At 37.6% G+C, this 125,388-nt stretch overlaps 3 protein-coding genes across 5 annotated transcripts; all 3 read right to left on the bottom strand.

Moving 5' to 3' along the window:
- Positions 1–5,052: 5,052 nt before the first annotated feature.
- LOC115924811 (slit homolog 3 protein-like) lies at positions 5,053–16,036 on the bottom strand. Its single transcript, XM_030987662.1, has 4 exons — positions 15,061–16,036; positions 13,288–13,926; positions 7,013–7,323; positions 5,053–5,715 (listed from the first exon to the last, which is right to left on the bottom strand). The coding sequence occupies exons 1-4, from the start codon at positions 16,034–16,036 to the stop codon at positions 5,053–5,055; spliced, it is 2,589 nt and encodes an 862-aa protein (XP_030843522.1).
- A 12,419-nt stretch (positions 16,037–28,455) lies between these two features.
- On the bottom strand, positions 28,456–59,101 carry LOC115924812 (internalin I-like). Its single transcript, XM_030987663.1, has 7 exons — positions 59,059–59,101; positions 58,207–58,572; positions 56,293–56,988; positions 44,481–44,780; positions 42,555–43,193; positions 30,438–30,803; positions 28,456–29,369 (listed from the first exon to the last, which is right to left on the bottom strand). The coding sequence occupies exons 1-7, from the start codon at positions 59,099–59,101 to the stop codon at positions 28,456–28,458; spliced, it is 3,324 nt and encodes a 1,107-aa protein (XP_030843523.1).
- A 12,163-nt stretch (positions 59,102–71,264) lies between these two features.
- Positions 71,265–85,570, bottom strand: LOC591905 (mesenchyme-specific cell surface glycoprotein). 3 transcript variants are annotated; one of them, XM_011677130.2, is made up of 11 exons: positions 85,060–85,567; positions 84,303–84,524; positions 83,293–83,491; positions 81,596–81,719; positions 80,837–80,951; positions 79,899–80,060; positions 79,325–79,379; positions 78,507–78,756; positions 77,221–77,438; positions 76,684–76,778; positions 71,265–73,938 (listed from the first exon to the last, which is right to left on the bottom strand). In XM_011677130.2, exons 1-11 carry the CDS (start codon positions 85,283–85,285, stop codon positions 73,838–73,840), a joined length of 1,767 nt encoding a protein of 588 aa, XP_011675432.2. In that variant the 5' UTR covers positions 85,286–85,567; the 3' UTR covers positions 71,265–73,837. The 3 variants fall into 3 exon arrangements, with proteins under 3 accessions (XP_011675432.2, XP_011675431.2, XP_030842421.1); XM_011677129.2 differs by having other exon boundaries at positions 78,507–78,751; positions 79,320–79,379; positions 85,060–85,566; XM_030986561.1 differs by lacking the exon at positions 71,265–73,938 and adding an exon at positions 75,692–76,069 and having other exon boundaries at positions 78,507–78,751; positions 79,320–79,379; positions 85,060–85,570.
- Between the last annotated feature and the right edge of the window lie 39,818 nt (positions 85,571–125,388).

The raw sequence follows: 125,388 nt of genomic DNA on the forward strand, positions 1-125,388 counted from the left end.
AACTGGCCAACGGTGCGTAACCCAATACATAATTGCCATTTCGCAGACAGATCGAGAACGCGATGCGATATTTACCAATAGCGCAGCTAGGTAAGCAGCGAGTTACAGGACCATACTGCGACAGCTGACCTGATATGGAGCTAGAGGTGATTTTGCAATAGTGCTTCTAGTACAGTATTGCTTTAATGATAAAATGGTCAAAAAGAAAGTTTGCCCTTCTGTGTATGTACTAAACCAATTTCGTAAAGTTCAACTGTTCAGAAATAATTAGTTGAACTGGATTGACTTTTTAATTAGAAAGAGAGCTGATTTAGAGTTCATTTAATTGTTAGTGGAATTTAAAATTAAAGACTTGTTTGTACCTGAGCTTTTAGAATATTCTTTCATTTCGAAAATCAATGATAAACGTTTATTTTCTGTTTGAAATAAACGTATTCTTGTAATGTTGACTGATTTTCATTTTGTTTTGTTTTATTCTTATGTTGTGATAATATCTATAATAAAGTTTTAAAAAAATGGCAATGCTATCATCAGTATAGAAATAAATATCGAGGTACCACATGGCCATATATACACAAATTGCGTAAAGGGACATCTGTACTCTGAATATTTAAAAAGAAAATGTCATGGCATACATTCAAGAGAACAATCATACCCTGACGGGAGAGAAGGATTGAGAATATTTTTCATGATATGTTTTATTGGATGTTATAAAATTGGTTCAAGAATGTAGTCAATGAAAGCGTCGAAATGGATCAAGCGTGCGTGCATTAATGTTTACCATATGCACGGAGAGTACACTAGTGGTGATAACAACTGTCAATTTCACGACTTTATACTCATATTGTAAACCCATCTTATAAAAACAAATAATACATGTCTTTAGCTCGTGCATTCGTGATATACATTGCATTTGGTTAGATTACAATAAGACGGACAATGTAACTAATACACTCGCAAGCATGTACTATTTGTATAAGAAAGAGTGATGGACAGCGATTCATGGTCAGCGTATAATTTGTCACACATCATCAAATGCATACAACGGATTATTATCCACTCTCTTCAAACGTGTACATCAAGTTTGAGAAATACCTATTTAATGTGAATCGCTGCACTTTCAGAAACACACAAGGCACACAAACACGTATCTTCGCCCACTCATACACATCATCATTTACACGCACTAAAACTCATACAAATGCGCGTGCACAATCACCAACAACCACACGCACACGCCCACTCACGCGCACACAAACACCTTCACCAACGTCTAAAGAACATCCGCGCACACGCCCAAACACAAGTACTCAACAAAATCCACAGAAACTTTCGCATTTTGGTACGCATCAACACCAGAACCCATACGAGAAATGAATGATTAGTATTTAGATAAGTGTAATTCATTGAAATCGTGAGAGCACAATATTCATCCGTAATCATCTATTCTTCCAGTCAGTTGATATTACAGCACAACCTGTTATTACTATGGAAACGGACGTTTTTTCAATATTTTGTATTTTAGTTAATTGATGATATCGACCATACAAATCTCTCTGATAACGAGTCTGTAAACATTATGAATTTTGTATTTGTCCTTTTACCTGCTCGTTTAATGATATCATTTAAATAGTTTTTAGACCCACTTCTTGAAATGTATTCATACGCACACGCACCACTCTTACAGAATATTTTAATGGTGATTTTATTCATCATGAAATATGATATTTCACATTGCTTCAGCTATTTTAAAGATATAGGTGAGTACTATAGTCATACAGTTACATTGCAAAAAAATTATGTTTGACATAAGACTGTGTCCTGTGTAAGTTTTGGAATAATCAAAGTGAAAACAAGTGACTAAATTTAAATGACCGTCGAACACACTCCACAAAGAAATAGGTATATGGAATAGTTGGAAAATACAGCTATTTCTAGTTCTATTTCGAATGATGGAGCATTTTCAGAGCAATCATTTTTATGAGATATATTACTATAATATTCCTCCAAACCGACATACATAGAACGAGAGAGACAATAAATATTTCTTTCCTTTACCAGAAATCAATCTTCTCTTTAAAGCCCGTCTGCACTAGTTTGGCCAGGAGGGATTAAACCATCCAGCATGGTCACTGACAGGTGGTTATTTCATCAAATCAGCTCTCAATTAAAATAAGAAAAGGGAGATCATCATGATTGGGGACCAGCGGTCACCAATTGGGCATTATTTGCTATATAGAAGGCGCAAGTAGCTACAAGTAGTGCAGTCCCGCTTTAACGAGATTTGGATACAGACCATTTTCCCTCATAGAAGCTTTTCAAAAAAAAAAAAAAATGCAATAACAATTTAATATCTTGGTATATTTCATCCTTTATATAGTGAGTCAAGCAAGTAGAAAACCAGAAAATCCTGTATCCTACAATTTATGAAAGACAATACCATCAACACCTAACTAAGTCATATGGTATATCTCTATAAAAACAAGATATTTGTAATAATTTTTTTTTAATTTACTACGCTATAATATATTCAATGTATATTCAATACTCAAAGTTGACACTAGCATAAGTATATATAAAAACAAAACTACAACCGCTATGTAACATTTTCTTCATATGAACATGTTATATTTTCAAAACTTATATCACCTTTATTACAAGACACATTATATATGATAAAGCACACAAAATATTTTAAAGTAATGAAGCTATGAAATAACTTAATTAGGCCTATATCAAATGAAACAACATTAAATATCAATCAGCTCTAATTATATCATGGAATTTGCCTTGAGCAAAGCATCATCATAATAGGGTAGGTGTTGGAAATTAGAGACCCTAAGCACATTTGCATAAATTACATAAACATGAAAAATGTTACACATACAGAAAGATTTGTATTCTCTTCAGTAACGTCTTCTCTTTATTTGGCAACAAAATTGTGGTCATAATGTAACTGATTAATAAGATATCAATGATTAATGACGCCATCACCAAAAGTCTCTCATTACCTACATGTGTAGGTAATAAGGGATAGTTACAAATCAAGGCATTTTAAATATATTTTGAATGAAAATGGAATTGTTATAATTAGTTCAAACACTTTTTGAAAGAGATACATGCAGCAAATAAACTTACTGTAATTTTAAGACAATTTTAAAACAATGTGGCCAAAAATATTTCTGTAGCTTTTTGTTTACAGTAATAAAGGTGCTTTAAATTATGTTTAAATACTTTCAGAATAATTTTCTGGCAATGTGAATTTTACATTGAACAAACTTACAGCATAGAAACAACTTCTTAAAATGAAATGCATTCAAATTAGAATGGTGACACGAACCACCAAATATGTTTTATGGTAGTCTTTCAACATGAAATAAACAACTGGAGGAAAGTAGGCCCCCATTTTGACCTGGTGTCCCCGATTGCCTACACACGTTTCTGATCAGACACCATTCATAATGTGCATTGCAACACCCAATCACAACACACAATGGCCATAGGTTTTATGTGCTGGTTGGCACACTTCATAAACTTCCTTTTAAAACTAATTTTTAAGAGCCACCCCTAAATTTCTGCATACACCACAACATTCAGGAAAAATTGTGTTTTTATATAATATCAACATTGCTTATCTTGGTCAATTTTGCCAATTTTCTCGGAGAAAGAACGCATTGTAGTCTTCGAAATGAATTGGATATATGCAGTAGTATAATTGTTAAAGGCCACATATGGCGCTATAGCAATATTGGAGCCAACACAGACAGACAGTGATTGGTTCAAGATTATTGGTCTCCAATTCCCTACACCCAACCCACATAATATGCATTTAAAATCCAATTACATTTTTATCTTTGTATTTAGTTTTTTTTGTATTTAAATTATTTCAAATTGCCGTGCATGGATAAATGAACGATGCTTGATGAATAAAAAAAATAGCGAAGACGCAACATCTATATGGATTACAACCGTATCAATAACCTTGGTGCGAGTCAACAACAATTCAACTGCAGTTCGGTTCGGATTTAAGAAAAAAGAGATAAATAATCAGCCTAGTATAGTTCAGAAGAGACCATTTTATTACCTGAAATTATTTACAGAAAACGTAGTAGGTCCATGGTTTGGGCAAATAATAAAATAAGTTGTGAAATTTCTCTTTCTTCTCATGTTGGAAAGGCATACACTAGAAGAAACATCCCATGAAAAGGATTACTCATAAAATCCCCTCATATCTCAAATAATTATGATGAGAAATAGGATAAAAATTGTGAGCAAAGTTTCTTGAGACATGTATGTAGGTCTTTATATTCATTTCAGTGTGCAGTACATGTGACTTCAATTTCTTTCAATTTACTATTCTAATACCTAGAACAGCTTACAAACATGAATTCTTACTGTACTACTTAATCAATCTTTCCCAATAAGTGCCACAAGTTTTCTTTCACAATTAATTTAGATGAAGAGTACTCAATAACATTTATAACATTAACGACATTAAACAAAAAGCTAAAAGGCTAGATCAATGTACATGTTATTATTTACATTGATCTACATTTGCCACACTCAACCCAGGTGATGTAAATGGGTACCTGGGAGGAATTAATTCCTTGAAATGCTGGAGCGCTGTATACGGCAGCAAGGCTAAAGCCGGGGTAATAATAAATGCGCCTCGAAATAGAATTTCTAGATAGATAGAAATGCCTATTATTATTACAATTATTATTTCCATTTTCCCCTCCACTACAGGTAAACTACAGATTTTCTACTGAAAAATTCATTGTCAAGAGCAACATTTGTTAAAAAGTATGCATCAAGTTTGAATATGTTAGTAAACCATTTTTTCACGAGAGGCTGCAGCAGCTAGATCAAGAACTGAGTTTTTGTATTTGTATCTTGAAAATTATTTTCACATGCAACCTTTCCCTACGACATACTCTATCTTGAAGGTTAAAGATAGCACACGATACCGAGGTACAAGAAGACTTTCAATTAGGCTTGTTTCTTGAATTCCATTAACCGTCATATTTGTATCACTGGTAGGTTTTAGAAGGATCAACCTTGCACGAATCGCGGCCTAGGGAATCTCGAAATGAACAGCACCCCTGCAAGGATTTGAATACCTTTCTTTAACTCTAGTTTCTTTGCCCCATTGCTTAGAATATCTGGCGCTTCTTCACCAGAAATATCATTTTCGTTGCTGACGTTCCTGATCAGCGGACATAGCTCCTCATCCGTCAGTGTGGCAAGGGTCCTTCCTCGAAGATGTATTGGTGTCCAACAGGTCAACGTGTTTTCGTTGGAACGCATGTACCATCTGTACAATGGACGCAGGGAACAGTCACAGCGCCAAGGATTGGGATCGAAAGAGATGGAACGAGAGACTTCTGGCAGGGTCAGGGGTGAGATATTGACAAGGTCATTGTTACCGAGCAGGAGATCAAAGTGGCCCATCTTCACAAGTGCTTCATGGCCGATGACCTGAAGGTGATTGTCCTCGAGGTTTACCAAGACAAGGTGCACGTTGAATCTCAGTGCATGCATTTGTATGCTTGTGATGGCATTACCCTTGAGATTCAAATACGAGATTCTTGGTGTCAACTTGAAAGAATCTCGCTCCAGAAGGTTGATGTTATTAAATGACAGATCTAGTTCCGCAACATGCATCGCTTTAATTGATGGAATGGGAATAAAGGAGTTGTATCGTAGGAATAGTTCCTGTCAATTGCCAACGTGAGATTAAGTGGTTCGTTGCTGGCATCACGTCGATGGAAGAGGGTCACATTATCCATGTACAGCGAATGAAACATGTTCCTACCTTGTTTGGAGAGCAATTGTTCAAAGGGCATGTAAGGAATCAGTGTGTGCGATATTGCCAGTGATACAAGTTTAGGGAGATTCAGGAATACGCTCATTTCAACTACACTTATAGGATTATCAGACAGGGAGAGGGTCGTGAGCTGATCACAACCTTCGAATATGAACGAGGGTAGGTATGAAATCAAATTCGAATCGAGATATAAGTCCTTTATCCTACACGCCAAGTGGTCAGTAGTAGCGTTTGCCACGGAATGTTGCGCAAAAGGGACAATTCTCGTTAAGTTTTCGATTCTATTTTTTCGGGCATAAAGAAATCGAACGGTGGATGTATATGGTAAAACTAAAACTGGCAACAAATTTCCATCAAATACACATGTAATTGCTGTGTTCGAATTAAACTCGCAAGTATTCACGTTGGATATCTGGTTGTAACTCATATTCACAATAGATAATCTTGGTAAGTGATCCAACATGTCAAATGTTGACAAATTGTTGTTTTGCAGCAGGACCTCGGTAAGAGCCAGACCGCCGTTTAACGTAATGTTAGTCAACCCATTACTAGAAAGATCAATTGAAGTTAAGAATTTGAACTCTAGATTATTAAGAAAAACTTCTTTATTTCATTATTTCTCACGTGGAGACTAAAAAAGTTTGAAAATATTTGTGTCAATGCTGGCAATTTAACTAGTCTGTTATCATTAAACACAAGTATTCCTAGATTATTACACCCCAGGAAAGCCGTTGGACTAACGTAAGTAATATAGTTATCGAGAAATGAAACAATATGCAAGTCAGTCAGATTCTGGAATTGTTCCACCTCAGATATCTTATTATGTTGAAGATATAGCACATGCAGTTGTTGAAAGGATGTGGGATTGTGTCGGTTGAATGCCAAAATATCGTTGTCATCCACTTCAAGGGTTCTTACATTTGGAAAAGATTTGAGAAAATTAAGATCACTGAGTCTATTCCCACTCAGTTTTAAAGTGAAGACTGAATTGATGACAGCATAGTTTTGACTTATCCCATCTGGACGCTTTGTTTCTAGTACGGAAATATTTGTAATATCATTGTATGCAACGTTAAGATATACGAGGCTTGGGAATATTGTCTTGTTAACTTCTAGTGTACCATGAAGATTACAATGGGAAAGCGTTACATATTTAAGTCTGTCCATTATAGGTATGTGGGATACATCTTGTAAAGAATTGTTACTCAAGTCAAGGATCTCTAATGCGTCAGTGTCACCAAACCCAACAAGTGACTCGATGCGATTTCTACCTATCTTGAGCACTGTGAGGCTTTGACCAAGCCTGATCTTCGGAAGAGAGCTGGGTGAGTTGTTGTCAAGTGACAGAGATTTGAGCTTGTGTGGTATAACATGGGCAGCTCTTTGGATGAGGTTGTTTTGCAGATCTAGAAGCTGAAGGCGGGGAGACCACTTAGATCTGGAAGAGACCTGATGAAGTTGTTTCTCATGGTGATCGTACGCACAGCATACGCTGTCTGGGATTCTGGTATGTCAAAAACCCTGATCCCGCATGAATCGGCAGATAGATCAGTGATGACAACACGACTGTCTGCAAAAGATCTAATGAAATTAAAGGATATGTCAAGGGAATCGAAAACCACAAAGGGAGAATCCTTGATAGCCAATGACTGGATTAAATTTGAAATCGCGATCAAGGAGATCTTCGGGAGAAGGCTCATAAAACTCAGGTCAGTCAGGAGGTTGTTAGACAGGTACAACATGGTAAGAGCCGACATGTGCTGAAATGCATGTGGTTCAATAATAGATATGGCGTTGCGGTTTAGGTTCAATCTTTGTAGGCTGGTCAGGTTTGGAAAGGATTCCGTCTGGATCATACGAATGTTATTTCTAGATAGATCGATTCCCCTAATTTCAAGAGATATGTTGGCAGTCGGAACCTCGGTACGTAGTTGATTGCGACAGTTGACATAGGCAGATGAACATTTACATGATGTTGGACACTGCTCTCCTTCCGGTTCCACAAACGAGAATAACAGCATAAACACAAATACACACATGTAATTGCTAGTGTTACACTGAACTCGCTTTACTTCAGCACAGAATGCAGGGTTGGCCATTTTAAAATATGAAGGTTTCGTGTCTGAAATACTTGACCAAGAATGGCGACTGCAGAAACAAACGGGGGAAATGATAAATGTAGTACTCTGAAGACAGTTTTATCTAGAACTTCCAGATTTGTCCCTTATCTTTTATGCCTTCCTCGCGAAATACCCACGGAATTTCGTTTTCTTTTCTTTCTAGACAAATGATAAACATTTAAAACAATTTGTTTAACAGCTTGCATTGTGTCAGTGACACCAATAACTGACTTTAAAGAGTTTTATAGTTATTACTTCTTTGCCTGCGGATTTTTGAAAGATGAAGATAGATATATTTGCCAATTTTTAATGGACTTTATAAAGGCATAAATCAATTTTCATTATCGTTTAAAAGTGTACTAGCCTTTTATTAGTTGAATGACACCGATACATTGGGAGGGATGTTTTCATTAAGGCAGGTATTACGAAAAAAAGAGAGAAAACAGAATCAACAAAACCAAAACCAAAAAGTGTCTTTAAAGTCTTTGGCGGACATATTGGTAAATGCAGATTTAAGTTGCTCATAATAAGATCGGAAGAGGGTATTGAACCTCCCGAAGTCATTGACATTAAGAACACATCCATCTCCACTCAGGTTTTGTCAAGTGTAGAACCTATCTATAAACGCCTACAGAGGCAAACTGTCTGTTTCCTTTGTAAGACCTTTATAGAAAGGTTTTATTATAAAAACAGAAATAATAATAATAATAATAATGGGTTCTTGTATAGCGCTCATGTCATTCAGATTTGTCCCTCCTGGCGCTCCCGATTATTACACCCATTTACCAATCGATATTATTGGAACAGCTGCCAAAATCAACACATTTGGTTTTAATTTGTTTATCAATCTTTGGTTTTCCATTTCTGCAATTTGTCAACATACCAATATTATATTTTTTAATCATGATAGGGTATGTTATTTTATTCCTTATTCGTATCTTTTAAATAGTGTCAAATTACATGAAATTACATGACTTTTTTTTTATTGTAGGTTTTATGTAGTAGTATTTAAACCGCTCGTAGGGAGGACAAATTAGTATCTCTGTTGCATGGTATGCATTTTCAAACACTTTTGAACATTTCTGCAGTTCATTACAATCTGAAACATTGAGGATTCGTTTTAGTTGTAGCCATTGTTTACGCTAGTTGCACAGCGCCCTCTTCAGGTTCCTGCGTACATACAATCTTCGGTTCATGTGTACAATATATTTCGTTCGTCTGGTGCCTAACTACGTCTACACAGAGCGGCTATATCTATTTATATTATACTTACAATTTATAAGTTTGTGCATCGTGCTTTTGTGCTTTTCATGTAAAGAAAATCGGATGTAAATAGCAGACCTTCGGTGAAAAGTTATTTTGTCAATATGTTCGTTTTCTTTTCCCGGCATCAATGCGACTCACTTCACACTTTATCGTATTATATTCACCGTTTGTTTGATGTTGTCTTTGCCAAATATTACCACTACTACTACTCAGGCGCGTACGCAGGGGGGGGGGGGGGGTTTTGGGGTTAAACCCCCCCCCTTTGGAAATTTTGTGTGTGTAAACCCCCCTAAAAAAAACCTAAACCCCCCCCCCCCCCCCCCCTTTTGGATTTTTTTTTTTTTTTTTTTTTTTTTTTTTAATTATTAAAAAAGAAAAAAAAAAAAAAAAATTATTCCCATGGCCGACCTAAAAAAGGTGACCTTACCCCCCCCCCAACGGAGCAAAATGTCAAATTTCCAATTTCGAGACCAAAAAAAAAAAAAAAAGTGTCCTCTTACCCCCCCCCCCCCCCCCCCCCCCCCCCCCCCCCCCCCCCCCCCCCCCCCCCCTCCTCCTCCCCCCCCCCCCCCCCCCGCTTATTCAGCGGTCGGCTGAGTCGTTGCGATTTTTTTGGGACCAAAAAAAAAAAAATGTGTCCCCCCCCCCCCCCCCCCCCCCCCCCCCCCCCCCCCCCCCCCCCCCACTTATTCAGCGGCTGGCTGAGTCGTTGCGAAATTTTCGGACCGATTTATAAATGTTAAAACCCCCCCCTTGAAAAAATCCTGCGTACGCGCCTGCTACTACTACTACTACTACTACTACTACTACTACCACCACCACCACTACTACTACTACTACTACTACTACTACTACTACAACTACTACTTCTACCACTACTACTACTACTACTACTACTACTACTACTACTGCTGCTGCTGCTGCTGCTGTTGCTACTACTACTACTACTACTACTACTACTATTACTACTACTACTACTACTACTACTGCTATTATTACTATAACTACTACTTCTACCACTACTACTACTACTACTACTACTACTTCTACTACTACTACTACTACTACTTCTATTACTATACTACTACTACTACTACTGCTGCTGCTGCTGCTGCTGCTACTACTACTACTGCTACTACTACTAATACTACTACTTCTACTACTACTACTGCTACTTCTAACAGTAAAAACAAATTGAACAATTTCATGTCATGGTTCTAAGTTTTACATAATTTGATGTAGACTGCAAAAGGGACATTGTACCTTTAAGGTACCCATGATTTACGGGGCAAATATGTATAACAGTTGAATATAGGTGCGATTTGAAAGGCACATTAAATTTGTGTGTGTGGGTGTGTGTGTGTGTGTGTGTGTGTTTGTGTGTATATTGGGTTTTTACAGACGTGTATCAATCAGATATGATTGTTGACACTAGCATAAGTATATATAAAAACAAAACTACAACCGCTATGTAACATTTTCTTCAAATGAACATGTTATATTTTCAAAACTTATATCACCTTTATTACAAGACATATTATATATGATAAAGCACACAAAATATTTGAAGTAATGAAGCTATGAAATAAATTAATTAGGCCTATATCAAATGAAACAACATTAAATATCAATCAGCTCCAATTATATCATGGAATTTGCCTTGAGCAAAGCATCATGATATAGGGTAGGTGTTGGAAATCAGAGACCCTTAAGCACATTTGCATAATTTACATAAACATGGAAAATTTTACACATACAGAAAGTTTTGTTTTCTCTTCAGTTACTTCTTCTCTTTATTTGGTAACAAAATTGTGGTCATGATGTAACTGATTAATAAGATATCAATGATTAATGACGCCATCACCAAAAGTCTCTCATTACCTACATGTGTAGGTAATAAGGGATAGTTACAAATCAAGGCATTTTAAATATATTTTGAATGAAAATGGAATTGTTATAATTAGTTCAAACACTTTTTGAAAGAGATACATGCAGCAAATAAACTTACTGTAATTTTTAAGACAATTTTAAAACAATGTGGCCAAAAATATTTCCGTAGCTTTTTATTTACAGTAATAAAGGTGCTTTAAATTATGTTTAAATACTTTCAGAATAATGTTCTGGCAATGTGAATTTTACATTGAACAAACTTACAGCATAGAAACAACTTCTTAAAAACTTTTTAAATGCATTCAAATTAGAATGGTGACACAAACCACTAAATATGTTTTATGGTAGTCTTTCAACATGAAATAAACAACTGAAGGAAAGTAGGCCCCCATCTTGAACCTGGTGTCCCCAATTGCCTACACACGTTTCTGATCAGACACCATTCATAATGTGCATTGCAACACCCAATCACAACACACAATGGCCATAAGTTTTGTGTGCTGGTTGGCACACTTCATAAACTTCCTTTTAAAACTACTTTTTAAGAGCCACCCCTGAATTTCTGCATACACCACAACATTTAGGGAAAAATTATGTTTTTATATAAGATCAACATTGCTTATCTTGGTCAATTTTGCCAATTTTCTCGGAGAGAGAACGCATTGTAGTCTTCGAAATGAATTGGATATATGCAGTAGTATAATTGTTAAATGCCACATATGGCAGAATAGCAATATTGGAGCCAACACAGACAGACAGTGATGGGTTCAAGCTTAGTGGTCTCCAATTCCCTACACCTAACCCACATAATATATGCATTTAAAATCCAATAACATTTTTTTCTTTGTATTGTTTTTTTTTTGTATTTAAAATTATTTCAAATTGCCGTGCATGGATAAATGAACGATGCTTGATGAATAAAAAAAAAAAATAGCGAAGACGCAACATCTATATGGATTACAACGGTATCAATAACCTTGGTGCGAGTCAACAACAATTCAACTGCTGTTCGGTTCGGATTTAAGAAAAAAGAGATAAATAATCAGCCTAGTATAGTTCAGGAGGAGACCATTTTATTACCTGAAATTATTTACAGAAAACGTAGTAGGTCCATGGTTTGGGCAAATAATAAAATAAGTTGTGAACTTTCTCTTTCTTCTCATGTTGGAAAGGCATACACTAGAAGAAACATCCCATGAAAAGGATTACTCATAAAATCCCCTCATATCTCAAATAATTATGATGAGAAATAGGATAAAAATTGTGAGCAAAGTTTCTTGAGACATGTATGTAAGTCTTTATATTCATTTCAGTGTGCAGTACATGTGACTTCAATTTCTTTCAATTTTGACTATTCTAATACCTAGAACAGCTTACAAACATGAATTCTTACTGTACTACTTAATCAATCTTTCCCAATAAGTGCCACAAGTTTCTTTCACAATTAATTTAGATGAAGAGTACTCAATAACATTTATAAACATTAACGACATTAAACAAAAAGCTAAAAGGCTAGATCAATGTACATGTTATTATTTACATTGATCTACATTTGCCACATACAACCCAGGTGATGTAAATGGGTACCTGGCAGGAATTAATTCCTTGAAATGCTGGAGCGCTGTATACGGCAGCTAGGCTAAAGCCGGGGTAATAATAAATGCGCCTCGAAAAAGAATTTCTAGATAGACGGCGCTTTAGAAATGCCTATTATTATTTCAACTATTATTTCCATTTTCCCCTCCACTACAGGTAAATTACAGATTTTCTACTGAAAAATTCATTGTCAAGAACAACATTTGTTAAAAAGTATGCATCAAGTTTGAATATGTTAGTAAACCATTTTTTTCACGAGAGGCTGCAGCAGCTAGATCAAGAACTGAGTTTTTGTATTTGTATCTTGAAAATTATTTTCACATGCACCCTTTCCCTACGACATACTCTATCTTGAAGGTTAAAGAAAGCACACGATACCGAGGTACAAGAAGACTTTCAATAAGGCTTGTTTCTTGAATTTCATTAACCGTCATATTTGTATCACTGGTAGGTTTTAGAAGGATCAACCTTGCACGAATCGCGGCCCAGGGAATCTCGAAATAAACAGCACCCCTGCAAGGATTTGAATACTTTTCTTTAACTCTAGTTTCTTTACCCCATTGCTTAGAATATCTGGCGCTTCTTCACCAGAAATATCATTTTCGTTGCTGACGTTCCTGATCAGCGGACATAGCTCCTCATCCGTCAGTGTGGCAAGGGTCCTTCCTCGAAGATGTATTGGTGTCCAACAGGTCAACGTGTTTTCGTTGGAACGCATGTACCATCTGTACAATGGATGCAGGGAACAGTCACAGCGCCAAGGATTGGGATCGAAAGAAATGGAACGAGAGACTTCTGGCAGGGTCAGGGGTGAGATATTGACAAGGTCATTGTTACCGAGCAGGAGATCAAAGTGGCCCATCTTCACAAGTGCTTCATGGCCGATGACCTGAAGGTGATTGTCCTCGAGGTTTACCAAGACAAGGTGCATGTTGAATCTCAGTGCATGCATTTGTATGCTTGTGATGGCATTACCCTTGAGATTCAAATACGAGATTCTTGGTGTCAACTTGAAAGAATCTCGCTCCAGAAGGTTGATGTTATTAAATGACAGATCTAGTTCCGCAACATGCATCGCTTTAATTGATGGAATGGTGATAAAGGAGTTGTATCGTAGGAATAGTTCCCTGTCAAGTGCCAACGTGAGATTAAGTGGTTCGTTGCTGGCATCACGTCGATGGAAGAGGGTCACATTATCCATGTACAGCGAATGAAACATGCTCTTACCTTGCCGGGAGAGCAATTGTTCAAAGGGCATGTAAGGAATTAGTGTGTGCGATATTGCCAGTGATACAAGTTGAGGGAGATTCAGGAATACGCTCATCTCAACTACACTGATAGGATTATCAGACAAGGAGAGGGTCATGAGCTGATCACAACCTTCGAATATGAACGAGGGTAGGTATGAAATCAAATTCGAATCGAGATATAAGTTCTTTATCCTACACGCCAAGTGGTCAGTAGTAGCGTTTGCCACGGAATGTTGCGCAAAAGGGACAATTCTCGTTAAGTTTTCGATTCTATTTTTTCGGGCATAAAGAAATCGAACGGTGGATGTATATGGTAAAACTAAAACTGGCAACAAATTTCCATCAAATACACATGTAATTGCTGTGTTCGAATTAAACTCGCAAGTATTCACGTTGGATATCTGGTTGTAACTCATATTCACAATAGATAATCTTGGTAAGTGATCCAACATGTCAAATGTTGACAAATTGTTGTTTTGCAGCAGGACCTCGGTAAGAGCCAGACCGCCGTTTAACGTAATGTTAGTCAACCCATTACTAGAAAGATCAATTGAAGTTAAGAATTTGAACTCTAGATTATTAAGAAAAACTTCTTTTATTTCATTATTTCTCACGTGGAGACTAACAAAGTTTGAAAATATTTGTGTCAATGCTGGCAATTTAACTAGTCTGTTATCATTCAACACAAGTATTCCTAGATTATTACACCCCAGGAAAGCCGTTGGACTAACGTAAGTAATATAGTTATCGAGAAATGAAACAATATGCAAGTCAGTCAGATTCTGGAATTGTTCCACCTCAGATATCTTATTATGTTGAAGATATAGCACATGCAGTTGTTGAAAGGATGTGGGATTGTGTCGGTTGAATGCCAAAATATCGTTGTCATCCACTTCAAGGGTTCTTACATTTGGAAAAGATTTGAGAAAATTAAGATCACTGAGTCTATTCCCACTCAGTTTTAAAGTGAAGACTGAATTGATGACAGCATAGTTTTGACTTATCCCATCTGGACGCTTTGTTTCTAGTACGGAAATATTTGTAATATCATTGTATGCAACGTTAAGATATACGAGGCTTGGGAATATTGTCTTGTTTACTTCCAACGTACCATGAAGATTACAATGGGAAAGCGTTACATATTTAAGTCCGTCCATTATAGGTATGTGGGATACATCTTGTAAAGAATTGTTACTCAAGTCAAGGATCTCTAATGCGTTAGTGTCACCAAACCCAACAAGTGACTCGATGCGATTTCTACCTATCTTGAGCACTGTGAGGCTTTGACCAAGCCTGATCTTCGGAAGAGAGCTGGGTGAGTTGTTGTCAAGTGACAGAGATTTGAGCTTGTGTGGTATAACATGGGCAGCTCTTTGGATGAGGTTGTTTTGCAGATCTAGAAGCTGAAGGCGGGGGAGACCACTTAGATCTGGAAGAGACCTGATGAAGTTGTTTCTCATGGTGATCGTACGCACAGCATACGCTGTCTGGGATTCTGGTATGTCAAAAACCCTGATCCCGCATGAATCGGCAGATAGATCAGTGATGACAACACAACTGTCTGCAAAAGATCTAATGAAATTAAAGGATATGTCAAGGGAATCGAAAACCACAAAGGGAGAATCCTTGATAGCCAATGACTGGATTAAATTTGAAATCGCGATCAAGAAGATCTTCGGGAGGAGGCTCATGAAACTCACGTCAGTCATGAGATTGTTAGACAGGTATAGAATGGTGAGAGCCGACATGTGCTGAAATGCACGTGGTTCAATAATAGATATGGCGTTGCGGTTTAGAATCAATCTTTGTAGGCTGGTCAGGTTTGGAAAGGATTCCGTCTCGATCATACGAATGTTATTTTTAGATAGATCAATTCCCCTAGTTCCAAGAGATATGTTGGCAGTCGGAACCTCGGTAAGTAGTTGATTGCGACAGTAGACATAGGCAGATGCACATTTACATGATGTTGGACACTGCTCTTCTTCCGGTTCCACAAACGAGAATAACAGCATAAACACAAATACACACATGTACTTCCTGTTACACTGAACTCGCTTTTCTTCTGCACAGAATGCAGGGTTGGCCATTTTGAAATATGCAGGTTTCGTGTCTGAAATACTTGACCAAGAATGGCGACTGCAGAAACAAACGGGGGAAATGAAAAATGTCGCACTCTGAAGACAGTTTTATTTAGAACTTCCAGATTTGTCCCTTATGTTGTAAGCTCTTCATGTGAAATACGCGCGGATTTTTAAATATTTCTTGGCTAGTCAAATTTATTTTAACTTTTTTTTTTTTTTTACCAGCTTGCATTGTGTCAATGACACCAATAATTTACTTAAAAGGGCAATGTGGTATTGCTTCTTCGCCTGCGGATTTTCAAAAAATAAAGATCGAGATACTTTCCAATTTATCGCGAACTTTATAAAGGCTGAAATTAATCTTCATTATCGTTTAAAAGTGTATTAGCCTTTTATTAGTTGAATGGCACCGACAAATTGTGAGAGGGAGTAATAGTATGTTTGTAAAGCGCTTAGAGACATTTGTATTAAGCGCTATATAAAAGTTAAATATTATTATTATATTATTATTTATTTAGGCAGGTATTACGAAGGAAGAGAGAAAATAGAATCAACAAAACCAAAACCAAAAAGTGTCTTTTAAAGTTTAGCGGACATATTGGTGCTTGCAGATTTAAGTTGCTCATAAGCGGATTGGGAGAGGGTAGTGAACCTCCCGAAGTCATTGACATTAAGAACACATCCATCTCCACTCTGTTTTTATCAAGAATAGTATAATGACTCAATATATGTATACGTAAATAAAGACAAAAAATGTTGTAGGCCTATACGTCACATGCCTATAGGGGCAAATTTCTGTTTCCTTTGTGCGACCTTAATAGACAGATTCGATTTGAAAACAGTACCGCTAAAAATTATTAGAACACCTGCTAAAGTCGACACATTTGCTTTTAATTTGTTTATCAATCTTTGGTTCTCCATTTATCTCCAGTTCAAATACGGATTGAATACAAAATCCTAACGGTTGTCTTTAAAAGGTATTATATACCTCATACATAGATTGTCATTCACTGATTGGTCAAAACTATATCACATGGAGCATTTCGATCTATCAAGTATCATTACGTCAGAGGGTTTGATAGCTACTATCGAACCCCGGGATAGGACCCCTAACCCCTCCCGCGGCTTAGTTGCGCACACAAATTTTTTGAGTTGCTAGGCTACCGCAATCGCGCGGTTACGCGCAACGCGTAGGAATTCATTACTCTTGCCTTGGACTTGATGTTGGATTTTTCTTTTTTTGGTGAGTAATTCCTCTTGATCTAGTTTCCTGTTTTTTAGTGCTAGATCTAGACCTACAGCTAGACCTAATCATGAATCATTACAAAGGATGAGTTATATAAAACAAATATGGACTGCTCTGTAATCGGATGATGGTGGGAACTACCACTCCCTCGGTAGTGTTAACACAGGCCATTCTATCACCCCTCGGCTTCGCATCGGGGGTGATAGAAGGACCGGTGTGAACACCACCTTGGGAATGACAGTTCCCACCATCATCCTCATGAGCAGTCAATATTTGTATACTATGTCCCGTTTGCAGGCCAAAAAAATGAAAAGGTTAAATTCCAACGGCATTTGAAAGATAATACTAATTTAGAACTTCCCTAAAAAGAAGGGGGCTTGAAAATGTCTGTTAGTGGGAAAATAATGACTATTAGTTGTCGAATCGACTAAGGAGCTATAGAGCCAATAAGTAAAAGTCTTGATATTCAGACCATTGTACCGAATGGCTGTACGTTTTATGCTGCGCAAAGATTCAATCAGTTTAATTTTAGCCATAACAAGAAGTGAGTTATTGATGTAGACAAATGCTCATGTACCCTTTACATCTCATTTTATGTATGTTATTACCAAAGAAAAAAAACCAGTCAGTTACTCAATAGTGTCTGACAGTAAAGTCTAGCAAGTAAACGGATTTCCTTGCATAATTTGAATATTATGAGACTGTTAACGTTTCAATTTCACAGATAGGACTTACATGACATATTCACAATTGCTGCAAAGTTCTACAGAATTGGAGGTTGGCTGCAAAAGGGACATAGTATCTTTAAGGCACTCCACAACACTGCACCTGAGTACACTGCAAAAATCAGAATGTTAAAATTAACACCAAAGGTGTTCAATTTAACACTTTCTTGGTATCCAAATCGGACAACTCCTCTGGTGTTACTTAACACCATTTTCTGGAATTAGATCATTTCAATTCCACGTTTGGTGTTAATATTTGACAACTCCTACTGGTGTAGATTAACACCAATATCTGGAATCATAACACATTCAATTCCACTCTTGGTGGTAATATTTGACAACTCCTACTAGTGTAGATTAACAACAATAACTGGAATCATAACAAATTCAATTGCATATTTGGTGTTATATTCCCGTTGATCCAATGGTCCCACATTCCATATTTCCTATTATCGACCATTATCGACCAGGGTAGAAGAACCAATGTTAAACTGATAATTCATAATCGATGTTGGCAACTGTCCACCAATAGGTATATTCTAATCTCCATTGCATTATTAACTCCATCACATATATCATTTGAAGTAATTTCAAGATTAACATTTAAATGATATGGGTAGATATGCATGTTGTTTCTTATAATCAATATATCTATTGCTAAAACGTTAATGTAATTTTAACAAGATCGGACAAATTATCTATTGGTCAATAATTGCCAAAGGAAAATAAAATTCACAAAATTGATATGCATTGTCATAATTTGCTTAACAAATCATGATAAATGTATTCTTCTGTGAACACGTGTAAAGTAATTATTAAGCGCGCGTACACTTTGTGAAAACTTATTCGACCAATCAACCACCTTAAACGAAATCACGTGATGATACTTTCAACACCGAGCATAAAACAGCACTATGTTACTTAACACCAAGTAATTATTAATGCATGTTTAAATCTGACCGGCGTTAAAAATAACACCAATGGTGTCAAAAAAATTCAATACCATACTGGTGTTAAAAATTTAACCCCCCCCCCCCTATTTTTGCAGTGTACCTGAAAGATCTCCTCACCATAAAGCAATCCCATTACTCATTCCGTTCTTCTGCCTCTAACATCCTAGAAGTCCCCAGAACCAGAACCACCCATTATGGGGACCGTGCATTTGTGCATGCTGCGCCAGTCTTCTGGAACAAGCTGCCAAGTGCCATTCGAAACATTCAATGCCTGGAAACCTTTCAGAAACATGTTAAACCAGTTTTATTTACTGAGAGTTATAAATTTTTTTGAGTAAGTTATTAGAAAAGTGCGCTTCATAAATATTTGTTATTATTATTATTATTATTATCATTATTATTATTTATACAAGTTGTCACCATACAAATGTTATATTATTTTGTTGAATCATAACAGGGTATATTATTGCATTCCGTATTGCTATGTTTAGCGTCAAATTACATGAAAGTCACGGATCAGGGAATATTTGTTTTATTGTAGATTTTATGTCTTCGTTGTACCGTTCTCGAAAATAATCCTCGTCTGAATTCAGTTTCCCCCTCACGCGCGTTGCGCGGAAGCTCTTACGTTTCATTAAATCGTTAGAGAAAGAAGAAGATTCGTTGTTCCGTTCACGACTCTTAATCCTCGTCTGAATTCAGTTTTTCCCCTACCGCGCGAAGCGCGGAAGCTTTTACGTTTCATTAAATCATTAGAGAAAGAAGACGATTTGTTGTATTGTTCTCGACTCTTAATCCTTGTCTAAATTCAGTTTCCCCCCCCCCCCTCTCCTGCGCGAAGCGCGGAAGCTTTGGCGTTTCATTCAATTATAAGAGAAAGAAGAAGATTCATTGTACCGTTCTCGAAAATAATCCTCGTCTGAATTCAGATTTCCCCCTCCCGCGCGAAGCGTGGAAGTTCTTACGTTTCATTAAATCATTAGAGAAAGAAGACGATTTGTATTACAATTCTCGACTCTTAATGCTTGTCTGAATTTAGTTTTTCCCGCTCCTTCGCGAAGCGCGGAAGCTTTGACGTTTCATTAAAACTATTAGAGAACGAAGACTATTCGCTGTACCGTGCTCGACTCTTAAAGGTTAAGACCAGTATTGGAAACGCCCCAATTTAAAAAAATGAAATGGAAGCTCTTATTACCAATCATGTGAAAGAATATGTTTTGACTTATACATGATGATAACAATTTTGCCGGGAAACTGCCTACTAATTGATATATTTGGTAAATTAGTTTATCTATTGGTGTGTGAGAGATATAACGCATGTGTCGCGCACGTGTGCGTAGTCCCATATATTTCTTTCTGTGTACAGTGCTTATAACTTTATGAAGACTGGGCCAAATTTATTATCATTTTGATGATTCCAGAACCTTGCAGTACACACCATACTTATATGCTAGATGATCAACCTTTTCTGATCGATTCCACAACGTTTCTTTCACAATGCAATCGCATGACCATATTAAAACTGGTCTTTATCTTTAATCCTTATGTGAATTTCAAAAATGTTCTTTGTCTGCTCATTTTTTTCCCACGTCCTTTTTCTTTTCTCTTCTCTCTTTTTTATGCCGGCGTTTTCGGGAGACTGCCACCACCGCTCCCCCCCCCCCCCTGGCTACACGCCTGAGGTCAGATGAACATAATTGTTCGCCCCGGAAGATCAGGGGTTTAAGGCAATAAATTACGGTCAGATAATCATTCAGGGACCCGCCTTAAGGCCCTGGTAGGGTCGAGAGGGCATAGCCCCCGGAAGCTCAGGGGTTTTAGGCGTTTGATTACGGTTAGATGAGCATATTTGATACCTTATTGTGACACTGGCAGGACACTAATTGGCGTGAGGTCCAGCGGGCGGAGCCCCCAAAAGCTCGGGGGTTTTAGGCATTAAATTACCGTCAGATTAGCAACTTAGGGTCCACCTTAGGGCCCTAGGCGGGGTCCAGGGGGCAGAGCCCCGGAATTTCAGGGGTTTTAGGCATTTAATCACGGTCAGATGAGCGTATTTTGATACCTCATTATTTTGTGACAATGGCAGTTAATTATTCTTTTTTCTTGGTCTCTTTCTTTCGATTTCTCTTTAATATTATTTTCCAAAATTGTGGGGGGGGGGGGGAAGGGAGCTCGAGGCTCCTGTTTCCCGCCGTTTCGCGGGCCCTGAAATGTAGGCATTTCAAGAAGCATATTTCTTGCCTGGCTGTAAATTTAGGAATTTGTCATTTTCCAACAAACGCATACACAATTACCCTTACTAAAAAAGTGAGGTAAAATCTCGGAAAATGATGTCATGTCAGCAGTATTTGTAAACCACCGTTATGAAATTAGAAATAAACCACTTTTGAATTGTTTTTCCCCCACCCCCCCCCCCCTCCCTTACCCTATAAGCACGATAGCTCAGTTGGTAGAGCAGTGGTCTCGTAATCCGGTGACCCGGGTTCGAAACCAATTCGATGCGCTAGTGCCCTTTGGAAAGGCATTAATCCTTATTACCAGGTCCCTCGGAGAAGACCTAAAGCCGTCGGCCGCCTGGTTGATTACTTTCAAGCATTTATGCTTCTTAGCAGTCAGGTAAAATAACCAACAATTACCAATACCGACTACTCCAATTTACTTCGGAAACTTATTTTTGACTATATTCTAGTGCGTTTGGGTGATGAGGTGTACATACTCAGAGTTATTATTAACGTTGAAACGTTTACAAGGAAACACTCTTTTGACATTTGGAGTGGACTTTAAAAATTTATTATCATTATTATTATTATAAAATACAGCTTTTATTAAAATTGAAGGAGTTTAATAAAAGAAACTGGTACAAATTTGTCTATGCAATGTATTATATACACGTAATTATAACGTTATTTAAGTTCAACTGCTTATGAAAAGAACTTGGTTCATAATTTTGACGACATTTCAATATTCAGTATATGGTTTGTAGGATGTAAATGTATACGTTTAGATATATTTTTAAAGTTGAAGTAGAAAGATAGTTTGTTCAGAGATTTAGCGAAATTGTAGTGTATATTGTCTATGAAATGTAAATATTTTGCGATACTGATCTGATGCATTTTCTGCCCTAGCTTACTGATTATTGCAAAGTACCATATCATGGTCAACTGGCCAACGGTGCGTAACACAATATATAATTGCCACTTCGCAGACAGATCGAGAACGCGATGCGATATTTACCAATAGCGCAGCTAGGTAGCAGCGAGTTACAGGACCATACTGCGACAGCTGACCTGATATGGAGCTAGAGGTGATTTTGCAATAGTGCTTCTAGTACAGTATTGCTTTAATGATAAAATGGTAAAAAAGAAAGTTTGCCCTTCTGTGTATGAACTAAACCAATTTCGTAAAGTTCAACTGTTCAGAAATAATTAGTTGAACTGGATTGACTTTTTAATTAGAAAGAGAGCTGATTTAGAGTTCATTTAATTGTTAGTGGATTTAAAATTAGAGACTTGTTTGTACCTGAGCTTTTAGAATATCCTTTCCTTTCGAAAATCAATGATAAACGTTTATTTTCTGTTTGATATAAACGTAATCTGGTAATGTTGACTAATTTTCATTTTTGTTTTGTTTTATTCTTATGTTGTGATAATATCTATAATAAAGTTTAAAAAATTGCAATGCTATCATCAGTATAGAAATAAATATCGAGGTACCACATGGCCATGTATACACAAATTGCGTAAAGGGACATTTGTACTCTGAATATTTAAAAAGAAAATGTCATGGCATACATTCAAGAGAACAATCATACCCTGACGGGAGAGAAGGATTGAGAATATTATTTCATGATATGTGTTATTGGATGTTATAAAATTGGTTCAAGAATGTAGTCAATGAAAGCGTCGAAATGGATCAAGCGTGCGTGCATTAATGTTTACCATATGCACGGAGAGTACACTAGTGGTGATAACAACTGTCAATTTCACGACTTTATACTCATATGGTAGACCCATCTTATAAAACAAATAATACATGTCTTTAGCTCGTGCATTCGTGATATACATTGCATTTGGTTAGATTACAATGAGACGGACAATGTAACTAATGCACTCGCAAGCATGTACTATTTGTATAAGAAAGAGTGATGGACAGCAATTCATGGTCAGCGTATAATTTGTCACACATCATCAAATGCATACGACGGATTATTATCCACTCTCTTCAAACGTGTATATCAAGTTTGAGAAATACATATTTAATGTGAATCGCTGCACTTTCAGAAACACACAAGGCACACAAATACGTATCTTCGCCCACACATACACATTGACATTTACACGCACTAAAACTCATACAAATGCGCGTGCACAATCACCAAAAACCACACGCACACGCCCACTCACGCGCACACAAACACCTTCACCAACGTCTAAAGAACATCCGCGCACACACCCAAACACAAGTACTCAACAAAATCCATAGAAACTTTCGCATTTTGGTACGCACCAACACCAGAACCCATACGAGAAATGAATGATTAGTATTTAGATAAGTGTAATTCATTGAAATCGTGAGAGCACAATATTCATCCGTAATCATCTATTCTTCCAGTCAGTTGATATTACAGCACAACCTGTTATTACTATGGAAACGGACGTTTTTTCAATATTTTGTATTTTAGTTAATTGATGATATCGACCATACAAATCTCTCTGATAACGAGTCTGTAAACATTATGAATTTTGTCTTTGTCCTTTTACCTGCTACCTTTAATGATATCATTTAAATAGTTTTTAGACCCACTTCTTGAAATGTATTCATACGCACACGCACCACTCTTACAGAATATTTTTAATGGTGATTCTATTCATCATGAAATATGATATTTCACATTGCTTCAGCTATTTTAAAGATATAGGTGAGTACTATAGTCATACAGTTACATTGCAAAAAAATTATGTTTGACATAAGACTGTGTCCTGTGTAAGTTTTGGAATAATCAAAGTGAAAACAAGTGACTACATTTAAATGACCGTCGAACACACTCCACAAAGAAATAGGTATATGGAAAATACAGCTATTTCTAGTTCTATTTCGAATGATGGAGCAATTTCAGAGCAATCATTTTTATGAGATATATTACTATAATATTCCTCCAAACCGACATACATAGAACGAGAGAGACAATAAATAATTTCTTTCCTTTACCAGAAATCAATCTTCTCTTTAAATCCCGTCTGCACTAGTTTGGCCAGGAGGGATTAAACCATCCAGCATGGTCACTGACAGGTGGTTATTTCATCAAATCAGCTCTCAATTAAAATAAGAAAAGGGAGATCATCATGATTGGGGACCAGCGGTCACCAATTGGGCATTATTTGCTATATAGAAGGCGCAAGTAGCTACAAGTAGTGCAGTCCCGCTTTAACGAGATTTGGATACAGACCATTTTCCCTCATACACTGTTGCTCATAACGGTGGAATATTTTTTTTTATCCCAATTTATGGAATTATTTAAAAAATAATTTAAAAATACTAGATCTAGATAATAGTATACAGTCTCAGATTTTATTGAAAAATAATTTGCCAATATGTGTTTTGCGTGACTGCTAAAGCATGTATATTATGCTACTATGTTTATCAACTAGGGGACCTATGCCCTTAAGTCATAAAGGACAGTAATGAGGATTAATGCCTCACAAAAGGGCTCTGATATAGCACATCGACACGGTGTTGATCCTGGGGCCTCACAGTTACGAGGCCATTGCTTTGTCACTGAACCGTGACTGTACGCAGCGGGGGCTATGGTAGGGGGCAGTTTCCATAAATTAAAAAAAAAACAGAAAATGCAATAAATTTTCAATAATTTATTGCATTCTATCCCGGTCCCCAACATAGAAAAATCCTCTGGACGGCCATGCATTATGGCTCAAGGCATGGGCACACAGAAGATTTTTTTATTTTGGGGACCGGGGTAGAATGCAATAAATTATTGAAAATTTATTGCATTTTCTGTTTTTTTTTTAATTTATGGAAACTGCCCCCTACCATAGCCCCCGCTGCGTACAGTCATGGTTCAGTGACAAAGCAATGGCCTCGTAACTGTGAGGCCCCAGGATCAACACCGTGTCGATGTGCTATATTAGTGCCCTTTTGTGAGGCATTAATCCTCATTACCGTCATTTATGACTTAAGGGCATAGGTCCCCTAGTTAATAAACATAGTACCATAATATACATGCTTTAGCAGTCACGCAAAACACATATTGGCAAATTATTATTCAATAAAATCTGAGACTGTATACTATTATCTAGATCTAGTATTTTTAAATTATTTTTAAAATAATTCCATGAATTGGGATAAAAAAAAATATTCCACCGTTATGAGCAACAGTGTAGAAGCTTTTCAAAAAATAAAAAAACATGCAATAACACTTTAATATCTTGGTATCTATTTCATCCTTTATATAGTGAGTCAAGCAATCAGAAAACCAGAAAATCCTGTATCCTACAATTTATGAAAGACAATACCATCAACACCTTACTAAGTCATATGGTATATCTCTATAAAAACAAGATATTTGTAATAATTATTTTTTTAATTTACTACGCTATAATATATTCAACGACGATGTTGACACTAGCATAAGTATATATAAAAACAAAACTACAACCGCTATGTAACATTTTCTTCATATGAACATGTTATATTTTCAAAACTTATATCACCTTTATTACTAGACATATTATATATGATAAAGCACACAAAATATTTTAAAGTAATGAAGCTATGAAATAACTTAATTAGGCCTATATCAAATGAAACAACATTAAATATCAATCAGCTCCAATTATATCATCATCATAATAGGGTAGGTGTTGGAAATTAGAGACCCTTAAAGAGAAGGTTGAGTTCTGGGAAGAGGTGAAAAATAATTTGTGAGCATTACTCATTCTTATTATGCAAGTGTGGAAGAACATCAGATAAGACATGTTCCCTGAAAAGCATGGCTCTTCAAATGCCTTCATATTCTAAATATGCATGTATCATCGTAAAAATCGGGGGGCCGGCTTTTTACGCCACGTGTTCGTGTAGTCCCATATACATCTTTCTGTGTACAGTGTTTGTAACTTTACCAAGACTTGGCCAAATTTCTTATCATTTTGATGATTCAAGAACCTTGCAATACACACAAATTCTTATATGTTAGATGATCAACCTTTTCTGGTCGGTTCCACACCGTTTCTTTCGCAATGCAATCGCATGACCAGAGCTCAATTTCATCTTTAAGCACATTTGCATAAATTACATAAACATGAAAAATGTTACACATACAGAAAGATTTGTATTCTCTTCAGTAACGTCTTCTTTTTATTTGGCAACAAAATTGTGGTCATCATGTAACTGATTAATAAGATATCAATGATTAATGACGCCGTCACCAAAAGTCTCTCATTACCTACATGTGTAGGTATTAAGGGATAGTTACAAATCAAGACATTTTAAATATATTTTGAATGAAAATGGAATTGTTATAATTAGTTCAAACACTTTTTGAAAGAGATACATGCAGCAAATGAACTTACTGTAATTTTAAAACAATTAAAAAATATATTTCTGTAGTTTTTTGTTTACAGTAATAAAGGTGCTTTAAATTATGTTTAAATACTTTCAGAATAATGTTCTGGCAATGTGACTTTTACATTGAACAAACTTACAGCATAGAAGCAACTTCTTAAAATGAAATGCATTCAAATTAGAATGGTGACACGAACAACCAAATATGTTTCAACATGAAATGAACAACTGGTGGAAAGTAGGTCCCCATCTTGGACCTGATGTCCACGATTGCCTACACACGTTTCTGATCAGATACCATTCATAATGTGTATTGCAACACCCAATCACAACACACCATGGCCATAAGTTTTCTGTGATGGTTGGCACACTTCATAAACTTCCTTTTAAAACTAATTTTAAGAGCCCCCCTAAATTTCTGCATACACCACAACATTCAGTGAAATTGTGTTTTTATATAAGATCAACATTGCTCATCTTGGTCAATTTTGCCAATTTTCTCGGAGAAAGAACGCATTGTAGTCTTCGAAATGAATTGGATATATGCAGTAGTATAAGTGTTAACGGCCACATATGGCGCTATAGCAATATTGGAGCCAACACAGACAGACAGTGATGGGTTCAAGCTTGGTGGTCTCCCATTCACTACGGTCTCCAATTCACTACACCTACCCTACATAATATATGCATTTAAAATCCAATTACATTTTTTTCTTTGTATTGGTTTTTTGTATTTAAGATTATTTCAAATTGCCGTGCATGGATAAACGAACGATGCTTGATGAATAAAAAAAAGTAGCGAAGACGCAACATCTATATGGATTACAACCGTATCAATAACCTTGGTGCGAGTCAACAACAATTCAACTGCAGTTCGGTTCGGATTTAAGAAAAAAGAGATAAATAATCAGCCTAGTATAGTTCAGAAGGAGACCAATTTTATTACCTGAAATTATTTACAAAAAACGTAATAGGTCCATGGCTTTGGCAATTAATAAAATAAGTTGTGAACTTTCTCTTTCTTCTCATGTTGGAAAGGCATACACTAGAAGAAACAATCCATGAAAAGGATTACTCATAAAATACCCTCATATCTCAAATAATTATGATAAGAAATGGAATAAAAATTGTGAGCAAACTTTCTTGAGACATGTATATAGGTCTCTATATTCATTTCAGTGTGCAGTACATGTGACTTCAATTTCTTTCAATTTATTTAGCTAAATCTTAAAACAGTTTACATCAATTCTTACTGTACTACTTAATCAATCTTTCCCAATAAGTGCCACAAGTTTTCTTTCACAATTAATTTAGATGAAGAGTACTCAATAACATTTATAAACATTAACGACATTAAAAAAAAAGCTAAAAGGCTACATCAATGTACATGTTATTATTTACATTGATTTACATTTGCCACACTCAACCCAGGTGATGTAAATGGGTACCTGGCAGGAATTAATTCCTTAAAACTGCTGGAGCACTGTATACGGCAGCAAGGCTAACGCCGGGGTAGTAATAAATGCGCCTCGAAATAGAATTTCTAGATAGACGGCGCTATAGAAATGCCTATTATTATAACAATTATTATTTCCATTTTCCCCACCACTAAACTACATATTTTCTACTGAAAAATTCATTGTCAAGAACAACATTTGTTAAAAAGTATGCATCAAGTTTGAATATGTTAGTAAACCATTTTTTTCACGAGAGGCTGCAGCAGCTAGATCAAGAACTGAGTTTTTGTATTTGTATCTTGAAAATTATTTTCACATGCACCCTTTCCCTACGACATACTCTACCTTGAAGGTTAAAGATAGCACACGATACCGAGATACAAGAAGACTTTAACATTTTCAATGAGGCTTGTTTCTTGAATTCCATTAACCGTCATATTTGTATCACTGGTAGGTTTTAGAAGGATCAACCTTGCACGAATCGCGGCCCAGGGAATCTCGAAATAAACAGCACCCCTGCAAGGATTTGAATACTTTTCTTTAACTCTAGTTTCTTTACCCCATTGCTTACAATATCTGGCGCTACTTCACCAGAAATATCATTTTCGTTGCTGACGTTCCTGATCAGCGGACATAGCTCCTCATCCGTCAGTGTGGCAAGGGTCCTTCCTCGAAGATGTATTGGTGTCCAACAGGTCAACGTGTTTTCGTTGGATCGCATGTACCATCTGTACAATGGACGCAGGGAACAGTCACAGCGCCAAGGATTGGGATCGAAAGAGATGGAACGAGAGACTTCTGGCAGGGTCAGGGGTGAGATATTGACAAGGTCATTGTTACCGAGCAGGAGTTCAAAGTGGCCCATCTTCACAAGTGCTTCATGGCCGATGACCTGAAGGTGATTGTCCTCGAGGTTTACCAAGACAAGGTGCACGTTGAATCTCAGTGCATGCATTTGTATGCTTGTAATGGCATTACCCTTGAGATTTAAATACGAGATTCTTGGTGTCAACTTGAAAGAATCTCGCTCCAGTAGGTTGATGTTATTAAATGACAGATCTAGTTCCGCAACATGCATCGCTTTAATTAATGGAATGGTGATAAAGGAGTTGTATCGTAGGAATAGTTCCCTGTCAATTGCCAACGTGAGATTAAGTGGTTCGTTGCTGGCATCACGTCGATGGAAGAGGGTCACATTATCCATGTACAGCGAATGAAACATGTTCCTACTTTGGGAGAGCAATTGTTCAAAGGGCATGTAATGAATCAGTGTGTGCGATATTGCCAGTGATACAAGTTGAGGGAGATTCAGGAATACGCTCATCTCAACTACACTGATAGGATTATCAGACAAGGAGAGGGTCGTGAGCTGATCACAACCTTCGAATATGAACGAGGGTAGGTATGAAATCAAATTCGAATCGAGATATAAGTTCTTTATCCTACACGCCAAGTGGTCAGTAGTAGCGTTTGCCACGGAATGTTGCGCAGAAGGGACAATTTTCGTTAAGTTTTTGATTCTATTTTTTCGGGCATAAAGAAATCGAACGGTGGATGTATACGGTAAAACTAAAACTGGCAACAAATTTCCATCAAATACACATGTTATTGCTGTGTTCGAATTAAACTCGCGAGTATTCACGTTGGATATCTGGTTGTAACTCGTATCCACAATAGATAATCTTGGTAAATTATTCAACATGTCAAACTTTGACAAATTGTTGTTGTGCAGCAGGACCTCGGTAAGAGCCAGACTGCCGTTCAATGTAATGTTAGTCAGCCCATTACTAGAAAGATCAATTGAAGTTAAGAATTTGAACTCCAGATCATTAAGAAAAACTTCTTGTATTTTATTATTTCTCAATTCGAGAATTATCAAATTTAAAAATTGCGATAAAGCTGGCAATATAATTAATCTGTTATTATTCATCTTAAGTATTCTTAAATTATTACACCCCAGGAAAGCAGTTGGACTAACGTAAGCAATGTAGTTATCGGAAAGTGAAACAGTTTGCAAGTCAGTAATATTCCGGAATCGTTCCACCTCAGATATCTTATTATGTTGAAGATATACAGTAACCAACTGCAGTTGTTGAAATAATGTGGGGTTGTGTCGGTTGAATGCCAACACATCGTTCTCATTCATTTCAAGGGTTCTTATATTTGGAAAAGATTTGAGAAAATTAAGATCACTGAGTTTATTCCCATTCAGTCTTAAAGCGAAGACAGAATCGATGACAGCATAGTTTAGACCCACCCCATCCGGACGCGCTGTTTCTAGTACGGAAATATTTGTAATATCATTGTACGCAACGTTAAGATATACGAGGCTTGGGAATATTGTCTTGTTAACTTCTAGTGTACCATGAATATCGCAATGGGAAAGCATTACGTATTTAAGTCCGTCCATTATAGGCATGTGGGATACGTCTTGTAAGGAATTGTTACTCAAGTCAAGGATCTCTAATGCGTCAGTGTCACCAAACCCAACAAGTGACTCAATGCGATTTCTACCTATCTTGAGCACTGTGAGGCTTTTGCCAAGCCTGATCTTCGGAAGAGAGCTGGGTGGGTTGTTGTCAAGTGACAGAGATTTGAGCTTTTGTGGTATAACATGGGCAGCTCTTTGGATGAGGTTGTTTTGCAGATCTAGAAGCTCAAGGCGGGGGAGACCACTTAGATCTGGTAGAGACCTGATGAAGTTGTTTCTCATGGTGATCGTACGCACAGTATACGCTGTCTGGGATTCTGGTATGTCAAAAACCCTGATCCCGCATGAATCGGCAGATAGATCCGTGATGACAACACGACTGTCTACAAAAGATCTTATGAAATTGAGGGATAGGTCAAGGGAATCGAAACCCACAAAGGGAGAATCCTTGATAACCAATGACTGGATTAAATTTGATGCCGCGATCAAGGAGATCTTCGGGAGAAGGCTCATAAAACTCAGGTCAGTCAGAAGGTTGTTAGACAGGTACAACATGGTAAGAGCCGACATGTGCTGAAATGCATGTGGTTCAATAATAGATATGGCGTTGCGGTTTAGGTTCAATCTTTGTAGGCTGGTCAGGTTTGGAAAGGATTCCGTCTGGATCATACGAATGTTATTTCTAGATAGATCGATTCCCCTAATTTCAAGAGATATGTTGGCAGTCGGAACCTCGGTACGTAGTTGATTGTGACAGTTGACATAGGCAGATGAACATTTACATGATGTTGGACACTGCTCTCCTTCCGGTTCCACAAACGAGAATAACAGCATAAACACAAATACACACATGTAATTGCTAGTGTTACACTGAACTCGCTTTACTTCAGCACAGAATGCAGGGTTGGCCATTTTAAAATATGAAGGTTTCGTGTCTGAAATACTTGACCAAGAATGGCGACTGCAGAAACAAACGGGGGAAATGATAAATGTAGTACTCTGAAGACAGTTTTATCTAGAACTTCCAGATTTGTCCCTTATCTTTTATGCCTTCCTCGCGAAGTACCAACGGAATTTCATTTTCTTTTCTTTCTAGACAAATGATAAACATTTAAAACAATTTGTTTAACAGCTTGCATTGTGTCAGTGACACCAATAACTGACTTTAAAGAGTTTTATAGTTATTACTTCTTTGCCTGCGGATTTTTGAAAGATGAAGATAGATATATTTGCCAATTTTTAATGGACTTTATAAAGGCATAAATCAATTTTCATTATCGTTTAAAAGTGTACTAGCCTTTTATTAGTTGAATGACACCGATACATTGGGAGGGATGTTTTCATTAAGGCAGGTATTACGAAAAAAAAGAGAGAAAACAGAATCAACAAAACCAAAACCAAAAAGTGTCTTTAAAGTCTTTGGCGGACATATTGGTAAATGCAGATTTAAGTTGCTCATAATAAGATCGGAAGAGGGTATTGAACCTCCCGAAGTCATTGACATTAAGAACACATCCATCTCCACTCAGGTTTTGTCAAGTGTAGAACCTATCTATAAACGCCTACAGAGGCAAACTGTCTGTTTCCTTTGTAAGACCTTTATAGAAAGGTTTTATTATAAAAACAGAAATAATAATAATAATAATAATGGGTTCTTGTATGGTATGGTATGGTATTTATTTCATTCTTCATAAAAAACATATACAATACATACAGAGTATTAAAAAAAAAGAGAAATATATAAATACATGTAGAAGGGTAACATTACAGATAATATGAATACAATAAAAATAACAAGGAAACTACTTAAGAAAGAAAATTTATGTCGAATGAGGGGTCAACAAAAAAGAGCATTTAGCCTTGTTAAACGTTGACCCCTTAACAAGTACGTAATTAACATAACATTAAGAAGAAAAAGAAAGCAGGTAGAAACAGTAAAACGGAAAAGGAAAACATTATACAAAAAAAATAACATATATATATATATACTATGATATTCAGGTTGTTGAGTACAAATTTGATAAAAACAATCGGAAGGAACGTTTAAAAACTATTTAGGGAAGGTTGATTCTTTAGATGGTTTGGAACCGTGCTCCATAGATGAGGACCTTTATAAAAACTTTGAAATATTAGTTCTAACTTTTGGCAGATGGTATTCAACAGCATTACGTGTATTATAATTATGTATGTTACTATTTAAAATAAATTTTGATGTAATTGGAGATGGTAATAAGCCTCTAGAACACATAAACATAAGTATTGCAATATTCAATCTATTAATGTCATAAACATTTAGGAGATTTAACTGGGAAAAGATTGGCAAAGTATGAGCATGATATGGTGAATTAGAAATTATTCTTATGGCTTTTTTCTGCAAAACAAATAGTTTAGTAATAAAATAATCATGATTGTTTGACCAAGCAATATTACAATAATTGACATGGGAGAAAATCAATGCATAATATAACATAACTAAAATATGTCTTGGAAAATGTCTCAAACGGTAAATAGCGCTCATGTCAGTCAGATTTGACCCTCCTGGCGCTCCCGATTATTACCCTGACTTTAGCACGGATGCCATATGGCGCTTTAGCATTTCAAGGAATAAATTCCTACCAGGTACCCATTTACCAATCGATATTATTGGAATAGCTGCCAAAATCATTTTATTTGGTTTTAATTTGTTTATCAATCTTTGGTTCTCCATTTCTGCAATATGTCGACATACCAATGTTATATTTTTTAATCATGACAGGGTATATGATTTTATTCCTTATTCATATCTTTTAAATAGCGTCAAATTACATGAAATTACATGATTTTTTTTGTTATTGTAGGTGTTATGTAGTAGTATTTACACCGCTCGTAGGGAGGACAAATTGGTATCTCAGTTGTATGGTATGCATTTTTCAATCACTTTTGAACATTTCTGCAGTTCATTACAATCTGAAACATTGAGGATTCGTTTTAGTTGTAGCCATTGTTTACGCTAGTTGCACAGCGCCCTCTTCAGGTTCCTGCGTACATACAATCCTCGGTTTATGTGTACAATATATTTTGTTCCCCTGGTGCCTTACTACAATACGTCTACACAGAGCGGCAATATCTATTTATATTATAATTGCAATTTATAAGTCTTTGCATCGTGCATTTGTGTGCTTTTTCATGTAAAGAAACTTGGATGTAAATAGCAGACCTTCTGTTTACAGTTATTTAGTCAATGTTTTTCTTTTCTTTTCCCGGCATCCATGAGACTCACTTCACACTTTATCGTATAATATTCAACGTTTGTTCGATGTTGTCTTTGCCGAATACTACTACTACTACTACTACTACTACTACTACTACTACTACTACTACTACTACTCATACTACTACTACTACTAACAATAATAATAATTTTAACAATTTCGTGTCATCGTTCTAGGGCGATGGGGATGGCCCGTTTGTCTATTTGAATTTGACAGCGTAGCTAACAAGGAATATCTTTTCTCCGTTTACTCGGTACAAATCTAAGTTATATTGAATAAGTCGATTTCATATCCTAAATTTTGTTGCCTTCAATAGCATGAAGGTGATTAAAGGTACTATGTCCCATTTACAGGCCAAAATAAATGACAAGGTTTAATTCCAACGGTATTTGAAAGAACCGAAACGAAAGGGCTTGAAAATGGCTTTTTGTGGGAAAATAACGACCATTAGTTGTCGAATCGACTTAAGTGATTGCAATCACCTAAGTAATAGTCTGATTTTCAGACCCTTTTACTGGATGGTCGCACATTGAGTGCTGCATAAAGATTCAATAAGTTTAACTTTAACCATATACACGTACTGAGTTATTGATGTAGACAAATGCTCATGTAACTGTTACAGCTCAGTTTATGTATGCTATTACCCGCAAAGAAGAAAGATGTCAGTCAGTCATCCAATAGTGTCTGGCAGTGAAGTCTAAAAGGTAAACGGGTTTCCTTCTGTAGTCTGAATACTAGGACACTGCTAATGTTTACATTTTACAGATAGGACTTACATGACATATTCAGAACTCCCGGCTACAAAGTTTTACATAATTTGATGTAGGCTGCAAAAGGGACATGGTACATTTAAGGTACCCATGATTTACGGGGCAAATATGTATAACAGTTGAATATAGGTGCGATTTGAAAGGCACAGTAAATGTGTGTGTGTGTGCGCGCGTACGTGGGGTGGTGTGTGTGTTTGTGTGTATATTGGGGTTTTACAGACGTGTATCAATCAGATATGATTATTTACGTCTGGGGACCGATCTTTAAACGTCACCATCCGAAAGACGTGATTCAGTTTTGAACCTGCGTCCTCGCCTGAATCACTTTGTAACTTTCAATTTGTAACTTCCACTGTTAGCTGGATTACAGGCACACGCCACAACGCCTTGTCACAACTACTAGTAGTTTAGATGCCACCCGCTTTGTGATAATATTAAGCACCATTAGGTAATTTAATTTTAACATTTCCAACGCCTTGATAAAATGACGGATTATGAATTGTTATAATGGATATTTTATAGTGATTGATCGGACAAATATCACCTTTTTTTTTTTAATGATCCCCGCTTCCTTTAAAATTCGACAGTTTTCATATTTTCATTTACCGAGTAAAGACACGTTACATGTACTACATTTAACTTAAAACGTGTTTGCAATAAAGCCTGCTGGATACATCATGTCAGCTAAAATGATTGGCACTTTCATAATCATTATGGCTTTGATCGACCAACTTTAATTAAATCTACCAAAATGCAATTGATGATCCGTAATGGCTTTGGCTCAAAACATCAATCACAGGTAGATGATTACTGGTACATCGAGTGGCCTTGCGCTCCATTGCGACTTGCAGACGACCGAGTTTCTCTTACATTGACTCTCCGTGAAAACGAGTCATTTAAGGAGCAGTGATTGTGAGCCAAAGACTAAAGCATTCTATGCCCATTTGTTGGTTCAGTCGAACGAGCATTTCGATTATTAAGAGCTTAAAAGGACCATCATTTACCTGCTCCAACAATTCCTCTTGCTCAACACAGTTCATCCCGTTTGACGACCATGGCTAGTAATCTTTCTGAAGACGTTCCATCAGATCTTGCCCCAACACAATCATATTGGATTGCATATTCTCCTCTGTTGATTGCGTGGTCTCAAGGCGCACTTATAGCACAGGCACCGCTTTGTGTGCTGGGGAATCTATTCACCCTTTGCGTTTTAAAACGTGTGAAAGAAGACTTTGATGATATAACCAAGGTTTTGCTCTATGCCTTGACCTCTACCTACCTTCTCCTCGGTTCATGTACGTCTCTTGTTTTACCTCTCCAGAATTTTCTACCAAGAACGGCCGTGCAGTTTGTCATTTGCAAGTTTACCGGTTCCGTTATGTATCCATGTTCATTTGAAGCCATCATTCTAACAGCGTGCCTGAACCTCAATCGATACCTGATGATTGTGATACCATTAAGGTATCAGACCTTCATGACGATCAGGAGAGCTAAATTGATTGTCACCGTATGCACGCTCGTAGTTCTAATCTCATCCCTTACATTTTTTCCGTTTCCCGGAACAGCGAGTGGAAAAATGTATGATATTCTGTGCACCTATGGTGTCCCCCAGGGCGGTTCCGGTACAGTAGTTTTCAATGCTTTCCTCCTTCTCTACTGTTCTGTAGCAACTATAGTGACATTGTTCACAAGTATCCACACCATAATCATCACAAGGAGGCAGCTTAGAAAGATAGCTATAGGTCTACGGCATGTACCAGATGTCACGCCTCGCCAAGAGAGAAACGAACCCCCGCGAGGACGTTTTCGCGCCAGGCGTTCCTTCATCACGCTCTTGTTGTTGAACTGTGTGGTCTTTATAGGTTGGTGTCCCATGTTTATCATCGTCATAGTGATCTTGAGCGAAATAAAGACCAGCACTACGTTCTTTAGTATTAACATGATCATTTCCTGTAGTGTGACATGGTGGCACTGCATCGTGTATATCGTCACTAGTAAGGGCTACCGTAGAGCGGCTACTGAGTTTTTCAAACAAATGAAGTCTCAATTCAGATGCCGTTGATCATCTAGGAAAAGCCGTTTTTACGCGGTCTGATTATAAGTGAACGAAAACTGTCGCTGTTGGTGATGAAGTGTACATACTCAGAGTTCTTATTAACGTTGAACTGTTAAACAAGGAAACACTATTTTGACATTTTATTACATCTGGTAAATATGTGGGCTATAAAATACAGCTTTTAAGTTGAAAGAGTTTAATAGAAGAAACTTGTAAAAATGTGTCTACGTAATGTATATATACACATAATTATAACGTTCTTTAAGTTCGACTGCTTATGAAAAGAACTTGGTTCATAATTTTGACGACATTTTAATATTCAGTATATGGTTTGTGGGATGTTTAGGTATATTTTTGAAGTTGAAGTAGAAAGACAGTTTGTTCAGAGATTTAGCGAAATCATAGTGTATATTGTCTATGAAATGTAAATAATTCGCGATACTGATCTGATGCACTTCCTGCCCTAGCTTACTGATTATTGCAAAGCGCCATCTCATGGTCAACTGGCCAACGGTGCGTAACACATACATAATTGCCATTTCGCAGACAGATCGAGAACGCGATGCGATATTTACCAATAGCGCAGCTAGGTAGCAGCGAGTTACAGGACCATACTGCGACAGGTGACCCGATATGGAGCTAGAGGTGATTTTGCAATAGTGCTTCTAGTACAGTATTGCTTTAATGATAAAATGGTCAAAAAGAAAGTTTGCCCTTCTGTGTATGTACTAAACCAATTTCGTTAAGTTCAACTGTTCAGAAATAATTAGTTGAACTGGATTGACTTTTTAATTAGAAAGAGAGTTGATTTAGAGTTCATTTAATTGTTAGTTTAATTTAAAATTAAAGACTTGTTTGTACCTGAGCTTTTAGAATATTCTTTCATTTCGAAAATCAATGATAAACGTTTATTTTCTGTTTGAAATAAACGTATTCTTGTAATGTTGACTGATTTTCATTTTGTTTTGTTTTATTCTTATGTTGTGATAATATCTATAATAAAGTTTCTATAAAAATGGCAATGCTATCATCAGTATAGAAATAAATATCGAGGTACCACATGGCCATATATACACAAATTGCGTAAAGGGACATCTGTACTCTGAATATTTAAAAAGAAAATGTCATGGCATACATTCAAGAGAACAATCATACCCTGACGGGAGAGAAGGATTGAGAATAATTTTTCATGATATGTTTTATTGGATGTTATAAAATTGGTTCAAGAATGTAGTCAATGAAAGCGTCGAAATGGATCAAGCGTGCGTGCATTAATGTTTACCATATGCACGGAGAGTACACTAGTGGTGATAACAACTGTCAATTTCACGACTTTATACTCATATTGTAAACCCATCTTATAAAAACAAATAATACATGTCTTTAGCTCGTGCATTCGTGATATACATTGCATTTGGTTAGATTACAATAAGACGGACAATGTAACTAATACACTCGCAAGCATGTACTATTTGTATAAGAAAGAGTGATGGACAGCGATTCATGGTCAGCGTATAATTTGTCACACATCATCAAATGCATACAACGGATTATTATCCACTCTCTTCAAACGTGTACATCAAGTTAGAGAAATACCTATTTAATGTGAATCGCTGCACTTTCAGAAACACACAAGGCACACAAACACGTATCTTCGCCCACTCATACACATCATCATTTACACGCACTAAAACTCATACAAATGCGCGTGCACAATCACCAACAACCACACGCACACGCCCACTCACGCGCACACAAACACCTTCACCAACGTCTAAAAAACATCCGTGCACACGCCCAAACACAAGTACTCAACAAAATCCACAGAAACTTTCTCATTTTGGTACGCATCAACACCAGAACCCATACGAGAAATGAATGATTAGTATTTAGATAAGTGTAATTCATTGAAATCGTGAGAGCACAATATTCATCCGTAATCATCTATTCTTCCAGTCAGTTGATATTACAGCACAACCTGTTATTACTATGGAAACGGACGTTTTTTCAATATTTTGTATTTTAGTTAATTGATGATATCGACCATACAAATCTCTCTGATAACGAGTCTGTAAACATTATGAATTTTGTCTTTGTCCTTTTACCTGCTACCTTTAATGATATCATTTAAATAGTTTTTAGACCCACTCCTTGAAATGTATTCATACGCACACGCACCACTCTTACAGAATATTTTTAATGGTGATTTTATTCATCATGAAATATGATATTTCACATGGCTTCAGCTATTTTAAAGATATAGGTGAGTACTATAGTCATACAGTTACATTGCAAAAAAATTATGTTTGACATAAGACTGTGTCCTGTGTAAGTTTTGGAATAATCAAAGTGAAAACAAGTGACTACATTTAAATGACCGTCGAACACACTCCACAAAGAAATAGGTATATGGAACTAGTTGGTCCAAAAATACAGCTATTTCTAGTTCTATTTCGAATGATGGAGCATTTTCAGAGCAATCATTTTTATGAGATATATTACTATAATATTCCTCCAAACCGACATACATAGAACGAGAGAGACAATAAATTATTTCTTTCCTTTACCAGAAATCAATCTTCTCTTTAAAGCCCGTCTGCACTAGTTTGACCAGGAGGGATTAAACCATCCAGCATGGTCACTGACAGGTGGTTATTTCATCAAATCAGCTCTCAATTAAAATAAGAAAAGGGAGATCATCATGATTGGGGACCAGCGGTCACCAATTGGGCATTATTTGCTATATGGAAGGCGCAAGTAGCTACAAGTAGTGCAGTCCCGCTTTAACGAGATTTGGATACAGACCATTTTCCCTCATAGAAGCTTTTCAAAAAATAAAAAAACATGCAATAACACTTTAATATCTCGGTATATATTTCATCCTTTATATAGTGAGTCAAGCAAGTAGAAAACCATAAAATCCTGTATCCTACAATTTATGAAAGACAATACCATCAACACCTAACTATAAAGTCATATGGTATATCTCTATAAAAATAAGATATTTGTAATAATTATTTTTTTAATTTACTACGCTATAATATATTCAACGACGATGTTGACACTAGCATAAGTATATATAAAAACAAAACTACAACCGCTATGTAACATTTTCTTCATATGAACATATTATATTTTCAAAACTTATATCACCTTTATTACAAGACATATTAATATATGATAAAACACATAAAATATTTTAAAGTAATGAAGCTATGAAATAACTTAATTAGGCCTATATCAAATGAAACAACATTAAATATCAATCAGCTCCAATTATATCATCATCATAATAGGGAAGGTGTTGGAAATTAGAGACCCTTAAAGAGAAGGTTGAGTTCTGGAAAGAGGTGAAAAATAATTTGTGAGCATTACTCATTCTTATTATGCAAGTGTGGAAGAACATCAGATAAGACATGTTCCCTGAAAAGCATGGCTCTTCAAATGCCTTCATATTCTAAATATGCATGTATCATCGTAAAAATCGGGGGGCCGGCTTTTTACGCCACGTGTTCGTGTAGTCCCATATACATCTTTCTGTGTACAGTGTTTGTAACTTTACCAAGACTTGGCCAAATTTCTTATCATTTTGATGATTCAAGAACCTTGCAATACACACAAATTCTTATATGTTAGATGATCAACCTTTTCTGGTCGGTTCCACACCGTTTCTTTCGCAATGCAATCGCATGACCAGAGCTCAATTTCATCTTTAAGCACATTTGCATAAATTACATAAACATGAAAAATGTTACACATACAGAAAGATTTGTATTCTCTTCAGTAACGTCTTCTCTTTATTTGGCAACAAAATTGTGGTCATCATGTAACTGATTAATAAGATATCAATGATTAATGACGCCATCACCAAAAGTCTCTCATTACCTACATGTGTAGGTAATAAGGGATAGTTACAAATCAAGACATTTTAAATATATTTTAAATGAAAATGGAATTGTAATAATTAGTTCAAACACTTTTTGACAGAGATACATGCAGCAAATGAACTTATTGTAATTTTAAAACAATTTAAAAAAAATATTTCTGTAGTTTTTTTATTACAGCAATAAAGGTGCTTTAAATTATGTTTAAATACTTTCAGAATAATGTTCTGGCAATGTGACTTTCACATTGAACAAACTAACAGCATAGAAGCAACTTCTTAAAATGAAATGCATTCAAATTAGAATGGTGACACGAACAATCAAATATGTTTCAATATGAAATGAACAACTGGTGGAAAGTAGGCCCCCATCTTGGACCTGGTGTCCCCGATTGCCTACACACGTTTCTGATCAGACACCATTCATAATGTGCATTGCAACACCCAATCACAACACACAATGGCCATAAGTTTTCTATGATGGTTGGCACACTTCATAAACTTCCTTTAAAACTAATTTTTAAGAGCCACCCCTAAATTTCTGCATACACCACAACATTCAGTGAAATTGTCTTTTTATATAAGATCAACATTGCTTATCTTGGTCAATTTGGCCAATTTTCTCGGAGAAAGAACGCATTGTAGTCTTCGAATTGAATTGGATATATGCAGTAGTATAATAGTTAAAGGCCACATATGGCGCTATAGCAATATTGGAGCCAACACAGACAGACGCTGATGGGTTCAAGGCAAGCTTGGTGGTCTCCAATTCACTACGGCCTCCAATTCACTACACCTTCCCTACATAATATATGCATTTAAAATCCACTTACATTTTTTTCTTTGTATTAGTTTTTTGTATTTAGGATTATTTCAAATTGCCGTGCATGGATAAACGAACGATGCTTGATGAATAAAAAAAAAATAGCGAAGACGCAACATATATATGGATTACAACCGTATCAATAACTTTGGTGCGAGTCAACAACAATTCGACTGCAGTTCGGTTCGGATTTAAGAAAAAAGAGATAAATAATCAGCCTAGTATAGTTCAGAAGGAGACCAATTTTATTACCTGAAATTATTTACAGAAAACGTAGTAGGTCCATGGTTTGGGCAAATAATAAAATAAGTTGTGAACTTTCTCTTTCTTCTCATGTTGAAAAGGCATACACTAGAAGAAACATACCATGAAAAGGATTACTCATAAAATCCCCTCATATCTCAAATAATTATGATAAGAAATGGAATAAAAATTGTGAGCAAACTTTCTTGAGACATGTATGTAGGTCTTTAAATTCATTTCAGTGTGCAGTACATGTGACTTCAATTTCTTTCAATTTATATAGCTAAAACTTAAAACAGTTTACATCAATTCTTACTGTACTACTTAATCAATCTTTCCCAATAAGTGCCACAAGTTTTTTTTCACAATTAATTTAGATGAAAAGTACTCAATAACATTTATAAACATTAACGACATTAAAAAAAAGCTAAAAGGCTACATCAATGTACATGTTATTATTTACATTGATCTACATTTGCCACACTCAACCCAGGTGATGTAAATGGGTACCTGGGAGGACTTAATTCCTTGAAATGCTGGAGCGCTGTATACGGCAGCAAGGCTAAAGCCTGGGTAATAATAAATGCGCCTCGAAATAGAATTTCTAGATAGACGGCGCTATAAAAATGCCTATTATTATTACAATTATTATTTCCATTTTCCCCACCACTAAACTACAGATTTTCTACTGAAAAATTCATTGTCAAGAACAACATTTGTTAAAAATTATGCATCAAGTTTGAATATGTTAGTAAACCATTTTTTCACGAGAGGCTGCAGCAGCTAGATCAAGAACTGAGTTTTTGTATTTGTATCTTGAAAATTATTTTCACATGCACCCTTCCCCTACGACATACTCTACCTTGAAGGTTAAAGATAGCACACGATACCGAGATACAAGAAGACTTTAACATTTTCAATGAGGCTTGTTTCTTGAATTCCATTAACCGTCATATTTGTATCACTGGTAGGTTTTAGAAGGATCAACCTTGCACGAATCGCGGCCCAGGGAATCTCGAAATAAACAGCACCCCTGCAAGGATTTGAATACTTTTCTTTAACTCTAGTTTCTTTACCCCATTGCTTACAATATCTGGCGCTTCTTCACCAGAAATATCATCTTCGTTGCTGACGTTCCTGATCAGCGGACATAGCTCCTCATCCGTCAGTGTGGCAAGGGTCCTTCCTCGAAGATGTATTGGTGTCCAACAGGTCAACGTGTTTTCGTTGGAACGCATGTACCATCTGTACAATGGACGCAGGGAACAGTCACAGCGCCAAGGATTGGGATCGAAAGAGATGGAACGAGAGACTACTGGCAGGGTCAGGGGTGAGATATTGACAAGGTCATTGTTACCGAGCAGGAGATCAAAGTGGCCCATCTTCACAAGTGCTTCATGGCCGATGACCTGAAGGTGATTGTTCTCGAGGTTTACCAAGACAAGGTGCACGTTGAATCTCAGTGCATGCATTTGTATGCTTGTTATGGCATTACCCTTGAGATTCAAATACGAGATTCTTGGTGTCAACTTGAAAGAATCCCGCTCCAGAAGGTTGATGTTATTAAATGACAGATCTAGTTCTGCAACATGCATCGCTTTAATTGATGGAATGGTGATAAAGGAGTTGTATCGTAGGAATAGTTCCCTGTCAATTGCCAACGTGAGATTAAGTGGTTCGTTGCTGGCACCACGTCGATGGAAGAGGGTCACATTATCCATGTACAGCGAATGAAACATGTTCTTACCTTGCCGGGAGAGCAATTGTTCAAAGGGCATGTAAAGAATCATTGTGTGCGATATTGCCAGTGATACAAGTTTAGGGAGATTCAGGAATACGCTCATCTCAACTACACTGATAGGATTATCAGACAAGGAGAGGGTCGTGAGCTGATCACAACCTTCGAATATGAACGAGGGTAGGTATGAAATCAAATTCGAATCGAGATATAAGCCCTTTATCCTACACGCCAAGTGGTCAGTAGTAGCGTTTGCCACGGAATGTTGCGCAGAAGGGACAATTTTCGTTAAGTTTTTGATTCTATTTTTTCGGGCATAAAGAAATCGAACGGTGGATGTATACGGTAAAACTAAAACTGGCAACAAATTTCCATCAAATACACATGTTATTGCTGTGTTCGAATTAAACTCGCGAGTATTCACGTTGGATATCTGGTTGTAACTCGTATCCACAATAGATAATCTTGGTAAATTATTCAACATGTCAAACATTGACAAATTGTTGTTGTGCAGCAGGACCTCGGTAAGAGCCAGACTGCCGTTCAATGTAATGTTAGTCAGCCCATTACTAGAAAGATCAATTGAAGTTAAGAATTTGAACTCCAGATCATTAAGAAAAACTTCTTGTATTTTATTATTTCTCAATTCGAGAATTATCAAATTTAAAAATTGCGATAAAGCTGGCAATATAATTAATCTGTTATTATTCATCTTAAGTATTCTTAAATTATTACACCCCAGGAAAGCAGTTGGACTAACGTAAGCAATGTAGTTATCGGAAAGTGAAACAGTTTGCAAGTCAGTAATATTCCGGAATCGTTCCACCTCAGATATCTTATTATGTTGAAGATATACAGTAACCAACTGCAGTTGTTGAAATAATGTGGGGTTGTGTCGGTTGAATGCCAACACATCGTTCTCATTCATTTCAAGGGTTCTTATATTTGGAAAAGATTTGAGAAAATTAAGATCACTGAGTTTATTCCCATTCAGTCTTAAAGCGAAGACAGAATCGATGACAGCATAGTTTAGACCCACCCCATCCGGACGCGCTGTTTCTAGTACGGAAATATTTGTAATATCATTGTACGCAACGTTAAGATATACGAGGCTTGGGAATATTGTCTTGTTAACTTCTAGTGTACCATGAATATCGCAATGGGAAAGCATTACGTATTTAAGTCCGTCCATTATAGGCATGTGGGATACGTCTTGTAAGGAATTGTTACTCAAGTCAAGGATCGCTAATGCGTCAGTGTCACCAAACCCAACAAGTGACTCAATGCGATTTCTACCTATCTTGAGCACTGTGAGGCTTTTGCCAAGCCTGATCTTCGGAAGAGAGCTGGGTGGGTTGTTGTCAAGTGACAGAGATTTGAGCTTTTGTGGTATAACATGGGCAGCTCTTTGGATGAGGTTGTTTTGCAGATCTAGAAGCTCAAGGCGGGGGAGACCACTTAGATCTGGTAGAGACCTGATGAAGTTGTTTCTCATGGTGATCGTACGCACAGCATACGCTGTCTGGGATTCTGGTATGTCAAAAACCCTGATCCCGCATGAATCGGCAGATAGATCCGTGATGACAACACGACTGTCTGCAAAAGATCTAATGAAATTGAGGGATAGGTCAAGGGAATCGAAACCCACAAAGGGAGAATCCTTGATAACCAATGACTGGATTAAATTTGATGCCGCGATCAAGGAGATCTTCGGGAGAAGGCTCATAAAACTCAGGTCAGTCAGAAGGTTGTTAGACAGGTACAACATGGTAAGAGCCGACATGTGCTGAAATGCATGTGGTTCAATAATAGATATGGCGTTGCGGTTTAGGTTCAATCTTTGTAGGCTGGTCAGGTTTGGAAAGGATTCCGTCTGGATCATACGAATGTTATTTCTAGATAGATCGATTCCCCTAATTTCAAGAGATATGTTGGCAGTCGGAACCTCGGTACGTAGTTGATTGCAACAGTTGACATAGGCAGATGAACATTTACATGATGTTGGACACTGCTCTCCTTCCGGTTCCACAAACGAGAATAACAGCATAAACACAAATACACACATGTAATTGTTAGTGTTACACTGAACTCGCTTTACTTCAGCACAGAATGCAGGGTTGGCCATTTTAAAATATGAAGGTTTCGTGTCTGAAATACTTGACCAAGAATGGCGACTGCAGAAACAAACGGGGGAAATGATAAATGTAGTACTCTGAAGACAGTTTTATCTAGAACTTCCAGATTTGTCCCTTATCTTTTATGCCTTCCTCGCGAAATATCCACGGAATTTCGTTTTCTTTTCTTTCTAGACAAATGATAAACATATCAAAAAAATTGTTTAACAGCTTGCATTGTGTCAGTGACACCAATAACTGACTTTAAAGAGTTTTATAGTTATTACTTCTTTGCCTGCGGATTTTTGAAAGATGAAGATAGATATATTTGCCAATTTTTAATGGACTTTATAAAGGCATAAATCAATTTTCATTATCGTTTAAAAGTGTACTAGCCTTTTATTAGTTGAATGACACCGATACATTGGGAGGGATGTTTTCATTAAGGCAGGTATTACGAAAAAAAGAGAGAAAACAGAATCAACAAAACCAAAACCAAAAAGTGTCTTTTAAGTCTTTGGCGGACATATTGGTAAATGCAGATTTAAGTTGCTCATAATAAGATCGGAAGAGGGTATTGAACCTCCCGAAGTCATTGACATTAAGAACACATCCATCTCCACTCAGGTTTTGTCAAGTGTAGAACCTATCTATAAACGCCTACAGAGGCAAACTGTCTGTTTCCTTTGTAAGAACTTTATAGAAAGGTTTTATTATAAAAACAGAAATAATAATAATAATAATAATGGGTTCTTGTATAGCGCTCATGTCAGTCAGATTTATCCCTCCTGGCGCTCCCGATTATTACACCCATTTACCAATCGATATTATTGGAACAGCTGCCAAAATCAACACATTTGGTTTTAATTTGTTTATCAATCTTTGGTTTTCCATTTCTGCAATTTGTCAACAAACCAATATTATATTTTTTAATCATGACAGGGTAAATTATTTTATTCCTTATTCGTATCTTTTAAATAGCGTCAAATTACATGAAATTACATGACTTTTTTGTTATTGTAGGTGTTATGTAGTAGTATTTGTATATTTGTAAAGCGCTTAGAGACATTTGTATTAAGCGCTATATAAAACTTAAATATTATTATTATTTAAACCGCTCGTAGGTATCTCTGTTGCATGGTATGCATTTTGAACATTTCTGAAGTTCATTACAATCTGAAACATTGAGGATTATTTTTAGTTGTAGCCATTGTTTACGCTAGTTGCACAGCGCCCTCTTCAGGTTCCTGCGTACATACAATCTTTGGTTTATGTATACAAAATATTTCGTTCCTCTGGTGCCATAATACGGTACGTGTACACAGAGCGGCAATATATATTTATATTATACTTGCAATTTATAAGTTTTTGCATCGTGCTTTTTTTGTGCTTTTCATGTTAAGAAAATTGGATGTAAATAGCAGACCTTCTGTGAGCAGTTATTTAGTCAATATGTTTGTTTTCTTTTCCCGGCATCCATGAGACTCACTTCACACTTTATCGTATAATATTCACCGTTTGTTCAATGTTGTCTTTGCCAAATACTACCACTACTACTACTACTACTACTACTACTACTACTACTACTACTACTACTTCTACTACTACTGCTATTACTACTACTACTACTACTACTACTACTGCTGCTGCTGCTGCTGCTGCTACAACTACCACTACTACTACTACTACTACTAATAGTAAAAATAAATTGAACAATTTCATGTCATGGTTCTAGGGCGATAGGGATGGCCCGTTTGTCTGTTTGAATTTGTCAACGTAGCTTGCAGGTTTTTTTTCTTCTGTATACTCGGTACAAATTTAAGTTATATGGAATAAGTAGATTTCATATCCTAAATTTCGTTGCCTTCAATAGTATGAAGGTGATTAAAGGTACTATGTCCCATTTGCAGGCCAAAATAAATGACAAAGGTTTAATTCCAACGGTATTTCAAAGACAGTACTAATTTAGAACTTCCCTCGAAACGAAAGGGCTTGAAAATGGCTCTTTGTGGGAAAATAACGACCATTATATGTCTAATCGATTTAAGTGATTGCGATCACCTAAGTAATAGTCTGATTTTCAGACCCTTTTACTGGATGGTCGCACGTTGGGTGCTGCATAAAGATTCAATAAGTTTAACTTTAACCATAATACATGTACACGTACTGAGTTATTGATGTAGACAAATGCTCATGTACCTGTTACAGCTTAGTTTATGTATGCTATTACCCGCAAAGAAGAAAGATGTCAGTCAGTCATCCAATAGTGTCTGGCAGTGAAGTCTAAAAGGTAAACGGGTTTCCTTCTCTAGTCTGAATACTAGGACACTGCTAATGTTTACATTTTAAAGATATGACTTACATGACATATTCAGAACTCCCGGCTACAAAGTTTTACATAATTTGATGTAGGCTGCAAAAGGGACATTGTACCTTTAAGGTACCCATGATTTACGGGGCAAATATGTATAACAGTTGAATATAGGTGCGATTTGAAAGGCACATTAAATTTGTGTGTGTGTGTATGTGTATGTGTGCGCATGTGTGTGTGCGTGTGTGTGCGTGTGTGTGTGCGTGTGTATATTGGGTTTTTACAGACGTGTATCAATCAGATATGATTGTTTACGTCTGGGGACCGATCTTTAAACGTCACCATCCGAAAGACGTGATACAGTTTCGAACCTGCGTCCTCGCCTGAATCACTTTGTAACTTTCAGTTTGTAACTTCCACTATAAGCTCGATTACAGGCGCACGCCACAACGCCTTGTCACAACTACTAGTAGTTTAGATGCCACCCGCTTTGTGATAATATTAAGCACCATTAGGTAATTTAATTTTAACATTTCCAACGCCTTGATAAATTGACGGGTTATGAAGTTCTTGAATTGTTATTATGGATATTTTATAGTGATTGATCGGACAAATATCACCTTTTTTTAATGATCCCCGCTTCCTTTAAAATGGGTAAAAAAAATACATGTTCCACATTCAACTTAAAACGTGTTTGTAATAATGGCTGCTGGATTCACCATGTCAGCTGGAATGATTGGCACTTTCATAATCATTATGGCTTTGATCGACCAACTTTAATTAACTCTACCAAAATGCGATTGATGATCCTTAATGGCTTTGGCTCAAAAAAAACATTAAAAGGTAGATGATTAATGGTACATCGAGTGGCCTTGCACTCCATTGCGACTTGCAGACGACCGAGTTTCTCTTACTTTGACTCTCCGTTAAAACGAGTCATTTAAGGAGATGTAATTGTGAGCCAAAGACTAGAGCATTCTATGCCCATTTGTTGGTTCAGTCGAACGAGCATTTCGATTATTAAGAGCTTAAAAGGACCATCATTTACCTACTCCAACAATTCCTCTAGCTCAACGTAGTTCATCCCGTTTGACGTCCATGGCTAACAATATTTCTGAAGACGTTCCATCAAATCTTGCCACAACACAATCATATGAGACTCAATATTCTCCTCTGTTGATTGCGACTCAGGGTGCACTTACAGCACAGGCACCGCTTTGTGTGCTGGGGAATGTATTCACTCTTTGCGTTTTAAAACGTGTTAAAGACGACTTTGATGATATAACCAAGGTTTTTCTGTATGCCTTGACCAGTACCTACCTTCTCCTTGGTACATGCATGTCTCTTGTATCACCTCTCCAATATTTTCTACCAAGAACAGCCGTGCAGTTTGTCATTTGCAAGTTTACCGGTTCCGTTATGTATCCATGTTCATTTGAAGCCATCATTCTAACAGCGTGCCTGAACCTCAATCGATACCTGATGATTGTGATACCATTAAGGTATCAGACCTTCATGACGATCAGGAGAGCTAAAGTGATTGTCACCGTATGCACGCTCGTAATTTTAATCTCATCTCTTACCTTTTTTCCGTTTCCCGGAACAGCGAGTGGAAATATGTATGATACTCTGTGCAACGGTGGTGTCCCCAAAGGCAGTTCCGGTACCATAGTTTTTAATGCTCTCCTCCTCCTCTACTGTTCTGTAGCAACTCTAGTGACATTGTTCACAAGTATCCACACCATAATCATCATAAGGAGGCAGCTTAGAAAGATAGCTATAGGTCTACGGCAAGTACCTAGGGATACTGGGCAAGTAGATGGACATAATAAACAACTGCCAGATTTCACTCCAACCCAAGAGAGAAAAGAACCCCCAAAAGGACGTTTTCGCGCCAGGCGTTCCTTCATCACGCTCTTGTTGTTGAACTGTGTGGTCTTTATAGGTTGGTGTCCCCTTTTTATCATCGTCATAGTAGTCTTGAGCGAAATAAAGGCCAGCGTTGTGTTTTACTGTATGAACATACTATTTTCATGTAGTGTAACATGGTGGCACTGCATCGTGTATATCGTCACTAGTAAGGGCTACCGTAAGGCAGCTACTGAGGTTTTCAAACGAATGAAGTCGCAATTTAGATGCCGTTGATCATCTATAAAAAGCTGTTCTTTATAAAGCGGTCTGATTATAAGAAAACGAAAACTGTCGCCTTGTGATAAAATACGCATATTGGAGAATTAGAAATCAGTAGATGGTTTGGTATGAACACAAACACATCAACAAACAAACAAAAAATAAAAATTCATTATGGGGTGGCGAGGGAGAGTAGTGTTTGGAGGTAGTGCCTCGGACCCTGCGGTCCAGTTGGTTACGGCAAGCGGAGGCATTGTGGGAGCCTTATAGGTTTTTTTTTCTTCTTCTTCTTTTTCTTCTTCTTTTTTTCTTAAAAGTTTAATATTTCGTGCAGGTCTGATGTCTTAGTAATATTTGTTGTTCTGTATTCATTTACATGTTTGTAATTTGTGTTGTACTATTGCAGGGCCCCCGAGTATAACAGTGTTTTACTCACTGATGGGGTTACCCTGGGTAAATAAAACAAAATAAATAAATAAATAAAATTGTTAATTGTATTGTATCATGCCCTATCATTAGATAACGGACAGTCTTGTCTTCGGGTATTTCCTCTGCAGAGGAAGACCGACTACTCCAATTTACTCCGTGTCAAATGATCGGAAACTTTGACTATATTCTAGTGCGTTTGGGTGATGAGGTGTACATACTTAGAGTTCTTATTAACGTTGAACTGTTAAAGGTAATACAAAGTTTTGGTATTAGGTCATGAATTTGGTTCAATTGAACATATTGTAAGGATATGCGATCCTACAATATTCAGTGGTCGTCGTAGCGGTTGAAATCGAATATAAAGTTATGAAATTGTAAATAATAAACTCTTTATGTTGTATAGCTCCCTCTCAAGGTCAAGATATTAATTGAGCTATAAACAATATTTTTTGACTAAAATAGACAGATTATCCATTCCCGTTTGGAAATTATATATCACAGCTACATATTCTGAGATTTTCATGGTCGCAGCTACGGCCGTAGGCGTTATTTGAAATTTATCAAAATGTCCCAAAACTTTGTATTACCTTTAAACAAAGAAACACTATTTTGACATTTGATTACATCTGGTAAATATGCGGGCTATAAAATACAGCTTTTAAGTTGAAAGAGTTTAATAGAAGAAACTTGTAAAAATGTGTCTACGTAATGTATATATACACATAATTATAACGTTCTTTAAGTTCGACTGCTTATGAAAAGAACTTGGTTCATAATTTTGACGACATTTTAATATTCAGTAATATGGTTTGTGGGATGTATATGTTTAGGTATATTTTTGAAGTTGAAGTAGAAAGATAGTTTGTTCAGAGATTTAGCGAAATTGTAGTGTATATTGTCTATGAAATGTAAATAATTCGCGATACTGATCTGATGCACTTTCTGCCCTAGCTTACTGATTATTGCAAAGTACCATCTCATGGTCAACTGGCCAACGGTGCGTAACGCAATACATAATTGCCATTTCGCAGACAGATCGAGAACGCGATGCGATAATAACCAATAGCGCAGCTAGGTAAGCAGCGAGTTACGGGACCATACTGCAACAGGTGACCTGATATGGAGCTAGAGGTGATTTTGCAGTAGTGCTTCTAGTACAGTATTGCTTTAAGATAAAATGTTAAAAAGAAAGTTTGCCCTTCTGTGTATGTACTAAACCAATTTCGTTAAGTTTAACTGTTCACAAATAATTAGTTGAACTGGATTGACTTTTTAATTAAAAAGAGAGCTGATTTAGAGTTCATTTAATTGTTAGTGGAATTTAGAATTAAAGACTTGTTTGTACCTGAGCTTTTAGAATATTCTTTCCTTTCGAAAATCAATGATAAACGTTTATTTTCTGTTTGAAATAAACGTAATCTGGTAATGTTGACTGATTTTCATTTTGTTTTGTTTTATTCTTATGTTGTGATAATATCTATAATAAAGTTTTTTTTTAAATGGCAATGCTATCATCAGTATAGAAATAAATATCGAGGTACCACATGGCCATATATACACAAATTGCGTAAAGGGACATCTGTACTCTGAATATTTAAAAAGAAAATGTCATGGCATACATTCAAGAGAACAATCATACCCTGACGGGAGAGAAGGATTGAGAATAATTTTTCATGATATGTTTTATTGGATGTTATAAAATTGGTTCAAGAATGTAGTCAATGAAAGCGTCGAAATGGATCAAGCGTGCGTGCATTAATGTTTACCATATGCACGGAGAGTACACTAGTGGTGATAACAACTGTCAATTTCACGACTTTATACTCATATTGTAAACCCATCTTATAAAACAAATAATACATGTCTTTAGCTCGTGCATTCGTGATATACATTGCATTTGGTTAGATTACAATAAGACGGACAATGTAACTAATACACTCGCAAGCATGTACTATTTGTATAAGAAAGAGTGATGGACAGTGATTCATGGTCAGCGTATAATTTGTCACACATCATCAAATGCATACAACGGATTATTATCCACTCTCTTCAAACGTGTACATAAAGTTTGAGAAATACATATTTAATGTGAATCGCTGCACTTTCAGAAACACACAAGGCACACAAACACGTATCTTCGCCCACTCATACACATCATCATTTACACGCACTAAAACTCATACAAATGCGCGTGCACAATCACCAACAACCACACGCACACGCCCACTCACGCGTACACAAACACCTTCACCAACGTCTAAAGAACATCCGTGCACACGCCCAAACACAAGTACTCAACAAAATCCACAGAAACTTTCTCATTTTGGTACGCATCAACACCAGAACCCATACGAGAAATGAATGATTAGTATTTAGATAAGTGTAATTCATTGAAATCGTGAGAGCACAATATTCATCCGTAATCATCTATTCTTCCAGTCAGTTGATATTACAGCACAACCTGTTATTACTATGGAAACGGACGTTTTTTCAATATTTTGTATTTTAGTTAATTGATGATATCGACCATACAAATCTCTCTGATAACGAGTCTGTAAACATTATGAATTTTGTCTTTGTCCTTTTACCTGCTCGTTTAATGATATCATTTAAATAGTTTTTAGACCCACTCCTTGAAATGTATTCATACGCACACGCACCACTCTTACAGAATATTTTAATGGTGATTTTATTCATCATGAAATATGATATTTCACATTGCTTCAGCTATTTTAAAGATATAGGTGAGTACTATAGTCATACAGTTACATTGCAAAAAAATTATGTTTGACATAAGACTGTGTCCTGTGTAAGTTTTGGAATAATCAAAGTGAAAACAAGTGACTAAATTTAAATGACCGTCGAACACACTCCACAAAGAAATAGGTATATGGAACTAGTTGGTCCAAAAATACAGCTATTTCTAGTTCTATTTCGAATGATGGAGCATTTTCAGAGCAATCATTTTTATGAGATATATTACTATAATATTCCTCCAAACCGACATACATAGAACGAGAGAGACAATAAATTATTTCTTTCCTTTACCAGAAATCAATCTTCTCTTTAAAGCCCGTCTGCACTAGTTTGACCAGGAGGGATTAAACCATCCAGCATGGTCACTGACAGGTGGTTATTTCATCAAATCAGCTCTCAATTAAAATAAGAAAAGGGAGATCATCATGATTGGGGACCAGCGGTCACCAATTGGGCATTATTTGCTTTATAGAAGGCGCAAGTAGCTACAAGTAGTGCAGTCCCGCTTTAACGAGATTTGGATACAGACCATTTTCCCTCATAGAAGCTTTTCAAAACAAAAAAAAATGCAATAACAATTTAATATCTTGGTATATATTTCATCCTTTATATAGTGAGTCAAGCAAGTAGAAAACCATAAAATCCTGTATCCTACAATTTATGAAAGACAATACCATCAACACCTAACTATAAGGTCATATGGTATATCTCTATAAAAACAAGATATTTGTAATAATTTTTTTTTTTATTTACTACGCTATAATATATTCAATGTATATTCAATACTCAAAGTTGACACTAGCATAAGTATATATAAAAACAAAACTACAACCGCTATGTAACATTTTCTTCATATGAACATGTTATATTTTCAAAACTGATATCACCTTTATTACAAGACATATTATATATGATAAAGCACACAAAATATTTTAAAGTAATGAAGCTATGAAATAACTTAATTAGGCCTATATCAAATGAAACAACATTAAATATCAATCAGCTCTAATTATATCATGGAATTTGCCTTGAGCAAAGCATCATCATAATAGGGTAGGTGTTGGAAATTAGAGACCCTTAAGCACATTTGCATAAATTACATAAACATGAAAAATGTTACACATACAGAAAGATTTGTATTCTCTTCAGTAACGTCTTCTCTTTATTTGGCAACAAAATTGTGGTCATAATGTAACTGATTAATAAGATATCAATGATTAATGACGCCATCACCAAAAGTCTCTCATTACCTACATGTGTAGGTAATAAGGGATAGTTACAAATCAAGGCATTTTAAATATATTTTGAATGAAAATGGAATTGTTATAATTAGTTCAAACACTTTTTGAAAGAGATACATGCAGCAAATAAACTTACTGTAATTTTAAGACAATTTTAAAACAATGTGGCCAAAAATATTTCCGTAGCTTTTTGTTTACTAAAGGTGCTTTAAATTATGTTTAAATACTTTCAGAATAATTTTCTGGCAATGTGAATTTTACATTGAACAAACTTACAGCATAGAAACAACTTCTTAAAAACCTTTTAAATTCATTCAAATTAGAATGGTGACACGAACCACCAAATATGTTTTATGGTAGTCTTTCAACATGAAATAAACAACTGGAGGAAATTAGGCCCCCATTTTGAACCTGGTGTCCCCAATTGCCTACACACGTTTCTGATCAGACACCATTCATAATGTGCATTGCAACACCCAATCACAACACACAATGGCCATAGGTTTTATGTGCTGGTTGGCACACTTCATAAACTTCCTTTTAAAACTAATTTTTAAGAGCCACCCCTGAATTTCTGCATACACCACAACATTCAGGGAAAAATTATGTTTTTATATAATATCAACATTGCTTATCTTGGTCAATTTTGCCAATTTTCTCGGAGAAAGAACGCATTGTAGTCTTCGAAATGAATTGGATATATGCAGTAGTATAATAGTTAAAGGCCACATATGGCAGAATAGCAATATTGGAGCCAACACAGACAGACAGTGATTGGTTCAAGATTATTGGTCTCCAATTCCCTACACCTAACCCACATAATATGCATTTAAAATCCAATTACATTTTTTTCTTTGTATTTAGTTTTTTTTTGTATTTAAAATTATTTCAAATTGCCATGCATGGATAAATGAACGATGCTTGATGAATAAAAAAACATAGCGAAGACGCAACATCTATATGGATTACAACCGTATCAATAACCTTGGTGCGAGTCAACAACAATTCAACTGCAGTTCGGTTCGGGTTTAAGAAAAAAGAGATAAATAATCAGCCTAGTATAGTTCAGGAAGAGACCATTTTATTACCTGAAATTATTTACAGAAAACGTAGTAGGTCCATGGTTTGGGCAAATAATAAAATAAGTTGTGAAATTTCTCTTTCTTCTCATGTTGGAAAGGCATACACTAGAAGAAACATCCCATGAAAAGGATTACTCATAAAATCCCCTCATATCTCAAATAATTATGATGAGAAATAGGATAAAAATTGTGAGCAAAGTTTCTTGAGACATGTATGTAAGTCTTTATATTCATTTCAGTGTGCAGTACATGTGACTTCAATTTCTTTCAATTTTGACTATTCTAATACCTAGAACAGCTTACAAACATGAATTCTTACTGTACTACTTAATCAATCTTTCCCAATAAGTGCCACAAGTTTTCTTTCACAATTAATTTAGATGAAGAGTGCTCAATAACATTTATAACATTAACGACATTAAACAAAAAGCTAAAAGGCTAGATCAATGTACATGTTATTATTTACATTGATCTACATTTGCCACACACAACCCAGGTGATGTAAATGGGTACCTGGCAGGAATTAATTCCTTGAAATGCTGGAGCGCTGTATACGGCAGCTAGGCTAAAGCCGGGGTAATAATAAATGCGCCTCGAAATAGAATTTCTAGATAGATAGAAATGCCTATTATTATTACAATTATTATTTCCATTTTCCCCTCCACTACAGGTAAACTACAGATTTTCTACTGAAAAATTCATTGTCAAGAGCAACATTTGTTAAAAAGTATGCATCAAGTTTGAATATGTTAGTAAACCATTTTTTCACGAGAGGCTGCAGCAGCTAGATCAAGAACTGAGTTTTTGTATTTGTATCTTGAAAATTATTTTCACATGCAACCTTTCCCTACGACATACTCTATCTTGAAGGTTAAAGATAGCACACGATACCGAGGTACAAGAAGACTTTCAATTAGGCTTGTTTCTTGAATTCCATTAACCGTCATATTTGTATCACTGGTAGGTTTTAGAAGGATCAACCTTGCACGAATCGCGGCCTAGGGAATCTCGAAATGAACAGCACCCCTGCAAGGATTTGAATACCTTTCTTTAACTCTAGTTTCTTTGCCCCATTGCTTAGAATATCTGGCGCTTCTTCACCAGAAATATCATTTTCGTTGCTGACGTTCCTGATCAGCGGACATAGCTCCTCATCCGTCAGTGTGGCAAGGGTCCTTCCTCGAAGATGTATTGGTGTCCAACAGGTCAACGTGTTTTCGTTGGAACGCATGTACCATCTGTACAATGGACGCAGGGAACAGTCACAGCGCCAAGGATTGGGATCGAAAGAGATGGAACGAGAGACTTCTGGCAGGGTCAGGGGTGAGATATTGACAAGGTCATTGTTACCGAGCAGGAGATCAAAGTGGCCCATCTTCACAAGTGCTTCATGGCCGATGACCTGAAGGTGATTGTCCTCGAGGTTTACCAAGACAAGGTGCACGTTGAATCTCAGTGCATGCATTTGTATGCTTGTGATGGCATTACCCTTGAGATTCAAATACGAGATTCTTGGTGTCAACTTGAAAGAATCTCGCTCCAGAAGGTTGATGTTATTAAATGACAGATCTAGTTCCGCAACATGCATCGCTTTAATTGATGGAATGGGAATAAAGGAGTTGTATCGTAGGAATAGTTCACTGTCAATTGCCAACGTGAGATTAAGTGGTTCGTTGCTGGCATCACGTCGATGGAAGAGGGTCACATTATCCATGTACAGCGAATGAAACATGTTCCTACCTTGTTTGGAGAGCAATTGTTCAAAGGGCATGTAAGGAATCAGTGTGTGCGATATTGCCAGTGATACAAGTTTAGGGAGATTCAGGAATACGCTCATTTCAACTACACTTATAGGATTATCAGACAGGGAGAGGGTCGTGAGCTGATCACAACCTTCGAATATGAACGAGGGTAGGTATGAAATCAAATTCGAATCGAGATATAAGTCCTTTATCCTACACGCCAAGTGGTCAGTAGTAGCGTTTGCCACGGAATGTTGCGCAAAAGGGACAATTCTCGTTAAGTTTTCGATTCTATTTTTTCGGGCATAAAGAAATCGAACGGTGGATGTATATGGTAAAACTAAAACTGGCAACAAATTTCCATCAAATACACATGTAATTGCTGTGTTCGAATTAAACTCGCAAGTATTCACGTTGGATATCTGGTTGTAACTCATATTCACAATAGATAATCTTGGTAAGTGATCCAACATGTCAAATGTTGACAAATTGTTGTTTTGCAGCAGGACCTTGGTAAGAGCCAGACCGCCGTTTAACGTAATGTTAGTCAACCCATTACTAGAAAGATCAATTGAAGTTAAGAATTTGAACTCTAGATTATTAAGAAAAACTTCTTTTATTTCATTATTTCTCACGTGGAGACTAAAAAAGTTTGAAAATATTTGTGTCAATGCTGGCAATTTAACTAGTCTGTTATCATTAAACACAAGTATTCCTAGATTATTACACCCCAGGAAAGCCGTTGGACTAACGTAAGTAATATAGTTATCGAGAAATGAAACAATATGCAAGTCAGTCAGATTCTGGAATTGTTCCACCTCAGATATCTTATTATGTTGAAGATATAGCACATGCAGTTGTTGAAAGGATGTGGGATTGTGTCGGTTGAATGCCAAAATATCGTTGTCATCCACTTCAAGGGTTCTTACATTTGGAAAAGATTTGAGAAAATTAAGATCACTGAGTCTATTCCCACTCAGTTTTAAAGTGAAGACTGAATTGATGACAGCATAGTTTTGACTTATCCCATCTGGACGCTTTGTTTCTAGTACGGAAATATTTGTAATATCATTGTATGCAACGTTAAGATATACGAGGCTTGGGAATATTGTCTTGTTAACTTCTAGTGTACCATGAAGATTACAATGGGAAAGCGTTACATATTTAAGTCTGTCCATTATAGGTATGTGGGATACATGTTGTAAAGAATTGTTACTCAAGTCAAGGATCTCTAATGCGTCAGTGTCACCAAACCCAACAAGTGACTCGATGCGATTTCTACCTATCTTGAGCACTGTGAGGCTTTGACCAAGCCTGATCTTCGGAAGAGAGCTGGGTGAGTTGTTGTCAAGTGATAGAGATTTGAGCTTGTGTGGTATAACATGGGCAGCTCTTTGGATGAGGTTGTTTTGCAGATCTAGAAGCTGAAGGCGGGGGAGACCACTTAGATCTGGTAGAGACCTGATGAAGTTGTTTCTCATGGTGATCGTACGCACAGCATACGCTGTCTGGGATTCTGGTATGTCAAAAACCCTGATCCCGCATGAATCGGCAGATAGATCAGTGATGACAACACGACTGTCTGCAAAAGATCTAATGAAATTAAAGGATATGTCAAGGGAATCGAAAACCACAAAGGGAGAATCCTTGATAGCCAATGACTGGATTAAATTTGAAATCGCGATCAAGGAGATCTTCGGGAGAAGGCTCATAAAACTCAGGTCAGTCAGGAGGTTGTTAGACAGGTACAACATGGTAAGAGCCGACATGTGCTGAAATGCATGTGGTTCAATAATAGATATGGCGTTGCGGTTTAGGTTCAATCTTTGTAGGCTGGTCAGGTTTGGAAAGGATTCCGTCTGGATCATACGAATGTTATTTCTAGATAGATCGATTCCCCTAATTTCAAGAGATATGTTGGCAGTCGGAACCTCGGTACGTAGTTGATTGCGACAGTTGACATAGGCAGATGAACATTTACATGATGTTGGACACTGCTCTCCTTCCGGTTCCACAAACGAGAATAACAGCATAAACACAAATACACACATGTAATTGCTAGTGTTACACTGAACTCGCTTTACTTCAGCACAGAATGCAGGGTTGGCCATTTTAAAATATGAAGGTTTCGTGTCTGAAATACTTGACCAAGAATGGCGACTGCAGAAACAAACGGGGGAAATGATAAATGTAGTACTCTGAAGACAGTTTTATCTAGAACTTCCAGATTTGTCCCTTATCTTTTATGCCTTCCTCGCGAAATACCCACGGAATTTCGTTTTCTTTTCTTTCTAGACAAATGATAAACATTTAAAACAATTTGTTTAACAGCTTGCATTGTGTCAGTGACACCAATAACTGACTTTAAAGAGTTTTATAGTTATTACTTCTTTGCCTGCGGATTTTTGAAAGATGAAGATAGATATATTTGCCAATTTTTAATGGACTTTATAAAGGCATAAATCAATTTTCATTATCGTTTAAAAGTGTACTAGCCTTTTATTAGTTGAATGACACCGATACATTGGGAGGGATGTTTTCATTAAGGCAGGTATTACGAAAAAAAGAGAGAAAACAGAATCAACAAAACCAAAACCAAAAAGTGTCTTTAAAGTCTTTGGCGGACATATTGGTAAATGCAGATTTAAGTTGCTCATAATAAGATCGGAAGAGGGTATTGAACCTCCCGAAGTCATTGACATTAAGAAAACATCCATCTCCACTCAGGTTTTGTCAAGTGTAGAACCTATCTATAAACGCCTACAGAGGCAAACTGTCTGTTTCCTTTGTAAGACCTTTATAGAAAGGTTTTATTATAAAAACAGAAATAATAATAATAATAATAATGGGTTCTTGTATAGCGCTCATGTCAGTCAGATTTGTCCCTCCTGGCGCTCCCGATTATTACACCCATTTACCAATCGATGTTATTGGAACAGCTGCCAAAATCAACACATTTGGTTTTAATTTGTTTATCAATCTTTGGTTTTCCATTTCTGCAATTTGTCAACATACCAATATTATATTTTTTAATCATGATAGGGTATGTTATTTTATTCCTTATTCGTATCTTTTAAATAGTGTCAAATTACATGAAATTACATGACTTTTTTTTTATTGTAGGTTTTATGTAGTAGTATTTAAACCGCTCGTAGGGAGGACAAATTAGTATCTCTGTTGCATGGTATGCATTTTCAAACACTTTTGAACATTTCTGCAGTTCATTACAATCTGAAACATTGAGGATTCGTTTTAGTTGTAGCCATTGTTTACGCTAGTTGCACAGCGCCCTCTTCAGGTTCCTGCGTACATACAATCTTCGGTTCATGTGTACAATGTATTTCGTTCGTCTGGTGCCTAACTACGTCTACACAGAGCGGCTATATCTATTTATATTATACTTACAATTTATAAGTTTTTGCATCGTGCTTTTGTGCTTTTCATGTAAAGAAAATCGGATGTAAATAGCAGACCTTCGGTGAACAGTTATTTTGTCAATATGTTTGTTTTCTTTTCCCGGCATCAATGCGACTCACTTCACACTTTATCGTATTATATTCACCGTTTGTTTGATGTTGTCTTTGCCAAATATTACCATTACTACTACTACTACTACTACTACTACTACTACTACTACCACCACCACCACTACTACTACTACTACTACTACTACTACTACTACTACTACAACTACTACTTCTACCACTACTACTACTACTACTACTACTACTACTGCTGCTGCTGCTGCTGCTGTTGCTACTACTACTACTACTACTACTACTATTACTACTACTACTACTACTGCTATTATTACTATAACTACTACTTCTACCACTACTACTACTACTACTACTACTACTTCTACTACTACTACTACTACTACTTCTATTACTATTACTACTACTACTACTGCTGCTGCTGCTGCTGCTGCTGCTACTACTACTACTGCTACTACTACTAATACTACTACTTCTACTACTACTACTGCTACTTCTAACAGTAAAAACAAATTGAACAATTTCATGTCATGGTTCTAGGGCGATAGGGATGGCCCGTTTGTCTGTTTGAATTTGTCAGCGGAGCTTGCAGGGGTATCTTTTTTTCTGTATACTCGGTACAAATTTAAGTTATATGGAATAAGTAGATTTCATATCCTAGATTTCGTTGCCTTCAATAGTATGAAGGTGATTAAAGGTACTATGTCCCATTTGCAGGACAAAATAAATGACAAGGTTTAATTCCAACGGTATTTGAAAGACAGTACTAATTTAGAACTTCCCTCGAAACGAAAGGGCTTGAAAATGGCTTTTTGTGGGAAAATAACGACCATTATATGTCGAATCGACTTAAGTGATTGCAATCACCTAAGTAATAGTCTGATTTTCGGACCCTTTTACTGGATGGTCGCACATTGGGTGCTGCATAAAGATTCAATAAGTTTAACTTTAACCATATACACGTACTGAGTTATTGATGTAGACAAATGCTCATGTACCTGTTACAGCTCAGTTTATGTATGCTATTACCCGCAAAGAAGAAAGATGTCAGTTAGTCATCCAATAGTGTCTGGCAGTGAAGTCTAAAAGGTAAACGGGTTTCCTTCTCTAGTCTGAATACTAGGACACTGCTAATGTTTACATTTTACAGATAGGACTTACATGACATATTCAGAACTCCCGGCTACAAAGTTTTACATAATTTGATGAAGGCTGCAAAAGGGACATTGTGCCTTCAAGGTACCCATGATTTACGGGGCAAATATGTATAACAGTTGAATATTTTTTGTGTGTTGAATAATTTTTTTTGTGTGTGTGTGTGTGTGTGCGCGTGTGTGTGTGAGTAGGTGTGTGTGTTTGTGTGTATATTGGGTTTTTACAGACGTGTATCAATCAGATATGATTATTTACGTCTGCGGACCGATCTTTAAACGACACCATCCGAAAGACGTGAATCAGTTTCGAACCTGCGTCCTCGCCTAAATCAGTTTGTAACTTCCACTGTTAGCTGGATTACAGGCGCACGCCACAACGCCTTGTCACAACTACTAGTAGTTTAGATGCCACCCGCTTTGTGATAATATTAATCACCATTAGGTAATTTAATTTTAACATTTCCAACGCCTTGATAAATTGACGGATTATGAATTGTTATTATGGATATTTTATAGTGATTGATCGGACAAATATCACTTCTTTTGAATGATCCCCGCTTCCTTTAAAATGAGACAGTTTTCATATTTTCATTTACCGAGTAAAGACACGTTACATGTACTAAATTTAACTTAAAACGTGTTTGTAATAAAGCCTGCTGGATACTTCATGTCAGCTAGAATGATTGGCACTTTCATAATCATTATGGCTTTGATCGACCAACTTTAATTAACTCTACCAAAATGCAATTGATGATCCGTAATGGCTTTGGCTCAAAACATCAATGAGAGATAGATGATTACTGGTACATCGAGTGGCCTTGCGCTCTATTGCGACCTGCAGACGACCGAGTTTCTCTTACATTGACTCTCCGTTAAAACGAGTCATTTAAGGAGCAGTGATTGTGAGCCGAAGACTAGAGCATTCTATGCCCATTTGTTGGTTCAGTCGAACGAGCATTTCGATTATTAAGAGCTTAAAAGGACCATCATTTACCTGCTCCAACAATTCCTCTTGCTCAACGTAGGTCATCCCGTTTGACGACCATGGCTACCAATATTTCTGAAGACGTTCCATCGGATCTTGCCACAACACAATCATATGGGACTCAATATACTCCGTCGATTGCGTGGCCCCAAGGCGCACTTATAGCACAGGCACCGCTTTGTGTGCTGGGGAATCTGTTCACCCTTTGCGTTTTAAATCGTGTGAAAGACGACTTTGATGATATAACCAAGGTTTTGCTCTATGCCTTGACCTGTACCTACCTTCTCCTTGGTACATGCATGTCTCTTGTAACACCTCTCCAGGAATTTCTACCAAGAACGGCCTTGCGGTTTTTCATTTGCAAGTATATCAGTTCCGTTTCGTATCCAAGTTCATTTGAAGCCATCATTCTAACCACGTGCCTGAATCTAAATCGATACCTGATGATTGTGATACCCTTAAGGTATCAGATCTTCATGACGATAAGGAGAGCTAAAGTGATTGTCACCGTATGCACGCTTGTAATCCTAATCTCATCCCTTGCTTTCTTTCCGTTTCCCGGAACAGCTAGTGGACAAATTTATGACATTATGTGCAACAATGGTGTCCCCCAGGACGATTATGTTACCGTAACTGTGCATGCTTTCTTCCTCCTCTACTGTTCTGTAGCAACTATAGTGACATTGTTCACAAGTATCCACACCATAATCATCACAAGGAGGCAGCTTAGAAAGATAGCTATAGGTCTACGGCATGTACCAGATGTCACGCCTAGCCAAGAGAGAAACGAACCCCCGCGAGGACGTTTTCGCGCCAGGCGTTCCTTCATCACGCTCTTGTTGTTGAACTGTGTGGTCTTTATAGGTTGGTGTCCCATGTTTATCATCGTCATAGTGATCTTGAGCGAAATAAAGACCAGCACTACGTTCTTTAGTATTAACATACTACTTTCATGTAGTGTGACATGGTGGCACTGCATCGTGTATATCGTTACCAGTAAGGGCTACCGTAAAGCAGCTACTGAGGTTTTCAAACAAATGAAGTCGCGATTCAGATGCCGTTGATCATCTAGGAAAAGCTGTTCTTTAAGCGGTCTGATTATAGGAAAACGAAAACGGTCGCCTTGTGTTGAAATCCACAGTGTACATTGTATTGTATCATGCCCTGTCATCAGATAACTGGTAGTCGAGTCTTCGGGTTTTTCTTTCGTCGAGGAAGACCGACTACTCCAATGTACTGTTTGACTATATTCTAGTGCCTATGGGTTATTAGGTGTATCAACTCAGAGTTACAAGGTAATACTATTGAGACATTTGATGATATCTGGTTAATGTGCGGGCTTTAACATATAGCTTTGAAGTTGAAAGAGTTTATTAGTACAAAAGGTTGTAGAAATTGGCCTATGTAGTGTATATAGGCCTGCATATAATTATAACGTTCCTTACATGTACGTTGAGCTACTTAAAGGGCCCATGACATCGACATATAAGTGTATTCCTGTTGGTGTGCAGTACTCCATACATCTCATATTTTGATATGTAAACTTCTGAATTTGTTTCATAGATTTGTAAATATTTTTTGAAATATTTGTTTTTCAAACTTGCTAAGCTCCACCCCAAAAACTTCAGATCTCATTCCCATTGTGACATCATCTGTCAGTCATCAATGAGCTAACTTGAGAAAGTGGTATGTATCTCTGCCGTATCTAAAGATCGTAATGGTGAGAGCAAACAGTGGCATGAACGGCCATTCATATTTAAGTCCAACTTAAAGGTAAAGACCAGTATTGGAAATGCCCCAATTTCAAAAAAGGAAATGGAAGCTCTCATTACCAATCATGTGAAAGAATATGTTTTGACTAATACATGATGATAAAAATTTTGCCGGGAAACCGCCTACTAATTCATATATTTGGTAAAATTTTTTCTCTCATGGTCTGTGAGAGATATAGGGTAGTCCCATATACATATTTCTGTGTATAGTGCTTGTAACTTTACTAAGAATGGGCCAAATTTATTATCATTTTGATGATTCCAGAACCTCGCAGATGCTAGATGCTAGATGATCAACCTTTTCTGATCGATTCCACAACGTTTCTTTCATAATGCAATCGCATGACCATAATTGGTCTTTACCTTTAAAGTCGATCTTAGTCTTTGTGAAACACTCCCTAGATTTCTTCCAAATTTTATTTGGGACCGCCAAATATAGCCATACTTGAAATGATCATGTTTTTCTCTTTCTTTCTGTATCAAATGTGTCTGGGATTATCATTTAAGTGATAAATTGAGAGGGAAATACCTCAGTAGCGATATATCAAAAACTGTTCATACTTTTGAATAATTGTTCAAACTAATTTCGCTCGACAAAGGGGTGCATTCATTGTTACAAGAAATAATTAAAAGTATTTCTAGATCAAAGATTCAATAAGTATAACTTTGTCCATTACAAGTTCTGTGTTATTGATGTAGACAAATGCTCATGTACCTATTAGAGCTCACTTTAACACAAAGAAAAAAAGATATATCAGTCAGTCACGCAATAGTGTCTGACAGTGAAGTCTAAAATGTAAACGGGTTTCATTCCATAAATTGAATACTAGGACACATATTCATAATTCCCGGCTACAAAGTTCTACATAATTTGATGTAGGCTGCAAAGGGACATAGTACCTTTTGTGGTGCCCACGATTTACGGGGCAAATATGTGTAATAGTCAAAGTTGAGATTGTTTAATTGAATTTAGGTGCGATTCAATAGCCACAGTAAATATCTAATATACTAGTAGCGTAGATGCCACCCGCTTTGTGATAATATTAAGCTTCATTAGGTAATTTAATGGTAACATATTCAACGCCATGATAAATTGACGGATTATGAAGTCCTTGAATTGTAAATTATGGATATTTGATAGTGACTGATCGGACAAATATCACTTCTTTTGAATGATCCCCTCTTCCTTTAAAATGAGACAGTTTTCATATTTTCATGTACTGAGTAAAGACACGATACATGTTCCACATGTAACTTAAAACGTGTTTGTAATAAAGGCTGCTGGATACACCATGTCAGCTAGAAAGATTGACACTTTCATATTAATTATGGTTGTGATGGACTAAGTTTAATTAACTGTACCAAAATGCATGATGATACAAATGGCTCTGGCTTGAAACATCAATTAGAGATAGATGTTTACCCGAGTGGCCTTGCGCTCCATCAGGACTTACACACGACCGAGTTTTTCGTTAAATTGACTCTCTGCCATTAAAACGAGTCATTTTTAGGAAAAGTGATTATGAGCCAAAGAGCCTTCTATGCCCATAACTGCTATTTGTTGGTTCAATCGAACAAGCATTTCTATTTGTAAGACCTTAAGAGGGCCTTTATTTATCTGTTCCAACAATTCCTCTTGCTCAACGTAGTTCTTCCCGTTTGACGACCATGGCTACTAATCTTTCTGAAGACGTTCCATCGGATCTTGCCAAAACACAATCATATGGGATTCAATATCCTCCTCTGTGGATTGCGACTCAATACGCACTTATAGCACAGGCACCGCTTTGTGTGCTAGGGAATCTATTCACCCTTTGCGTTTTAAAACGTGTGAAAGACGACTTTGATGATATAACCAAAGTATTGCTCTATGCCTTGACCTGTACCTACCTTCTCCTTGGTACATGCATGTCTCTTGTAACACCTCTCTGGTATCTTCTACCAAGAACGACCGTGCAGTTTGTCATTTGCAAGTATATCGGTTCCGTTTCGTATCCAAGTTCATTTGAAGCCGTCATTCTAACCGCGTGCCTGAACCTCAATCGATACCTGATGATTGTGATACCCTTAAGGTATCAGATCTTCATGACGATACGGAGAGCTAAAGTGATTGTCACCGTATGCACGCTTGTAATCCTAATCTCATCCCTTGCTTTCTTTCCGTTTCCCGGAACAGCTAGTGGACAAATTTATGACATTATGTGCAACTATGGTGTCCCCCAGGATGATTATGTTACCGTAACTGTGCATGCTTTCTTCCTCCTCTACTGTTCTGTAGCAACTCTAGTGACATTGTTCACAAGTATCCACACCATAATCATCACAAGGAGGCAGCTTAGAAAGATAGCTATAGGTCTACGGCATGTACCAGATGTCACGCCTAGCCAAGAGAGAAACGAACCCCCGCGAGGACGTTTTCGCGCCAGGCGTTCCTTCATCACGCTCTTGTTGTTGAACTGTGTTGTCTCTATAGGTTGGTGTCCCATTTTTGTCCTCATCATAATATCCAAAAGCGATATCAAGATAAGCAATGTGTTCTTTAGTATGAACATACTACTTTCATGTAGTGTGACATGGTGGCACTGCATCGTGTATATCGTCACTAGTAAGGGCTACCGTAGTACGGCTACTGAGGTTTTTAAAAAATGAAGTCGCAATTCAGATGCCATTGATCATCTAGGAAAAGCTGTTCTTTACGCGATCTGATTATAGAAAACGAAAATGGTCGCCTTGTGTTGAAATCCGCAGTGTACATTGTATTGTATCATACCCTATCATTTAATAGATAACGGACAGTCTTGTCTTTGGGGGTATTTCTCCTGCCGAGGAAGACCGACTACTCCAATTTACGTCGTGTCAAACGATCGAGAAAAAAATTGAATATATTCTAGTGCGTATGGGTGATGAGGTGTAAATACTCAGAGTTCGTAGTAACGTTGAACTGTTTACAAGGAAATACTAAACATAGACATTTGATGATATCTGGTAAATATGCGGGCTATAAAATACAGTTTATAAAGGTATAGACTAGTTTTGGAAACGCCCCCTCGCAAAAAATATTCATATGAAGGAAAATGTTTTGATTATTAATAGGTGATGTTACAAATTTTGACGGGAAACCGCCTACTAATTGATATATATTTGGTAAATTATTATATGTATCCGGACTGGATAGATATCGAGTAGTCCCATATATATCTTTCTGTGTATAGTGCTTGTAACTTTACCAAGACTGGGCCAAATTTCTTATCATTTTGATGATTCCAGAACCTTGCATTACACACCAATACTAATATATGCTAGATGATCAACCCTTTCTGAATGATTCCACACTATTCTTTCACAATGCAATCGCATGACTATAGACCTGGTCTATACCTTTAAGTTGAAAGAGTTTAATAGAAGAAACTTGTAAAAATTATTTTACGTAATGTATATAATTATATACACATATTATACCGTTCTTTAATTTCAAATACTTATAGAAAGAACTTGGTTCATAGTTTTAACGACATTTTAGTATTTAGGATAGGGTTGCGGGATGTACATGTATATATTATATAAGTTAAATTAGAAAGATAGATGGTTTAGAGATTTAGCGAAATTATAGTGTATATTTTCTATGAAATGTAAATAATCTCACAAAGTCTTTAAAGCGATATACTGATCTGATGAAATTTCTGCCTTAGCCTACTATTTATTGCACCGCGCAATCACATGGTCAACCAACGGTGCAGCTGACCCGATATGGCGCTTGATGTGATTTTGCAGTAGTGCTTCTAGTACAGTAGGTCTTTCAAAGATTAAATGGTCAAAAGGAAAGTGTGTCCTTGTGTGTACATTGTATGTACTAACCTAATTTCGTGAAATTTAACTGTTCAGAAATATTTGAATTGAACTGAATTAGTTGTTTAATTAGAAAGAAAGTTGATTTTAGAGTTCATTTTTTTAAAGTAAAATCTCAAATTAGGAGGTATTTTTACCTGAGCTTTTAGAATATTCTTTCCGTCCGGAAATCAGTGATATACGTTTATTTTCTGTTTTTTCATTTAAACGTAATCTTTCATTTTTGTTTCATTTTATTCTTATGTTGTGATAATATGTTTACTAAAGTGAGAATGTATGCAATATTATATCCCGCATACTAAGGATCTTGCAATCTGATTGGTCTAAACGAGGTCACATGATAAAATATAGATAAGTACTATCTACCTCAGATAGTACTTTTGTAAAGTAATTTTTTGCTGCTACCCCACTTGCCCACCCTTGCCCATTGAATACACATAGCAAAGTAGGTTACGCGAAATGTCAAAGTCAATGTCAATGTCAAATGAGCGCGCATCGACTGTATTACATGTATGCATGTTGCGCTTTGTAAAATCTAGCTGAAGCTAAACTGTCTGCAGAATCAGTTCTTATTATTATTATGTAAAATTCACTTTAAATAGACCTTATTGCCAATGTGGGATATAAAACACATATTAACCTCCTTTACTCGGGCAATGGATACAAATTATCATCGCTTCGATGATCTTGGGGCTACCATCATCCCTCGCCTTGCGGCTCGGGATGATAATAGCCCTGAGATCACTTTGACTATGATAGTTTGCACCATTACCCTCGTAGTCGATTAATATTTGCTTACTATCAACACTATAAACATGAATATCACAGAGCCACATAGTTATGTTTACCAACGGAAAATGAATGCGGAGATTATTAAAGGGCCATCTGTACATTGAATATTTTTGAAAATGTCATGTCATGCACTCTAGAGACTATAATCATAACATGATATGAGAAAAGGATTGATAATATAATCAAATGATCTGTATTATAGGATGAGAGAGAGAGAGTGATGGACAGCGATTTAAGGTCAGTGTATAATTTGTCACACATCATTGAATGCTCATAAAGGATTATTCTCTCCTTTTCTGCAATAGTGTACATGTTTATCAAGTTGGAGAAAAACATATCTGATGCACTCCTCGCTGCACTTTCAGAAACACACTACACACTACGCACTCAAACACACATCCACACCCACACATACACATCAACTTTCACACGCACTGAAACACAAACAAATTCACGCGCACAATCACGAACATCCACACGCACATGCCCACCCACGCGCACATAAACAAAACACCCTCACCAAAGTTTATAGAACACTCGCACACACGTCCAAACCCAAGCACTCACCAAAATCACCACAAACTTTCGCATTTCAGTACGCATCAGCACCCACACGAAAATTAATGACTAGTATTCATATATTTTTTCTGGAAGAAATGGGCAAACTTAGTACATAATTGTGTAGCCTCTTGAACAAAAATTCCCTAAACTGCGGGTAACCCCTCCCCCCCCCGCCCACCCCCACCCACCCTCCCTTTTTCTTAAAGGTAATACAAAGTTTTGGGAAATTTTGAAAATTGGGTGGATAGTGATTCTTTACAGTTTTGATATATTTTGATGCCCCTGTGGATGTATTATAAACACTAGAAAATTTAGCCCCTAAAACACTTATGCTTTCGAGAAAATTTGAATAAACAAATTTACCGGTGCTCCCGGTAAATGTTAAATAGGTAATCAGTCGATTTTAGTCAAGAAACATTGTTTTATAGCTTAATTAATATCTTGACCTTGAGAGGGAGCTATACAACATAAAGATTGTATTATTTACAGTTTCATATAAAATTATGTAGACTCGATTTCGACCGCGACAACGATCACTGAAAATTGTAGGATCGCATATGCTTCATTTGAACCAATTTCATGACCCATACCAAAACTTTGTAATACCTTTAATCTAAATGGTGCAGCATCGTCTGTATACACACTTCCAATCATGTTTGGTCGGTCATGACGACGGTGTAATCCATTGCGGTCATGAGAGAACAATATTCTCCCGCAGTCCTCTATTCTTTCAACCAGTTGACATAACAAGCGCTTAGAGACTTCGGTGGTAAGCGCTTTATAAGTAACGTTTTTATTATTATTATTATTATTATTAACATCACATATTATTACCATGGAAACGGTCAGTGGATAGCTCGTGCCGATTACGAGCGCTTAGAGACTTCGGTGGTAAATGCTTTATAAGCACCTGTTTTATTATTATTTGTATCATTATTATTACTGATCATGTACGGAAAACATATCTTTGATAATCCATTCTTTCAATATTTTGTATTTTGGTTCGTTGATGATTTCGACCATAAAAGTCTTTCCGATAATGAGTCTTTAAAATTCTTGACTTTCATTTCTTTCTCTTTTTATAACTACCTTAATGACATTATCGTTGCTTGTTTGGATAACTCATAGGCTTTTAAAAAAAAGATTTAGACCTACTTCATCAAAATATGTATCCATACACACACTCATCCTCCTATAAAATACTTGTAATGGTGATTTTATTCATCATGAAATATGATATCTCGCATTTCTCCAGCTATTTTAAAGATAAAGATAAAGATAAAGATTAAGATAGTTATATGGCATAAGAGTGTGTACTGTGCAAGGTTTTGGGATAATCAAAGTGAAATCAATTGACTAAATTTAAATGAACGTCGAATACACTGCACACAGAAATGGGTATGGAACTAGTTGGTCCAAAAATTCAGCTATCTTGACTAGTTCTATTTCGAATTATGAGGCAATTTCAGAGTAATAGTTGTCATGAGATATTATACTATGATATCCTTCCAATCCGACAATCATAGAATGAGAGAGAGCCAATAAATTATTGCTCTCCTTTACCGGATTAACCAGAGCTCAATCATCTCTTTATAACGAGATTTGGATGCAGACAATCTTCCCTCATAAGGAGCTTTCCATGGAAAAAAATGCAATAACACACTTTATTTTTCTTGATATATATTTCATCCTTTATATGATTCAAGCAAGTATAAAACCAGAAAATCCTGTATCCTACAATTCATGAAAGACAATACCATTAACACCTAACAATAAGTCGTATGGTATATCTCTAATATCAAGATATTCGTTATACTTTTTTTGTAACTATACGATAATAATATACCAACAAGACTCTCAGGCAATATGAACCACATACAAATGTTGTTTTTATATGAAATAGCCATATTTTGATTATGAAAATCCAAGAATTATTGTTGCCTAAATATAAACAATTGTGTACCAAAATCTTTGCTTGAAAACCTATGTGGAAATACTTTTGTCACCTGTTCTAAATTCATATTTTGCTCTACATCACAACTGATTCTTAGCTTCAGCTCCTAAACTATCTCATCATCAGGTAGAAATCATTTGAGACAATCTATAGTATCTTAAAAAATGATTAAATATTTGGTTACCACGGTAACATGTAATTTGATTAACAAACACTATAAAGAAAGAGCTTCTATTAAATATATATTGCATTGTTGTAAACATGTTATTATGAAAAATGAATGGGGGATATATCTAAATGATTTACGTAATCGTATGATCTTGGCATAATAGTCATGACATTCATCAATCGACTAAATAGAGACGGAATTAAAATGAAATTATCTTTTAAAGGTAATTGTCTGATTACCAAATCAAGTGCAATGTATGATTTCTTCTGGTAATAATTCTACAACACCATACTCTATAACTTCTCACTAGCTATAACGTCACCTCAATAATTTCACCTCGTACTAAATTGATTAAAGTAATATCTATGGTGGAAATGTTAATTGACTTAACAACACCACAAAGCATACTGTGTACCTATACAATGACATATCTTAATTCTACACTACAATTATAATATGTTGTACATAATTTTACATGTATTATGCTACAAGTATGTAAATATATGAGATTAAAATGCTTTGTAGATACAGATACATATATTTTATTATGCTTTTTATGTGTTGTAAATTCGTTAAATAAATTCTGTAATGCACATCACCATATGGAAACTTAGACAACGTCTTAACATAGGCTTACCTCATTAGTCACAAACACTCCACCAAATGATATATTAAACATACAAGCATGATCTCTTAGGCCTCGTTCAGATGTGATGTTGTAAACAAACCCGCAGTGCTTTTTCTTCAATGATGACGTAACGTGAAGTACGCTTACCATTTCTGTATATTTTAACACCGAGGTATGTAAATGCGCGTAGAATTTTGTTGCGCGCAGTTACCAGTTACCATTCATTGTATACGCTTAAAACCAATGTTTTAAAAACGCGGCTTTTTGCGGCGGTTTACTGAGTCACATCTGAACGAGGCTTTATAAGAGAAAAGTATCCTGTGAATCTTAATAATATTTGCATAGATAGAACAAATAAAATGTCAAGTGCTTCCAGATATATACACCCTATCGCATAATTAGCTGAATTAATCAAAAATGAGAATCGGCCATAATAAACACACCCTTTAATAGAATCAAAATAACTTACAGAAATATAATTGATTGAGATTTTGTATATTACTGTATGAACTCATGTAGATATAGAAATATGCCAAGCAGACAATGACTTCTGGATTTTGCCCTTGTTTTGAAAATATCTAAGTATGCTATTCTTTGAAAAATAAAAGTGGAAGTCAATCTCTCAAGGGACTCCACAAAGGAAACGAAATCACTTTTCCCCCTCGGTATCACATTATATTGCCAAATTTAATTTTGTTGAAGGAACAAGAGAATCTAAGAATGCAATCTCAAATATCACACAGACTTCTTATTTAGTAGAAATGAAATGTATGATTATAGCAAAAATTGAAATATTTAATCAACATCACTCAAAAATAACTTTTATTTCTAACAGGAAATTTCAAAGTTAACCCTTTTCCCAAAAATGACAGAGTAAAACCAATATAGCCGCAGTAAAAAAAAAAATCTTCTATCTGTAAACGAATCTTAATATTATGTAGATGGGGGAAATTACCTGCCCCCGAAAAAAGACCCCTATACGTACCAAGGGTGTATTTAGAGCTCCATTTCAGGAATGTAGTTCGAAAGATGGTTGTGTCTGGTGCACGTTTTTCAGAAACGCAGTTTCAAAACGGACAAAAAAAGTGCCTTTCCAAACAAGTTTTCAACAGAAGCTTAGCTTCTGGGCAGCTCTAAAGGCACATTTTATGAGGGCGTTTATATGACGTCATAATTATAATCACATAGCATGCGCAGTGTGGTGCGCGGAGCTAACCGCAGGGTCAGACTTTATCTGGAGAAAAGAGCTACAAACACGGAACCGTAAAAAGTGCTTCAAGTCTGTGCTTCCAAATTGTGTGTTTTACACGCTTTTTATACATTGGAAAAGAGGACTGGTTTAACACAACCTAAGACACTGGAATGTGAAACGCAAGAGACGTATTGTATGTAATATTATTTTGCCGCGGCGGTTATTTGAGGCAATTTAGACCCGTCATATGTAATTAGGGCTTGACGGCGATATGGAAGATCGGATAGGTGTTCTAGTCTACAAAATTGATAAAACAGATGATATCCGCGATACAGCAAACGATAAGATGGTAGCCATGGATACAATAAAAACGCCAGCTTCACTTCTCAATGCCGAATCTGAATAAGAAAAAGAATATGGATAGATTTCAATTTGCAATCGAGAATAGAATTAGAAGTACGTAAAGGTTGATCATGCAGTTCGTAAAACTTGAAAAGGACGATAAGGGACATAATTACATTACTACTCTTTCTGTTTTTTGGTCCAATATTTGCATTCATTGAAGAAGAATAAAATCGGAATTTGATGTATCATATTTTTGGCAAGAAATATATTATACTAGTAAGAGCATTATGATCTTGTGCTAACATGAAACTAGAAAAGTAGATAAAAGTTTATTTTTTGTTCTTATTATTATTTATAGTACATTGGTTGAAGAAGAATGTGTTTAATACTATTGTGCAAAGCTTATGTTATGATTCATGCAAAAACATATTAAAGGCTGTCTGTTATAGGTTGGTTAGGAGGGATTAGACCACCCAGGGAGTTCACTGACAGGTGGCTATCTCATCAATTCAGCTCTCAAGTAACATAAGAAAAAGAGGATCATGGGGGACCACTGTTCACCAATTGGGCAATGTTTTGCATATAGAGGGAGCAAGTAGCTATACAGTGGGCCTTTAAAGAAAGTGAAGTTAGTTTTGTCTGCTGATCTACTAAAAAATATTAAAGTATGAACAAGTGTTTGGTTAGTAAATAATAAACAATGAAATCATAGCGTATGTTTATGCATCATGATCTATAAGTATGCCTTATGTGATCGCTTATTTACAGTCTTACTACATATTAAACGTCGACTTCGCAGATTTCTTTTATATACAAGTGATATATAAATATCATAATTTTACTCATTGAGTTGAGTAAGCATAAAATCTGCCTGCATTTAAGAGCTCTCATGATTTTCATTCATTTGTTTGTCGGTTATTAACCCATTGCTTACTGGAACCGGGTGGTCTCTGTGTTAAGTCTATGGGAATTAGATAATTCAGTAGTGAACGGGTTAACATTCGTCCCTTCTCCAACTATAGTCAATCATAAATGATTAATCAGGTTTTGTGATGCATTTATACACATGATACAGGGCATGTCAATAACTAGTGAGATTTATTATGTGATGTGTGTATCTTGATGAAGCAAGTTAGTTTGTTTAAAGCCCCTCTGCACTAGTTTGGCATGGTGGGATTATACCTCCCTGCAAGGTCACTGGCAGGTAGTTATTTCATCAAATCAGCTTTCAAATTACATAAGAAAAAGGGCATTATGTGGAAACAACGGGTACCACTTAGGCAGTGTTGACTGTTTAGAGGGCGCAAGTAGCTATGAGAAGTGCAGTGGGGATTTAAATTGTTTTCTTTTAGTTTGGTATGTATGTCCATGCAGTACAGTGAGGTGTATATCTTGCATAGGCGGATCCAGGAGGAGGGGCCCGTTCGATGGCAACAGAAAAACAAAAACTGCAATACCTTTACTCCGACTAGAAGGAGAATGCACTCATGTTTCAAAGTGGACCCCCCCCCCCCCCCCCCCAAGCCAAATGAAGAACCATTTATGTTATGCTTGTCTTGTCTTTTTCCTTTTCGATCTTTTCCATTTCCTTCTAATACTAATCATTTTTTTTTTTCTCAGAGAACTTTTTTGTGCGAATAGTGTCTCATCTCTTTTTTTTTTCTTTAATTGTAATTTGAATATTTAATTATTTATCTCTATTTATTCATCATTGTTATATTTGTTTATATTTATTATTATTATTATCTCATTATATTTATTATATTTATATTTATCTATTCATTTAGTAGGTTTCTGTTAAAGTCTGATTTGTCTGCTTCTATTGAAAGTAAGTTATTTTTGGAGTGGACTTGGGCTTTAAGGGGCTTGTCGCCATGGTTAATCAAGCCCCCCCCCCCCCCCCTCCTCCTCCCAGGTCAGGGATAGAGCATCCTGGATCCGCCCAAGTATCTATAAACATGTTAATTATGTTATGTGTGATATATCTTCATGTATATTTAGCCTGTTTTGCGTGCTCTGGACAGGAGTGTCAGACTGTAAAGCATAGATGTGTAGGCATGTACATGACCAGCCGAAGCAAGGAAGCGTCTAACTAGCTAGCGGATCAAACTGCTCTTGTCATGCCGGTAGTCGAGTCCAAATCAGTATAATCATCTGGAGCAATGGTCGTACTGCTGCCATCTGCTGTTTGATTGTGGAACATTGTGAAATGTTGTGTTCATCATTTTTCAAAGTTTATCGGGTGACGGACCGGCCACATATCAACGGGAAACCAGACAGTTTGTTTATGTAGCAAAGGTATGTATAGGTATGTATTCAATCAATTAGTAACGATTTCTGCCAAATGACCATTTTCCTCGGATCCTATACCCTTTCTACATAGCCCGATTATATGTATATATATATATATATAGTTACAGATATTTATGTTAATATCGGTATATGTGTGATCAGCCCTGAAAGTCGTATTTGTACTAATTTATCCATATGAAGCAATATGTACTAAAAACAAATATGCACTACGTATGGCAAGACCTATTATGATACAATTATTTGTATGATTATGTGATATAAGACCACAGACAAATTGAAACAAACCAGTACATCGCAGTTTTTTCTGACCAACACATCCGGGCTTTTTCGTTTTTGTATCACATCACATCTGAAAAAAAAAACAGTTTTGATGTTCCCTTTCGGTATCAGGTCACGCTTGCTAACTATCTACAGCGTAATAGTTTATTTCTTGGCCATTTTGTAAATCAGGTATAATATCAATAAGATATACGAATAATACTTACTATTGACTACATCATAGAAGGCAATAGTTCCTGCGATGTTATTTGTGACGATGAGGAAATCTTTTCCTGTTGGACTCTTCTCATATGGTAGAAACCTGAAATAAATGCAAAATTATATTTTGACTGTTCAGAGAGTTTTGTATCATCCAACGCGTGTAATTATTTCATTCTTCTACTAACATTATAGTAGGATTGGTGTATTAATTAAATGTACCATGAACTTCTTTTTTTTTTTTTTTTTTTAAGAATTGCTTAATTGGTTACGTTATGCAATTATATCAATATTATTTTATTTAATTATGGGAAAATTTCAGAAAAATACATGTACATTATTTTTGCCCCTTTACAATTTAATCTATTAACGAATTGAATATTCGTGTTCCTTATCTATACCGGTGTGAACGACACTTTTTGTTTCAATTCGCACAAGCCAATAGTGTCAACAACCCAATTTTCAGCGGAACATTTTCCATGAGATATCTTATTCAAATTCTTAATCTTTAATCCATAGCTATTTCTTTATTAAATCTTACTCACTTTATATCTTCTGGATCCAAGTCACCTACTTCCCTGTCTATTAAGAGCTGATCATATGACCTATCGGTGCCACCGGCTCGGTGGAAACTATCGAACTCTGGTATCGCTGACCCGGAAGGGAAGGTGAAGATAGCAATGGCGGACAATCTCTCGATTCCTACAAAGAGAAGTCTGGTCCCGTTGACCTCAGCAAATGCCAGTGATTCACACTCTGGTCCCTGGCACAAAGAGAGAAGAGTGAAAGTTAGGCTGACATTGAGATAAAAAAAATAATGCAAAAGTTGGTGTGACCATAGGTATCAAAGTGTCCAATAGGGTCCATGCATGGGAGTTATGAAGCGGTTTTTATTATGTTCCTGCCTGTGTCTCTGTTTTTGTTTTACACACTATACTTTCAATCAAGAGGTTGAGGCTCGAATCCAGCTTACTGTCATAATCTGCAAAGACATTGGGTACCCGATATTTTGGAGTGCAATATCATTTCACCAAACATTAATTGGCGTAACATATTATGTTTTTCAGAACGCTCTCGTTGTTACTAGCTTTACTTTACTAGTACTACCTGCCCTGACCAATTCTGTGTAGAGAATTAGTACATGCAGCAGAAATTCAACAGAATTTTGAGTATTCAATTTGTCACTGTCACTCTCATAAGGCGTGAAAAAGACCTCATAAGTGGCCGCGACGTAGCTTAAGCCCCTTTCACACCGGGCCATGCGTAGAGTTGCGTAGTGTTGCGTACCAACTACGCCGAGCTTACGCTGCCCTACGCTGGCCAACGTAATTATACGCTCAGGGACGGAAAGGAGTACGCGAGATGGACGCAAACAAATAAACGTGTTTAATTTGTTTGGCGTACTTTTGGCGTAGACACTAGTGTACGTACCACTACGCCACAGTACGCCAAGCCTACACAATAGTACACTACACTACGTCATTCTGACCAGGGACTGACGAAGCAAGTCCCTGCACACAGTAAGCAACCGTACGCAACCGTAAGCAAACATGTACACCAGGCCTACGTAAAAGTACGCAACCCTACGCTTGTAATACGCAATTGTACGCGTAGGTACGCCCATTGCATACGCCGTAGGTACGCGGTGCCTATGCACAGGTCCGTTACCATACGCCAACGTACGCCAGTCTACGCATAACCTACGCAGGGACTACGCCGAAGCAATATTTTTTACATGAATACGCAGCCTAATTGTGGCGTTGTCGGTACGCCACACTACGCAACTCTACGCAGATCCGGTGTGAAAGGGCTTAAGAATAATGTAGCTTACATAATCGTCAGAGCGTGTATCTGCGGAGCCCTCCGGAGCACCCGTTAGAGGCTTCGTGTCTGTGTTGAAGACATTTGTCAATTCTTGTGATGATTTGACCTCTATGACGTCACCACTGTCATACACCAATGAAAGGTCACTAGCTTTGCGGATGGATATACTTCGACCACCGTAGAAAACAAGCTGGTCGATTTTCCCAAATCTGGAAGCATTGATGCCTTCGTATTGGCTGAATTTGAGACGACCTAGTGAAAGAAAACAAATTAGTAAGGAGACAAAAATACCCTAAGTTAACAGCACAACTTCCGCATCAGTGAACATGCGTGAGCTTTCAAATATGCTGCTCAACAATATTAATTACATTATCGTTTCAATATACTCTAGCCAGCTAACCGTGAGGAAAAAAACCCACAAAGAATACAGATAATGAAACGGCCAGGGATGTTTCAATGATGTTTACTATTTACTTGTACTAAATGTGGAAATAAAACGTTTACAATTCTTAGCTTCCTCCAGAGAAATTTGTGTTTCGGGGCTTGCTGCTTTTGTAGCTTATACGTATATTAAAGGATGTATAGCATGACAAATACTGGTTTACGCAATTTAGGACTTCGCGAAAAGACCGAAGTTCTCCTCACGCTTCGGTTTCGCGTATGTTGCACGCACATGAATACTGCGGTCGCGTCGTCCGTAGTCGTACCCGATTGGCCCCGAGTCGGGCCACGAGAAAGACACGTAGTCATGTCATGCTACACCCCCTTTAACTCATTGTATGACATGTGTTCCACTGCGACCTGCTTTTGGTTAACTCACCTAACTGTGATGTATCATTCAATGCAGATATAAGAGGAGATTCACCCCAAACCAGACCATCTAAAATTACAAAGATACAGAGAAAATAATACCAAAAAAAAAAAACGTTTATCAAAGTTATAGGTTTTTACTCTTTGAAGATAGGAATAATATAAATGACATTTCGGCACTCTAGTGAAGATGTGTTTAAGAATTGAAAAATACAAACGACGGTTCATTGCAATATGACCAGTATTGAAATTAAGAAAAATCGTTCTCAGTCTCAGTTTGGGTATCTTTGCCAGGATGATACTCACAATACTATGAAGTACCAACGAATATGGTGAATTATCAAACCGTACTGACATGATGTAGATATGTACGTTGCACCAATAAAGATATTAAAAAGTACATGCCATTTCAATGTTTAAATTGTATTGTAGTAAAATTGAATCTTTTTCAATAAAATACAGGAGATGAAAGTATAAATAAATCCCGGAATAAAAATGAAGAGACCATTGCCCGAATATTGGTCATACAAATAGCCTTTTCCCACTTTGTACGTCTACAAGATGACAAAGGGAGGTTACACTTTATTACCGTCAACGAGCGACTTCCCGCGCTTTTCTTCAGTCCACGTTGGGTATTCTACAGTAGCGCCCTCATTGGCGGTTGCTATATATCCAGTCCCACCGACGTCAAAGTATTTGATCGCATCGGGCTGATACATACTGTAGATGTCGTGATTGCGGAAGACAATTCCTACCAAGATAATGAAAGTTGAAATATTGAAGAGTTGAAAATGGGAGAACATGTGAACACATTGGAAAACTAGACATCTCCTCCCCCCCATCCCCGCCAGGCCCAATGTTACTTTCCTTATTATGTTATTATGAGGAGAGTGAATATTTGTCAGGCCTGAGCATTATCAAGCCATAGATAATTTAATTACTTTGATTTCCACTCGGTTTCCCTACAAACAAAAATTGATTCCTTTTTGTTCGTGAATATATTTCGACCTGCATTTTTGTTTAAGACTCTACTAAACTTCAAATTTATTATTAGTTTTGAACAAAGGTTGTATCGATGCCTGAGACTTTAAATCACCCTTTGCATATCACATAATTATAGTGCAAAATGATATCAAACGTCTCTAAATTTCCCAGGTATTATTCATTGTTGTTTGCAGTATCATGGATTCAGGACTACTAGAAACTATCGTTCTATTGCACCCTCATTGAAACTACCCATGGGTAACTTACATTGTACTACCCCCTAAAACAACTACCACCTAGCATAACTAATCTTAGCCAACAGGAATGATTGATTTATGTGGTGGCTTTCAGAGCGGGAGTTGTTCAAGGTGGACTAATTCCCCGGAGATAAATTTCCGGGGTTGATATTCGAAAGATTGTTGTCCTATTTTCTTCTTTTTTTAACTTCAGTTAAAAAGAAACTATTGACCGAAAGACTTAACAATAACTGAATAACTGGAACAAAAATATAATAAAAATAGATCTTGGGATTTGTATATTCACCTCCATCTCTATCGCTAACATCCAGCTTAAGATCTTTCCAAGACTTCAATCCAAGACTGTAGATCTCCTCTATCGTCTCAGTTCCAATATTGATGACTGCGATGGCATTGTTTTCCTAGATGCAAACATATTTTTGTAATGGGTCACCAGTTTCTTTATAATTGCGAATCATTGACTCAAACAGGTTTAACAATTGTTCTTCAGTTGTTTTCTTATCGTAGAACAGCTTCCCTAACCCCGGGGAAAACCCCACCGTGGAACAAGTACTCGATCATGTCCAACACCTACACCCGAACAGCTATTCCCTAGGACAACTGCCCAAGGATAATTCAACGATCCTCTGAGAAAATTACCCACTGAAAACTGCATCTAAGTTAATTACACAAAGGGGGCTGTGGTTGGATTTGATAAATTATTCAAAGAGCATTATTTTATCCGAGGGTAGTTTCCCTTGCTGTTGTTCTAATGGGTTGTTTGATAGGTATCCAGGGGTTATTTTTGATACATTTCCTTTCTAAATTCAAACACATATGATTTTTTAATTTAACAGAATACATTAACCATGTTGATATTAAAAGTACTTCGTAAAATGGCTTAAAATCAAATTATTTGAAGGTAAAATGCCGACAATATCTAGGAATTTCTATTGAACTTAAAACTGGTAAGGCGTTTCAAAGGTCATATTAGATGCATACCAGGGCAAAAAAAGGATTACAGACAAGACGGTTTGACAAAGTTTCTGGTAGTAAAACGACTTACTTGCAGAGCGATATATGCTGTTGAGTCATCCGAACTAATAGCGACGTATTCCGGCTCCAGATTTTGAGAGAAGGTGGAATTTTTATATGAATATCTGACTCCTTTAGCTTCATATTCAGCTGCTCTGTGTTAGATTGAAAAAAGAATGGACACATAATATCATGGCAAATATTTAACATGATCATGGTAAGATAACAACAATGATAATACATATACGTGAGATGACCATGCATGCCATGTTAGATGGTGTAAAGAATTTATTTTAGACTGCCTCCTTGTCTACCCTTGATTATGCCAGGTCTCCTTTTTATAATCATTCCAATGTTTCTTTCTTTCTTTCCTACTTTATTCTTCTTCTTCTTCCACTTCTTCTTTCCTCCTTCTTCTAATTATCTTCTTCTAGTTCCTCGATCAAGTTTCTGCCTCTTTCACTTATTTTCCTTTCGTTTCCTGGCGCATTGTTCAACACAAGGAGGGTAATCAAGTTTTCCTGTACTCCTTCCGAAATATAGATCTGAAATATTTAGACTAATTAACTTGTGTTTTAGTTTTAATACATATTCTGACACTATTTCGCAAAAATAACAATTAAAGCGTTTTATCAGTTACAACTTACAACCGATCGAAGCAATTTTTTTGATAAAACGTAGTCACGTTTTCAGAATCATCTACATCTCTCCTACCACTGCTCACCAAATCCCATCCATCAACAACATCATCATACAGTAACATCATCTACAACATTCCAAAACATATCGCGAATGATATTTCGCCTCTCATTTTGATCCAGCTTCTCATATTTTTGATGCTGTTGCATCGTGTCGTTGAACTAAAATCACAACCAGTTCACAGGGTCATTGCTATTCTAGGGGCATCTGTTATCCGATGATTGTCTGAGCTTTGCGTTCGTCTTTCCTTAATCTGGGTCAACTATTTCTTTGATTTTTAGACATCCTAAACCGTACCACATTTGATTTTAGAATAAACATGATATGATGAGATCCTTGCACTTTGACTTATTCCTCCAGGGTGACAGTGTCGAATTGTATTCAATCAAATATTTTCTTTGTAACGCAAGAATACCGAGAAAGTTCTGGGACTGAGTTGTTCTGTGATACTTCCATATGGTATCTCTGATTTTGGAATACGTTTGTTCATGGAGTTAAACCCCATGGTTTGTCTTCACGCTCTGTTACTCGGAACACACGGAATTTGATTTGTACGCGATTACTCCAAAATCATACATCTACATTAATGTTGCGATCATCACATATTTCTCAATATCTCTTCCTTTCACCGTATAATAATAATAATACATGAGATTTATATAGCGCCAAACCGATTCCCAAACCGATTCAAACACATGGCACAAGATAGATTTTCTTTGTAAAGCTTATGTCATAGTTCATCAAAATGTGTGCGGTTATATCGATTTTCAAATCGAATAGATTGTATATTATTAGAGAAGGTATATTGGGGTATATTGGTTGTTTAATGTTCTTATAACTATGTTTAGTTTCTTGGCATAGTTTAGCGGAAAATATCAACCCGGCATAGTTTCTATTTGAACGTACAACGCGAGGGATGGACACGAGGTTAACAGTGGACAGTTTCGGAATCACCTGGACCAACAGTACACTGTGCCTCTCAAAAGCAGTCAATAGTATGTATAGAAAGAACAGGTTGATTATTGATACCGTTCATTGAAGGCCGTGAAGTTGAGATGGTTGATGGTGTACCCCTCGCTCCTACCGCTATCAAGCCTAATGATGGAGACCGTCCCTTCGGGGTCGATGAACACCCCAGGCACATCGGTTTCATCGTACTCGCCTTCGTTGACGACCACGATCGTCTGACAGTCCTTGGTGAAGTATAGCATGTCTGGAACGCTGCCGACTACGAGAAGAAAATGACGCCGTTAAAAATAAAAAAAAATTATAGTTGATCTAGTGGAATAAATATTTTGATTAGGACCAGTGTTACTGTATAGCATCTTGAGTGGTCTTATTGGTCGGAAAAGTGTGCACTGAAATACTTATTCCTTTTAACATTAAAATGGTATCGACTGTTCACTATTGCCCCCCAAAATCACTATATTACTATGAGGCCGTTCACACCGGCAGAGATAGCGCGCGCTAGACCGCGCTATCTCTGCGGTTTGGAAGGTACAACGTCGTTTCAGTCCGCCCAACAGCGAGCCACGGCGAGCCAAAACGGCGTGCCACTGGAGCACCTCTTGGGGGTGGTCCACGAGAGAGAGCGCGGTCTAGCGCGCGCTAGAAAAAAGGGGGTGCTACGATAGACCGCGCTATCTCATTGCGGTGTGAACAGCCTCTATGATTTTCTTAGGAGTGCCAAAGGGGGCGCACGAGTACCGTCACCTACTACGCGCTGTTAGGAGCGATGATCCTCCTTGAGTCTTGAGTGAACAAACATTTTTTGTAAGCAGTGTCATCACTAGCCAGTTCATTAGACCATCCTGTGGTATGTTAAATATGATATTCCATTTCATGGTTCTTTTACGTGGACACCAACGATTTTTTTTTCTTTTTATTTTGTTGTTAATTTTTTTATAATTATCATTAATTTTATTTATTTATTTTCTATGTTATTTTTTTTGTATTATTATTATTATTATTATTTTTTTTTTTTTTTTTTTTTTTGGGGGGGGGGGGGGGGAGGGCGGTCACATTGTTAATTTCCTCACCTGGGATCTCTAAGTAATCTGTCCAGTTACGGCTGGTGGTGTTGTAGGCCCGCATCAGGTGTAGCATGCCCTGTGCATTCTTGTGAGCAATGCCATTCTCCAGGTATCCCACATAGTCCCCACACACTTCAATGTCGTTGACCGAGGAGCTGACCGGGCGAGAGTGAATGATGGCGGGGTTGGCTGCGTCGCTGATGTTGGCGATCTGAACGTAGGTGTCGCCTGGTGGACATGTCATTAAGTAAAGGGGAAGAACGTGCAGAACTTTTTAATAACGGCTCCCCATTTTTTAGGGCTGCATAAAACGTTTCATCGCATCTAGGCCATGTAGGCTTTATGATTCTTTGCCATCTTCGATATTAAATTCACAGAGACAATTGCTGCTATCTATCACCTTAACGTTTCAAGATATAATACAACACCTAAAAAGGCTTTCAAATCTGACGGGACCTCGGTCTTTTGGACCTTTGAAAAACGTTCCTCCAAACACCTTCTATAAATTGTTGATTCTGAGAAGTCCCTAATAGAAGGGGAACATTACCAATATATAAATTGCCAAAAATACCTACCAACTTAATTTTTAGACAATATTGTGACCGCATTTGTATCTACATGTTCTTCCACACCACTTTGTTCCAACAATATATAACGTCTGCACATGGAACAGAAGGGATATATGTATTACAAAATAAAAGGTCTGCCGGGTAATATATTTTTTTTCATCTCTGTGATCATCAAAATGAGCTCGTGGTCTTACCTGCTATATAGAGTAAATGATTCTTATAATCATAGCTGCTCTGTTCAGATGGCCCTTTCACAAGACCGTAGAGTCCTTCCCCAGTCGTTGCGTCAAATTCATATGGTACATAAAGCACTGAAATAGGATTCAAGGTGAAGCGGGCAGCTGATAAGGAGACTGTGAGTAAGACTAACCAGAGTGAGGTAAGAAGCTTTCTTAAACGTCTATGCAAAATATGATCCATGTTTTGATCCGGTATGATGCCCCGTATCTGGAGATGTCACGCTCTGAAAGGCAGGAGTAGAAAGTTTTGCAGAGCTGCGTTCAAACAATTACCGTTGTGACCGTTCGTCTGCTCTCTCACTGATCAGTAACTAGAAGGGAGAAACGTGAAATCAATATCATCTTGAAGTAAGAGCTTCATCATATTACAAGGACCTACAAGCGTATCGTTTTTCCACTATCGCCAAAGTAGCGTTCTACCACTATTAGGGACTTTTAGATTCGCACGAAGACAATGGGGATTGCTACGGTCGACGTCCTTTTAATGCACTGCCATGAATGGATGCACACGTATCAGTCCACGCAAATCTAAAGGTCCCTATTGTCCTAGCATAGACGGCAGGGGCGCATCCACAATTAGTCAACAAGTGTTGCAGCAATGGAAAAACCTCTCATGCTCGGGCACGCATTATTTGTTGGTGGTAATGTTCCAAACATCTCAAGCTTTGAATGTACATGTATATATTTCAGTGGCGGATCCAGGGGTGGGCCGAAACGGCCGCGGCCCCCCCTATTGGCGAAGCAAAAAAAATTGAGAAGGAAAAAAGAGAAAGAAAAAAAGAAGGGAAAAAAAGGGGGAAAAAGGAGAAGATAAAAGAAAAGAGAACAAAAAAGTAAAGAAAAGAGAGAGAGTTCAAAAAAGAGGAAAGAAAAAGAAGAGAGGAGCCGGGGAGAAAGAAAGACAACGAAATGGCACTAAAAAATAGTGACAGTAACGACGAATAAGGGAAAGACAATACAAGGGGAAGGGGGTGCGTGAAGGCGGATGCATTGAGGGGAGGGGGAGGGGGTAGGGGTGACTGGCCGTATTCTTATTTTTAGGTTATGCGAAACTGGGTCGAAATTATGCTTCTTTTCAAAACAATCTTAGCATGCTTGTTTATGTTAAGCCGGAGTGCATGAAAAGGTTAGTGTAGAAACACTTCTGAAAAGGCCGCGCCCGGCCCCTCCAAAGAACGGCAGAATGGTAATCTATAAATTATGGGGTCATTCTTGATGGCTTTGGAGTCGTTATTAAGGAGGGGGCCGGCCCAACTCAAATGGTAGTGACCGTAACGATGGATAAGGGAATAAGGAGGAAGGGATGCACATGCAGGCGCGTACGCAGGGGGGGGGGGGGGGGGGGGAGGGGGAGGGGGGGGGGGGGGAGGGGGGAGGGGGGAGGGGGAGGGGGAGGGGGAGGGGGAGGGGGGAGGGGGGGGTCGAACCTCCCTCACATTTTTGTCAAGTTGTCAAGTTGGTCCTGATGTGTATAATGCGTAGACCAGGGGTTCTCAAACTTTTTCTTTGACGGTCCAGAAGCGATTTCTATGAAAGCTGTAAGGTCCGAAATGACACTTGTTAAATGAGAATTGTTACAGTTTAAAAAAACAGAACCGCTAGTGCTTCCACTCGTTTAAATAGAGTTTCCTGAAAAAGAACACCCAATATCCTGGAATTTGAAAGAATTTTCTTAAAACTTTCAAAATGCCTCTTACTTGGATTTCTTATTTGGATGAATCGCTATGAGTCTCAACTCAGTAAGCATGACTGAGATTTGTAAAAGTTGTTTGTACAAAGAAGATTCGGGTGAATAGCAGTGCTTATTCAAACAAAATAATATTCGCATCAATTTGAATCACAATCATTATTTGTCGCTTAATCCCTTTTAATGACCTTGTTTTCTTTCTCGTTTGCAAGGGGAGAAGAAGATATGTCACGTTAAAGACATCATAAAGATCAGTGTTGTATGCGTATATATTATATACACAGGCCAGTAACAGCTATGTAGCTTGTAAATTTGTAAGAGGGAAAATGCTGATTGGAATGATAATGATGAAATAGCAAATAATTGAGGAGTATCATACATGTAGGTACCAATTCAATGGATATTTGTATAAAAAAGAGCCCCCGTCAGTACTAAAAGAGCCCCCGTGAGAAGGCTCACGGGGGCTCTTTTTTTGGGGGGGGAAGAGCCCCGGGGACAAAAAATTAATTTGAGCCCTGGCTATGACGTTTTAATATATATCAATTATTGAGTAGGCTTATTTTGCTTTCTAATGGATCCATACAACATGGCAGAGCTTGAGGGGTCTGGCAGAGCCTTTTCAAGAGAGAAATTGTCTTTAGGAGAAAAAAGAGGTTATTTCTAAAATGAAATGAAAGGGTTATTGACTTTCAAGAGAGAAAATTGTCTATAAAGCTATGGTCACAAATTAGAGCAGCGACCGCCCGATCAGTAGCCTGCTCGGTCGCTGCTGGAATTAGGCATCGCCCAGCGATTAGTTCGGTGCCCGGGCGGCGACCGCCCAGGCACCGAGCGTATTTTGGGCGGCGAGTGAAAAGTGGGCAGGCGCCGCCCAAATTTTAACTCCGCGCTAAAACTTCAGCGGCGACCGAGCGATGCCCTAACAACGAGCGGTGACTGGCCGGTCGCCGCTCGGTGGCCGGGCAGCGCCGGGCAGAATTGGTTGAAAAATCGCCGCTCGGCCGCCGAGCAGGCTACTTTTGGGTAATGTGACCATAGCATAAGAGAGGAAGAGAGGTTATTTCTAAAATGAAATGAAAGGACTCTTGTCAAATAGCCCTTTCATTTCATTTTTTCTCTCGAAATAAACTCTCTTTCTCTCTTATAGACGATTTTATGAGATGGAATCTTCAATCTGAAGCCTTTTTGTGCTCTTTGAAAATGGCACACTGAATGGGGGCAGTGCAATTTAAATTTCAAGGGATGGATTAGAGTTTTTATTGAGAGTCAAATAGCCCTTTCATTTCATTTTAGAAATGAACTCTAATACATTCCTTGATATTTAAATTGCGCCGCCCCTATTGTGTCCTCTTTTTAAAGAGCACAACAGAGCCCTCAGATTAGGCAGCAAGTAGCAAAACAAACCCGTAACACTGGACACAACATTCAATGGGATGATGCCCATATCATTGAGTTTGAAACGCACTTCTGGTCAAGAATGGTAGAAGAAGCATCTGCATAAAAAGGATGAATCCTTCACTGAATAGGGATTCTTGCGATACACTTTTACCTTTGTGTAAATAATAAAAGGTCCACGGGCGTGGTTGTTAGAAGCTTAAACTACATAAAACTCTCTCCAATTTTGCAGGGAGAGCCTTTGTCGGGAGTCTTTAATAATAAAAGGGATAAATCCTTCACTGAATAGGGATTCTTGCTATATGTTACCTTTCTTCGCTCCAGTGATCTCGAGGCAGCAGACAGCAAGAAATTGTGTAAATAATTTGCTGTTGCCGGGAGTCTTGCATGGGGCGGAGCCCCAGGAAGTTCTTGAACTTTAAAAAAAATTAGGAAATTCCAAATAGTCGTCATGAGCGATAGAAATTGTAATTTCCTCCTTGAGAGTCACATAACCCCTTTCATTTCATTTTAGAATGTAACCTCTCTTTCTCTCTTAAAGACAATTTCATATAACTTCTGTTTTCGTATTGTTGTACTTTCGTCCGCAGACTACTTAAGCACATATCGAGCCAACTCAGTCGGAAATGTAATATGTAGGCCTAAGTGTAAAGTTAAGTTTCATGTTCTTCCTTTTTTCTTTCTTTCTTTCTTTCTCTCCCTCTCTCTGTCTCTCTCTTTTTCCTCTATCTTCTTAAAAAAAAAAAATTATTCTTTCTTTTCTTCTCATCTTTCTGTGTGTGACATGCGTTACGCGTACGTCTATCAATGTCTTAATAGGGTAGATTTACATTTTGATGTTTCCCTTTGTAGGTGCACCTTATATTCCAGAAAGTGCCCTATTTTGATGGTGCCCCCCCCCCATGTATTGATCTCGATAAAAATAACTTTCTCATTAATTCTATTTCCAATATATCTAATGCTTGCACTAATCTCCAATTTAAAAAAAAATCGTCTACTTTCTCTCAAGACAACATTATATAAAGGATTCATTAATGCAAGGCTATCACGCGAGTAATCTCTCAATTTCTAACTTCCTGCTTTCCTCATCTCCCAGTCTCCCTTGCTTCAATATTCCTCGTTACTTCCTTCCAATTGAACTCCAACTTAATTGATGTTATACACTGTATCTATTCTTCAACTACAGGTAGATGCAAATGTTACTCAAAATCCATTATATAAATCACACTCAGGATACAGCCAATCGACGAGAATTGCTTCAATCTATATTTTACATGTATCATTAATATATGGTTTTACAATGGCTATGGTGATGAGTTGTCTAGGTAACATGTTGATGTGTTTGTTAAATGTATTACCATGGTGCACCTTCTTGGTTACAAATAAAATATGTGTATGTATTAACGTAAGTTCGTGCCTTTACATATCACAGTAGAAATCAATGTTTTATATTTGATGCAGAATAATATTAATATTTGGAGATTAGAAACACAAACAGTTTCCATAACCGTTCAAGTGTTTCAAGAAAAAGTTAAGCAAACTTTCTCCTGGATGTAAATTGGAATTTTAAGCGGTTTCATTGGAATTAATCGAGAAATTCCCCTCGCTAGCGTGTAAATAAAAAATACGCCGGCCGGTGTGACCGGGCCGTTTGTCCTACCAGTTTCGTTTGTCCGTCGGACATAATATGCGGGTTTTCTGCTCGCACGGATCGTCCGAGGGACGATCCGTGCGGATTGCTATCCGCGCAGTCTGTCCCCCCATTGTTTTACGTGTATATTTGATAAAAAGGAAGAAACTCGGCAAATCAATGTATTTAGACTCATTGTAAATCATGTGGTTGGCATTTTTTCTAGAAATTACATAATAATAACTCTTTACAATTTTTTAAAGCAAATGGGCCAGTCCTTTTGAAAGTAGAAGTGAATATTTTCTTTAAAACATTTATTCTATGAAGGCATACTCGTGATATTGGCCCCACATTACTGTTGTAATCGATTGTACGTGGCTTCGTACTTACGGTCAGATGAGCATATTTTAATACCATATTCATGACACTGGCAGGTCACTAATTGGCGTATGGTCCAAGGGGCGGAGCCCCCGGAAGCGCAGGGGTTTTAGACATTACAATTAAGGTCAGATTAGCATCCAGGGGCCAGCCTTAGGGCCCAAGATGGGGTCCAGGGGGCAGAGCCTCCGGAATTAGCTCAGGGGTATGGGCATTTAATTACGGTTACATGAGCAAAAATTAGAAAAAAATAATCACTTTTAAAGTTTATATTGGTGGGGGGGGGGATAGGAACTGGCTGAATACTTACACCTATGGTGTCGAGGGGCTCTTTCTTCATTTTTTTTATTCGGTAATAAATAAGGTTAGTTGTGTGGGTGTCACTCAGGCGCGGATATACGGGGGGCGATGGACCCGCCCCCCCCCCCCCCTCTTTGAAAAAATAGGAAATGAAAGGAAAGAAAAAAGAAAGGAAAGGGAAAAGTAAAGAAAGAAGGGCTAAAAACACGAGTTAGAAGTAGACCCATCAGGGCACTCACTTATCCGTATCAGGAGGAAAAAAACACGGGGGCTCGGGGTGAATTAGCCCCCGAAATGCCAAAAAGAGCCCCCGAAAGTCATAAAAGTAACCCCCGAAATGTTTTTTCTCTGATCCGTATATATGAAAAGGCCCTGGGGCAGCTTGCCATACTCCGATATTTGGGTCGTTTTCCGATCAGAACTAGCCCTAACTATCATTCCAGGATTTTTTGTTTCAGAACCTAAAACAAAGTTACCCAATCCCTTTAAGTTTAAAAAATAGACTTCATTGAACTGTAATTACGCTTAGGAATCGGGGGGAGGGGGATTGGGGGGGGGCGCAGAAAAAAAAAATATTGGGGGGGGGCTCAGAGATCATTGAGCCCCCCCCCCCCCCAATATTTTTGGCGGGGCTTATAGATATCATTAATTGAGCCCCCAATCTTTTGGTGGGGCTTAGATATCATTGAGTCATGAACCCCCTCCTCCCCAATGATTATATTCTAGGCATGAAACTCATGTATACCTATAATCTACAGACGTACCATTCAAATATAAACATTTTATAAATATTTATTTAGGGAGGAGAGAGGGGGGGGGCTCAGACATCGGATCTCGCTTATCATTGACCCCAAAATATATTTGGTAGATCTCGGATATCATTTAAACCCCCAAATATTTTGGAGGGACTCTAATATCATTGAGCCCCCCCCCCCTTATGTTGGTGGGGCTCAGATATCATAAGCCCCCCCCCCCTCAAGTATTTTTGGTGGGGCTCGGATAAAATCACGGAGCCCCCCGATATTTGTGTGGGGCTCGGATAACATCACGGAGCCCCCGATATTTTTGAGGGGCCCGGATATCATTGAACCACCCCCCCCCCCCCCAAAAAAAAAAAAAAAAAAAAAAAAAAAATATATATATATATATATATATATATATATATATATATATATATATATATATTTCAGCCGGGCTCGGTTATCATGAGCCCCCTCCCCAATATTTTGTTCGTGCTGATGAGTTGAGGGAAGTGTATGCCGGAGATATTGCCTTTGTAGCATTAACTCGGCAGCTAACAAGCCTCCAAGACGTGTGCGACGATGAGAGTAAACCTATCAAATATACATTAAAACAATCTGTGAGATTTTCAACAACAGTCCAATCTATCAGAGATCATTCTCAGAGGTGCACATCCTTCTTCTCATTTACCTTACAATCCCGGTTACAACGGCAACTTGCGAGAGAACATTCTCTGTCTTGAAACGGATCAAAACTTCTCTGATAAGTACAATGACCCAAAGAAATCTCAACCAAAGCTTAATATTACACGAAATCTCGTAAAGATAAACTGAACTTGAAAACTATTGCCCAAACTTTGTTTTCAGGAATACAAGAAGACAGAACTTCTTTGGCACATTTGTCTGAGGCTGCATGAAAAGAAGAAAAGTCTGACATTTTTCGCCGCGATGACATAGACGAGGAACAAAGAATTTATTTTCAGGTGCAAATTAAAGACAAAGACAAAGTGCCACATTTCCGTTTTTAAATATGTCCGATTATAGGCATGTGTGACAATAAAAGTTTTGTTTTTCACGTTCCTGGGGTATTATTTTTTCCAAAGGTGTTAAATGTGTGTTTTGTCATACTTAATAAAATAAACTGAATATCTTATAATTCAACGATTTCTTCAAGTAGGCCTACTTTTATTAATTTCTTCAACTGCTTAAAAGTAAGGCTACAAATGCTTTGTTATTGTAGAGCTGTAGTGTGAACAGGCTACTTAGTAATTCACATGTATAGATTGGTGCACATCATTATGCTTGATCATCCTCTCCTATCTGTTTGTTTTCATTCCTCTGTTAGTCATCCTTTATTTGCTACCTATGATATTTGAATATTCATTATTTCCTTTTATTATATAAATGATCATGTAAATCCCTATATATGCAAAATAAACCCTGGAGGTTTAAAGTTGTAAAGCCCATGGCAGTTCAACACACGCAATCATGAAATAAAGGTGTCTTCATCGAAGTGTCTCTGTAAGTTTAGAACCACGCCCTGTGCCTACCCGCTCAGGCCACTCTACATTCAGGGGCGTCGCTAAAGGGGGAGAAACTGAATTCAGACAATTAGGCTTAAGAGTAGAGAACGGTATACAACAAATTGTTTTCTTTCTATAATAATTTAATGAAACGTCTAAGCCTCCGCGCTTCGTGTGGGATGGGGAAACTGAATTCAGACAAGGATTAAGAGTCGAGAACGGTACAACAAATCGTCTTCTTTTCATAATAATTTAATGGAACGTCTAAGCTACTGCGCTTCGCGTGGGATGCCTTTCACCCATCCCCTCCCCACCTAGGGAGCGCTTTGCGCACTCTTTAAGTGATTCGCTTGCTCAATACCGCCCCTCCCTGAAATAAGATCCTATAGCTACGCGCCTGCATTAAAATATATAGCTATGATGCTTACTAAGTTGACGAAATAATTTGTATATTGATGTCGTCGACGACAATGACCATTTGCGCATAACAATTTAGCCTTTGGCCCCGGGTTTATAGGGTTAAATTTGTAGATATTGGAACATTTGATTTTGTCGGTAATTAATTGGTGGCTTGTTTTGTCGGGAATCGTTGACCTCTATCCCCCCCCCCCCCCCACTGAAAAAGGACTAGCGACGCCACTGACGACACATCAGGCCTATACTTGCGTTTTGTGAGAGGCTCAAGTATCCGGGCCAGCTATTTATAGTTGAGTAAGTTTTGAAGAAAAACAAAAACGAGTACTCGCTCTCCAATCGGGGAATTTCGAATGTCATCACATATATGTTTTTTTCCTTTTAACATAATAATTGTTTTGCGACTCAACTCAGGCCTGACTAAATATAAACTTTTTCGTAAGGCAACAGACAAGTAATTTAGTCATATACCTGATTAACATTTGAAGATTTCCTACACTAGTGCCTGGCCGTGCGTGTTCCATATTTGAACACCAAGTTGCACCTGAAATTGCAACATGTGCATTATAAGCTCCAAACGCTTTCTTTCAAACAAATACACCAACAAAAAATCCCCAAAGCTTGAATGCATACTATTTCACAAGATGTAATTAAACAATATGAATTATATTAATGATACACTGACATGTACATGCAAATACATGATAATTTTTGCGCTTCTTGCTCCCAGCAAGATAGTTTCCTTCTACATTTAATTTTGTTGCTGTTATGAGTTTATGAGTTTATATTCATATTTTGTTATCAAACAAGAATAAATAAATGAATATATAAATACATTTGTACAATGATAATTGTAAATTGATGCAGGCGCGGATCCAGGATTTATTAGGGGAGGGGGCCCAACTTTTTTCTTTTTTGCTCCCGAAAATTTGAAAATCGCGCCGGCCGAAAAGTTGCTCAGTGGGGGGGGGGGGGGGGGGGGGGGGGGGGGGGGGGGTACAGAGCACATTTTTTTTTTTCCTCCCGAAATTAATTCATTAATTAATAATAACAAGACACAGGCGCGGATCCAGGATTTATTAGGGGAGGGGGCCCAACTTTTTTCTTTTTTTGCTCCCGAAAATTTGAAAAAACCGCGCCGGCCAAAAATTCGCTCAGTGGGGGGGGGGGGGGGGTAGAGAGGCCTTTCTCCGCGTTACACATCTTGTTTGCAGAAAAATTGCAACTGATATTCCTTCTTTCTTTTCCTCTTTTGTTTCTTTCCCTTTCCTTCCTTCTCTCTTGTTTTGCGCGGGGGGGGGGACAACAGCATGGGCGGCAAGGCCCTTCCGGCCCCCAATCTCCTTCTTTTCGCTTTTTTCTTTTCTTCTTCTTTTTCTCTTATTTCCCTTTCCCTTCTTTTCCTTCCTTCTCTCTCTCTCTTTGCTAAGGGGGGGGGGGGAGGGGTATAAATCGGGACAAATTGCAACTGATCTCCCTACCTTTCTTCTTCCTCTTTTTTCCCCCTTTCCCTTCCCTTACTTCTCTCTCTCTCTCTCTCTCACACATTTTAGTTTGCTGAGGGAGGCAGGGGCCTTTCGCCCCCTCCCCCGATCCACACGAATTTGGTGGGATTAATCGCAACTGATCTTTGCTTCTTTTCACCCTTTTCTTTTCTTCTTCCTCTTTTGTATTCCATTTTAGCTCTCCTCTTTCCCAACTGATATCCCTTCTTTTCTTTTCATCTTTTGTTTCTTACCCTTTCCTTCCTTCTCTCTTGTTTTGCGGGGGGGGGGGGGGGGGGGTGAGGCAACAGCATGGGCGGCAAGGCCCTTCCACCCTCCCCCCCCCCCGATCTCTTCTTTTCCCCTTTTTCTTTTCTTCTTCCTTTCCTCTTCTCTCTTCTTTCCCTTTCCTTCTTTTCCTTCCTTCTCTCTCTCTCTCTCTTTGTTTGCCAGGGGAGGGCAGGCGAAGGCCTTTCGCCCCCGATCCACACCGCGTGATGGGAAAAACCACAATTGATCTCCCGTACCTTTCTTTTCTTTCCCTTTCCCTTCTCTTCCTTTCTCTCTCTTTTAAGTTTGCTGTAGAAGGGGGGGGGGGACAAGGGCCATTTGCCCTCCCCCGATCCCCAACTTGTTGGCGGGAAAACTGCAACTGATATCCCCTTCTTTTCTTTCTTTCCCTTTATCTCCTCTTTTCCCTTTTTTCTTTCCCTTCTCTTCCTTCTCTCTTTCTTTTTGCTTGGGGGGGGGGGGGGGGGAACAACCTGGGAAGCAAAGCCCTTTCGGCGGCTCCCCGATCTCCTTCTTTCCCCTTTTCTTTTCTTCTTCCTTTCCCTTTGTCTCTTCTTTCCCTTTCCTTTATTTTTCCTTCCTTCTTTCTCTCTCTTTCTCTCTCTCTCTCTCTCTCTCTCTCTCTCTTTTGCTGAGGGGGGGGGGAGGGGGTGGCAAAGGCCTTTCGCCCCGATCTCCTTCTTTTCCCCCTTTTCTTTTCTTCTTCCTCTTCTTCCTTTCCCTTACTCTCCGCTTTACCTTCTCTCTCTCTCTGACTCTCTCTCTCTCTCTCTCTTCATTTTTTTGTTGGCGGTTTGGGGTCAAGACCCTCTCGCCCCGCGCCCCCCCCCCCCCCCTCCCCATGGACCCGCGCCGGGAAGACCTGTAGTGTAGTCCCTAGCTAGCTGGCAAAGCTGAATATCGGTTATCCAGTCGTTTCATTCATTAAGTATAATTATACTTGTATTAGTGGGGGCTGTTAGGGATATTTTGGTGCAGATTCTTCTAAAAGCACCAAACTTGCCCCAGAGGTAGATTATACCATACTATTACGATTTCTGCCGGACGCCAAGAAGGGCGCTCTCTGGGACTGCCATCTTGGGCAAATCCAAAATGGCCACTATCTGAGTTAAAGGTCAAGCGTAGTTCCAAAAGGAAAAGCGCTTGTATGATTATAGTTTATATATTTATAGGGTTTTGGGGGTCAGAGAATCTGATTTTGATGTTCTTTCATTGATTTGAGGTCTCCTTGGGGCTGCCTTACTCGTCATATTGGTCAAATCCAAAATGGCCGCCATCTGAGTTACAGGTCAAGTATAGTTATGAAAAGAAATGGGCTAGTATGATAAAAGTTGATGAATTCATTGGGTTTTCGGGGTCGGATAATCTGATTATGATGTTCTTTTATCCATAAGCGAGTTCGTAATTGCACACTCCGCATGCGCCAAAATCGGGAACGAACTTTTACAAAGATTACATGAACATAAAGAGAGCTGAGAGAGGAACTGTAATTTGTTTTTGTGTGCTGGCCTTTCCTTTGTGAATGATCACATCTGACACATCAGTCACCGAAAATCATTTCTGAATGTCGGAATTGGTTCTTTATAGTAAACTTTACTTGGAATCTGGTCATCGGTAAAGTATTATCGGCATTATCGTGATCCAAGTCCCCAAGGACTCGACCTTTATGTCTAGACGTTGCATAATGCAATTCGTATTGGTATTTTATTCCATCTCAGAGTGATTATAGACGTTATTTTTTAAGGATAATAAAGATAAAGCTGTCTGGGTTTATAAATTGATATTTAAATTGCACTGCTCCTACTTCGTGCTTTGTTCACACTCTCCCTGTTCTATAAAGGGTGTTTTCTTTATTTGATCATCAACAGAAGCAAAATGCTAGGCCACGAACTTTTCGAAGCGTGACCAGATTATAAGTATGCTTAAATGGGGTATTGATGTATGTAGAAAAAACAGGATTAAGATCCCATGCAACGCTTCGAAATTTAAAAGAAGAATAAGAAAAATAAAGTTGAGATTTCACCTTTATGTCTAGACGTTGCACAATGCAATTCGTTTTGGTATTTTAATTCCATCTCAGAGTGATTATTTCTTAAATGAAGTGAAAGGACTCTTGAAAATAAAATAGCCCTTTCAGTTTCATTTCGCACCAGAAAGCACGATCACATCACTCCAGTCATCCGCACCCTACATTGGCTCTTAATTCCCCAACGTATCCAATTCAAGATTCTTCTTCTCACGTTCCACATCATCCATCAACACGCACCATCATACCTGATTGAACTGATCTCACCCAAACAGACTACCGGCATGAACCTTAGATCATCATCCAGACCCCAGCTCGCACTTGGTCCTCGCACCCACAACCGCTATGGTAACAGGGCCTTCTCAGTCTGTGCCCCCACTCTTTGGAACATTCTCCCCGCCCATATCCAGGACTCACCCACCATTGACATTTTCAAAAAGAATCTAAAAACTCATCTATTCTAAAAGCAACCCAAATAACTCTAAAATAAGTTCGAATAAATATTACCATGCCTTCATTATGTCTTTTCAAATTATTACTATTACTGATATAATGTGTAAATTCCAAGGAATTTACATGTTTTGTTAATTTCTTTAGTAATGTTAGTAATGTTTGATCTTCTTGGTAATTTGAGTAATGTCAATTTGTTAAGTTATGATAGAAATATTTGATTTTCTTGTTAATATAAGTAATGATAATTAGTTAAGTTATGTAGGTAATATTTTTTTTCTTGGTAATTTGAGTAATGTTAATTCCATTAGTAATATCGATTTTGTTTGAAGTAATTTTGATTTGTGTACATGTACAGCGCTTTGAAACTTTTGTCACAAGCGCTATATAAATTTGTCATATTATTATTATTATTATTTATTTCATTTTAGACATAAACTCTAATCCATCCTTTGATATTTAAACTGCACTACTCCTACTGTGTGCTTTTTCACACTCTCCCTGATCTATAAAGACTGCTTTCTTTATTTGATCATCAACAGAAGCGAAAGGCTAGGCCACGAACTTTTCGAAGCGTGACCAGATTCCAAGTATGCTTAAATGGGGGCATTAATGTATGTAGAAAAAAAAAACAGGATTAAGATCCCATGCAACGCTTCGAAATTTAAAAGAAGAATAAGAAAAATAAAGTTGAGATTCAACCTTTATGTCTAGACGTTGCATAATGCAATTCGTTTTGGTATTTTATTCCATCTCAGAGTGATTATAGAAGTTATTTTTTAAGGATAATAAAGATAAAGCTGTCCGGGTTTTTAAAGATAATGCGTCAAAACAAATCGAACAAGCTGTTTATTTCTTTATTCATGGTCTGTTTCTACTGTTTATCTATTTTCATTGCCAACCCTCGAAAACGAATTTAGTATGCATTTCACAGAGGAAGTTTGCATAGGAGAACTATATATATATATATATATATATATATATATATATATATATACATACATATATATATATATATATATATACATATATATATATATATATATATATATACAAATTATTTATTGGGCTTATTTTGCTTTCTAATGGATCCGTACAATATGGCACAGCTTTAGGGGCCTGGAAGAGCCCCTACCAGGGGTTCCAGGGCGAAGCCCTAGGATGCTCTCGAGTTTATTTGACTTTCAAGAGAAAGTGTCTCTAAGATATAAAGAGAGGTTATTTCTTCAATGAAGTGAAAGGACTCATGAAAATAAAATAGCCCTTTCATTTCATTTTAGAAATAAACTCTAATCCATCCCTTGATATTTAAATTGCACTGTTCCTACTTCGTGCTTTGTTCAAACTCCCCTTGATCTATAAAGGGTGCTTTCTCTATTTGATCATCAACAGAAGCAAAATGCTAGGCCACGAACTTTTCGAAGCGTGACCAGATTCAAAGCATGCTTAAATTAAGATTAAGGATTAAGATCCCATGTAACGCTTCGAAATGTAAAGAATAATGAGAAAACTAAAGTTGAGATTCGACCGTTATGTCTAGACGTTGCTTAATGCATTTCGTATTGGTATTATCTCCCGTCTGACAGTGATTAGAGACGTTATTTATATGGATAATAAAGATAAAGCTGTCCGGGTCTTTGAATATAATGCTTCAAAACAAATCAAACAAGCTGTTTATTTCTTTATTCATGGTCTGTTTCTACTGTTTATCTATTTTCCTTGCCAATCCTCGAAAACGAATTTATTATGCATTTCACAGAGGAAAGTTTGCATATTGATGAAACATATGGGCGCAGGCCAAGATTTAAACCCACTCAAGTGTGAATTTGGCGCATCTTCACTCATCTTCTTCAACTAGGAAATGGACTTCATTGTAGCCTTAGGACAGGATGGTGAATTAAAATTGATAAAAGAACATCATAATCAGATTATCCGACCCCGGAAACCCCATGAATTCATCAACTTTTATCATACTGGTCCTTTTCCTTTTGAAACTACGCTTGACCTTTAACTCGGATGGCGGCCATTTTTTATTTGGCCAATATGGCCAGCATGACAGCCCCAAGGAGACCTGCAATAGTGATACAAGCAACATCAAAATCAGATTCTCTGACCCAGAAAACCCCCTTACTATATAATTTTTTTTATCATTTTAGCTCTTTTCCTTTTGGAACTACTATTGATCTGGAACTATCAAATGGCGGCCATTTTGGATTTGACCAATATTACCAGTATGACCCGAGGAGATCTCAAATCGATGAAAGAATATCATAATCAGATTCTCTGACCCCGAAAACCCCATAAATATATAAACTTTTATCATACTAGCCCATTTTCTTTCGTAACTACACTTGACCTGTAACTATCAGATGGCGGCCATTTTGGATTTGACCAATATGACCAGTATGGCAGCCCCAAGGAGATCTTAAATTGATGAAAGAATATCATAATCAGATTCTCTGACCCCCAAAACCCCATAAATATATAAACTATTATCATACAACCGCTTTTCCTTTTAAAACTACGCTTGACCTTTAACTCAGATGGCGGCCATTTTGAATTTGCCCAATATGGCATACCCAGAGGGTACCCTTCTTGGCGTCCGGAAGAAATCGTAAAAGTATGGTATAATCTACCTCTGGGCCAAATTTGGTGCTTTTAGAAGAATCTGCACCAAACAACCCCTATTTAGCCCTAACAGCCTCCACTATATTGACTATGTATATTATGTGTGGACTAGAGTACGGACATTCGGTGCGGCAGGCGGACTATTGGTGCGAGACCTCTTCCGCATGGATTGTCCGTCAGACATTTGAGGCGCGCACCGATCGTCCGCTCTCGATCGATCTCTAATAGTCGGACGATCGGTGCGGATTACATTCTACGCGGTCACACCGGCCATACGTAAATGGCAGTGACGGTAACGACGAATTAGGAGGAAGGGGTGCATACGTGAACTACAAGCGTATTGGGGATGATCATACTATCATTTTAGAGTGTGCAATCTGGTTTAGAATCCAGCATAATATATTTATTAAAAAAGAGGTTCACATAAAAGCACTCATGATAAAGCCGCGCCCGGCCCCTACAACATCATTTTGGATTTTCAGATGATGGGGCGGGTGGCAGGGGTAGGGGGCAAAGTTCGCCCCACTCTTCAAGTACCCCCCCCCCAAAAGGGCCACTTTTACTATGTAAAGATGTGCCCCTTCCCTTTTTAACTCGGATAAGCGCACATTTCATCAACACATGTGCCCCCTTTCCTATCTGATAAGGGCTATTTAGAAAAATGAGGCCCTTCATAAATAAAAAGTGTCCCTTTTCATCTCTGGTAAATGACCATTTTTATATATGAAGTTAATTCGTTTCACTTCAGTGCGCTCTTCACCTCCGATAATTGCCCCTATTCGAATCTGAGAGATGCTCATTTTACCTTGAAAAGTACCCCTTCCCCTTCTGATAAGTACTCTTTTCATCTATGATGGGTGCCCATTTTCACCTTTGCTAACTGCCCTTTAATTTTGAATCGTGCCCCTTTTCCTTTCTATATAGGGACCTATCCCCTTTTCATAAATGCCCCTTTTCACCTCTGATAAATCAATTTCTGATGGATGCCCCTTTTCCGTCGACAAATGCCCATTTCCCATACTCATAAGTGCCCTATCTCATTTCTGGTGAGTGCCTCCTTTCAGGTGTAAGAAGTGCCCAGTTTGAACCTTTGATAATTACTCTTTGTACCTTGACACATGCTCCTTTTCTTTTCTAATAAGTGTCTTTAACCCTTTCGATATGTGTCCCCTTAACCTCTCATCATCGGGGGGGGGGCACGTGCCCCCCTAACCTGCTCATCATTAGTCTTGCACCAAATTTAAAGCGACTAAGAGTAATTTCCCCTAAAGCTCGCTCGCTCGCTCGCATTTATAGATGATACAATTATATGTCACTTTAAAACAAATGGTTTTTTAGTCTTCCGTGATGCTTATAACCCCATCATGATTTTTTTTCCCCTCTTTATAAGATGTAATTTTTTACTCTACGACCTCACAGATCTTACATTTTTTCTCGCTCGCTTTGCTCGCTCGCAAATGAATATTCAGACAATCACACTTAGCCGAAAGTGTGATGCTTAAGCAATAACTTGTATGATATATAAGGAAAAACAAATATTGAAATCGTCCCTGATAATGGGATCACACTGAAAGGGTATATACCAATGTCTAAAAAAATGTATATTTTCGCTTTGAGATTTCGCTTTGTAGGTGCCCTTTTTGTTGGTGCTTTCCACTTTGGAAATAGCTCCTCCGCCCCTGCTTACGCATTAGCGCCAGCGTTAATTTCACGCTGGCGCGCACAGGGTGTGTGTGTGGGGGGGGGGGTTCCTCTCTAGCTCTGAAGCTGATTTTTTTTTATACCTAGATTCGTGCGATTCGGTTAATACTTTTAGAGGGAGTCTGATGGGTGATGTGCGCCCCTCTGAAGCTGACATTTTTTTGGATTTTTTGAAACTGGATTCGTGCGTTTTGGTTAACAATTTTTTGGGGAGTCTGATTTGATTTCAAAACACCTGCAGTTAATGCGTGATGGTGTTGCAGCCTCTCTTTCCCCGAAAATTTAAAAATTACCAATATGCATTTGTTATATCTTATCTCGTATATTTTGGTGACAATTAACACTTTTCACAACATACATAAGCTCAAATTTCCGCTCACTCGCTTCGCTCACTCGCCAAATTATTAAACCAGGAAATAGATATTCGGGCAAGAGGCTTCAGCCCCCACTGATGGAAATGTCAAAAAAATTGCGCGCGAGCATAACTTAAAAACGGGGAATGTTGATATCGGACAAGAGATGTGACGTGAGCATGTCCCCTTTCCAAAATAATTGTGCCCGTTTGTAGGTACCAATACACTATTAAAGTACAGTGCTTCTAATATGACCTTGTCAGTATTGGTAAGTTTATATAACGGTCTGCGCGAATTTCGAATTTCCGGCCCCCCTATTGGAAAATCCTGGATCCGCGCCTGTATATTTTAATCAGGCGATAGCATGCCCCAAATTCCAAAGGGACAATGTGCTTCCGTTTTGCCCCCAACACGTGATTACACATTGTACCTATGCGCTCTCCGTCGTCAATGACAATAGCGATAAAATGTTCATTGGGAATAGTTGTTTTTTCCTGCGGTACAACGTATAGCAGGAAAATGTTGTATATGCGGATCCGTTTAATGATTACGTAATGGGAGTGGCGAGACGCCACGATCCCGCGAAGCGGGATGGTTTGAATAACTTAGGCAGGTGTAAGTTATTGTATTGAGAAGGAAAGGAATGTTCAGAAAGGCATAATAAGAGAGGGAAATGGTGTGGTAGCCATTCTAGCTTTGTTAGACACTTGATACACGACACAAATTTCAAGTGGAAATTTTAATACAGAACAATAGTTTGGTGTTTGTTTTTGTAGGAGGTATAGAGATTCAAATAGATTATTTTTATTGGGACGATTTGCCATTAGGTTTTTCCAGAGCATTTGCCTTATTTAGTTTATCTCTGGTTTTTTCAACCTAGGGAATCGGTCCGGGCATGGGGCAAAAAGGCAAAGCCCCATGCAGGTTAGGGATCAAATTTAATTTTACAACGTCAGTATATACTTAGGTGTGAACGTTGACGATTGAGATTGAAATTATGCAATGTTAACAATATTTACATTTTATATTTGTAAAATCAAGAATGAGCTTAAAAATTGAAATTATTTTGATGTTCAAAATGATATAATAACAAAGATTGTTCATGATTGTTCAAAAAGATACAATTCGAATAAAAGCTGGCTTGGTCGGTCTGGCAGGCTTTCCCATAAAGTTTGTTATTGATGTACTCTGTGAGTCATTAACTGAGTAATGAAGGATGAGAATATACTAGAAAGTCAATAGCCTTTTGGGGCTATTTGCAATCAGTAAAAACCAAGCAGAAGAGAACAAACAAGAACAAACAAAAAACAAACAAACAAACAGGACATTAAGCAATAACTCTTTTCAACAAGTAATGATGCGATCTCTTTCCATAAACCAGCAACTTTAGGATCAGTGCAAACACTCAACATTTTAGATTGAGTGTTATCAAGATCATGCATGCCATATTGATTTCGTGACATGATACAGGTACTTTTTATCATTTTTGAGTCGGTATCAAGGTCAGATAAAAAAGCGTATAAGAGTATCAAACGATGGAAAAAATACAATATTTTTCCTCTTCCATTCTGTAAACATTCATATTTATAATGAAATGTAATATTATTCATATTTTTTTTTTTTTTTTTTTTTGCCGCTGGCTAATGAGTAATGTTATTTAAAAATATTTCGAGCCATCGACACGCAATGTCAACAATTCCTCAGTAACACTATTAAGACCGACACGAGACCGAAAAACCGACCAAACAAGCAATTACATGACGAAGAATGGCCAATTATTCGTCGTTTTGGGGTCGGTGTAGATTCGGATTGGCGTTCCGACTGAGGTACTACCTGAACGGGGTCTATTCGCTATTCATAAGGACCGCTATTCATAAGGTCTGCTATTCATAAGGACCGTTATTCATAACGTGTAAATTCCCGTACTTCCTGGTCCGCTATTCATAATGGCAAAAGAGGGTCGCTATTCATAAAGAAAGAAGGTTCGTTAATCATAAGGACCGCTATTCATAACGTGAGATGAGGGTCGCTATTCATAATTCATATTAAGGGTCATTAATCGTAAGGACCGCTATTCATAATATGAAATCAGGGTCACTATTCATAATACGACGAGAGGGTCGCTATTCATAATACGAAATAAGGTTCATTACTTATAAGGGTCGCTATTCATAACACGGGAAGAGGGTCGTTATTCATAATACGAAATGAGGGTCGCTATTCATAATAAGAAATGAGGGTCGCTATTCATAATAAGAGAAGAGGGTCGCTATTCATAATACGAAATGAGGGTCGCTATTCATAATAAGAAATGAGGGTCGCTATTCATAATAGGAGAAGAGGGTCGCTATTCATAATAGGAGAAGAGGGTCGCTATTCATAATACGAAATGAGGGTCGCTATTCATAATACGAAATGAGGGTCGCTATTCATAATAAGAAATGAGGGTCGCTATTCATAATAGGAGAAGAGGGTCGCTATTCATAATAGGAGAAGAGGGTCGCTATTCATAATAGGGGAAGAGGGTCGCTATTCATAATAGGAGAAGAGGGTCGTTATTCATAATAGGAGAAGAGGGTCGCTATTCATAATACGAAATGAGGGTCGCTATTCATAATACGAAATGAGGGTCGCTATTCATAATAAGAAATGAGGGTCGCTATTCATAATAAGAGAAGAGGGTCGCTATTCATAATACGAAATGAGGGTCGCTATTCATAATAAGAAATGAGGGTCGCTATTCATAATAGGAGAAGAGGGTCGCTATTCATAATAGGAGAAGAGGGTCGCTATTCATAATACGAAATGAGGGTCGCTATTCATAATACGAAATGAGGGTCGCTATTCATAATAAGAAATGAGGGTCGCTATTCATAATAGGAGAAGAGGGTCGCTATTCATAATAGTTGCCCCCCCCCCCGTGGCTACGTTCCTGGTCCTGTAGGGGGGGGGGCGTCATATAACCCTGAATAGTTGTCTCTTTTTAAAGTAGTTATATTTTATCTGTTATCTTTGATAATTATATAGAGCTCATGTGGTGAGAAAAAATAAAAGTAAAACATAACACACATGTAGTCCTATCGTAAATTGTCCTCCTTGTTGGAAATCTTGCCCCACCACCCTGCCCCCGACTGATCTTATCCAGGCTACGCCACTGAGATATTAAGTACGCCAAGCAGGCCCATTATCCATTTTAGCTTGCTATTTAAGAAACTAGTAATTGTTTATACGACAATAATTTTTTTGTAGAAAGTAATTTGTATTAGGACTTATGGACCTACAAACTATTGAGCGGGATTGGACCTGACCATAAGCCTAGTATCTACCTACCAAGCCCACTCCCCCCCCCCCCCCCCATCAGTACGCCCCGGCGCGGATCAAGAATTTTCCAATAGGGGGGGGGGGGCTGGTGACCGAAATGATGGGACACGTTCATTATTTAGGCATGCCTTTCTTTCTTCAGAAATGTGAGTTTTCAATAAATATTTTCTCCAAATGTTTGTGACCATGTGGTCTACCCCCCCCCCCCCGGCCTATGCTGTAGCCATGGGGTGTCCTCTATCCAGTATGTCGCTTTCTTATTAACATTTAGTTTATTGCTTATGTCATTTTGACTTTTTCGGTATTATGAATAGCGACCCTCATGTCGTATTATGAATAGCGACCCTCATGTCGTATTATGAATAGAGACCTTTCCCATTATGAATAGCGATCCCCTACTCCTATTATGAATAGCGACCCTAATTTCGTATTATGAATAGCGACCCTCATTTTGTATTATGAATAGCAACCCTCTACTCCTATTATGAATAGCGACCCTCTTCTCCTATTATGAATAGCGACCACTACTCCTATTATGAATAGCGACCCTCTTCTCCTATTATGAATAGCGACCCTCATTTCGTATTATGAATAGCGACCCTCTTCTCATTTTATGAATAGCGACCCCTACTCCTATTATGAATAGCGACCCTCTTCTCCTATTATGAATAGCGACCCTCTTCTCTTATTATGAATAGCGACCCGCATGTCGTATTATGAATAGCGACCCCTTCTCCTTTTATGAATAGCGACCCCCTACTCCTATTATGAATAGCGACCCTCTTCTCCTATTATGGATAGCGACCCTCTTCTCCTATTATGAATAGCGACCCTCATGTCGTATTATGAATAGCGACCCTCTTCTCCTATTATGAATAGCGACCCTCGTGTCGTATTATGAATAGCGACCCTCTACTCCTATTATGAATAGCGACCCTTTTCATTGATTATGAATAATGACCCTTATGAATAATGACCCTTATGAATAGCGACCCTCATTTTCCATTATGAATAGCGACCCTCATTTCGTATTATGAATAGCGACCCTCATTTCGTATTATGAATAGCGACCCTCTTTCTGTGTTATGAATACCGACCCTTTTGTAATATTATGAATAGGGACCCTTATGAATAGCAACCCTCTTGTCGTATTATGAATAGCGACCCTCTTCTCCTATTATGAATACCGACCCTCTTCTTTGATTATGAATAGCGGTCCTTCTGAATAATGACCCTTATGAATAATGACCCTTTTCTCCAATTATGAAAAGCCGACCTTATGAATAGCGGTCCTTATGAATAGTGGACCTTATGAATAGCGGACCTTATGAATAGCGGTCCTTATGAATAGCGACATTGACCCACCTGAACATGAGACTGTCTTCGCACACGCCTTCCGCGTTTTTTGTAATACTATCCACTCAGGTGGTCTACCCCAAATAAGAGAACGTTTGTACCTCAGACTTCAACTTCCAGTTCCAAATCACATCGGATAGACAATCATACCCGTATCGCGGGTTGTTGCCTTGGAAACACAATAATATTGCATGACTGTCAGTTTTCCATACAAATTCTAAAGGTATTTCGGTTATGACCACAAAAAAGTGACCGATGGCGACTTTTCCGAATCATCGTCAGTAGGTATATAAAGAAATACAATTGGTCGGAATACTATTGGCACTCTTCCAGAAGAACGGGAAGTGTATTAGAAATACAAAAAGGATGCAGCATGACTTCGTAGTATACATGCAGAAACTTTGAACATTAGAACTCATTCAAGGGTCGTAATAAAAATTCTCAAAAAACCTCCATCAAGAGGTAGATAAATAAATCAATAATTTAATAAATAAATAATGATATACAAGTAAAGAGATAAAGAAGTAAAGATATGAAGAAATAAGAAAATAAGGAAATAAAGAAATAAAGAAAGAGTATTATGCAAATTAATTTTCATAACTGTGTATTATAGGGATTACTGAGAGGAAAATAGGGAAGGTAGGATAGAGATAGGGTGAAAGGTAGGGAGAGAAAAAGAAAGAGCGAGAGACGGAGACAGAGGAGGAGTTTATGGAGAATAAGTGATATAATGTTACAGTTCATTTTACTCCTTTTCAACGTAGCATATATTTTGGTATGAATCGACCCCACGTTCTCAAATAACTTGCTCTATTTGGCTCACGACTTGTTTAGGGATTAAAATCCGGTATTGAACTTTCCAGTGGGAAAAACATGACCGAAGCTTTGACCCGGCAACTATTTCTGCAGAACGTTGGTGAGGAAAGAAGTTAAAGGTCTTGAATTCTGGTCATGAAAACAAAATCACGGCAGAATTCTTGCAGAATATATAGTACAAAATGTACAAAATGTAGGCCTAAAATAAAGGGTCAAAATACCTATAAGACTTGTAAGACTATAAGAGGCACCTGGATTATGAATTTAATAGAAATTCTGAAGATTCAGTATAGCAAGATGATGGCACATGTGGGCTGGTTGGGTTCATCAGGCCTTATTCTTAAATATCGGTTTGGATGTTTTGCTTTTGAGAGGCTTTTACTTAATTTTAAGACAGCAACTTTTATTTAATATTCCTGCACTTTTCCTCGCCGGAAGAAAAATCTCTTCGAAATGGTTATTAATAACTAGGAACGTCTTTTAGACAATTTCTCACAATTTGCCACTTGACTTGACAAAAAATTTCAGGACAACCTTTAAGCACATTGACGGATCTTCCGATATGTCGGCTAACCCAGTTCCCAGGTGCGAGGTAGGTAAACATCAACATGAATTTCTCACTGGAATAAAATAAACATGCATGACTAGATCCCACGACTGATATACATGTGTAGAGTAGAAAAAGAAGAAGAAAAAGAAGAAGAAAAAAAAGAAGAAAAAGAAGAAAAACGAGAAGATAAGAAGACGAAGAAGTAGAGGAGGAAGAAGAGGAAGAAGAAGAAAGAGAGGAGGAAGAAGAAGAAGAAGAAGAAGAAGAAGAAGAAGAAGATGAAGAAGAAGAAAAAGAAGAAGAAGAAGAAGAAGGAGAGGAAGAAGAAGAAGAAGACGAAGAAGACAGGAGAAGAAAGAAGGGAAGGAGCAGGGGAAAAAAAGAAGAGCAGTGGAAGACGAGACATTTTAGAAAAATCATAAAAAGTAAATGATTTGCATTGAAAACGTGGAAGGAATTACAGTTTTAAAAAACGACGTCGTACCTGTGTGATTGTAAAGTTCATTCGCCTGTTTCAAGTTGGTATCCCATAAATCATAGATATCATGGATAGAAACAGATTTGTTTAATAAACGAAGTTTTTTTCAACTTGGTATTATGACGTAGCACGCATACCCATACACCCCCCCCCCCCCACACACACACAAAAAAAAGGGGGTGTTGGTGAACTAGAGGGGAGATAAATAAAGGTAGTAGGGGAAGTGGTGAAAGGATGACAAAGCCCCTCCCCAGACCCAAGCTACACCATAGGGACTAGAAAGTTTTTTGAGAGCCAGAGAGAAAAAACAAAACACCCCCAATACACGTTAATTTATTAATTTGTTCATTCGACTAGAGAACGCGTGTAAAGTGCACTATCAGTATTGGAATATCAAATTGATTTTTATAACCTCATACCTCAGGTACTATATATCTTGTCTCAAAAATGCCTGGACACGTATAGTCCTGAACATACATGTATAATTTCGATTGGTTATTTAAAAAAAAAAAAAAAAAACGTCAATGCTAGAACTCTAAATTGACTTTAAAAATCAGATGCTATTGACTGGTATTTTGTTTGAGTTGTTGTTTTGTCTAGCAGTGTGCAGATAATTTCCACTTTAGCTCATACCTTCAAGGATAAAGACGATTAACCCCGTCTGGAACGAGATTATTCCACTACATCAAAACACAGTAGCCCCCAATATGAAACAAAACACCCAACCGGGGCGTTACGTCAATTTTAGTTAAACCCCTATTGAATGGAGAAAAGCACACATGCGACCTACTTTTCCCAATTTCCTTTATACTGATATGCGTGAATGTTACATGACCAGAAGGTAAAAAAAGAGCGGGAAATGTTGAGGAAATTGTTGAGTATGTCAGGTAAGAGTCATTTCCTAACAGTAGACCTTGAGAGAGAGAGAGAGAGATAGAGAGAGAGAGAGAGAGAGAGAGAGAGAGAGAGAAAGAGGGGGAGGGAAGGGAAGAGGGAGAGCCTTTGTTCCATAAAGGTTGATATTGACATTCATAAAGGGCTAGTCAACTTCAATCTTTCTTCACGTAATAGAAATGATTCGTCAATGTATATTACGTTGTTGTCATGGTGAAAGTAGTCAGGGATTTTTGTTAAGCGTTCACAGTTCACAATGTAAAGCCTGTGGTCAGTTTTTACTGCATGGTATCCGTGCAAAAAGGAAAGTTGCAGGGGTTGTTGTTATATATTCATTAGAGCCAATCGCTCTTATCGCATGACCGCGATATTGAATGGATGATTTTGTGAAAGCTGCTATAATCATTGGTATGAATGAATATAATTGTGTTTTGCATTAACCGTCTGAAAATAAAAAGGTTTTTCTCTAAAAATATTGAATAAACTGAGCTTATGATTTCCAATGTCCTCAGAAGATAAAAACACGTCTCAGGCATGTCTAACAGTAAAAACAGATTTTATTTATTTATTTTTAATTTGTTTAAACTTTACTGCGTAAAAACTGAACCACATCGCTCAAAGCCTTAAACAATAATAACCTGTAGAAAATTTGAACGAAAAACGGATGGGGTTTAATATGTTCAATAAATTACTTGAAAGCAAGTTCCGTTCTATGAACAGAGGAATTTTCTCTATTTAAATCTCGGTTGATAAAATGTTGCTGTTATTGGTTTCGTTAGACGGTTTTCTAAAAACTCATCACTCAATGTCTCCTCCAGTGAAATTAGCTATTTCCGTCATAATAATCATGTTTACCTAAAAAGGTTGGATAACAGGTAAAGAATGTTTGTATAAATCCTAACATGAGCCTGGGGCACCATATGGGAGGGGTAACCCCCTTTCCTTTTCTTGAAGACTCTGAATATTTACCAATCTGCAGTATTGGAATTTTGCCATGCCCTGAAACACTTAAGGCAACTTCCATAATCCAGCCTACATTATGACTGAAGATTAAACTTTTTTAAATGTGATTGAAAGGAGTTAACTCTATTTATCAAAGTATATGACTTACGCCTTTCTGGTGCCAAACAGTCGCAATATTCATGTATAAAAGGGGCCGGGTGTCGCGAGGTCGTTAGATAAAGAGGTTTCACGAGACTACTGAAATTCGTTGAACAAGAAAAAAAGGTAGAGTCCGTTTTTTCAGTTGCCCGACCAAAGTTTAGAAAAATCCTCACATCGTTTTAATTTGCAGATGTAATGTTATCATTTTGAAAATATAGAAGGGCCGGATGTCGCGAGGTCGTTAGATAGAGAGGTTTCACTAGACTACTGAAATTCGTTGAACAAGAAAAAAAGGTAGAGTTCCGTTTTTTCAGTTGCCCGACCAAAGTTTAGAAAAATCCTCACATCGTTTTAATTTGCAGATGTAATGTTATAATTTTGAAATAATAAATTGTGAGTACACTTGCGTGTGGGTAAGAATGTGCGATTTTAGATGGGCGAGCGTTTGTGTGGATGTGCAGAAAATTACATCATTAATTCCCCATTTTCCAAGCAGTTGAAACACTAAGGTAAAGAGATTGTGGTAGAAACTTAACGGTACGTCATATAGCTCTGCGGTGCCTTTAAATCCCTCATTAAATTCTCATTCTTAGGTCGGCCCCTTGATAATGTTGAGCAGGGCTGCTTTATTAAATGCAATGTTAGCTCCACTTTTTCCCTAATGCCTGATTTCCACAATGGTTTCATGTGCCAAGCTTCATCCAAAAACAGACTTCTCTCTCATCACAAGCATGCCAAAGTGTGGCGGATTAGGGATGACGAAATAAGAGGGGAGGGGAACCTGTGATGGACAGGTGCCATGGTATACATGTTCGTTACATACAATTTAATGCAAAATATAATCGGTACATGCACTTCCACTCCTCCCTCTCTCTTTCTCTCTCTCTCTCTCCTTTATCCTCATTCATCTCTCTAGCTCTCATTTCAGCTCAACCTCTCTCTGTCTCTCTCTCTCTCTCTCTCTCTCTTTCTCTCTCTCTCTTTCTCTCTCTCTCTGTCTCTCTATCTCCCTCATTAGAAAGTCGCATTCAGTGGGTGGTTATACGACAATACTGTCTCTCTCTCTCTGTCTCTCTCTCTCTCTGTCTCTCTCTCTCTCTCTCTCTGTCTCTCTCTCTGTATGTCTCTCTCTCTCTCTCTCTCTCTCTCTCTCTCTCTCTCTCCTCCTTCTTCCTTTTTCCTATCCTGTCCGGTCAACTTTGTTTAAAGATAAACTCCAGTACTGGTAAAAAAAAAAAAAAAAATTCTCACAGAATCAAACGAAACTTACACTGAATGTTCAAGATTACAAATAAATGACATGTGCCAAACAATTTTGGAAGAAAATGTATACTGGCTGAGTAATGAGCATAGAAAGACAAGGAAATCAAGGTAGTACTAGCCCCGACACCATGTGTGTTGTCCCATATAAAGCTTTCTATGTGAGTGCTTGTTACTTTACCAAGACTCGGTCAAATTTATTATGATTTTGATGACTCCAGAACCTTGCAGTGCACACCAATACTTACATGCTACATGATCAACTGTTTCTGATCCTTTCCACACATTTTCTTTCACAATTCAATCGCATTACCAGTACTAAAGTTTATCTTTAAGGGTGCTATGGTTCTTTGATTTCATCAAAATAGGTCGTCGCTCAATAGCGTTAAAACTTGGATAATTCTTTGTGGGGGAGCATTACAGTATTATGGTGACGATTGCATAGATTTTCAGGGATCAGACTTAAGCTAAGAATTTTCCCCGTAAATAACCTGTAAATACCACAGTGACACATGATGCTTTGAGTTTGACTTGCAAGCATAACGCGCTTCGTCATGCGTGCCTCACAGAGCTCTGGTTTATAAAGGGTTTAGGTGACCTTTTTCTGTATTCATTGTCTTTATAATATGTTGTTTGTTCATAGTCTGAAGCATCGTAACTAAACATGTTGACATCACAATAATTACACCATAGTACAGTGACATCGTGGAACCACCTTCTGGGATGGGGGGGGGGGGGAGGGGGACACTTCTGTTATCAGGGCACTGATCTTGAAAGCTAAAGAATAGGTCATTATTGTATTGGCCTACTCGTACTTTTAAGTGGTTCGGTAACATTGTTGACGAAAGAACTGCAGTGTTTTCATATGAAATGTTACTTACGATATTCCTTCTACTGTACTAACCCTCTAACATGCGAAAAATCCTGAAAAAAAAATCTTAAACCACAAAGATAGTTTTGGTTTTCTTTGAAGGCGTCACTGTGCAACACCCTCTAACAGTGATTAACAGTAAATTCTTCCAACCATTCTCAAATTTTCCCAACCGAATTTCCATGAAAATAAGACATAAGACAGGCTTTTTAAAATCTGTCAACACTTGAATGTCTGGAATTTTATATATAGCCAATTTATTGCTTTGTGATGATATACATTCACCCAAAATGTAATTAAGTAGTGATATAGTTGGGAGAATTAAGAAATCGATCAAACCATTTCCCCCTATTTTTATCATTATTAATGGTCTGTTTTTCACTCAAACTTGCAGGTTATCTTTAATTGTACTTCTAGCATTAAAGTCACTTCCTTAGCACCATTTTCTCCCTTCTGAACAATAGTATCAAGTCAAGCTCAAAAGATCAAGCTCAAAAGCAATATTAATTGTCCCTCCCACCTCAACTAAAACATACGGTGAGCGTTCGTTTACCCACGCCTCCTTAGTTTTATGGAATGCACTTCCAGATTCCATGAGAAATCCCAATGATTTAAACAAGTTTAAGATTTCTCTTAAAAAGGTATTTATTCAATGTTAAAAGTGTACACCCATGAACAGTGTCCAACACTACATGTACACTTTTGCTTCTGAGTGGATTTTCTAATTTGTATGACTTTTTCTTGTAATTCTTTCCTTTCTATTTGAAGCGCATAGGCACATTCCATCACGTAATGTGTTATGCGCTATAAAAGAACCGAGTATTGGGAAAATGGTCTTTATAGACAGGTGGTATTTTTATACAAGTGGTCGCTAAAGCAGGTTTCATCGTATATTATTTGGTCGACTGTCTGTGTGGTGCCAGTTTCTCGAATCCCTCATAAGTCTAAGTTCACCGACACCCTATTGAAACAAGTGTTAATTTCAATACACGCATTTCAATGGGATAGGGGGTTGTCCTGACGATTTGGTGAAACGCTGTCCCGGTGACGATCCCATCGGCGTGATGGGGGTATCGATAAACCCGAGTCATAATAAGTCAAATGGTGAAGAGCTAAGTGGCGCCAATCACTCAGGTATTTTCCTCATGACTGGTTCAGCCATCAACTTCAATATCAAAGTGACACACACCCAGACAGCAGTGAATCCGAAGCATAGTTCAAGGCTAGAGTGGACCCTGGTAAGATGCAGGATGGGTCCTTGGGAGACAAGTGGATGAACATTAAAGATAAAGACCGGTATAGTGGTAAAATTGCGGTTCAAGGGCTTAGGGTGCAAAATATCCATTCAATGTTGTTTAAATATTGCCTTCAGGTGTTTAGATGGCAATACTTCCCCTCCCCCCCCCCCCCCAAAAAAAAGAAGAAAATGCATGATTGGTAATAAGAGCTTCCATTTCATCTTTTGAGAGGGGGCGTTTCCAAAACTGGAAATACCTTAAGTATATGGCCAAAGACGTCATCAAAATGTAATGTATGTGTTTATGTAATAACCTAAGCTCAAAAGGGCAAATCGAACAAGTTTTATTCCCTAATGAGTATTGTAGTTAATTGAAACGATCGATTGGCTATTATGACGTATATAAAATCTATTCCGAACCCCCCCCCCCCCCTTATTATATATAGAGAGAGAGAGAGTCATCATGATAATTTCAAGATATTCCTTTCATTATTATATTAAGGTTTGGGGAGGCATCTTTCGACACATGAATTCTTTTGTTTCATTATTATATTAAGGGTGGGGAAACATCTTTCGATACATGAATCCTTTGTTACGAAAAAATCTAGATTACTTTGTAAACTGTTATCTTTGCATAGAAAATGTTTGACTTCGATAGTCTGGCTCTTACTCATACAGGACACCATCATAGCCGAGACAAACCTGCAAATGGGGATCTAGGACTAGGACAGCCAACAAATATTTCAAGAGCCTCTTCCATTACATGCTCTAGGAGAGTCGTAGTATTTAAAAAAACATTCCCAGTTTAATTTGTCACGGTTAAAATGATCTGCTTATGTTAATTAAAAATCAAGCAAGCGTATTGTGAATGTTGAAGAAGAACAGAAAAAGTGACGAATGTTCAGGAATGTTCGACAAAATGAATTGAAAGTAATTAATTTTAATCAACCAACCATTACGGTTGAGCATCGTTCAATGATATATTTTCTCGTTTTCTTTAATTGAAATCCATGTTGAGTTACTGCAATACCATCGTGTTTAATAACAAAAACATATTATTGGCTTATTATAACGCGCACCAGATCCTTCAAGCTACCGCTCATGTTGCCGAACATTCTTAGTTTTGCATTTATCTATTCTGTTCTGAATGGCACACATGGAAACATGAAATTAGGTCAACATTGTTTTTCCTCTCGAGAAATAAGAGGAAAAGGTGAACTGGAGCTTGAAGGACGCAAAAGCGGGATGCTTAATTAGGACATGTAGGTCGCTTTTACAACTACAAGAAATATCACATCAGATTATTGGTTGAATGATTTCAATGAGCTTTTGATAAAACAGAGGGATTATCGGTAGTTATTGCACTTTTCGAAAATGTAAACAAAAAAAGTACAGCTAGACTGTAATAACGGCAGCACCCACCTTCCGTCGGATATTAACGAGATTAAAATGGAACACAATTGCAATTATTTCGAAGAGTCAACTAAAGACCGATTCCATCAACTATTGCACATTCCATCATACAATAGCATGTTCGGATAACATAATACATCATTGCCATGTTTGCACAATTCAAAAGGTGTCGCACAAGGCTATTGACACTGCCTTGGTTTGATGTTTTGAAAATCATGTTGTAGGCACTTCGAGATCGGAACAATACTTTTTCCCATCCTCTACTTATCTTTGCAACTTGCTATTTGACTATTAAATGTCAAGAATGCAAACCAATACATGTATAAAGGTTAATTATTATTGTGCGAACCTACAACCTAACAAGCATTGCTTTCAGGTAGGTCGGTTTGTTTTTTACATTTCCTGTAACCAAAACATTTTGCATTACAAGACTAAAAGACAATGTCAAAGATGTTTCAATGCTAATTTCTGTTATATGACTGTATCATTATTCTTCATTACGTTTATTATTGTCTGTCAAAAATGAAAATAAATTTGCTCTGTATAGAGCGACTACTACTATAAAGACCCTAAACAGAGTTTTATAGGACGTACGGGTAGTGAATTTAACAAAAACATTTAACAATTCAATTTATATTGAATTAGACTATGGTCATGTAGGTTTATCTGTGTAAACGACATTTTTTCTGTTTGAAGGAGGCCGACAAATGTATCTTCAAGTTTGACCGACGTGACTCTGCATGAGTGACTACATCAGACAGGGTGATGCTGATACAACCAAGACATTGATTAGAGATACTTCGTTACGCTCTGTCCTGTAGAATCTTCGCATCGTAAATTTAAACCAGCCTTCGTGTAGGCGCGGTGCAATGTACAATACTATTGTATGTTAAATCTCCATTTAATACTTTGAAAAAAGAAAAATTGTTTGCAAGCGAGATGGAATGTTAAAAATTCTTCTTAATGGTGGTGGCTATTTCGGTGATTCATTTTGTACATATTTCGAGAAAAAAATTGGTTTAAAAGCTTTCGAGCGTTATAGGGGGGGTGCCCCATCCCATCACTGCATAAGTACAGGTATGTCGTATTTGGGAGTAGTTCATAACTACAAGATCATTGCCATGATGATCAAAGTGCAGGATTCGTATGTTTTTCGTCCTAAAATCGCCGCCATTGGTATATATATTTTTTTAGAAATATACACTTTGTAGGAGGACCTACTCGCCTGGACCCAGTTAAAGGTTTCGATTAAGTTAACCTACCCTACCTTAATCGTTTGTTTTATACCAGATTGTAAAGTATAATTAATTTGATGTTACAGATGTATAAAATACAATTGCAGCAGAAGTGGAAATACTAAGCGGTTTACTTTTGATTGCAAACCGATCATTGCCAGGACCATGGCTACCTTGTCGATACTTAATGACGGATTATACATTAACACTAACATGTCCTTGGTCCCACATCATTATGCTCCTGTGACAATTACACCTCGCTTTAAATAATTTCGCCAAATGTATAGGATTGGTGTTGCTTTTGTGTACATGCAGTTTATGCTTAGGGTTTGTGTAAGAGTTATGATAAGGTAAACCGTTGTGTCTACGGTTGCAATAAGGAAATCATTGAATCAATAGTGAATTCATTGAATTGGGTGGAGAAAGTTAGCCGTGGAGCCATCTTCACCGGAACATAATGCCTTTAAGAACGGAGCCGACATGTTGGCGGAGAATATAAATTAATTCCATGGAAGTCTACCCCCACAGTGGCATTATTCATAGTTCTGTGACCCGAAGCATAATTACCAAGACTCGCACTATCAAAAAAGGTTGCAAACAATTACACTTCCTCATCCGATATTAATCGGCAGAGCACACACCATTAATTTGTTATGGTAAAATTCTGTTCAATATCACAGAATTAAGTTTCGTGTGTTAACGCTTCCTCACCAATCTACCTCATTCGATATTATTTGGCAAAGTATACATTTTATGGTAAAATTCTTTTCAATTTCACAAAATTAAGGTTCATATGTTTACGCTTCCTTCCAAATATTCTTGAGAATAGATCCGACACCTGGACCAGACACGTTGGCGGAGAACATTAAATATTTCCATGAAAGTCTACCCTCAATTGTTCAACAGTGACATGGTCATAGATCTGTGACCCGAACATTTGGCATAATAAATAATAGATAAAAGGGACCGACGGCTTTATGTCTTCTCCAAGGAACTTGGTAATGAGGATTCATGTTGTACTGGTTGTACCGAGCATAAAGAGGCATGTGTAGAATTAAGTTACAAATGTAAACGGTGCCTACCAAATATCCGTTCTGTACTGGTCATACCAACCAGAAAGAGCGCAATTATTATCTCATCAATTCCGTTAACTGCCACTTAACTCCACCGATATCTCGCTCTTCCGTAAAAGGGATTTCGTTGCTTCCTCTCGCGTTGCATAATTAAGTAATGGGTCGTGCATCCGGCGAGGGGAAGAGCGAAAATTTTCTCTGACATTTCGAGCAAATTAATCCGAAGTGAACATGATCATGCTAAGCTCTGAAGATCATTAAAACAAATCATAATCGGTATGTTGGCCAAGGTGATGTGAGGTGATGGGTCGATAAGCCGGCGCGTGAAGATGATAATGCTACGCTCCTTTGATTGGAGGTATAGTGGGGCGTACAGTACCATGGCATCCTGAAATTCCATGTGATTAAGGCGTAGGCCTGCCCAAGGTATATGATAATCATACCTGCAATGTTCGTAGAATTCGTCAAAATTCCATGTATAAAAGCTCTTTTTTTTGCAAAACAATACCTTTCCTGTATCAGTATGTGTCATTTGAATAAATACAAAAGACAAAATGTGGTATGACCTATTATTCTAATGATGTATCTGTATATTTCTTTCTTTTTCATTCAGTTAATTATCTATTGTATAGTTATTCGGATACAGTGACTTAAAAAGTCATTTCCGTTGACCGTTAGCGAAAGCCGATATTTTGTCATGATCCACTCCAACGCACAAAACCCACTGTAGCTACTTCTCCTCATACTTCTAACATGAGGGTATATGAAGAGCATTCATTTTCCAGGGGACCTTTCAACTACAATATTTCTCTTAGCTGACATGCATTTTCCATTGTTTCTTTATTATGTTCACCCATTATTGGTAAATATCCAACTCTTTTTAGATTGCAACCGTTCTTAATTCTCAAGTTATATATTGTGTTTATCGTATGTACATGTATTTGTATTATTACGCGGGAAATAAAACCAAATCGACCAGACCAAATACCTATTGTTCGATCCTAGCGTTGGTACATGTGCATGTATAACCTATAAAGACCACTCAAGGAAGGTAAGAAAGGTGTCTTTAAATGTAAGTCCACTGTATCATCATCAACGAACTACTTCATTGATGAATAATTTAGACGCTTTCCCAGTCAATCAAATTCTTGTTTACACGTAGTCATAAATTAAATCTAACAAGGAATAATTGTTGAAATTGTTTCGCCGAAGGACAAACTAATAATGATGATATTTTTTTGTCTCACAAATGTAATTTTTGTTGCATTGATATCCCAGCAGTGAGAGATGGCTACCGTCTAGGATTTGTGTTGTACATTGTATGTAGAGGTGTTGTGGTCTAGTGGATAAGTCACCGGATTGTGGATCACAAGGTACGGGGTTCAAATCCTAGCTCGGTACTAACGTCCTTTTTTCTACATTTGCCACTTTCCACCCAGATGTAAATGGGTACCTGATATTATAGATACTTTGGCTGCTCAGCTATAACCATGGTAATAATGTTTAGGCGCCATGATCACTGTGTGGGGGGCGCTAACCAAAATGGTCATCATTATCATTATTATTATTGTTATATTGCAGTCCAAGTTATAAGGGGTGACATTTATTGCAATTCATTTGATATATAATGTACTTATAAGCATAAGTCATCCATAACACTTAATTTCAAACAGACGACTTCTTCTTTGTCTTCTCCTATTTCTTCTTCCATTTCTTTTCTCCTTCTTCTCCTCCTTCTTCATCATCAGGCTACTGTAAGATGCATTCTCGTACTATTGTATGTGTGGTGCACACATAATTATGTAAAGTGCTTAAAACTCTACAAAGTCAACCACGTGCAGCTAAAAAACAAAGGTCGATATCGAAAACTTTTTGACTAATTACAAAAATGGGGAGATATGTGCTGGTATGATTGTCAGCTCGCCTGAAGACCGACTCTCAAAGACCCCGGTTCAAAACTGGGTCTCGGTTTTTGGATAGTGACGTAAGGGATAGGTCCCTAGAGGTTAATAATCACACACAGAATATTATGTGAAAAACAAAATGCACATTGACACACATATCCACAACACAATACAATAAATTCCTCAAGATTGCTTTACTTATTTTATTTTCTTCTCTTAACTTATTTTGCCTGCCTTTACCTACTTTGGGTTGTACTAATTTCAGGCATCAATGCTCACGACAAGAATCACTTTATCTCAGTCTCTCTCTCTCTCTCTCTCTCTCTCTCTCTCTCTCTCTTTCTCTCTCTTTCTCTCTCTCTCTCTCTCTCTCTCACACACACACACGCGCGCACACACACTCTCTCTCTTACACACACACGCGCACACACGCACAAAAACACAAACACATACGCACACGAATCGGTTTAGAATATGACATTTTACAGGAAAAATGAAACCCCCCCCCCAAAAAAAAAGAGGAAGATATTGGTGAAAAGTGATACCAGGAAGAACTCTCATAACCGTACGAAAAGGCTCACTGTTATTTCCACAAAGAAAAGAATTGCAGTGATATCTCAGGAAAGATATAACAGATTTTTAAAAAGGGTATTTTTAAAGGGATAACAAGTTTTCTTCACAAAAAACACAACACTGTTACATAGTATATGACTGTTGACTCATTTCAATAACATGTGTAGCAGTGGGCAATGTTTTAATTAGTGAAAAATTAAGCATTATCATTTGTTGCGTAACATCCGTCTAGTCAAAGCGATGGTTAATTTTCATTAAATGACCAAAGGTGATGGCCTTGGTTTAAATTCGATAACAATTATTGCCCGGGTAAATGAATGACATCTGCGCGCAACAAAGGTCCTGCGCGTATAATTCATTGAGCTCTGAGTTATAAGGTACATAAAGGTGACACGAAAAAGTTAATTCACAGCCTTCGAGACTGAAAATTTCGATCTCGGTCTCGTGGGCTGTAAGTCCCGAGATCCATCAGTCGGTCTCATGAACCCTCAGATATAAAAGTCAGAAGGTACACGGGACCGGCAGGGTCGTTCCTGGGTACCATTGGTACCTCAGTCACATCGCCAATCCGACTAAATACCGACCCCAAACCGACTCCAAACCGACCGATTCTTAGCCCTTGGAGGCAATGTAATGGTTTGATTGGTCTTGTCGGTGTGACTGGGATATGAGCCTATACGATGTTAGCGATGTAGCAGTGGGGTACTCTCTACATAGAAAGGAGTCAGTTCCACTATTTTAGGAGTCGTAATATCAGGAATTAATTTGTTTAGGAATGGAAATCAACGCTTAAAGAGTCGAAACCACCAGGAAATTATTAATTTAATACACTACTTTGGACTGTTTTATATATCTTGAGAGTGGATCCAGAACAAATATATCATTTGTATGACTCTTGAAAGAGAAGGCTGTCACTCCTTTGCGTATTGGATAATCCCCTATAAAAATATCCAGGGTGTATTGCCCCCCTTCCACCACCCTCCAGATATGGAGTGACCTTAATGTCTCCATGATTCGTGCCACTTAACCCGCCGTATGAATGTATATAACCGTTAATTTCTAGATCAGTGAATCTGGAATGCAAATCCTGTCTAAGTTTAATTACAAGTAGCCTATCATTGCACATTGCATTCTAACTGAAATGAAAGATGTGAGCAATTTCGTACGCGTTTGCCCGTGGATACAACATAACTTCTTCTTTACGGGTAAAATGCATAGTGAAAAAAATGATTGTGATATAATGTGGACTTTATAGACTGAAAAGGCCGACCTTGCTTCAAATCTTTGGCCTGGGAGGCGTTTCACAAAACTTGTCTTCAGTGACAAATGAATTTGTTGTTAAAAGCTAGTGAAATCCTTGCTTTTGATTGGTTATCAGCATATTTGTCACTGATTTTTGTCATTTGTCATTGAAAAAAGGTTTGTGAAACGGGCCCCTGGTCTCCCGTCACTGCCTATTGCAGAAGGTAAATGTAGGACTACGCTTCAATTAATTCTTTATTCTCTCCCCTTTCATCTCTTTCTATTTTCTCATTCTTATCGCTGTTGTCTATAAAGATAAGATCTCCATCAGTAAACCGGCTTAAAAAACAATGAGATTATATCCTCCCCAAAGCAGTTTGAGACATCGACAAAACTCATTCAACCTCGGGTTTTTTTTTAAGCTGCTAAATTGTATTTTTCTTTTTATGGTTTAACCTTTTATTTTCAATGCTTTATATCAGATATATAGAATCGGTGAATATTTTTCCGTCAAAATGACGCCATAGTAAAGTCGATCTTTACATGTCTCTTGTTTTTTTAATTAATGTTCTCATTCCGTTTGGCGAACCTTGGTCGTAATCACTGGTGGAGTTAGGGGGGTACGGACCTGTGCCTATTTTTAAGATTGCAAACGTTACCCAGTATGGCATACCTTAAGTACACCAAATCGCCCCCCCCCCCCCTCCCCGCCCTCATCTTTCTAAAAGTGTCCTTTAAAAACCTCCTAAAATGTAATACTTTTCTTTTCTAAGTGGAACGGCCTTCCATAAAAATTAAAGTAAAAGAGCTTTAAATTCTAAATCAGAAGAATAGCATAATAGTTCAAACTCAGTCTTGATCTGGTATTTAGATCGTGTCCTCGGGAGGGGCAGTCATAAGGGCTATTTCCTTCCTGGCGTCTTTCCGAGTGGTTTATCGTTATATTTCAATTGAATCAAGTGATATTTCTTCTATGAATATAATGTTTTCTCCACGTTTCCTTGTAAATCGCGTTTGTAAACTTTTTGTTTCCGATATATTCTCTGTGAGCTTGCGTGGTGAGTGAGAATTCATGGTTGCAAATTATCGGTAACACTATGTGGTAGCTTTATTGAAAAGGCTGCTGATGTATCATTTCATCAAAACAACCTGCTTTAATATGGAGCGTTACAAGGAATAAAGGAAACATAGGCAAAGAAATAATGAACTGAGAACTATGAAGTCAAACGTAATCAACCCCCTCCCCGGGAAAGCTGCCCTAGAATGGAGGCTGCAACTGTAGCAATGTTGGTATATGCTCTAAAGGGCTTTCATAAGACAATACTTTCTCTCTCTCATTTTCCAAATTCGATGCAGAGGTTGATTACATTTGAGAAAATCTATGTTTGGATGTTTTTGTTTTTATCAAAGTCTTTCACTTTTAAATAATTTTACTTGTGGAAAAATATCAGCAGGAGCATAGAAAAAGAAAGGGGGCAATCAAAATGAAAGTACCATCCAGGTGAAAGCTAAGCTGCCAATTAGGATCTTGGCACAAAAACAAAATCAGTCAAAATTATCGATGATGAGATATGAATCAGCACCAAATATGGTCTAACTTGAAAAAATGCTCAATTGAATTTAACCTGTAATATTTATTAACATTGCCTTAATTAATTTGATAACTTCTTATCCACATCTTCGATTTTTCTAAATCTTTCGTATCATTGCTGTGTGCTGTTACCATTGTTTTGCTGATATATTGATTTTGTATATGATTTTTTTTTTTTTTTAATTATACTATAAATATCTGATTAATTCGTTTTTAATAAACAGACAATATCAGCCTTAAGCTGCACGTCATGATTTGTTAATAAACCAATTCAAGTTAATTCAATGTTTTGTTTAAGTGATTGATTACGAGTAGAGGAATGCAACCCTCTACTTCAAGCCTCCACTCTCAAATTGCTGCTAGATTTCCTAGCAACCACTCTGACAAGATATTAACTAGCACATCTTTCATCAAACCTGAGTCAACATGATACGAGTCGCTCTTGATAAAGACGTTCCATGATATTTGTGATGACAGGGTTGGGCTAAAAAGGGGGAAGATTCTTAATCCACTGAGCTTTCATCGCAATCAAATCCCAATGAACCGTACACTCATGAGCATCCTTTTAGCGCCAATGAAAAATTAGCGATATAAACAGAAATATTAAGCGTCGGTCCCGATTGTTTTGAGGGAACTCCTCTTGTTATTTAAAGGCAAGTGCTCGACGACAACCCTAACACCTTGGTCTTGTTCTGATCTAGAGGATAAGTCACCGTATTGTAAAGCACAAGTTATGGGGTTGCACATTCCTGCCGCGGTATTGACTTTGCGAAGACATCAATCTACATTTGCCACACTTGACCCAGGTGTATTTGGGGTACCTGGTAGGATTTATACCTTGAATGTACTGAGCGCTATGGTCGCCAGAGCTAAAACCGAGGTGATAAAATGATGTGTTTTTTACACGAAATATAATAGGCTGAGACACAGAAAGATAGCGAAAAGGAGTAAGAAAACTGAAAATGGAATACGAAAGTAAAATTAAAAGCAACTTACCTTGTCACTATAGCACAGGTCTATGGGTATCACATCTAAAATCTCATCGATCAAAATACCAAAAATTTCGAGCAAAAAGAAGGAACAGTCTGTAAAAGGATGAATAACGTTCAAGGAATGCAGTGTCCTCTATCTGGTACTAATTCCATCGAGGTACGTACTCGTAGAAAGCATTCCCCGGTTTATCCCAGCTCACTCTCGGTTCGTTATACCAGCAGTGAATCCATGACTCGAGTGAGGACGAGTTGGGGATATGTGAACATGCACTGATTGTTGGTATCCCTCACACACGCTCACTCGCGCGCAAAGCCGGCCCTGGTATGATCTGGGTAAATTGTTAGTCTACCATCCAAGCGCGCGCAAAGTGTTTGAATGAGAGCATCCTTTTCTATATCTATGGGAGCATTCGACAAACATTAATGTGTGTTTGGCGCTTAAACATGAAAATAATCGCTTAAACATGAGCTCAGTCGGGATTCGACTTCTGCGCGATATTTCACATGGAGGCACTTCGGTAAATTGTCATTAATGGCGGCTGTTGGCTCTCATAAGAGAAGTCCTGGGTCCGCTGCTTGGTCGGTGCTTACATCCTTGGATAAGGTGTTCCACCTACATCATCACGATCCAGGAGGTGTTTCACAAATATCCTAAGTTGAACTTATCTCTAAGTTGGACTTAAAAATCATGGAAAGCCATTAGCATCTTTGATTCAAATCATTCATGTTTTTTATCATCAAGGTCTAAAAAAAAAAAAAAATTTGCTTTTGAATACATTTTATTTTAAGGCTACAAATGGCTCTCCATAACGTTTAAGTCCAACTTAGATTACGTTCGACTTAGGATATTTGTGAAACACCCCAGGTGTATTAAATGGGTAATTTATAACTTTGGGGTAATAATGCCTGCAGAGCCCTAGCCAAGGAATGGGGTAGAAATGTCAACAGAGCCTCTATAAATGGTAAAGCATATCATCTTCAATACAATTAGTATCGTTTTGTACGTGCATGGATGGTTTAATATTGTGATTCATAACGTGTGTGCTTGAGATGTGGGATTGATAAAAGAGGGGTATATAGTTGCGAGGAAAATTTGAGATCAATCTTTCTTTATTGGCTCTTGAAGGAGATGAGGGAATTGCTAATGGACTGTCGGATATCTCGCTGACAGACTCGTTCAACTACACGAAGTCACTGCCTAATATCATATCTTTAACATCTACAATCCATCCTCCCGCCCGCTCAAGTTCGGTCCAGTCTCAAATATCCGCTCTCCTTATCCTGTAGCAAATCTCTCCCTCCCTTCCTCCCTCCCTCCCTCCCTCCCTCAAACACACACTCTCTCTCTCTCTCTCTCTCTCTCTCTCTCTCTCT

The sequence above is a fragment of the Strongylocentrotus purpuratus genome, unplaced genomic scaffold (assembly GCF_000002235.5).
Source record: "Strongylocentrotus purpuratus isolate Spur 01 unplaced genomic scaffold, Spur_5.0 spur5_scaffold_16, whole genome shotgun sequence".
NCBI classification, from domain to species: domain Eukaryota; kingdom Metazoa; phylum Echinodermata; class Echinoidea; order Camarodonta; family Strongylocentrotidae; genus Strongylocentrotus; species Strongylocentrotus purpuratus.

Bases quoted from the DNA above. Each gene is read 5' to 3' on its own strand.
- LOC115924811 (XM_030987662.1), bottom strand. From the start codon at position 16,036: ATGGCCAACCCTGCATTCTGTGCAGAAGAAAAGCGAGTTCAGTGTAAC. The intron at 13,927-15,060 runs GTACGTTGGAAG...TCTCCCGGCAAG, and splicing joins TTCCCATTGTAATCTTCATG to GTAAGAGCATGTTTCATTCG. The intron at 5,716-7,012 runs GTATCCCACATA...GGCAATTGACAG, and splicing joins GTAACAATTCTTTACAAGAT to GAACTATTCCTACGATACAA.
- LOC115924812 (XM_030987663.1), bottom strand. From the start codon at position 59,101: ATGGCCAACCCTGCATTCTGTGCTGAAGTAAAGCGAGTTCAGT. The intron at 58,573-59,058 runs GTAACACTAGCA...GATCTTTTGCAG, and splicing joins TGAAGTAAAGCGAGTTCAGT to ACAGTCGTGTTGTCATCACT. The intron at 44,781-56,292 runs GTATTCAAATCC...GATCTTTTGCAG, and splicing joins GAAACTAGAGTTAAAGAAAG to ACAGTCGTGTTGTCATCACG.
- LOC591905 (XM_011677130.2), bottom strand. From the start codon at position 85,285: ATGGATCATATTTTGCATAGACGTTTAAGAAAGCTTCTTACCTCACTC. The intron at 80,952-81,595 runs GTAAGTCGTTTT...GTTTGCATCTAG, and splicing joins CAGCATATATCGCTCTGCAA to GAAAACAATGCCATCGCAGT. The intron at 77,439-78,506 runs GTAAGCTACATT...TCTTTGTGCCAG, and splicing joins ATACACGCTCTGACGATTAT to GGACCAGAGTGTGAATCACT.